The sequence below is a fragment of the Crotalus tigris genome, unplaced genomic scaffold, assembly GCF_016545835.1.
Source record: "Crotalus tigris isolate CLP2741 ecotype Arizona unplaced genomic scaffold, ASM1654583v1 scf7180000019205.210441, whole genome shotgun sequence".
Lineage (NCBI taxonomy): Eukaryota > Metazoa > Chordata > Lepidosauria > Squamata > Viperidae > Crotalus > Crotalus tigris.
Window position 1 is genome coordinate 28,252 of NW_024097433.1, and position 143,225 is coordinate 171,476.

Genomic DNA, 143,225 nt, shown 5'->3' on the forward strand with positions numbered 1-143,225 from the left:
GGAGGCAAGTTGTTCCACTAATTAATAGTTGTGTCAGGAAACTTCTCCTTAGTTCTAAGTTGCTTCTCTCCTTGATCAGTTTCCGTCCGTTGCTTCTTGTCCTGCCTTCAGGCATCTTGGAGAATAGCTTGACTCCCTCTTCTTTGTGGCAGCCCCTGAGATACTGGAAGACTGCTGTCATGCCCCCCCTCCTCCTTCTAGTTGAACTAGAAGACCTCCAAGGTCTCTCTCAGCCATATGATTTTATGGAAAAGTGCTACGAAAGATTTATGGCTTATATCAACCTTTGGTAACAAACTTGGTTATTGGTCCTTCTTTCTCGATTGGAACAATTCCCAGCAGGAAGCAAGAAACCTGAACCTGATCAGAATCTGATCCCGGTTTAAAGTTGTCTCAGGGAGTTGTTATTTGATTTCAGGTTCTTTAACTCCTTTGAAATCTGGGCAGATGGTGTAATGGCTCTTTTCCAGGCTGCAGGTTGCACACCAGAGATAGTGACTGTCCTCTGCACTAGAGTTCTCTCACCCCATTTGAAGGAAGTTCTCTGCTTTTCCCTCTCTTTGATCCTGGAGCCTTTTGCCAATATTCGCAGCTTCCTCCCCCTTTATGGGCAGAATCCAACTGGTCAATGCACCTCCCTGCAAATATATAAAGTTTCCCTTTTCAGGATCATTATTTGTGTGATAGTGTGCGATAGGATGCAGTTGGTCATTTCTGAAACGGCTTCCCTCTTTGGAATAAGCAGAAGGTGATGTTTACAAGCAGTCCTGTTAAATCTGAGCAACGGGTAAGTGTGCAGAATTTTAAAAAAATCAGTGTTTTTAGAGAATTGGAAGATGATTTTCAGGAAAGGGACTAGAATGTCTTGATTTTTTTTCTAGCCTATTAGTCCTGTTCCAGGCTAGACATATGTAAAGAGAAAATACCAAACTTATTTGGAAACTAACCAAAGAGAGAAGCAACCTAGAACTAAATTTCCTGACAGCTAGAACAAGTAATCCAGACATGTCAAACACAAGGCCTGGGGGCCAGATGCGGCCTGTGACGTGGTTTTATGTGGCCCGCAAAGCCATCCTAGAAACAGTGAGGGAATGGCCCCCGCTGCCTTGGCCTGGCCCAGGCCGGCCGGGAGCCAGTGTACAATTTTGTGGTGACCATCTATGCTGAAATGCATTCAGTCTTAGCTCCACAAGGCGGTCTGGAAACAGCAAGGGACCGGCCCTTGCGCGTTGGCCCCGTCCCCTGAGTGCATGCTGGGGAGGTGTCACTCTTTGTGAGGAATGAAGAAATGCACCATCACCTGGAAGTAGCCAATAAATGGCCCTCACCTACTTCACATATCCGGGTTGATGGGCTCCAGGGGAAGGGTTTCAGCAGGCTCTTCCAGTGGACCATGCCTTGGCGCTTGCCCTGGTCCCACCCCCTTCTGCCAGAGACCCTCAGATCTGTCCCACTCCTGCCCAGGCCACCACAGGCACCCTTGACACGAATGATGTAGAGCTGGCCACGCCCACCCAGTAGGCCACACCCACTCCAGCCACGCCCACCCAGTAGGCCGTGCCCACCCTGGCCACACCTACCCAGCCTCCCCTGAGGACAACCGCAATGCTGATGCGGCCCTCAGTGAAATTGAGTTTGACACCCCTGAAGTAATCAGTGGAACAATCTGCCTCCAGAAGTGGTGAAGGCTCCAACACTGGAAGTTTTTAAGAAGAGACTGGACAGCCATTTGTCTGAAATGTATAGGGTTTCCTGTCTGAGCAGGGGGTTGGACTAGATGGCCTCCAAGATCCCTTCCAACTTTATTATTATTATTATTACTACTACTACTGCTGCTACTACTACTAATACTACTACTATTATAAAAATATATGGCTGCCCAGCTCACTCTCAGTGACTCCAGGCAACTTATGACCATTGCAGTATCCACACGGTCATGTGATCAAAATTCAGATGCTTGGCAACTGGCATGTGTTTATGACAGTTGCATTTCCCAGGATCATGTGATCACCTTTTGAGACCTTCTGACAAGGAAAGGCCATGGGGAAGCCAGATTCACTTAACCACCGTGTTACTAACTTAACAGCTCCAGTGATTGACTTAACAGCTGTGGTAAGAAAGGTTGCAAAATAGAGCAAAACTCACTTAACAACTGTCTTGCTTAGTAACAGAAATATTACTATAGTATGTGAGAGAGATTCAACTGTATACTTGGATGATTTAAAGCAGGATCGGAGGAGAAAAATGTTGATTTGGGATTGTTTTACATTGTTATTTACTTCACAAGATAGGGATTGGTACACTAGGGGATTTTGGAATAAGTTAGAAACATATAATATACATAACAAAAACAGTATATAACAACACTTTATTGGGAACCCTGGAGAGGATGTACCAGCAATTCTGTGTCAAACCTGTCCATTCGCTGAGCAAGAGAATCGGTAACCAGGAGTCCTAAGCGGTTCTTCTGGAACCTTGGAGACACATCATAGAGACGAGCGAAGGTGACTAAGTCACTACCTGCTCCCCATTGTTGTCCTCAGCAAAAGAAGAATACCGCCATCACAACAAATCAATGATAAATTGGCATTAGGTGGGCTTATAGAGTAAGAGGAATAATCTCATATTGGTTGTAATTTTTTCCAAGTCCATCCACTTGTCCTACTATTGCAATGCTTTGTCAGCTATGCCTTTCTCTCCGGTGCTGCCTCCTCCTCTTTCCATTAGTCTCCAGTTCTGCTTCTAATGGAGATACAGTGATCATAACCAGCAGTAGCCCTATTAAGGGCAAGCAGTTCCTGGCTGGCCCTGGATCTGTGACAGCCTATCTAGGCATTCCTTATGCCGAGCCTCCCCTGGGAAAGTTGCGTTTACAGAAACCTCTTCCACATCAGCCATGGACTCAAACTTTGGAGGCCACCAGCTATGGCAATTCCTGTCCTCAAAGTATTTACGTGGAGGACCCTGCAGCACCAACATGGAATCCTAAAACACCACTATCAGAAGATTGCCTTTCCCTCAACATCTGGGTACCACACCCACAACCTTCTTCACCAGTGCGTTTTCTTCTGGATACACGGAGCTGGATATGTAGGGGGCACGTCTTCTCTTGACTTGTTCAACGGGGCGTCCTTAGCTGCCACTGAGAAAGTCATTGTGGTCTCTACCAATTATTGCTTGGGAGCCTTAGGCTTTCTTTACTTGCCACCCGCTGCTCCAGGGAACCTAGGCTTATGGGACCAACAGCTGGCCTTGAAGTGGATAAAAGAGAATGCAGCTGCCTTTGGGGGAGACCCTTCTCGGGTGACCATTTTTGGCCAGAGTGCTGGAGCAGCTTCTGTGAATTTCCATCTTCTTGCGCCAAAAAGCCAGGACCTTTTTGCCCAAGCGGTGACGCAGAGTGGAGCAGCCAATGCCTTCTGGGCTTGGAGTTCTCCTGAAGAAACCAAATGGTCATCGCTGGAATTTGTTCGTTTGCTAGGTTGCTCTGAGGACAATAATACCAATGTAGGGCATTGTCTGCAGACAAAAAATGTTTCTGAATTTATTCAGCATCAAAGTTCTAAATACTTGTCAGGTGGCTTCGAACTGAAATTTTCCTTCAGTCCGACTGTAGATGGGGATTTTTTGCTTGGTGATCCAGAAAAGCTGATGGAGGAGGGGCAAATTCAGGTCAAACCTGTCCTCCTAGGAAAAACCTCTGATGAAGGGGGCTCATTTGTCCATGATGTTTTCTCTGACATCAACAAAAGTCTCATCAATCAGGAGCAGCTTCTGAAAGGAATAAGACTATGGGCGCCAAAGGCAACTGAAGATTTTGTTCAGACGGCTGCCCTGAGGTACAGTGAAAGAAATCACAGCCCAGCAAAATACCGCTCTGCTCTGTCCCAATTCTTTGCAGATTGGTTCATTGCATGCTCATTGATTGAAGCTGCAAGAAATTTCAGAAAAGCTGGGAGTCCTGTATATGCCTATTTATTCGCACATCAGCCTTCAGCCTCATTTTGGCCTGAATGGGTTGGGGCACAACATGATGCTGAGATTTCTCACATTTTTGGGACCTTTGAATCAGTGATGCCCGTCAATCAAACGTACACAGAGGCTGAAGCCAGACTGAGCCGTAAGATGATGCAATATTGGGTGGAGTTTGCCAGAACTGGGTAAGTGATTCAGTTTATTTCTATAAATTTGTATTTTAAATTTGTATTTTAAATCCAAGGAAAGCCCATTAAACAAGTACAATTTATTTCTAAGGTAATACAATCATAAAGTAATGCCCACTATTCCTTTGTGTATGTTTACAGGTCACGTTAATACAGGTAATGTTATTATTGTAGTAGTTGTAGTAGTAATAATAATAATAATCCCCCAGTGAGGCACTACCTTGATGTGGTTGTGGGGCTTGTGTGCTCTGAGGAAGATGAGAGCTATGCCAGAGGTTCAACCATACTTGAGAGGTTTTATCAGAGGACTCCGACAAGGAAAATAAGATCAGCACGTTGAGATCAGATGCAAGCAAGCTAGAACTGCAGATGAAAGAAAAGAAGTTGAAGAAAAAGAAAACCAAACAATACCTAACCAAGAATACCACTTAGAAACAAAGAAGACCAAGGAAGCACTGGAAATAATAAAGCAACAAATAACAGCTACAGATCAGCAGATATGAAGCTTGAATTGCAGATTATACGCCAGGGGTCGGCAACCTGAAACGGTGAAAGAGCCACTTGGACCCGTTTCCCTCACAAAAAGAAAAAAATGGGAGCCGCAAAATGTGCGCCTGCGCACACATGCTCACGCGCACACATGCACATGTAACAGGGCTTGATTAAAGAGTGGAGCCTAAGGTGACACATGCACCAGCCCTGCCCCCGTCCAGCTCTGGTATGGACGGCTCTGCCATCCTGGCTTCTCCTCCCCTTGGAAAACATTGCTCTCCCCCCACCCTGCGCTCTCCCTCTTTTGCTGAAGTGGCGAGTGGGGGGCCTGCCTTGGGCACGGCGGAGCTGCTGGAGGCTGAAGGCACGGACCAGGCTATCTTCCATAGTGGCGGGACGGCGACCCCGGGAGCAACAGCTTGCTCATCTCTGCCGGCGCCGGCACCACGACTGCGGAGCCATCTGGTGGTGTTTACACGACCCTTCGTTTGTGTGACTGAGATAGGCAGCACCGCCCCGCCCCGCCCTCGTTTCCCTGGAGCAGAATTGGGACCACGCCAAAGGAGCCGGCTGAAAGTGAAAGTGGTGCCTTGGATTACCGTCCGAGGATGGCACTTCGGAGGAAGGCCGCAGCACGGCACCCTTGCTGGAGAACTAGAGTCAGCCCCACTAACTAACATGTGAACCCTACGCTAAGAAGGGCCCTGCCTAAACTGAGCTCAATCGGACAGGAAAGGTCCAAAGGCTTCTGTGAAGTCAGCTCGGTCATTGGGATCACACGGTTGTGTGGTCTTGGCGCCCCCCCCAAGGTATTAATTCAGCAACCAGGCAGCAGTTGGCTTGCGATAGGTTGGGCAAAACAGGTGGATAGGATTGCAGCCAACGATAGTAGGACATTAGAGCCGCCAACTCTGGTCTCTACCCAGGCGAGTGGGCAAGCGAAACCCTGAAACCTTTTGTGTTCGTTTGCAAAGAGAAGACGCTGGTGGTGCACGGTCCGGACTGTCGGCGTTGCCATGGGACCACCCCCTGTGGTGCCAGCTAATGCGGCATGCTTCTCTTTGCAAACAAACGCAAAAGGTTTCGGGGTTTCACTCGCCCACCTGCCTGGGTGGAGACTCTGTGCCTCCCCTTCTCCTGTGGCCAGGGAAAGAGGGCCGATCCCGAGCCTGTCCTGGAGGACTTTTTAGGCCCCAGATGCCCCCACTCCCCCCTTTGTCAGCCCAGGCACTGCGGCTCCGTAGCAGGAGGGAACCCTCCGGACCTTTGGTACTCCTGGCTTGCCAACAAGACTTGCAAACTTGGCCAGGGAAACAGCACCTTTTGGGGCAGGGGCTCCGAGCAATTGCACGTTTTGGGGAAGGAGCACAGAGGCCTGCAAGCAGGCAGGCAGGCAGACACTGGGCAGCACGAACTGAGCGGCAGCAGGAGGAACATGGGGCCTTGGCTTGTTGCTTATCAAGACCGTGCTCAGTTCGTGCTGCCCAGTGTCTCTTGTTCCGCCACCACTCAAGCCCCTTTTTTGCCGCTGGAAGCATGTCACATTAGCTAGCAGCACAGGGGGTGGTCCCACGGCAACGCTGACAGTCTGGGCCATGTGCCACCAGCATCTCCAGTCCCGAGCCACGAGCCACAGGAAATATCCAGGCCCAAGTTGTCCGCTGGAAGGACACCCCGCCCACGGCAGCACTGCCAAACTGCCTTCTATGCCGCTGGTGTCCCCGGGCTGGAGCAGTGAAAGCCGGTCCAGCTGGTCGTCGGGGTGCGGAACTGGGCCGTGGATGGCAGGCCTTGCTCACCGGCAATTCTGGAGCTTTCCACGCTGACCGATAGGTCTTCCGTGGTGCTCCGCTTGGACTGCCGGCTTCTGGCTGCGGGGCTGCCTCTCTCTGGAGCTGTCTTTCCCCCCTCCCATCTATGTCAAGCCCACGGGGCTTGATAGGCAGACAGCATCCCACAAACCAAAGAAGTTGAACCAATCAATTCAAACTTCTTTTGTGAGAAGTTTGAATTGATTGGTTCAACTTTTTTAGTTCCATTTTTTTTTGGCACTGCACATGGCTGGGAGCCGCAGGAGATGGCTGAAAGAGCCGCATGCGGCTCCAGAGCCGTGGATTGCCAACCCGTGTTATAGGCAGAACCTTCAATTTCAATCCAATCAGAAACGTTTCTGTTGCGTCCTTGGCGGGAAAACAGACACGAGAAGCAGCTGGAGTTCTCAGTTTCTTTTATTCAGCGTTCAGCTTACAGGAAGATGGCTTCAGCTTCGCCCAAACGCCTCGCAGCCTCTTATATAGGCAACTCCCGGGTAATTGGGTTACTTTTCCCGCGCCAGCACCCGCGCATGCGCACGGCGCTGGCGACAGCCTGTCTGGTCCCGGGCAGCTTTGCACCTGCCCGGGACTGCCTGCAAACGCCCGAGCCGTTTGCAAAGGCTCGGGACATAACACCCCTTTCCCCCGGGCTAAAACTACTACCAACATACAACATTTATTTTATATGACATTTTGCTCCCCAGTGCTCCCACTGTTTACTGGCCTTTGCCTTGCCAGCAATGTTATGTAGTCTTCTAGGTACTTAGGAGATTTCTTTGCTCTCTGTGACCTTCTTAGCTGTGGGTTACTGGCATAAGTCCCCTGACTGGAGGGAGGCGTGAGCCTGTTCTCTCTATTGTGCCCTGGTGTCTTCCAAGGACTGTGCCCCGATGCCTGGCCTGCTTGCTTGCCCACCGGGCTCGTCAGGCCAGGGCTTCTGTTGCTTTGTGACCTGGTTGACCTACCTAGCTGTAGACCCTCAGGCCCCTTGAAGTGATAGCCACTGCTGGGCGTCTCTGTAGAACCTCCTAGGTCAGTCCAAGACCTGTCAGGAGGCTGTCCATTCCCTGAACCCCATTCTGTGCTCGGGCTCGTGTGGGTTTCTGTACTTTCCCAAAACTCAGGTGTTCCCTGATTTGTGCTAGGGTTGTTGTAGTCGGGACTTGGTTCCTCGACTAGCTCTGTGTATGTTTGACCCCCTGTAGGATTTGGGGTAAGGTCAGGCCAACTTTGGGGATTGTGTGCCAGCTCTCTTGCGGGGAATGATTTGTTGGGATGCCCCCGGGTATCCTCCGTGACTGGAGTGCTGTGTGACGTGTGTGGAACGTGAGTATGCCCCCGGGGTGACTCCCTGGCTGGAGTAGGCGTGGATGCCTGGTAGTTAGGTAAGCTCATGGAATTCTTGTTCGGAGCTCTCGCGGAACCCTGGGATGGGCCGTTTGTGGCTCCCTCAGTGGAGATGGGCAGTAACTCTTGCCCTTCCCTTTGCTCCAAAGGGTCCCCCTCCCCCCCTGGAAAAGACCCAGGAGTCTCAGCAGAAAAGTCTCGCCTAGAGCGAAGTTGGTCGATGTGCCGACGTAGGACACGACCGTTGTCCAGGGCAACCTCGTAGGAGAGAGGACCTGTGATCCTGGACACAGAAGCGGGGACCCATGTATGACCAGGCCCGTAATTGCGAGCCCAAACCGGGGCACCCACAAGTAGTTGTCTAGGTGCCCTAGGATGTGAGGTAGATGAAGGCAGTCTGTCCGGATGCAACCGGTCAAGTCTAGTAGTAAGTTGGCGCCCCCAACGAAGTTCAGCTGGACTTCTCCCTGTAGAAGTGGACGGTGTGGTGCGATAAGAAAGGAGAAAGTCAGCCAACCTGTGATGCCAGTCCCCGTAGGTGAGTCTCTTCAAGGCGTCCTTTGCGATGCGCACCATGCGTTCCGCCATACCGTTGGTGGACGGGTGAAAAGGCGCAGACGTGGCATGACGAATCAGGTTTGCCTGTAAGAAAGCTTGGAATTCGGAGGAGGTGAATTGAGGGCCGTTGTCGGACACAATGACATCTGGCAGCCCGTGTGCAGCAAAAATCCCCCTCAGTACCTGAATAGTCTTTGCAGTGGTGGTGGATGAGACAGGCACAACCTCAAGCCATTTTGAATGGCTGTCAACAAGGACCAAGAAGAACTGGCCCTGAAAGGGCCCAGCGTAGTCAATGTGCACCCTAGACCATGGGGACTGTGTTTCCTCCCATCTATGCACAGGAGCTTGGGGCATCTCTGGGCGAGATCGTTGGCACAGGTGGCATGCATGCACCTTAGCCTCAATATCTTTATCTAAAGCAGGCCACCACAAGTGGCTTCGTGCAAGAGCCTTCATACGGACAATGCCAGGATGACCCTCGTGGAGGGATTCTAAGACCCTAGTCCTCATTGAGGTGGGAATGACAACTCTGTTTCCCCAAAGCAGACAACCCTGAGAAAGGGACAGTTCGTTTCTTTTGGACCAGAAACTCTGAAACTCAGGACTAGGGCAGTGCTCAGGCCACCCGGACAGGACCCAGGAGCGAACACGTGAAAGTGTGTGATCTGTACCCGTTTCAGCGGTAACATCCCTGGCACTAAGAGGGAGCTCGGGCAAGGCTTGGATTGATAGAATGTTGACAGCTGGCGCGGGGTCAGCTTCTACTACTGGCAGAGGCAACCTACTGAGGCCATCAGCATGGCCCATTTCTTTCCCAGCTTGTGGAGTAATGAAAAATCATATGCAGCACGAAAAGAAAATAGACCACCTAAGCATTCTAGGGGAAATGATGTGGGAGTCTGCTTACGTGTGGTAAACAGTCCCAGCAGAGGCTTATGGTCAGTGAAGACCGTGAAATGCCTGCCATATAGAAAATCGTGGAATTTTTTAATTCCAGCAACAACAGCCAGAGCCTCCCTGTCTATCTGAGCGTAGTTGCGCTCGGCAGAAGACAGTGTTCTGGAGTAGTATGCAATAGGAACCTGAGTTCCATCAGACCTGAGGTGACTCAGGACAGCTCCAACCCCGTAGGGGGATGCATCACAAGCGATGCACACAGGAAGAGACTCGTTGAAATGTGCAAGAACACTGTTAGAAGTGAGCAAGGCCTTGACTTCTTTAAAGCAAGCCTCATGTGCTTGTGACCACAGCCACACAGCTTGTTTGTCTAGTAGCCTGTGAAGAGGCTCAGCTACACTAGCTTTATGTGGAAGAAAAGAATGGTAGAAATTCAGGAGGCCTAGGAAGGCCTGAAGTTCGGCCTTAGACTTTGGCCTGGGTGCTTGTAAAATAGCAGTTAGTTTGGATTCAGCAGGATGAATCCCAGCAGCATCAATTTTGAATCCCAGAAATTCAGTAGAAGGCACCCCGATCTTGCATTTGTCTTTTCTGAGCTTGAGGCCTGATTCCCTGAATCTTAACAGGACAGCCCTAAGTCTTTCAGCTAGAATGTGTGTGGAGTCTCCTGCAATCAAGACATCGTCAAAGTAGGGGCAGACCCCTGGTATACCTCGTAGTGTGTTTTCCATTACGCTTTGGAAAATCCCAGGAGCGACATTCACTCCAAACTGTAGCCTTTTTACTTTAAAGGCCCCCTGTGGGTCACAATGGGTTGAGCTATGGCAGCATCATCATCAACACAGGCAGCTGTTGATATGCTTGAGCTAGGTCAAGCTTTGCAAAAACACGCCCCCCCCTTGAGAGAGGCCAGGATGTGACTGACCACAGGAACAGGATAGGCATGTTGCTGCAATGCCTTATTGAGTGTGCATTTGTAATCAGCACAAATGCGAATGTCCCCATTTGCCTTTAGAGGCGTGACAATGGGGGTCTCCCACGGGCTGGAATCAACAGGTTCTAGGATTCCCTGTTGGATTAGTTTGTCTAGTTCAGTGTCAATCTTACTTTTTAAAGCAAAAGGGACCCTTCTTGCTTTAATCCTAATGGGAGTGACAGTGGGGTCTAGCTTTAAGGACACAGGTGGTCCTTTGAATGTGCCCAGCTGGGGGCTGAAAACATCTGCAAATTCTTTGCAGACTTCCTGTAGGTCGAGTGTTTGTAAGCTGTTGAGTCCTGTGGCGTGTATCCCCAGGGCCTCAAACCAATCGAGTCCTATGAGACTCGTTCGTTCACCCCCTACTACTAATAAGTCTAGTGGACCTTCAAAACTCTTGTATTGCACGTTAAGGGTGGCATCCCCCTTAACACACACTCTTGAGTTCTGAAAATCTGTTAATACAATATCAGAAGGCCTTAACTTGGCCTTAGACCCACTACTGGAACAAATCTTCCTTAATGTATGCAATGAAATGATGGACAGGGCAGACCCTGTGTCTAGTTCCATAGATAATGGAACCCCTTGTAGCTTCACGTTGAGTGACAGCTTTTTCTTCCTGGGCTTGTGTGTGCCTGTTCTACAGATGCTTCTTCGCGAAGCGCAAAACCCTACCCTATTCTGGCTGGGGAATCTGGTACCTTTCAGGCGTTCTTCTTGGGGTTGTGCCTTTCGTCGGCTCAGACACACAGCTGCAATATGCCCTTGTTTGCCGCATGCCCGGCTGGTAGCGGAGCGGAACTTGCAGTCGGTTCTCCTGTGGCGACCTCCACAGCCGATGCACTTGAGCAGAGCCGAAGAGCTTCCCTTCTGGTTCTCTTCCTTCGCGGGGTGTCGACGGTCGACTTCCTCGTCCGGATCCTCCTCGGAATTTCGTCGGACGTCTTCCTGGTGCACGGACGCACCCTCTGCACTGTTTCTGATCGGCCGCATGTTTTTGATGGCGCCGCCTGCTGCTTCTTCTGCGGTGACTTCCCTTAAGGCGTCTTGGCAGGATAATTCTTCCTTGGCAAAAAGTCTCTGTTGTAGCTCTCGATGCCTTAGCCCGCACACGAATCGGTCCCTCAGTCGTTCCTCGAGGTCCTTGAACTCGCAGGGCTTGGCGGCCTTCCGTAGCGCGGCGATGTATTCCTTGGCTGTTTCACTGGACCGTTGATCCCTCTGCTCGAAGGTGTGGCGCCATGAGATAACGGACACCTTTGGGTGGAAGTGCTCTTTCAGCAGCTTCTTCAGGTCTGCGTAGCTTACAGACTCTACTGGAACAGGTGCTACAAGATTTTCTGCGATTTCGAAGGCGTCTTGGCCGCAAACGCAAAGCAGGGTGGCCGCCTTCAAGCTATCTTCCCTCACTTGATTTTCCTTGAAGTAGTTCTCCATTCTGGATACGTAGGACTCCCACCGCTCTGGATGTGAGACGTCGAATTCCGAAAGCCTTCCGATTTTCGCCATCTTCGGATCTTCAGGAGACGGGTCTATCAGCCAGCCGACCCCCGAATGCGCACCGGATTGGCGGGTAGCTGCCGAGTCGACGCCGTTCCTCTTCCGCCGCTCAGGACTCCTCGGGTAAGCTTACACTTCTTCCTTTCCAGGTAGTGCAAGGCATCCCACCTTCGTCGCCAGTGTTGCGTCCTTGGCGGGAAAACATACACGAGAAGCAGCTGGAGTTCTCAGGTTCTTTTATTCAGCGTTCAGCTTACAGGAAGATGGCTTCAGCTCAGCCCAAACGCCTCACAGCCTCTTATATAGGCAACTCCCGTGTAAATGGGTTACTTTTCCCGCGCCAGCACCCGCGCATGCGCACGGCGCTGGCGACAGCCTGTCTGGTCCCGGGCAGCTTTGCACCTGCCCGGGACTGCCTGCAAACGCCCGAGCCGTTTGCAAAGGCTCGGGACATAACAGTTTCTACCAATGTATCAATGGAGAAACTGCAGTGAAACTGACAAAGAAGAAATAGTGCAATTCTGGGAGCAGATATGGGATAACCCAAAAAGATACCATAAGGACACAGCTTGGTTAAAAGAGGTGGATAACAATAACGAAAGATCCAGCAAAAGGGGCAGCACCAGGCAACTACAGGCCAATTACTTGCTTACCAGCAACATTCAAATTGCTAACTGGTATGATAGCTGATGCAGTTCAACAGATTTCTGGTTGAAAACAATCTTTTTCCACTTGAGCACAAAGGAAACTGGCCCAACAGCAGAGGAAGAAAAGATCAACTCCTAATAGACAAAATGATTTTGGAAAACTGCAAGAGAAAGAAGACCAACCTGAATATAGCATGGATTGACTACAAAAAGGCATTCAACCAGTGGTGGGATTCAGATAGGTGAATTCTCTGTGTGGATGCCACTTCCGGAAGTCCATTCTGAGCCTAGGCAACAAAAAATTAGCTAACGGTTCTGCTGAACTGGTGCGAACCAGCTGAATGCCACCACTGCATTCAACTCTCTGCCATGCCACATGATTGGATAATCAAGCACCTAGAAATAACAGGTGTCAGTAGAAGCATCAAGCACTTTGTGCAAAGACTGATGGCACAATGGAACACACAGTTGCAGGGAGAGGTTAATATCAAGAGAGGAATATTTTAAGGAGATTCACTGTCACAGCTACTACTTGTGATTGCACTGATTCCTCTGACAACAGTATTGGATAACTCAGACCATGGCTATCAAACATCAAAAACATCTGCCAGACTATCCCACCTCTGAAGCTGTATGGAAAAACTCCATCTGAAATAGAATCGCTGCTCAACACTGTCCATATATATATAGCCAAGATATTGTAGTGGAGTTTGGATTGGACAAATGTGCCACATTCACTATCAAACAAGGAAAAATAGTGAAAACTGAAGGAATCAAGATGTCCCACATAAATAACATTAAGAGTCTGGATGAACATGATTACTACAAATACTGGGTATCTTTGAAGCTGACAACATCAAGTACAGTGAAGTCAAGAAAAAGATTAGAAGTGAATACATCAAGAGAGTGAAGAAGATCCTAAAGGGCAAACTCAGTGGAGGAAATACCATAAATGCAATCTACACCTGGGCAATTCCAGTCATTAGATACACAGCTGGAATAGTGGATTGAATTCAAGCAGAACCTAAAAGCAATGGATAGGAAGACCAGAAAAATAATGACAATGAATCATGCCCTTCATCCACTCAGTGACATTGTCAGACTCTACTTACCAAGGCAAATAGGTGGGCGTGGACTGTTGCAAGTATATCAGATGGTTGAAGAAGAAAAAAGGGCTTTGGAAGAATATCTAAAGGAGGTTAATTGTCTCACTATTAGGAAGTTTCTCCTTAATTCCAGGTTGCTTCTCTCTTTGATTAGATTCCATCCATTGTTTTTTTGTCTTGCCTTTTGGTGCTTTGGAAAATAAGTTGACCCCCCTCTTCTTTTGGCAGCCCCTCATATAATTGCCATAGTTGTTATACAAATCACTGCATTAATAAGTGAGTCTTATTATTAAGTGAATTGAGCTTCCTCTACTGACTTTGCTTATTGAAAATCAGCTGGGAAGATTGCAAATGGTGATTATGTAAGTAGTAAGTAAGTAGTAAAGCAAGCAGTAATGGGGAAACTCCCAAGATGGAGGGTGGCCAGGGTGTGTGTGGATGGGGGAGTGGATTGGGATTGGCAGATTTCAAGAGTCTACGAGGAGCTGACCAGGGTTTGGATTAGCAGCCCTGCTCCTCCTCACAATCTTTTATGAACAAAAGTTCAGAATCTAACTTTTGATATAGCTGCTCAGTCATAGCAGCCAACGTTCAATATCACTAGAATATCTTTTGGGAAGAGGGTAGATGAAATCTCTAGTGATTTTGAACTTTGAACTCTAGAGATATTGAACTTTGGCTGCTATGACTGAGCAGCCATATGACAAGCTAGATCCTGAACGGTCAGTGAATTGCGCAGATGGTGTCCAAATGAAATCACAGACACTGACATGTACTTGCAGTTTTATATAAAATGTATTTAACAACTATCTAATCTGCAAACAAGAGAGTCAGGCAAACAGAAGCATCATGAGGTAAATCACAGAGCACACAGGGCACACAGAAGAAAAAGGTGAGGAAAAAGGGGAAACTCCCCCCCAAACCCACAGCAACCAATCACAGCACAGGTAGCCTCATGTAGGAGCCAGGACTCTTCAACCAATCAACCACAACTTTGTTCTGGCTCACTGCACAACTGCACTGCTCCAGTTACTCAATTTAAATATCTTAACATGAACTAATGTTGTGAATCTATTACATGTTTGTAAATGTATTATGAATGGTCCCTTTAAGGAATCTGTTGGTATAGGCGAGGGAGACAGTGAACAAGCTTCCGCAGAGCTTCTCAACCTCAGGCACTTTAAAAAGTGTGGACTTCAATTCCCAGAATTCCTCAGCTAACCATGCTGGCTAGGGGAGTTCTGGGAGTTGAAGTCCACATGTGCTAAAGTTGCTGAGGTTGAAAAACACCTCACCAGACACTGATATTCCAGCCCATTGAGTCAGTACAGGCATTCCTTGGTAGTAACTTCTTGTGGTTTTACGTTAAGGCATCTCACGACTGGATTTGAAGTTATGACTGGCTCTTTTATGATGATTGTTAAGCAGATGTGGCAGTCGTTAAGTGAATCCATTTTCCCTAATCCACGTTGTTTGCCAGAATTTAGCAACAACATTGCAAAGCATATTCATATGACTGTGGGAAATCGCAAATGGTAGTAAAAGTGAGCCGGTTATCAAGCACCAAATACTACCACATAACTAAATGGTACGCCCGTGTATTTCTCTCTCTCTCTCTCTCGGTGTGTGTGTGTGTGTGTGTGTGTGTGTGTTTATGAGTGTGTGTTTGTGTGCATGTGTGCGGCCATCATAACTCCAAAAATGAGTCGTACGTACCTCTGGGGAAGCTCATTGTAACTTCCAATGTTTGTTAAGTGACTGGTCATAACTTGAGGACTACCCATATTGTCCTTCTTGAAGCTATATTACTACATATTTTGTACCAGTTGTAGATCAGTGCAATAATTAATACGAAGAAAGTAGCAAAGCAAAGTTCTTCAACTTAGGATGGAGACTTGGACCCTTTCTTATTGTATTTAAAAGCCTTAATAAACCTTCCTGCCAAGTCTCCAACCAGCAGGGGGCACTAACGTCCCCTTTGAGAGTCTCCCTTGGGTGGAGTTTCTCAGATCAAGACGAGTCTCTTTGGAAAATCAGCATCCTTTTCTTCCTCCATAGGAATCCTTCGGGTTTGCTGACCACCGAGGCTGGGTGGCCGCTCTATAATGCCACGGAGCAGAATTTCTTCCTTCTGAATACTGAGTCATCCAAGGAAGTGGAGAAAGAGCCTGATCACGATTGTGGTTTTTTAAAGAGGCATTTTTCAAAGGCTGAAGACCCACGTAAGTTTGGCTATTAGTCCTGTCTTTGGAGGGGAGTGCTTGGTTGATGAAAAAGATATTTCTAAACATCATATTTATATTCAATTTTACAAGTCAAATTTAAAGACCACCCAATTCACTCACAGAGCTATCTCTGAAAATCTTTTTTTTAGGGGGGCAATTTTTACAGGGGCTGGATTTTTTTTTTATGTTGTACTGGGCAATGTGTTGTAATGCTACCACACGTAGAATAGCCCAAAGTACACATTCTGCTAGAACAGCGGTTCTCAACCTGTGGGTCGGGACCCCATTTGGGGTCGAACGACCATTTCACGGGGGTCGCCAAACAACACAGTCCGCCATTTTTTCCCCCCTTTTCCTTAGCTGTGCTAATCCTTTTATTCCATGGGCTTTTGAAAGCCCATAGAATAGACTCTCTTGAATAGAGTCTAATTCTATGGGCTTTCAAAAGCCAATAGGAATTGTCCAGGCTGTCTCTGCCCTGCTGAGCCCACCAAAAATCCCATTCTGCAAATGGTGCTGCAAGTTGTCTGCAGCAAAGGCGAGCTGTCTGGAAGTTTCCACCCCTCCCTGCTGAGCAACTACTAAAAATGTAAGTAAAAGAGGGCCAGGGGTGGGAGGTGGGAGGCTGGTGGGCGCAGGGAGGGTTGCTGGCGCGCATGGGGCCCGGCGGGTGCCTTACCTCCCTTGGGCTGGGCCAGCTGGTGGCCTAGCTGGTGGTCGGCCTGCGCCGTCTCTGCCGCTTGCCAGCTACACCTCGGCTGGCACAGGAGGTAGCACCATGCATGTGCGGTGCTCCCGGGCAGGGAAAGTCCTCAACTTACGACTGGTTGGATAGTCCTCGACTTACGACCGGTTGGGTAGTCCTCGCCTTACAACCATTCGCGGCATTAAAAAGGTTGAGAACCACTGTGCTAGACAGAAGTTCCTTGAGTGTGGGCTCCAGCAAGAGTCCGAAAGATCGGAAGACTAAATCCCTGATCCTGGTGAAAGCCCCAGATTGGATCCTTAGATGGACTTTTAAGTTTAAGATTAAGGCACAAGGTTAGACATCAGGAAATTGTGAGTTGTAGTCCTGCCTTAACCATGAAAGCCAGATGGGTAATTTTGGAGCAGTCACTCTCCCTCAGCCGAACTCACTTCCCAAGATTGTTGTTGTTGGGAAAGAAGAAAGTTGTATTGGATATGTTCTCCACCTTGAATTATTTGTAAAAATAATAAAGGCAGGATATAAACAATAAATAAATTAAATCTGTTATTATACCTTACTACAAAGAATATCCTGGAATCTCTGCTTTGCTTGTTCCTTGAATTGGTCTAATATGAACAGCTTCCACTTAGGTTAAACCCCTTTGAAGATGACTTCCAATCTTAAAGGCACCATTTGAAGACCTGCTGTAGCTACAATTTTGTTGGCTTCAGAATAGCAATTATGTGTTTATTTCTTTCAGGAACCAATCAAGACTTTTCTTAAAAGCCTAGGGGAAATGATGACAAGTTGTGCCAGAGAACCTTCCAGAAGGATCCATCGTTCTTTTATGTGGGAACTTGGAAGAAGAATAAGGAGCCAACTAAAATAGACATAATCTGTGCTGTAAAAATAATAAACTATTACGAGTAATTTGCTATCTCTTAATAAATAACCTCTTTTAATACATACTTTCTGAATTCTTTGGATAAAAATCCTGTTATCCTCACAACAGTGTAAAAGTGCAATATAGAAAAACAAAATAAAGCAAACAGAATTTCTGACTGCCAAAGTTTGCTATAACCTAATGAATTGCAAGTCTTTTTCTCATGCTGCTGAGCTCCTTAAAGCTAAATGGCCAGATTTAGTAGTCTGGGTATTACAATCCAATTTATTCTACTATATACTGATATGGAGAAACCAGTTTAGGCAAGATGCCTAAAGCAGCATATGAGCCATTTAGTTAGAGATGTTTTCCCATGTGCTATAAAAAGATTTTCAATCTCAGGTTTTAGCAGTTACTGGAATCCATGTGTCCTGATTTCGAAAGATCCAAATCCACCTGTTGCCCAATCAGCAGAAGTTCATAGCTTTAATAGTGGGTTCTTCAAAGATTTCCCCATCAACTACTTCCTGAAACCACTTCCATTACCTTCCCTTACCCCAAACTCCCAATGTTTCTCTTGAAAGTTATTTGGGGAAGATCTATCTCCACTCCTTATGCTCTCAATCTGAATTCCATTGATAAAACTGTCAAATATAATAAAAGACGCAGTTGATAGAATGGCCCAAGGAGAAGGCTGAACATACTGCTACTGAAAAGTCTCATGTATCAAATGTTTAAAAAGATAGAAATGACTACATGAATGAATTGCTGGAAGAATGGATGAGCAGGATAGGTTAAAATCTTCCTTTTAACAAAATGATAGAATGGTATAAAAAGTTAAGGAAGAGAATAAATAACTGGATAAAGTAACTGCCAGGAGAAGAAACATGAATATATCATGAGTGAGAGAAGGAAGAAATGGATGATGAAGTACAAAATCAGATTGTCACAATTTATTCACAAGTGATATTGCCATCTCTATTTTGATTAGAATAATGATTCTGCCAATCCTTCTATAGTAGTGGCAGGAGACTTTGCTATCTACATAGGGAATTCCCTAAACTAAATTGCCTATGACTTTTTAAATTAAAAAATAGTCTATATCCCTCACAATAAAAGTTTTCTTTTGAAGAAGAGTTACATTACTTAGATTGTACCCTCACGAAGGTTTATGCCTTATACCAGGGGTCCCCAATCTGTGGGCGGCCACCCGCTACCAGTGCATGGCCTATTTGCAACTGGGCTGCATGAATGGCTGGCTGATGCAACCCCATTGATGCAAGTGTCGCAGGTGCTCGGGGCCCCGCTTGCGTGAGTGTCACGGGCACTTTTGGCCTCACTCGCGCGAGTGTCACAGGTACTTGGGCTTCACTCATGTAAGTAATGGATGCTTCTGCGTGCGCACCTGCCCACGCCTGCCCCTCCCACAAAACCATCCCCTCTTTCCCCCCTCCCCCCTCCAGGCCGCCAACCCGGGAAGGTTGGGGAACTCCGCCTTATACTAAAATTTGTTAATCTGCAAAGATTCCTTCTGATTTTTGCCTACCTAAAACGGACCTCCGGAAGTGGTATCCATGCACTTCCGGTGGTCCGTTCTAGGCCTGGGAGGCCTCCGAGGCCTAGACTGGACTTCCAGAATCCATCCAGTTCTCCGAATTCAGGTAAATTTAGCTACCGGTTCTCCTGAACCGGTGCAAACCGGCTGAATCCCACCACTGCGTCCCAGGAATGTTTCACGGGGCCTGACACTTCTGACAAGCAGTTAATGGGAAAGGCTGAATTCATTTAACAATCGTATGATTCATTTAACAAATGCAGTGATTAACTTAACATCCATGACAAAAAAGCTCATTAAAATCGGACGCGACTCACTTAACAATTGCTCAGCAATGGAAATTTTGACCCCAGTTGTGGTTGTAAGTTGAGGACTACCTATATTGTGAAGGTAGTTCTGGTTTGAAAACAACACTTTTTTGTTTCAGCTAGAAGATATGGACGTGGGGTATATTTGCATTAGGCTGGGCATAGGCAGAGGATGATATCATCTATCTCTACATTCAGGAAGCACATTCTGCTTTTCCTTTTATACTAGTGAGTCTGTAATCAGAAAGTGCACATCTGCCCAATGCCTCTTCATTTCCTTGTATCCTTCCAAACCATTCTTGCTTCCACCCTGTGGGATCCATTTCTTCAACCGCTGCTTTTTGCTCTTTAAACTCTCTCTTTTCCAGAATCCTGCCAGTTTTGTTCAACCAGTTTTGTTCCTTGGTCTTCCTCTCAAAGCATTCTCTGCTCTTTTATATATTTGCTTTGCAATTTGATCCTCATTCATGTGACCACAGCATGACACGTTTTAAGTGTTAAAACTTTGCTAAGCAGTGCAAGAATAAACCCTGTTGCATCAATCACATTTCTAATTTATGTTTTTATGTAACAAAAAGGTTTTTTTTAAACATAATTAAACACAACTTAGAATTCCATAGAAGCCAAAATGCACATTGGTGAATGATCAGAGAATGTTTACAGAAGGAATTGAAGGTTAGTAAATAGACTTGAACTTTTGGACAGAGCAGAATTTGATTAGGGCAGGTTGATTGTGAAAGTAGGACAAAATTTCATTCTTTATAGAAAAAAATGCAGAATTACAACTACTGTAGGTTGTAAGAAAATCAGAGTCAGATCTTTGAATTTGCTGGTTCTAAAACTCTCATAGACACCATCACCTTTAGGGTGATTAAGATGTACAGGTAATCCTTGACTTACAACCATTTGTTCAGTGACCATTCAGAATTACTGTCAACTTCTGAAATGAATGTGGCTGAAGCCATCTTTGTCATTCTCAGTTGTCACACAGGTTGGGAGGAGGGGGGGGAGGGAAGAAACCAAAAGTATTGTTAGACTAAACATGGAGTGATCCCAGGGGAACCAAGGTCATTCTCACAGGAGCTGGAAAGTGGAGAGAAGAAGTGTTATGGAACCCGTCAATTGCCCTCATTGGGTAGCGTGATCAATAGCATAGTAGGGGGAGGGAAGTGTTACATTTAATTACATTGAATCCCCTAAGAGGAATTTTAGAGTTGGTTTCACTTTTCACCATGCCGATATTATGTATCCAATAAACATGTTCTTTGAGGAAACTTCAAGCCTCAGAATCTGATTTGTTTGGGTCCATTAGTTGGAACCCCAACAGTTACAACAGCACTGGAAAAAGTGACTTATGACCATTTTTCCACTTACAACCGTTGTAGCATCCCCATGGTCATGTGATCAAAATTCGGACGCTTGGCAACTGGTTCATATTAATGACGGCTGCTGTGTCCAGGGATCATGGGATCACCTTTGGTGACCTTCTGACAAGCAAAGGCAATAGGGGAGCCGTGTTCACCTAACAACCGTGTTGCTAACTTAATAACTGAAGTGATTCACTTAACAACTGTGACAAGAAAGGTTGTAGAAGGGGGCATGTCCAGCTAGCCATAACAACACTGGACTCAGCATGAGAAACAAGGTTTTTGTAACCAGAGCTGATAAGAAATTGGCGGGCTGGAGAATGGGAGAGCGAGCTGGGCTTCAAGCTAATTGGGGAATGTGATTTATGACAGTTAATTGGAGGAGGGAATTGTGCTTTGATACTATGTGCTCAAAGGAGGGGAATTTAGTTTTTTGCTTCGATTATACCATTTCGGACAAATGGCTGTCCAGTCTCTTCTTAAAAACTTCTAGTGTTGGAGCATTCACTGCTTCTGGAGGCAGGTAGTTCCACTGGTTAATTGTTCTAACTGTCAGGAAGTTTCTCCTTAGTTCTAGGTTGCTTCTCTCTTTGGTTAGTTTCCACCCATTGCTTCTTGTCCTGCCTTCAGGTGTTTTGGAGAATAGCTTGACTCCTTCTTCTTTGTGGTAGCCCCTGAGATACTGGAACACTGCTATCATGTCCCCCTTTGTCCCTCTCTTTATTAGACTAGACATACCCAATTCCAGCAACCATTCTTTAGCCTTCAGTCCCCTAATCATCTTTGTTGTTCTTCTCTGCACTCTTTCTAGAGTCTCAACATCTTTTCTACATTGTGGTGACCAAAACTGGATGCAGTATTCCAAGTGTGGCCTTACCAAGGCATTGTAAAGTGGTATTAATACCACTTGGTATTAGATTCTTTAAGGTAAACAATGCCTCAAAGTTCTTTGAAGAATTTCATCTGTCAGAACCATGACATCTCACTTAACAACTTTCTTATTTAGTGACAGAAACTTTGGGTTCCACTGTGGTCATAAATCAAGCCCTACCTAGGACCTCCTACTTGGATTGTCTTTCAAAGATGATGTAGAAAACATCCACTTCTATTTTTGTGGGGATTGGGTGCCCTGATTTGTTTGTACTGGGCTGCTTTCCATCCAACATCTGGTCTTGGTGATTTACTAACTTTGGGAATCAGCAGCCTGGCTTGTTAGGGGAGCGGCTTGCTCTGATACACACCACACACATGCAGCTTGAAGGGGAGGAGAGCAAGCAAAAGAGAAGGAAGGGGGAGAAGAGGAGGCAACAGGTTCTTTCCCTGACACACACTCTGGCAAGAGAGCACCAAGGAGCAAAGGCGAGGACAGTCTTAGTTTCCTGGACGTACAGACCATCATCAGCAAATATCCAGTCCCAGCTAGTGCCGATGAGAAAGCAGGTAGGATACGACAAAAATGAGCATGTTCTAATTACTCACAGGTTGGGATTGAAGTTAGGAAAGCAGTTTGGGAAATGAAGGCAGAGAAAGAAAGGTGGTGTTATTCTTCTATATTTGTGTTTGGCTCACCTTTTCATTAGGCAGGTAGGCTATCTCCTCAGACAGCAAGGATTTGGGCAGGTGTGAGGCAGCAAGGGCAACCATCTGGCTAATTGCTTCTGGTGAACCACGTGATCTCTAAATGGTTATGCTGTCAAATGAATCTTGCTACATGTAGCAAAAAAGAACACCTGGTAAGAAGACCACTTACCTGGAACATTTCCTTGTTTGGATAGTGAAGAACAGAAAGACACATAATCTCTTTGAGCTTATGGGTGCAAATTAATGGGCAATATTAGTGCATGAAGAGCCAGCAGAATACAGGTAGCCCTCAGCTTACGACCACAATTTCCATGGCTTAAGCAGACAGTTGCTTACTGAGTTCTGCTCCATTTTATGACATTTCTGCCACAGCTGTTAAGTGAATCACTACAGTTGTTCACTTAGGAACACAGTTGTTAAGTGAATCCGGCTTCCCCATTGACTTTGTTTGTCAGAAGGTCACACAAGGTGATTCCGTGACCCTGGGACACTGCAACCATCATAAATATATGCCAGTGGCCAAGTGGCTGAATTCTGATCATGTGACCATGGAGATGCTGCAATGGTTGTAAGTGTGAATAATCATCATAAGTTACTTTTCAGTGCTGTTGTAAGTGCAAACGATCACTAAATGAATGGTTGAAAGTCAAGGACTACCTGTATCCCCTTTATATTGATTTCCCCTGGCATTACTGAAATATCTGGATCTTCCAGAAAGCTTGCATTATGTTTACACAGTAGGATGGAATAGGACAGGGGTAGGCAACCTTGGCTCTTTTATGACTCGTGGACTTCAGCTCCCAGAATTCTTGAGCCAGCATGGCTCAGCTTGGAAACCTCTCCCATTCCCCTCAGCATGGCTGGCTCAGGAATTCTGGGAATTGAAGTCCACCAGTCATAAAAGAGCCAAGGTTGCCTACCCCTGGAATAGGAGGAGAGAAAAGAAACCTCTAGCAAGTTCTGTGAAAGAAATTTTCATCTGGCCTTGAACTTGCCCATGATCAGATACAAGATGGGAAAGACTTGTATAGAGGTAAATGATAACAAGGGACGAAGAAATGATCCAGCGATCTATAATCACAGCAGGAATCTCCTTTTATTTATGTTATTTATTAATTTTTTATGCCACCCATCTCCCTTACAAAGTGACCCTGGGCAGTGTAATTTTATTGGGACAGACATTTACCCTTGACAGAAGCAAAGTATGGGTTTTGAAATGCTACCAGAGCAGGATAGATTGAGAAAAAGTGGAAGCAGGAATTAATAAGAGGAAGGACCTAGATCATTAAGCAATCAGTCATATTTATTTGCCAAGAGTTGGACACAATAGAATGGATAACATCATCGCCATCACTTTATTTGTCAGAGTTTATACAGTATTTGCCACCGAGACTAATTGACTTGATTGAATGTTGGCAGGTTGAAAATGTCAAGTGGAAAATTGGCCTTCTTGTGTCCTTGATAAGCTAATCTTTACACTGCCATCGTCAAAGAACCTTTTGTTTTCTTCATTCCCCAACTCTTGCTGATATTTGAGTTTTTTTGAACTTGAGCCATGATCCTCTCTCTCTCCCCCCATTCTCTCACTCTGGTTGCAAGTTCACAATATCTCAGAATTTTATTGATTGATTTGCTTGATTTATATAGCCCCTCATTTCACTTTATGTGACTCTAGGCATCTTACAATCGTATAAATAAAAAGACAAAATACATCATGGAAACACAAAATAAAAACACATTGCACCTGGACATCATCTAATCTCCCATTCATACAACCAGAAAATGCCCAGGACTCCAGGCTTGAGCATAATGTTTACAAGGTATCACAAAAGGCCAACAGGGATGGGGTCCATCTAATCTCTGGGGGATGGTGTTCAATAGGATGGATACCATTGTGGTTCCAGCCCAAGACTGGGTCCTTGACCAGGCAGTTGAAGCCCAATTGAACACACCAAGGTGGAGACTGAAAAAACACAACTTTGGTAATGAAATGTCTGCAAGAAAACCACCAAGCTCAGAGAGCACCAAGCATCTCACAACACAACTTCATTCTGCTCAAAAGGAAGACATAGTAATAGCAATAGCACTTAGACTTATTTACCACCTCATGTTTACAGAGCTTATCACCCCCAACAATCTGGGTCCTCATTTTACGAACCTCAGAAGGATGGAAGGCTGAGTCAATCTTGAGTCAGTCAGGATCGAACTCCTGGCAGTGGGCAGTCAGCCCACAATACTGCATTCTAATCAATGCACCACAATGGGGAGACATCTTTAAAAACTCATGTAACATCATTATTTACAGCCAAATCTTTTATACCCCTAAATCACAAAGCCCATAAACCCAGATGTCACCTTCTTGTGTGTTGTCCCCCTTTCCCTTTTATGGCTAAGACTCCTATTGCACTTATTTATTTATTAAATATGTTTGCTGCCCATGTCTCTGTGTACACCAGTGTTTCTCAACCTTGACAATTTTAAGGCATGTGGACTTCAACTCCCAGAATTCCACAGCCAGCAATGCTGGCTGTGGAATTCTGGAGGTTGAAGTCCACATGCCTTAAAATTGTCAAGGTTGAGAAACACTGGTGTACACACACACATATATATAGCTGCAAGTGTACGTAGGTTAGCCACAATTTTTCATAATATAACTGTCATTCTGGAAGTTCTTATGGTCTACTTTAGTAATACTTTAGCAATATTTGCAAGCCTGTGGGTTTACTTCCTCCTGCATGTCTTGTTCTAAAGTACACCAAGCAAGCCAGACTCTGACCTTGTTTAAGCTTTTGAGCTCAATATTCTGCTTTGCCAGATTATTTTGCAGATACAACTCTGTTCCTTTAGCATGTATTCAGCAAAGCTTCTTGATTAATAATATACATCCATGGTTGTGAATTGTTCTTAATTTACCTTTAGCAACAATGTAGAAAAGGCTCTCTTTCTATCTCTGCCAGTTGACTCTCCCTAGTTAGGAGTAACCAAATCAGGCCTTTCCTGCTAGATCAGATAGGCCAGAGAAACCATTTGGGAGAGATGGTCTCATAAGTAACTCAGTCTTAAGTAACCTCCTCACAACCAGTGCTCTGAATTGCCCCCAGAAGCACACAAGGAGCACACAAGAATTCCTGAGCTTGCAAACCAGTGGCATGGCACCAGTAATTGCATGCACCAGTTGAAGCTTCCAAATACTTTTTCCAGAACAGTCCCATGTTAAAGCATGTTGCAGTGGTCCAATCTGAAAATCAAAAGAGCACGAGTGATTGTGAGCAGGTCCAGGAATGGGTACATTTGACACACAGCCCCAAGTTATGCAAAGGTCCTTCTAGCAATGGCTATTGTCTGCTCTTCTCTGTCCAGGGTGACCTCCAGATTGTGCACTGGGTCAAAGCCACCCCATCCAGAAACAAAGATAGAAGGTCTCTGGAACCAAGAAACCCCAAAACTCCAGTGCACCTCAGTCTGGCTTGGGTTGAGCTGAATTGAATCAAAACCAAATTAAGCTTTCCAAACTATATATTAAAATGAATTGATGTATTCATATATTTAAACTTGGTTGCATTATACAGGAGGAGTTATATACAGTCAACTGTTTTGTGTTTCTGACTCTTTCAGATATAGCTACAATGCTTTGTTTCTTCTGGTCACATCTGGGCTTTTTCTTCTTCTTCTCATTGGTTTGCAAATGTGCTTCCAATAATGACACTCCGGTAGTGACCAGCAGTGGCCCCATTAAAGGCAAAACCGTCTCAACCAGAGCTGGTTCCGTGACTGCCTATCTGGGAATTCCCTACGCGGAACCTCCAGTCAAGAAACTCCGTTTCCAAAAGCCCATCCCACGTCAGCCATGGAGTGAAGTATTGGAGGCCACCAGTTTCGGCAACTCTTGTCCCCAGACCTATGTTCCTGGCCTTCCTGATAAAGACATATGGATTGCCAACACACCTCTTTCAGAGGACTGTCTCTTTCTTAACATCTGGGCACCCCACCCTCGAACGTCAACACCAGTGCCTGTCCTTGTCTGGATTCAAGGCATGGGCTTTATCACTGGCACAGCCTCACTAGATATCTATAATGGAGCAACCTTGTCTGCGACAGAGAAGGTCATAGTGGCTTCCATGAATTACCGCTTGGGGGCGCTAGGCTTTTTGTCCTTGCCACCCTATGCTCCAGGAAACGTAGGCTTGTGGGACCAACATTTGGCCCTGAAGTGGCTGAAGGAGAATATAGCAGTCTTCGGGGGTGATCCAGCTCAGTTGACTCTGGTTGGGCAAAGTGCAGGAGCAGCTTTGGTGGGTTGTCATCTCCTTTCTCCTCTGAGCCAGCCCCTTTTCGCTCGTGCGGTACTTCAGAGTGGCGTTCCCAATGCCATTTGGCCCTGGAAGACCCCCCAGGAGGCCCGCACAGATGCAATAATGCTCAGCAAAGAAGTGGGGTGCGCCAGAGATAATGACAGTGCTGTGGTGAGCTGCCTACAGGAGATAGGCATTGAACAGAAGAACTTCACTTCTCTGACCCTGATCAACTCATTGACCACTGATGGTGATTTCCTCCCAGGCGAAGTCCCAAATCTGCTGGACACTGCAATTCTTCAGGGAAAACCAGTTCTTACTGGGGTCACTGATGATGAAGGGTCTGCTTTTGTATTGCTTATGTATTCAAGCACAAAAACAAATGGAGGAATATTAACATGGGAGCAGCTTCTCCAAGGTGTGACAATAACTATGCGAAGAGGGACTAACAAAGAGGTTGCGCACACTGTTGCCCAGAAATTCAGTGAAGCTAACCATGGTCAATACCGTTTGGCATTTTCTCAGTATATGCGAGATTATTTCATGGTGTGTCCCTTGGTTGAACTTGCTGAGAAGATCAGAAAAGCTAGGAAGCCCGTGTATGTTTACTCCTTCAGTCACCACCCTTCTGGCTCTGGATGGCCTGAGTGGGTAGGGACGCCCCACGGAGCAGAGATACCTTATGTCTTTGGAACCATGGCGTCAGCAACAAACCGATCCATCACAAAGGCCGAGGAAGCATTGAGCCGTCAGACGATGAGATACTGGGCACAGTTTGCCAGAGGCGGGTAAGGAATTGAGCCCTCCAGCCTATAAAACAGTCCTTGCCTGTCCATTCATAAATGAGATTCTTGATTTTGGGCAGAGGAGCTGATTAACCTGAATGGTATGGGGGGTGGGTGGGATGGGGGAATTCATCTCTTACCATTTTTCCTGTTTCCATGCAATTGCAGAGAGTAATTCAGGTGTGGAGGCCTCATTCAGTAACATAAGGTTAGGGCAGGGGTAGACAACCTTGGCTCTTTTATGACTCGTGGACTTCAACTTCCAGAATTCCTGAGCCAGCATGGCTCAGCTTGGAAACCTCTCCTTTCCCCCTCAGCATGGCTGGCTCAGGAATTCTGGGAGTTGAAGTCCACGAGTCATAAAAGAGCCAAGGTTGCCTACCCCTGGGTTAGGGAAATGTTTTCTCAACAGTTGTCTGTTGCTGATATTTTCTATGGAGTGCCATTAATATTTTTCCCACTCTAGTGTTCCAGGCAGCACTCAGCAGCTGAGTCTTGCAACTATTATATTTCCCATAACTATTGCATTGTGAAAAGTTGAAATGGCAGCCACTTATTCCTGTGAGTCTGAAATCAGCAGTAAGCAACCAGAAGAACACGGGACTCCAGCAATGGGACACAGCACTCACTGCTTGATCAGGCAATGCACCGAGTGGTTCTTTTTGACCATCTCATTTGGGAATCGTTATTTTTCTTTCCCAATGGCCTGTCATGGGCAAACCTTATATACCAGGGGTTTCAAACTCGCCACATCATGTCACGCGACATATTGTGACTTTTCCTCCATTGCCAGAGCTGGGGTGTGTGTGTATGTGGTTTTGGTATGATGCATCCAACCCACAGGCTACCAGTTTGACACCCCTGCCTTGTACTAATGTTTGGAGGAATGATAACTAAAACTGGGAGTAAAAGCTGTGGTGAACAAGGCAGCTATGGTGCTCATACCTGATGATGGTTGGCAATAAAAGTACCAACTGTGTGAGCACCATCTTGCAATGAGAAGAAAGAAAGAAAGAAAGAAAGAAAGAAAGAAAGAAAGGGAAGAAAAGAAAAGAAAAGAAAAGAAGGAGGGAGGGAGGGAGGGCGGGAGGGAGGGAGGGAGGAAAGGAAGGCCCTTGACTTTTGAATCTAGTTATTTGATATCAATGGACTCCGGTGCCTATAATTCTTATAAACAAGGAGGAGATTATTTGTAATCCTACTATAATTTCTCAATTGCCTTTGTAGGACTCCGACAAGGCCAGAGACAGATGAGGTACAATGGCCCCTCTTTGACACCACAGAGCAGAACTTTTTTCACATCAGCACAGCAGCACCCCAACTCAAACAGCTGTCACCTGTCCCACTCTGTGATTTCCTGGCTACACTTCCTGCAAATGCCGTGCCATCATGTGAGTTGAGCTCTTTGGGGAAGTAAATCCTCTCACTCTAGAGCAGCATGGCAATGAGAAGGAGGAGGAGCATCCGGTTTGTGAGGATGCTGTAGGAAAAATGGCTAGAATATTATGGGTGAAGGAAACTGCCTAGTAACCAATATGGTGTAGCACTGTAGTGGATGAGTGCCGCTTTGAGACTGGGGAAGACCATGTTCAAGTCCGACATACTTGCTGAGGTCTCAGTTCCACCTATTTCACAAGATGGTGATTTTGAAGGTGAAATGACGGGAGATGCACTGTAGCTCCCAAAGGAGAGGTGAGGTAGAAGGATACAGGTGGCCCTCGACTTACGACCACAACGGGGTCAGAAGTTCTGTTTCTAAGCAAGAAGGTTGTTAATTGAATTGTGCTCGATTTTATGATCTTTTTTTTGCCACAGTTAAGAGAAATGCTGCAGTTATTCAGTGAATTGTGTGGTTTTTAAGGGAATCCAGCTTCCCCCATTGACTTTGCTTGTCGGAGGCCTTGCAGATTGCGGATGGTGATCACGGGACCCTGGATGCTGCAACTGTTGTAAATACTATGGGGCCAGTGACCAAGTCCCAAATTTTGTTCACGGGGTCGTGGGGATGTTGTGATGGTAATAAGCGTGAGAACCTGCTGTACACCACTTTTTTCAGTGCTGTTATAACTTTGAATAGTCTCTAAAGTAGGAGTGGAAAATGATGGCCCTTTTATGACTTGTGGACTTTCTGAGGGAATTCTGGGAGTTGAAGTTCACAAGTCATAAAGGGGCCATCGTTCCCCACCTTTGCTCTAAAGCAGTTTTTCTCAACCTTGACAATTTTAAGGCATGTGGACTTCAACTCCCAGAACTCCACAGCCAGCAATGCTAGCTGTGGAACTCTGGGAGTTGAAGTCCACATGCCTTAAAATTGTCAAGGTTGAGAAACATTGCTCTAAAGGAATGATTGTAAGTTGAGGACTACCTGTGATTATTGATTACTAGGAATAGCTATGACTAATGACGACTGCTTCATGAATATAGATTGCCACCAAATCTGGTGCATGGATGGCTACTTACCTCATCCATATTTTTTACTTTTTATCTCATGTAAGAGATGAAAATACTTTTGTATGAGTCAAATAGCACCTGGGAGCAGCTGGCAATAATGTAAAGATTAACCAGTCCTGTTAGCAAGTTTCTATGGATGTTTTTCAATTAAAAACAAGCAATTTGGTCAGTGAACGAAGCTACTCTATTATATGAAGTATTATTTGGGCCTGTGACTTTTTAAGTTAGTGTCTTACGCTTACCCCTTGCTTTTTTTCCATTGGCAGAGAAATCTCCAGAAGACCTCGATCATGAATTGGGAAGTTGAACCAGGAATATGGAATATGACATGTGAAACCAAGAATACAAATTAAATCAAGATATGAGCATTATTTAGCTGTTATATGAGAAGAACTAAAATCCTATGAAGGGGATGGGGAATGATTGGCTGAGCTTTAGTTCAACAAAAATCACTGAGTGAACCCAGTTTGCAACAGTGGCATATGTATCTCAGCCTATGGCAACTCCACTTCTTGCTCTGTCCCTTTAAGTAGTGTAATAGAATTGGAATAGACCAGGGGTCTTCAAACAGCATGCCTGGCTGAGGAATTCTGGGAGTTGAAGTCCACAAGTCATAAAAGGGCCAAGTTTGAAGACCCCTGGAATAGACTAAGTATATTTAGCTATAGGTGCAACTACATTTATCTGATTTTTAGAGGTATAATCATTGGGCTTTGGGCATCTTAAGGAATAACCCATATATCATTTCTTCATATGGAAGGAAACCCTAGTAGTTAGTCCGGATTCCAATTTCCTGGAAAAAAAACCCTATGTTATATATAGATATAGTCTCTTTAGAAAGAGGCCAATTAAAAATGGGAGGTGGTATGGGGAGTGTGAATACATATAAGTATGGCTGGATTGTGCATTTGGGTCAGCTTCACATCTAATGCAGACATTTAATAGCTCTAAAACTGTGGGCCACTAGTATGAATGGCATTGCACCCATCTTCTGCTAGAGGTCAGCTGGGCAATCCCATTTTTTCCATTACATCTTTTTTTTTTTTAAAAAAAAAAGTTTTATAAATTTTACAAAAAATAGAAGACAATACAAAAACAAAAAACAACATATACAAATAAAAAACAAACATTACCCAACAAGACCCCCCTTCCCCCACCCATACCCAACCCCCCCTTCCCCCCCCAGAGCTTCCCAGAGCAGAATATAGGCTTAATTAAAAAAGAATTGAAAAAAATTATATTTATAGAAAAAAAGAAAATATAAAATAGAATATATATATATATATGTAGAATTAAAAATTATGAAAAAGCTATATAATATTTTTTTATATCCAATTTGAATTGTATAAATTTTATCCATTTATCCCAAACAGCAAGAAATTTCTCTTGCGTTTGTCCCTTTAAGAAAGCCGAAATCTTTGCCATTTCCGCCAAATGAGACACTTTAAGAAACCATTCCTGCAATGTAGGCAAAGATTCCTTCTTCCAATATTGTCCTACTAACAGCCTCGCAGCTGTAATCAAATTTAACATCAATATAATTTCCTTTGTATCACAATCAATAGCTATACCTAACAAAAATAATTGCGGAGTAAATTTTACCCTCCTTTTAAAAATTCTCTGGATATTCCACCATATCTTAATCCAGAATGCTTTTATCTCTCTGCACGACCACCAAATATGATAATAAGTAGCGTCCATACAACCACATCTCCAACATTTAGGTTTTAAGTCAGGGTACATAAGAGACATTTTTTGTGGATCAAGGTGCCATCTATAAAACATTTTGTAAAAGTTCTCCCTTAAGTTCTGTGCTTGCGTAAATTTGACATTTCTCACCCAAATAATTTCCCAAGTGTCCAATGAGACTGGCTCACCAAAATTCTGCGCCCATTTAATCATACAATCCTTAATTAGTTCCGTTTCTGAGTCCAGTTCAACTAGAACCCCATAAATTCTCTTAATGTGGGTTTGTCTTTGATCCTTCACTTGCTTAATAAGATTTTCATCTTCTCTGAGAAAACCCACCTTACAATCCATCTTCCATCTATCTGCTAATTGCCTATATTGGAACCAAGAATAAATAATATTTTCTTGTGCTAACTCTTCCCGTGATTTTAACTGCCAGTTTTGTCCATCCCATCTAAGTAATTGTCTATAAGACACCATATCCATTTTAACCCCTCTTTTTATTCCTTCTATCGCATGCCAAGGTATAGCCCATAATGGTACTTTAAAATCACTTTTGTAATATTTTCTCCAAATCCTAAGTAGAGAAGTTCTTAAAATATGAGATTTAAAAACCCAATCCATTTTTTTATTAAATATTAAATAGGCATGCCACCCAAAGATTAAATTCCATCCCTCTAGATGGAGTATCTCGGAATTTGTCAAATTTACCCAGTCACTAACTAAGGTTAAAACCACCGCATCATAATATAATTTCAAATTCGGTACCTTGAGTCCTCCCCTCTCACGGAAATCTTGCATAATTTTACATCTTAATACTTTCCATATCATCATTACCATCATCATCATCATCATCATCATCATCAAGGCCATCAATAATAATCTTTTTTCAATCATATTTGTTTTTTCTCCCTTTTTTAGAATAGATTTTCTTTTTAGGCTCTTTCTACACTTGATTCTTTTAATCATTATCATTAAATAAAGTGCATATTAAAATTAAAAGGAAACTCTGTAGCATTATTTTTCTGTGAAATCTTTTAAAAGCTATATAGAAATCAAAAGGTTTATTAGTAGTCTACTAATTACAATATAATGGCAACAAAGACACATTACTTTATATATCATAATTTCTCTCTCAATAGTTAATAGGGGGGGGGTATTCTGTGAACAACCTGGACAATTTTGTCTATTGTTTTTTCACTGATTCTGTGATGGTTACAAATTGAATTAACTATCAGATCTTAACTATTCATGTATCTTTGCAAAAAAGGAACTTTGGGTAGATTTGTATTGTAAGTAAATTAAAGATCCTTGGTCATTTTATGGAACATTTAATGGTAATGAAATCCTTGCCTTCTATGCAATGAAAGTCAAGTTATTTCCTAGCTTTTCTCTCTGAAGGAATCTTAATTTGACCCAAATTACTGGAAAATTTGAACTATAGTCTGCCATGACACGTATGTACCAATCTTGGCATCTATCTAACTTTTCTACATTACCCTAAAACAATTGTAAGACTAAAAACTTACTAAGCAAACTACCATCTCTGAACTTTGATTTTATTTATCAAGAAGAGGTCCCAAACAAATATAGTAATTAGTTGTAGATGTAAAAAAGATGTTGAGGCTCTAGAAAGAGTACAGAGAAGAGCAACAAAGATGATTAGGGGACTGGAGGCTAAAACATATATAGAGCAGTTGCTGGAATTGGGTATGTCTAGTTTAATGAAGAGAAGGACGAGGAGGGACATGATAGCCGTGTTTCAATATCTCAGGGGCTGCCACAAAGAAGAGGGAATCAAGCTATTCTCCAAAGTGCCTGAAGGCAGGACAAGAAGCAATGGATGGAAACTAATCAAGGAGAGAAGCAACCTAGAACTAAGGAAAAATTTCCTGACAGTTAGAACAATTAAACAATGGAACAACCTGCCTCCAGAAGTGGTGAATGCTCCAACACTGGAAGTTTTTAAGAAGAGACTGGACAGCCATTTGTTCGAAATGGTATAAGGTTTCCTGCCTGAGCAGGAGGTTGGATTAGATGACCTCTAAGGTCTCTTCCAACTTTATTATTATTATTATTAATAATAATTTATTATTAATGATTATTATTATTATTATTATTACTATTATTATTATTAGAAGTACACCAGAAAAGGAAAAAGGTCCAAGATAAACAGGGCAAGTCTGAATATATAGGTGCTTAGTGACTGGATATGACTTCATTGACATTATTCATGTTTTGCAACTTTAGTTTCCTTTCTTTCTTTCTTTCTTTCTTTCTTTCTTTCTTTCTTTCTTTCTTTCTTTCTTTCTTTCTTTCTTTCTTTCTTTCTTTCTTTCCCACCTTTATTATTTTTATAAATAACTCAAGGCAACAAACACACATAATCCTCCTTTCTCCCCTATTTTTCCTATAGCAACAACCCTATGAGTTGCGTTGTGCTGAGAGAGAGAGTGATTGGCCCCAAAATTTCCCAGTAGCCTTTCATGCTTATGACAGGGTAGAATTCTGTCTCCTGCTTTCTATTGTGGTGCCCTAGCCATTAGACCAGGGGTAGGCAACCTTAGCTCTTTTATGACTGGTGGACTTCAACTCCCAGAATTCCTGAGCCAGCCATGCTGAGGGGAAAGGGAGAGGTTTCCAAGCTGAGCCGTGCTGGCTCAGAAATTCTGGGGGTTGAAGTCCATGAGTCATAAAAGAGCCAAGGTTGCCTACCCCTGCATTAGACCAAACTGGCTCTTTAGCCATTTTTATCGGACTTTTCCTCTTAAATTCAGTTTATACTGCTTTAGAGTGAGACAAATGTGAAGGCAAAGGGACAGATAAAGGACTAGGTATGGATTTGAATCATGTGGGAAAAAATGGCAAGTCAGCTAAACAACCAAAGATAGAACACTTTGCACAAAAAGGATCTGTAAACGAAATAAACTATTATTTCCAACAAATGTGGTGCCCTAGAATTAGAACTTCAAACAGATTTGGAAAAAGAACAGTAGTCAGATCTTTCCTTATCAGCCAAGGAGAAACTAAATGAGAGTTGAAATTCTTTTATGGACTCTCATTGTCTGTCACCATTGCAACTAATAATCCTTCGACTAGTCTGAGGTGAATTGAAAATAAATGTAAAGGTAAAATCCATGGGAAAACTCAACACTTTGTAGCAAAAGAAAGTCTGCTTACAACACAAACTGTTAGCTTGATATTTGAGCAGTTATCAGTCATAATGTCATGGTTCCGACAGATGAAACTCTTCAAAAGAACTTTGAGGCATTGTTTACCTTAAATAATCTTTTATTCGAGTAGCATAATATCAGCACTACATAATCGAAGCCAAAAACTGAATTCCTCTCCCCTGGGCACATAGTATCAAAGCACAATTCCCTCCTCCAATTAATAGTCATAAATCACATTCCCCAATTAGCTTAAAGCAGCGGGCTTCCTCTCCAGTTCTCCAGCCGCCAAATCTCTATCAGCTCAGGGCTCAATAACTTTGATTCTCACACTAAGTTTAATGTTGTTATGTCTAGCTAGACTCTCATTCACATCCCCCCCTCCCAGCATCATCTAACTCTAAAAGCGAAAGGGAAAAAGATGGTTACATTTCCATCTGTTGTCGATGCAAAACATCCAATGTTAGCAGTGTTGACACATAAAACACAAGATGATGAAGGGTGGTGTAGATGCTTATGCAGTATTCAAAAGCATGAAATGAGATTTTTTTTACTCTTACCAAGGATTAAATAACTGGTCCATTCAGCCCTCTAATCCCGGGCATGTGTGCAATTAAACAGCAAGCAATTAAAGAAAACAATTGACAAAATGCCCCAGCACTCAAATGTTTGTGTCACCTGTCCTACACCAAACAATCACCTTACGTCAGCTCGTTGCCTCCAAGACTGCCATCGGCTGTCCCCAGATTTGAAAAATCAGAGCTGAGGGAGTCAGCTAGCCAGTTTGGCGGCTCGAAATTTCTTTTGCTGAGCAAGACAGTTGTTTAAGTGAGTTTTGCTCCATTTTACGTCCTTTCTCGCCACAGCTGTGAAGTGAATCACTGCAATTTGCTAAGTTAGTAACAGGGTTGTTTAAATGAATCTGGATTCCCCATTGACTTTGCTTGTCAAAAGGGTCACAAAAAGTGATCCCATGACTCGGGGACACTGCAACTGTCACAAATACATGCCAGCTGCAAAGCATGCAAATCCTTATCACGTGTCCATGGGGACGCTGCAACAGTCACGAGTGTGAAAAATTGTCCCAAGTCACTTTTTTTCCATATAATTTTAAATGGTCACTAAATGAACGATTGTAAGTGGATGACTACTTCTAGAAATTTCTTCTGAGAAATTTCAGCTCAGCCCTGCTCACGGCTGAGTGGTGGGACTCAGCTGGTTCACACCACTTCAGCAGAACCGGTCGCTAATTTATTGTCGCCCAGGCCCAGAATGGACTTCCGGAAATGGTATCCACACAGAGAACCAGTTGTTCATATATCTGAATCCTACCACTGCATACAACCCTGGCCATTACTTTTGTTCCTTTCTTTTCTCCCTCCCTTTGAGAAAATTCTGAATGAATGTGTGAGAACTGAAAAGGGAAAGGAGGCAAGGGTACTCACGGGATGGGAGGTTTATTAGGAGCCATTTCAGGTAAGAGGCAGGCAGTAAACAGTACCAAAGGGCAGAAGGAGGAACAACAACGGGGAGCAAACGCCTCTCGGTTCTTCTCAGAGTTGTATTAAAAAAACAAGGCAGGCCCTGCAGGGACAGAGCTGCGCAGGTAAGACCTCAGAGAATGGCATCTATCTTCTTCTGGAAGGTGGAGACTGAACTGCTTATAGGCTGTTGCCATAGGATGCAGCACAAAGGAGGGTGAGGGTTACCCCAAGAATGGCACTGTTGCCCTAGGAAGAGATGGCATGAGAAGGATTTGCTGCAGTCTTATTTTCAGGTTTGTGTGCCCATTGGAAGTTTTAGAGTACCTTGGAGAAAGCAAAGGAAAATGTTTGGAGGGTGGGATGGAACGGGTGAGGAGACAGTGCTGCATGTGGGCTTATTCATGCATAGTTATCATAATTGGACTGTGTTGGCATCATTCTTGTGCTCCATATGAGGTTCGTTATGTGCCTGAAACCTCCTGGGACCTTCTGGAAAGAGATGGAAGAGATTCCACTGGTTGGATCACAGGCAGGGAAGGTGGATTATCTGGGAATTCGCTGACCAGTTAAACGATTACCTTTGTTACCCAGTTTTTTCTCCTCAGCCCAAAAATGTCCTGGTTGCCTTACAAAATTATTTCAGTATATCAATGAAAGCCAGGTCAAGCCAATTAAGCCTCTTCACAAGATGCAATTGTCATACTTATCCTCCTGCCTTCATAATGTTTGCCCCATATTTTTTTTTATTAAAAAGTTTTATAAAAATTACAATATAAACCAAAATCAACCCCCCCCAACCCCCCCTTCTCCCTCCCCCACTTCCCAGAGCTGAGTACAGGGTTACAAATATGATAATCATAATCTAACTAACATTAACCAACTATATAAATAACCAAGTCCATAATGCGCTTTAATTCCCCTTTATCATAAATACAAACAAATTGAAAATAAACATAATAATAATAAAATATAAACAAGTTGATATCCTAATTATTGAACAATACCATCTCCAAATTGTTAAACAATACTAATACTAATACTACTAATAATAATAATATCATAATAATACTCTAAAATTAACTCATAGGCTAAATGAAACTTTTTAGTCCCATATTTATTCTGAATATAATTTATACATCTTCTCCAAACCGAAATGTATCTTTCTTGTGAATGATCCTTCAAGTAAGCAGAAATCTTAGCCATTTCTGCTGTTTGCCCCATATTTTTGTCAGTAATTAAGGAAGAAAAAATGGTTGATGGGTACCATCCAGAAGATTCCTATATTCATAATTCAGAGCTTCTCTCCAGATGTCACAGTCATGAGGAAAAGGGACAGAGGCCAATTCTACTATGATACTTTTAGAATAGGGATGTCCAATCTTAGCAACTTTAAGACTTGTGGGCTTCAGCTCCCAGAATTCCCCAGCCAGCCATGCTGGCTGGGGAATTCTGGGAACTGAAGTCCACAAGTCTTAAAATTAGAGGGGTTGGACACCCTTGCTTTAGAACAGAATACAGCTGGAAGGGACCTTGGAGGTCTTCTAGTCCAGCCCCCTGCTCAAGCAGGAGGACCTATACCATTTCAGGCAAGTGACTGCCTAGTCTCTTCTTAAAAATCTCCAGTGATGAAGTGCCCACGATTTCTGAAGGCAAAGCTGTTCCACTGGTTAATTGTCCTCACTGTCAGGAAGTTTCTCCTTAATTCCAGGTTGCTTCTCTCTTTGGTCAGTTTCCAACCATTGTTTCTTGTCCTGCCTTCTGGTGCTTTGGAAAATAAATTGACTTCGTCTTCTTTCCGGCAGCCCCTCAAATACTGGAATACCGCTATCATGTCCCTCCATGGTCTTATTGACTACTGTTTTTATTTTGACACTAGTTTTACACTCAATATTGATTTGATATCATAGTTTCCTTGTTGTTTCATAGCTTATAACTCTGCCCTTTCCAAAAAGTTATGACACTCCAATTACGAGAAGGAAGAGAAACAGGAAATGATGGTGCAGGTGCCTTGGCACTGCTCTTTAGAAACAAATATTCATGAGACGACAATCAGGCATTAGGAAATATTATTAGTAGTAAATATCTAATCTGCCAACTGCTCCACTTAAGCCATAGTTTTTCTTCTTGAAGATTCCATTACTGGTATTCATAACCAACAATGTTACTAGTCATCTCTAGCACATTTTTATTCGCTTTTCCATCAATCTTGTCTCTCTGGCAGGCACTCATACCTGAAATGCTGTTTTTATTTCAATAATAAGCAGAATTCGAGCGGTCAATCCCTTGGTATGTAGATAGTAGAAGGCTGTTTTCTCCCCTGTTATTGTTTGTGTAGCTCTGGCTTTAACACAGTGGCTGGTTCTTACATTAAGGAGTTGGCTCTTAATGGGATTGCCTAGAACAGGGGTCTTCAAACTTGGCAACTTTAAGCTGAGGAATTCTGGGAGTTGAAGTCCACAAGTCTTACAGTTGCCAAGTTGGAAGATCCTTGGCCTAGAACAGGGGTAGGCAACCTTGGCTCTTTTATGACTCGTGGACTTCAACGCCCAGAATTCCTGAGCCAGCATGGCTCAGCTTGGAAACCTCTCCCTTCCCCTCAGCATGGCTGGCTCAGGAATTCTGGGAGTTGAAGTCCATAGTCATAAAAGAGCCAAGGTTGCCTACCCCTGGCTTAGAAGGATCCGTTTCAACTCCTATTCAATTCCCTTTACATAGATCTGCTGCCAGGTCTCCGACTACAGGTAGTCCTTGACTTCCAACCCTTTGTCGAGTGACAATTCAAAGTTACAACAGCACTGAAAAAGTGATATGACATTTTTTTCACACTTACGACCGTTGCACCATCCCCATGTTCATGCAATCAAAATTTGGACGCTTAGCAAACGGCTCATAGTTACGATGGTTGCAGTGTGTCCCAGGGTCATGTGATCACTCTTTGTGACCTTCTGACAAGCAAAGTCAATGGGGGAAGCCAGACTCACTTAACAACCAGGTTCTATACTTAACAACCGTGAGATGCTGTTTGAATATTAGTAGTTCAGCTTGTTAGTTGGGCTGTTGGTTTGATCTTGGCAATTTGGCTGCAAACGTTTCTTCTCCATTCGGGTGGGGGGGGGACATCTTCAGGGCGCTTTGAATTGTTCCCCTTCCTCTGCCTGAATGGAGACAAAATGTTTGCAGCCAAATCGCCAAGCTCGGAGATCAAGCCGACAGCCCCTTAACAACTGTAGTGATGCATTTAACAACTGAAAGCGATTCACTTTCTTGCCACAATTGTAAAATGGGGCAAAACTCACTTAACAACTGTCTCACTTAGCAACAGAAATTTTGGGCTCAATTGTGGTCATAAGTCAAGGACTACCTATAGCCTGTGGGGAGGGGGTCATCAGGGATGATTTTCCTTCTTCCTCCTAGGGCAGGGGTACGCAACCTTGGTTCTTTTATGACTCGTGGACTTCAACTCCCAGAATTCCTGAGCCAGCCATGCTGAGGGAAAAGGGAGAGGCTTCCAAGCTGAGCCATGCTGGCTCAGGAATTCTGGGAGTTGAAGTCCACGAGTCGTAAAACAGCCACGGTTGTCTACCCCTGTCCTAGGGTATCAAATAAGAAAGATATTAAATATCTATGAAAATTTTACTTTGGCGCTTGCATTAGAAAAATATTAACTGAACAGCTATACAAACAGCATCACATAGGTACAAGAATAAGTCTACACTCATTTTTACTGACCTCAGTGGGTTTACAGAACTCAGCTCTGTGTCCAGTAGAGGCTCACCTTGAGGTGGTAATCTCCTTAAAGGTGCAGCAGATTTTAAAAATACAGGGTATAATTAACTCTTCTCTGTTGGTACAAAGCTTATAGCAAGCAACACTGTCTATAAAATGGCTCAATGGAACAGTTCTTTTTCAGTCCTTGTGTACTTTTGCATGGCTGCTTAATCCTTTCTCCTGGGTTGGGCCTCCTCTTGTCTAGCCCTTGTTAATTCCATCTGCTCATCCTTCTCTATATTACCACCCAGATGTTCCAGCAAACAATTTCCTCGCTGATGAAACTTACCACTCTCACTTCATCCTAATTGGCCAAACTAAGAGGGTCCTCCTGAGTTTGTTGCAACCTAGAAACTACCCATCTGCCTTTTTTAGCTGCAGGGAATCCTTCAGCATTCTCCTTTTTACCTCTTGCTTGCTAGTCTATTTTTTTTTCTACCTTAACTTAATGTTTTGTATTCTTAAGATGCCTCTCGTAAAGCTAACCATTTCCTTGTCTTGCTTCTCATACTCCTGCTCATTGTTCTTTAACATCTTAAGTTAATATCTGCTCCTTTCTTTTGTCACCCATATATATTCATACTTATCCACAGTTTTATGTCTTTCCTAACCATATGATGAACAGTGGCAGGAACTGGGAATATTTAGTCTAAAGAGAAGGACTAGGAGAGACATGATAACAATAGTAATAGCACTTAGATTTATATACCACTTCACAGTGCTTTACAGCCCTCTCTAAGCAGTTTACAGTCAGCATATTTGGCCCCAACAATCTGGGTCCTCATTTTATCCACCTCAGAAGGATGGAAGGCTGAGTCAACCATGAGCCAGTCAGGATTGAACTCCTAAAAGTCAGCAGAGTTAGCCTGCAATACGGTATTCTAACCACTGTGCCACCATGGCTCTAATATTTGATGAACTGTCTAAGAAAGGAAGGAGTCAACCTATTCTCCAAAGCACTTGAGAGCAGGACAAGAAGTAATGGAGATTCAACCTAGAATTAAAGAGAAATTTCCTGACTATTAGTAAAGTGACCAACTTTTTTACAATGAAAAGGAGGACACAAATAAATTGAAGAAAAAAATATCATAAATAAAAGAAACATTTTATTCATTGCAGCAATAATACAGAATACATTATAATATGATAAGTGCATAATAAAAACTATTTGTAACAATAACATTTTATATTGTAATTATGCTTACACGCCTATTAATTATTATTTAAATGAGTACTTTTCCATTAAATGAATATTTTTGTCAATGTATCACCTTCTAACAATATATTGGAAATATCTGAACAAGAAATATCCTTCATACTGAATTTTAGGGCAAGTGCTGCAGCTAGAGTATCAACATTATTGCCCTAACAGGGCCGAAGATCAAGAGAAACTTACCGTGGCGTCACTGCTCCAGTCTCCTCCAGGTATCTTTGGGACTAACTAGGAGATGGTGTAGTTGGGTAGCAGGGAGGGGTGCAAAGTTCCTGCCAATTCGCCTTCGCTGCAGACAACTTGTATGTGCAAAGTTTGCCGGCCGGGTGTTTTGGTGTGTTCAGCAGCAATTCCTATTGGCTTTTGAAAGCCAATAGCGGAAATAGCACAGCTCATGTAAAAGTTGAAAAAAAAACCATCAAAAAAAGGTGCCGGAACGCCGTTCTGAGCGTTCTATGAGAAAAAAAAGCCCTGCAGATTAGTCTTCAAATATCGAAAAGGAGGACATGTAGGAGGACACTTTTCGAGGGAGGACAGAACTTACAAAAGGAGGACTGTCCTCCCTAAAGAAGGACAGTTGGTCACCTTACTATTAGAACAATCAATCAGTAGAACGCCTTGCCTTCACAAGTGCTCCAACACTGGACGTTTTTAAGAAAAGATTGGAGACCTATCTGACATGGTATAGGATCTCTTGCTTGAGCAGTGGGTTGGACTAGAAGACCTCCAAGGTCACTTCCAACTCTATTGTCCAAATTCTGTATTCTAACTCATGTACATTTTATTTGGTTTGATTTTCCTATTTGAGACAGGCTTCTTACTTTCTAGAAGCCTCCAGTTTTTATTTCCTTACCAATTCCCTGCTATCTACAAAGCATCTTTATCTCTTCCTTAATCTCTGTTTCCATTTTTTCTTCGTCTCTCCAAGTATTTTCTTTGTTTCTCTTTCCTCTGAGATTGGTACAACAAGAAACTGGCACTCAGCCCCTTTTCTTTTCTTTTTTTCAAGTGCCTGCCAGCTTATACCACACCTTAATTCATTTATTTATTGTTCTGCTATAACCAAATGGATGTTTTTGTACCTACTTTTTTTCCTTTTAGGCTGACCATAGGAATCTCTGAGGAGCAAGACAGTCTCCAAGGGAGAACAGATGTGAATTTGTGTTGGAAAGAAAGACTGTGTACTTCAAAGGAGGAGAACAGGGGTGTATTAAGGGGAAAAAAAGAGAAGGTGTGGCCCCAGAAAAGAAGATAAAATCTTGTTTTAGCCTCATACACCTCCACCACCATTACTTTGTTTAGTGTTTTGGAAATTAATCATGTATTTAGATGAATCTTCCTTCACACTGGAAATATTGAACAGGGCCATGCATCTTTCTGTGAGTTGTTAATGCTGATCGTTAGGTTTTACTACTGTGTATCTTAAAAGGTAGGAATTTTTTTTTTTACTCCGAATGAGCAAAACATGATGATGTAAAATCCCAAAGGCCACAGCTTTGTTGAACAGCTACAGCTTTTATTTGCTAAAGAAGTTCAAGGTTGGTTAAATCAGTTGTACCTTTCAGCTGTCATGGAGCAATAGATATTGAAAAATGAACTTTTTTAAATGTATAATTGTATTTCCTTTTCTCCTTTGTTAGGCAATCTTTATTGAAAAACCAAAACTGGATAATTCTTCTTTGCAAAGTGTCCTAAACTAATGTCACAGCCAGAGGTCTAGATCTAGCATATGATGCATATTTACTGAATATCATACAATTGGGGATTCTTAGGTGTGTACAATCATTTATTGTGTCAACTATTGATCAGCTGCGAATATTTGTTTATTTTAAACTTTGTTATGCTTAGAAACACGAGGGAGATGAATTGTCTAGAAACATGAAATATAAACAAGCAAACAAATGTGTCCAGGTTTGGCTGATCCACACTGTGGACAGGACTTTTTGAGTTAAACTTGATTTCTGATTACTTCATTCGCATGTCTGTGTAGTTTTCTCAACAAAATATGGAAGGCCTCCCCATTTCCTTCTTTGGAGATAGCTTTCCCATTTCCCAGTCTAGCCCATAGCCTTACCATTCCTGGAAGAATTCCCATCCAAGTCCTAACCAACCCAAACCCTATTTGTCTTCTGAGGTCAGGTACTGCCACATCCTGAAGCACACTGACTACTAGTGACTAAAACTGATGGGCAAGATTTTACAGTGGGTGGTTTTGTTTTCATTTCGGTCTCTTGCTTTCTTGCAACAGATCAGAGACAAGGTGTAACTCCTGATCCTGGATCCTATTTGTTCCGATTGCTGCCATGCCTATTCTCCTCCCTGCATTCCTGGGTCTCTGCTTCTGCCAACTGATTTCCAGTGACCTCTCTGAAAATGACACTGTGGTGGTCACCAGCTCTGGATCCATTAAAGGCATGAGAGTCATAACTAAGTCTGGTGCCGTAAATGCCTATCTAGGAATTCCATATGCTGAGCCTCCAGTAGGGAAACTGCGCTTCCAGAAACCTATCCCACATCAACCATGGAGCCATGTCTTGGAGGCTACCCACTTTGGGAAACCTTGTCACCAATGGACCTCTTTTAGCTATCCTTATTCAAGAATGTGGGTTGCCAGTAAACCCCATTCTGAAGACTGTCTTTTCCTCAATATTTGGGTGCCTCACCCCCAGTCCTCTGTGTCAGTCCCTATCCTTGTTTGGATCCACGGTGGAGGATTTATTGTTGGTTCAGGGTCTTCGGTCTTATACAACGGGTCAACATTGGCTGCTACCGAAAATGTCATTGTGGCATCTATGAACTATCGGGTGGGGATCTGGGGCTTTCTCTTCTTCCCACCGGAAGCCCCAGGGAACATGGGTTTATGGGACCAATATCTGGCTCTGAAGTGGTTGAAGGAAAATGCAGCAGTCTTTGGCGGAGATGCAGATAAGTTGACTCTCATTGGCCATAGTGCGGGAGCAGCCTCCGTGGGATTCCAGCTCCTCTCTCCTGTAAGCCAATCCCTTTTTGACCAAGCGGTGCTCCAGAGTGGAGCTCCCAATGCACCCTGGGCTTCAATGCTGCCTGAAAAGGCCCAGAAATATGCCCGTTATTTAATTGGTCTGTTGAACTGCAGAAAAGGAAACCACAGTGCCACAATGAGCTGTCTCCAAAATAAGGACGTCGGTGTGTTTCTGAATTTCAGTTCTTTTTTCTTACCCACCTACGATGGGGATTTCCTTCCTGAAGATCCAAAGAGACTTCTAGAGAAGGGGACAATTCCAGCAAAGCCACTACTTATAGGTATTACAAGGGATGATGGCACAGTCTTTATACCTCGAGTTTTCAACGATGTAGACGATGACAAAAACGATACCTTGGAGCAGGTCATATCAGGTATAGACATTATATTACGAAGACATTTTGAAGAAGACATTATCAAGGCTGTAGCACTTAAGTACAATGAAGATAAACAAGGGCTGAATCTGAATCGACAGATCTTGGCTCATTTTAGTAGAGATTACTATTTTGTGTGCCCACTAATTGAAATTGCTGCAAGGATGGTAGCAACGAAGGGCTTTGTGTATGTTTACTCCTTCAATCACCAAATTTCGACTTCCATCTGGCAAGAATGGATGGGTGCAGCTCATGGAGTTGAGGTCCCTTTTCTCTTTGGAACCCTCTCATCACTCCCAGGACTCAGTCAATCAGATGCAGAAGCTGACAGGGTACTAAGCCAACGGGTGATGCATTACTGGGCCCAGTTTGCCAGAAGTGGGTAAGACACTCTTGTGAGATGCAGTTAAGCACAGTACTAGGGCATTTCTTCTGTAAATCTGGGGCTCTGATATTTATATTACATAGGCAGTACAGAGGAACTGGGTATGTCCAGTTTAATGAAAAGAAGGATTAGGGGTGACATGATAACAGTCTTCCAATATCTAAGGGGCTGCCGCAAAGAAGAGGGGGCCAACATACTCTCCAAAGCACCTGGGGGCAGGACAAGAAGCAATGGATGGAAACTGATCAAGGGGAAAACCATCCTAAAACTAGGGAGAAATTTTCTGAGAGTGAGAACAATTGATTAGTGGAACAGCTTGCTTTCAGAAGTTGTGGGTGCTCCAACACTGGAAATTTTTAAAGACGAGATTGGACAACCATTTGTCTGAAATAAGGTTTCCTGTTTGAGTACAGGGTTGGACTAGCAGATCTCCAAGGTCCCTTCCAACTCTGTTATTCTAATGCTGAAATGACAGACAGTTTAACCAAAGTCAATTTTGGCTCACATTTATTTCTATTCCTGAAGGAATGAATAGTATAAATGTTTCTCCAGGCACTGTGATCCGCCTTGTGGCTGACTTCCACTACAGAAAATAATTGATTTAAAATAAACAAAACTAATATCACTTGAAAATGCTCGTCAGGAGGAATGTGAAGTTGACATGTCAATCATTCTATCCTTAATCTTGCAGTTCAAATTGACTGTTGTCTATAATCTGATCATTTTATTTCCTTGACAGGAATCCCTCCAAATTCGCATCTGGTGAAGTTCAATGGCCACATTACAATGCTACTGAACAAAGCATCTACCAGATCAGCACCGAGGCACCTCAAATCATGCAGTTTTTGCCACGTGAGCAGTGCAGCTTTTTGGCAACCCACATTTATAACACAACAGGAATTGGTGAGTTAACTACTCCAGCTCGAATCACTTCACATTATTCATTTTTTCTTCCTATCAAATTACTGAAAGAAAAATCTTCATCAGGGTACAGTCCAAGCTGAGAATAAACAAAATGGAGACTGCTTTAGAAAGAAGGTTGCAGTTTATTGAAGAGAACCAGACAGAAAGATGGCTCTGGGAAAAAAACCTGACCACATGGTGCAGAGTGGTGGGCTTTTATATCTTCTGGGTCTCTTGAGGTTGTTTCCTGTTCCTGTTTGAGGCTTTGTATTTCCTGTGTCATGTACTTTGATCTGAGTCTGAGTGTGCCCTTTTGGTATTGGTGGGTCAATCCTATTATGTCCTGTCTTAGAATTTGGGTGGAGTATGTAGATTTTAAGGGTCTTTGTCTTCCTAATTTCTTCAGTTTCTAGCTGGAAGGCTCCAACCTTTCTGAAAGGATTATTGAATTTGCATTTCTAAAAGCTGGCCTCTGCCTAGGGCTGTGGTGGCGAATCTATGGCACATGTGCCACAGGTGGCACACAGAGCCCTCTCTCTGGGCACGCATGCTGTTGCCCCAGTCCTAGGCCTTCAGCTGGATTTTATAAACCTTTTTGCTTTAGGCCTTCGCCACCATGTGCAAAAAAAAAAAAAAGGTTCAATCAATTTCAACTTCTCGCAGGAAAAAAAAAAGATCTCGCAAAGTTGGAATTGATTGATTGAACTTTATGGTCCCACCCAGTCTGCCATTACCACAGCAGCCATGCCCACTCAATGGGCCATGCCCACCCAATGGGCCACACCCACCCGGCACCCGACGATACATAAGTGGGTTTTGGGTTGCAGTTTGGGCACTTGGTCTCTAAAAGGTTCGCCATCACTGGCCTAGGGGCTGGGACTGATTTCTGGGGGCTGGTTTCTGTCTTTTTAAAAAGATCTTCTCCATTATTCTTTTGGGGAAATATATTCTGCCTTTTTTAATATTTCCCAGAATATTTCTTTCTCTGAATTCTTCCCTCAGAATGTAGTTGCCAAAGATACATTTGATCTCAGTTGGCCCCCAGAACTGGTTATTCTGGTATAGAGGATGTTTTGGCGTGTATCACTAGTCTTAGGCCATTGAATGGCATTAATCCAAATATTTTGGATTATGTCTTGATTAAACTTCGATTTAAATTTTGAATGGCTTGAAAATGGACAAAGCAGTTGTATCACTTTAAGGATTTTATTTTATTTTAGTTTTTTTTATCCTGTATTATTTTTACAAATAACTCAAGGCAGCAAACATATCTAATACTCTTTCCACCTATTTTCCCCACAACAACAGCCCTGTGAAGTGAGCTGAGCTGAGAGAGAGCGACTGGCCCAAAGCCAGACAGCTGACTTTCGTGGCTAAGGTTGGGACTAGAACTCCCACAGTCTTCCAATTTCATTCCTAGCCTTATGCCACTGAATGGTATACATCTGAATATTTTGGATTATGATTTGATTAAACTTTGAATAGTTTGAAAATGGACAAGGCAACGATGCTATTTTAAGTAGGGTGATATTACGCTGATGTTTCTGCAAAATATTTGTAGAAGGAAACTCCACTGAACTCTGGTGTTTTTGTATCGTTACTACTGGATATATATTGTGGAATCATTGACAATTACACATTAGTGGCTCTAGTAGTTCCTTTTCTTTTTCTCTTTTCCAAATGTAGCATAAAGAGATTTTATGAAACATCAGACCAAACCGAAGACAACAACTGACCAGAATTTAATGGAAGGAACTCTCAGGCAACTTTACTGTGAAGTGTGTGTGTACTGGAAAATATAATAAAGGAGATATACGGAGAACTGAATGTAGATGTGAATGGAGAGGATTTGCTTAAAAATCATACTCATATAAAAGAGCGATGGAAACTTCAGTGGCATGGTTTTGTGCAGTATACAAATAGTCCTCGACTTATGACCACAATTGAGCCCAAAATCTCTGTTGTTAAGAAAATTGTAAAGTAATATGAAATTAATGGTTTAATTACTAAGGAGGAAATTGCCTCAGCAATTCAACAATTGAAATTAGGGAAAGCACCGGGTACGGATGGGTTAACAGCTGTTTATTATAAAGCTTTAATGGAGGAGATGATTCAACCATTAAATGATCTTTTTAATGGTATCTTACAGGGTTTAGAGATTCCTCCTTCATGGCGTAGTGCTTTTATATCATTGATTCCAAAGGAGGATCAAGATCTTACTTTACCAAAAAACTATAGGCCTATATCTCTTTTAAACGTGGATTATAAGATATTTGTAAAAATTTTGGTAAATAGGCTTATGAGGGTGGTGCATCATCTTGTGCATAAAGATCAATCAGGGTTTATAACAGGAAGGTATATGAAAAACAATGTTAGACAAATTATTAACTTATTAGAATACTTAGATAAGAACAACCAAGTTCCTGCAGGGCTCATATTTTTAGATGCTGAAAAAGCATTTGACCAACTGAATTGGCATTTTATGCTAAGAGTAATGGAAGAAATGAATTTTGGTGAAAACATATTACAAGCTCTTAAGGTAATATATCAAAAACAAACAGCACAACTTATTGTTAATGGAGGTTTGTCGGAGGTTTTCACAATAGAGAAAGGTACTAGACAGGGGTGTCCTTTATCGCCATTGTTGTTTGTTTTAACATTGGAAATATTATTGATTAAAATTCGAGAGTCTCAGGAAATTAAAGGAATATATGTTAATAAAAAAGAATATAAGTTGAGAGCTTTTGCGGATGACTTGGTTGTTACTTTGTCGCAACCTGATTATTCTGTAGTAAACTTATTACAGTTGATTCACCATTATGGTTTGGTCTCGGGTTTTAAGATTAATGTAAATAAGACTAAAATTTTACCTAAAAATTTGTCGAGTCAGGAGAAGCAGATTTTGGTTAACTCGACGGGTTTTGAGATTGTTAATAAGGTAAAATATTTGGGGGTGATGCTGTCTGTTTCTAATGCAAAACTATTTAAAAATAATTATGAAAGGTTGTGGGTCGGGGTACAGAAAGACTTGAAGAATTGGGAAAAGCTGCAATTATCCCTCATGGGAAGAATTGCAGTGATAAAAATGAATATTCTACCCAAGTTTCTTTTTTTGTTTCAAATGTTACCAATTTTGAAAAATGAGATTAATTTAAATGAGTGGCAGAAGGGTCTCAATAAATTTATTTGGGCAGGGAAAAAACCAAGGGTTAAGTTCAAAATTATGCAAGACTTCCGTGAGAGGGGCGGACTCAAGGTACCAAATTTGAAATTATATTATGATGCGGTGGTTTTAACATTAATTAGTGACTGGGTAAATTTGACAAATTCTGAGATACTTTATCTAGAGGGATGGGATTTACTTTATGGGTGGCATGCCTATTTAATATTTAATAAAAAAATAGATTGGGCTTTTAAATCTCATATTTTAAGAATTTCTTTATTTAGGATTTGGAGAAAATATTATAAAAGTGATTTTAAAGTACCATTATGGGCTATACCTTGGCATGCGATAGAAGGAATAAAAAGAGGGGTTAAAATGGATATGGTGTCTTATAGACAGTTACTTAAATGGGATGGACAAAACTGGCAATTAAAATCACGGGAAGAATTAGCACAAGAAAATTTTACTTATTCTTGGTTTCAATATAGGCAACTACTAGATAGATGGAAGATGGATTGTAAGGTGGGTTTCCTTAGAGAAGATGAAAATCTTATTAAGCAACTGAAGGATCAAAGACAAACCCACATTAAGAGAATTTATGGGGTTTTAGTTGAATTGGACTCAGAAACGGAACTAATTAAAGATTGTATGATTAGATGGGCGCAGAACTTTGGTGAGCCAGTTTCATTGGACACCTGGGAAACTATTTGGGTGAGAAATGTCAAATTTACTCAAGCACAGAATCTAAGGGAGAATTTTTATAAAATGTTTTATAGATGGCACCTTGATCCACAAAAAATGTCTTACATGTACCCTGACGTGCAACCTAAATGTTGGAGATGTGGTTATAAGGAGGCTTCCTATTATCATATTTGGTGGTCATGTAGAGAGATAAAAGCATTTTGGATTAAAATATGGTGGAATATCCAGAGAATTTTTAGAAGGAGGGTAAAATTTACTCCGCAATTATTTTTGTTAGGTATTGTTACAGATTGTGATACAAAGGAGGTTGTATTGATGTTAAATTTGATCACAGCCGCGAGGCTGTTAGTTGGACAATATTGGAAGAAGGAATCTTTGCCTACATTGCAGGAATGGTTTTTTAAAGTAGCTTATCTGGCGGAAATGGCAAAGATTTCGGCTTTCTTAAAGCAACAAACGCAAGAGAAGTTTTTTGCTATCTGGGACAAATGGATAAAATTTATACAATTTAGATTGGGTATACAAAAATATCATATAGCTTTTTCATAAGTTTTATTTTTATATATATTATAGATATCTTTTTTGTATATATAAATATAAAGTTTTTAATTTAATTTTTATTTTTTTTTATTGCTTAAGCCTATATTCTGCTCTGGGAAGCTCAGGGGGGGGGAAGGGAGGGTTTTTGGGAGGGGTGTGGGGTGGGGGTTTTTTTTTTTATATGTATTGTTTAATTTTTTTTTCTTCTGTATATGTTGTTTTTTGTTTTGTATTGTTCTTGTTTTTCTTGTAAAATTTATAAAACTTTTAATAAAAAAAAAAAAAAAGAAAATTGTAAAGTGAGTTATGCTCCATTTTATAACTTTTCTTGCCACAGTTGTTAAGTGAATCATACAGTTCAGTGATTGCGAATCTCTAAGAAACTGAGTGCCCAAAAACCACCCCACCACCCCCGTCCCCGCTCTGTCCTGCCCGCTGGGCCACCCACCACCTCCATGGCCCGCCACAGATCACCCAGGCAGCCCAGCAGCACCATGGCAGCCATACTCTCTGCTTGTGCCCTGCAACATCATCTGCACGCGATGAGGCGCAAGGGTGGAGTCCTGTCCTCGCTGCCCTGTCCTTAGCTGTGCTGGTTCCCGTGGGCCGCACCCACAGGCAACTCTCCTCCAGGGGGGCTGTTGGTGAGGAGGGGGCCATGGGAGGAGGTGGGGCTGGGGCAACAGTGTGTATGCCCACAGAGAGGGCTCCGAGTGCTGCCTCTGGCACGCATGCCATAGGTTCGCCACCACTGATACAGTTTGTCAGTTGTCCCAGCTTGGTTAGTTAGAAAAGAAAGACTCTCGAATCCATTGTAAATGACAGTACACTTTACTAAAGCCAAGTGGTTATAGAGAAGCAAAAGCCAGATCTGAAGTTTTGTGCCCAAAGCATCCGATTAACTTTTTCCTTCTCCCCACTTTTCCCCTGGTTATCTCGAAGTGTTCAATTACATTCAAACAAATTGTTTTGGTAACCGTCCCTGGCTTGGTGGGCTGCAGGGTTTCACATTCCAGTCCATGACCTTGGAATGGACAGCGGCTCCCACTGGATGGCACAAAGAGTAGTTTCAATTCCCCTCATACCAACCTTTACCTTCCCACAGATCCCTCCCCCCCACTGCTGATGGCTGACTGGCATCTGACAAAGCACCGCTGATGCAGCAGAACGCCAGTCCTGACACAGTTGTTAAGTTAGGAACACAGTTGTTAAGTGAATCGGGCTTCCCCATTGACTTTGCTTGTCGGAAAGTCACAAAAGATGATCATGTTATGACCTGGGGCGGGACACATAAGCAACACCTGCGAATGCAAAGACTTGAATCCCTTTTATTAAACCCACCTTCCCCCGAATCCCCACAGTTCCCTTTAAGCCCAAGAGCAAGGCTCTAACATGCCACACACCTCAGGTAGTTCCTTGAAGTTAGCAGTCCCAAGAGAGAGAAGCACAGTTCTGCTAGCAAAAACACTTCAGGAAACTTGATTGTGTGGGTCTCTGTGGCATGGAGAGTTCACTGGGTCACTGAACTCACACACGGCAAGGCAAGGCAAGGCAAGGCAAAACAAGGCAAAGCAAGGCAGCGTCGATAACAGCAAGGCCTCTTGAATCGTGGCAAGTATTGCTGGCAAATACAACACTTGTTCCCAACAAAAGCCCCTCCCCACTTATGGCAAAGATTTCTGTTTATTTAAAGGACCATACACAAGAAAAATTTATCATAGTATGGAGAAGGTGGATAGATTATATTCAGAATAAATATGGAATTTTAAAGTTCCATTTATTTTATGATTAAGTAATAATTACTATTTATAGAATTTTATAAAATTTGATTTATAGTAGATTTGTTTATTTTATTATTTTTAAAGTTTAGAGGGAGTTAAGGGTTATGTGTATTGTAAAATTTTTTTTTTCTTTTTTTGTTTTAAAACAGTGGTTCTCAACCTGTGGGTCGGGACCCCATTTGGGGTCGAACGACCATTTCACAGGGGTCGCCAAACAACGCAGTCCGCCATTTTTTTCCCCTTTTCCTTATCTGTGCTACTCTATTCATATAATATTGATTATTATGTAAATGACTCTTCAAAGACTCCTGTGTAAGTCAATAACCTTAATTATGAGCCCTTATGTCTGTCAGAATAGGAATAGAATAGAATAGAATAGAATAGAATAGAATAGAATGGAATGGGATGGGATGGGATGGGATGGGATGGGATAATAAAATCCAATATATTTAATGAATAAAAGACTAGCAGAAATTTTGCCAGATAGCTCTTATGCAAAATTCATGAGTGCGCAGAATTATATAGTTGGAAAGGACCTCAGAAGAAGCTACCTATTCCATTGGCTTACAGATTTTACCATCAAGAAACTCCTTCGAATATTTAACTTGAATCTCCTTCTCTATAATTTCAACCTATTGGTTGGAGACCTGTTCTCCTGAGCAGCAGAGAACAAGTCTACTAACATTTTCAATATTTGAAGACTGTTCTATTTTACGCAAGGGGTTGCTCTTGTTTGACACAGGCAGATAAACTCCACGGAAAGGATTTCATGAAGATTACTTTAATTCATCAGATATTCTCTAAACATTAACTCACAGTTCTTGTGGCTGGAATTCATAAAGACCCCGCTTGCCCTGCACCTAGCTAGAAATTCCGGTAACCAATCAGAAGTCCCTCCCAGTGGCCAATCCGAAACCCAGATATGACCACGTAACTTAAAACTACATTACCCAAAAGGCTATCCCTTAAGGGGACAGTTCTTAATTCCTAAGATAGTTATTTACTCTGACCAGCACAAAGACTGCTGTTCTACCTTCCTTCAGTATTCTGTTCTGCAGCTAGATATATTCATCCATCATGTAGTAGCCCTCCTCTGAACTATCTATGGTTTGTAAATTTGTCAAAGTCCTTTCTAGATGGCATTGAGGTGGCAGAACAGGACACAGTATTCCAAACAGGGTCCAACCAAGGCAGAGTAGAATGGGACAATTACTTCTTGAGATCTGGATTTATGCTGCTCTTAATATATCCCAAAATAACATTTGCATCACTCTTTGTTCTCTTCATCCACCTACTTAGGAGAGACACTATGTTGATTAACAATGTTAAAAACTCTTCCTCCAGATTTCAGTTGTGTGGGTTAGTTTTGGTTACTCAGTAATGCAGAAAATGCCCATTTTAGGCTTTTCTTTTTTTGTTTTAATTGAAAAAATTTTAAAAACTTTTACAAAGACAGAAAAAAACAATAACAACAACAACAACAAAAAAAACCAATACAACCCTCCCCCAACCCCTCCCAAACCACCCCCTCCCTCCCCCCCGGAGCTTCCCAGAGCAGAATATAGGCTTAATTAAAAAAAAAATTAACAAAATTATAAAATAATTGAAAATAAAATATATATGAAAAAAGAGTTATAATCCTTAAAAAGAGAAAATATTTAAAATAGAAAAATACAGGTTATAAAAAGGCTAAATGATATTTTTTCAAATCCAATTTAAATTGTATGAAATTTATCCATTTTTCCCATACATCAAAAAATTTCTCTTGCGTTTGCTCTTTTAAGAAAGCCGAAATCTTTGCCATTTCCGCCAAGTAAGATACTTTAAAAAACCACTCTTGCAAAGTAGGCAAAGATTCCTTCTTCCAGTATTGACCTACTAAGAGCCTTGCAGCTGTAATCAGATTCAACATCAATATAACCTCCTTAGCATCACAATCAGTAACAATGCCAAGCAAAAACAATTGTGGAGTAAATTTTACCCTCTTTCTAAAAATTCTCTGAATGTTCCACCATATCTTAATCCAAAAAGCTTTTATATTTTTACACGACCACCAAATATGATAATAAGTGGCATCCAGGCAGCCACATCTCCAACATTTGGGCTGTAAGTCAGGATACATGAAAGACATCTTTTGTGGATCAAGGTGCCATCTGTAAAACATTTTATAAAAATTCTCCCTTAAATTCTGAGCTTGTGTAAACTTAACATTTCTCACCCAGATAGTTTCCCAGGTATCCAGTAGAACTGGTTCACCAAAATTCTGCGCCCATTTAATCATACAATCTTTAATTAATTCTGATTCTGAATCCAGTTCCACTAGCACCCCATAAATTCTCTTAATGTGAGTTTGTCTTTGATCCTTTACTTGCTTAAAAAGATTTTCATCTTCTCTAAGCAGGCCTATATTACGATCCATCTTCCATCTATCTACTAATTGTCTATATTGAAACCAAGAATAAGTAATATTTTCATGTACTAAGTCTTCCAAAGATTTTAACTGCCAATTTTGACCATCCCATCTAAGTAATTGTGTATAAGACACCGTATCCATTTTAACACCTCTCTTTATCCCCTCTATCACATGCCAAGGTATAGCCCTTAATGGTATTTTAAAATCACTTTTATAATATTTCCTCCAAACCCTAAGTAAAGAAATCCTTATAATATTTTAGGCTTTTCTTCATCAGCAATTTTACGTATCATTTAGACTTCTGAAAAAATAGTTCATGGCCCAGGCTCGAAATAATAAATATGTTCATATCAATGATGTTCAAACAGACAATTATTTATAATCAGAAACTTAGCAAAGTGGGAGTGAACCCCAAACACAGTGATTGGCCCAGGGTCACCCAGGGTCACCTTTCATGGCAAAGGCGGGACTAGAACTCACAGCCTCTGTTTCTAGCCTGGTGCCTTAACCACTAGAACAAAATGGTTGTGGGTTTTTTTTGTATGTGTGTCAGTTATTATCTTTTGTTGTCTTTCTTTTATCATCCTTTCTCTCCTGCAAGGGGCTCAGCTTATTTCCTCAAGCCATTCTAAGTGATTTGGGCATATCACATTGGTTTTAATTCAATCATTTTTATATGGTTCATCAACCAAAGAAGTATAGGAGTAAGGAGTAAGGGTTACTGTACTAAATCATAAGTTTATAGCATACTTACTTGCTATAAGAGACACAGCACAAAAGGAAAAGGGGACGAGGAGAGAGGAGGGAAAAACAGCAGGCATGAGTTCTTAAAGTTCAGGAAATAAATAAATCAGAAACAAACTCAAAGGAAAGGTTGCTTCTTCTAGTAGTCTCAACAACTGCAATTAGAAGGTGAAAGGTTTGCCTCAAACTAGGATGGGAAAATACCATAATCCTGATTCCTCTGTCTCAGCCAGTGTTAGATAAAAAACTTCTCTGCTAGTTGTACTTCACCTTCCAACGTGAGTATTATTGAGTACATAAGTTTGAGCTCTTCGTATAATCCGCCTGAGAGGAAGCAGATGGAAAGATCTTCCAATATTCCAAAACTGCCAATATTGTTTTCAGTCTTTAGAAATAATTTATGTTCTCTTGCTTCCTCTTCTTTGTTGGATTGTTAGAAAATATCATTTTAAGATATTATCAGTTTCCATCCGTTGCTTCTTGTCCTGCCTTCAGGTGCTTTGGAGAATAGCTTGACTCCCCTCTTCTTTGTGGCAGCCCCTGAGATATTGGAACACTGCTATCATGTCACCCCAAGTCCTTCTTTTTGTTAAACTAGACATACCCAATTCCAGCAACTGTTCTTGATCCAGTCAGATCATTCCAGGTTTCAAAGATTTGGTGATGTCCTCTCTCTCTCTCCCTCTCTCCCTCTCCCTCTCTCTCTCTCTCTGTCTCTGTCTCTCTCTCTCTCTCATCTGTCTATCTGTCTCTGTCTCTTTCTCTCTCATCTGTCCCTCTCTCTGTCTCTCTGTCTCTCTCATCTGTCTATCTGTCTCTGTCTCTCTCTCTCTGTCTCTCTCTCTCTGTCTCCCTCTCTCTCTCTCATCTGTCTGTCTCTGTCTCTCTCTCTCTCTGTCTGTCTCTGTCTCTCTCTCTCTCTCTCCCCTCATTGGTAGGCACTTCATACAAAATAGATTCAAACCCCGAGGAATTCCATTTCATTTTAGATCCTAATGATCACGATAAGCTGTCCAGGAGGAGCACCAAGGGCTCAATCCCTCCTCCAGCTTTTGCTTGGTAAGCAGGTCGTCTGCTTGAAGAACGCTTAGCCAGACGCTCCGTGGCACCTTTGAAGAGAGTATGCAGAGAGTCCTTTATCTCACAATTTACACTTGCCTTGTCTTCGCACTCATGGGTAAGTCCTGGTAAACTACAATTATATATGCCTTCAAGACTTTCTTTATTCCTGGCAGGTACAAGGAGTAATCCAAGCAGTTTTCTTGGCAAGGTTTTTGAGGGTAGTTCATTGCTACCTTCTTCTTCCTGGGGATGAGAGAGGGTGACTGTCCCAGGATCAACCACTTCATGTAAGGCAGGACTGGACTCACAGTCACTGTTTCCTAGGCAGCAACTCTTCCCCTCCTTCCCCAAGGCCACTCACATATTCCACTGTGTGGAAAAACCAAAGGTACAAGTACAGATTAGGCCAGTGATGGCGAACCTTTCAGAGACCGAGTGCCCAAACTGCAACCCAAAACCCACTTATTTATTGCCGAGTGCCAGGTGGGTGTGGCCCACTGGGTGGGCGTGGCTGTAGTGGTCATGGCAGACTGGGTGGGTGTGGCCAAGGTAGGCGTGGTCACCTGGATGTTGCTCATAGGGAAGGACACCTATGGGGGCCGGGCAGGGTTGGGGGAGATCCAGAGGGTCTCTGGCAGGTGGGGCAGTGGGCAGGAGACTCGTCCTGCAGGGTGAGGCGAGGCAAGGCATGGCAGGGCAGGGGTGCCATTGTCGCAGGGCCAGGCAAGGCAGGGGCCGGGGCGGCTGCTGCCTGACACCATCGGCCCCCGCACATAGAGGCCAACGAGCGCATGGGGGGTGATGGTGTCTATCAGCAGCCACATTCTGCCGGCCCCTCAACCAGCGCATTCTGGGGCTGCGCAGCCTGCCGCCAGCAGTTCAGAGAAACCGCCTCTGAGCTGAATGGCCGGCCAACAGCTGAGGAAGCGATGCAGTGGGTCGTGCTAGGGAAAAGGAGAGCATGCGAGGCCAAGAGGGATGGGACGGGGGGGAGGAGGGAAACCAGCCGTGCTGGGATGCATCCGGCCACATAAGACCTTGGCGAGTTAGCAGGCGGCTGCTTGAAGAGAGACGGTTGCCATCTCTGGGGCATGGCACATGTGCCCACAGAGAGGGCTCTGAGTGCCACCTCTGGCATGCGTGCCATAGGTTCGCCACCACTGGATTAGGTAAAACCTGGCTCAAAAACAGTAACTGTGAGAGGGACCTTGCAATCCTAGTAGACGATCACTTAAACATGAGCCAGCAGTGTGCAGCAACAGCCAGAAAAACCAATACAATCCTTGGTTTTATAAACAGAGGCATAGAATCAAAATCATGTGAATTATTAAGGATTTATACAGCTTTATAAATCCTTAATAAAACCACACCTGGAATACTGCATCCAGTTTTGGTCACTACGTTACAAAAAAAGATGTTGAGACTTTGGAAAAAGTATAGAGCAGAGCAACTAAGATGATTAAAAGGCCTGGAGACTAAAACATATGAAAAACAGTTGCAGGATTTAGGTATGGCTAGTCTAGGGAAAAGAATAACTCAGAGGGGGGCATGACAGTAGTTTTCCAATATTTGAGGGGCTTCCACAAGAGCAGTTGAAGATGGGGTCAGCTTATTTTCCAAAGCACAGAGAATAGGACAAGAAACCATGGATGGAAACTAATTAAGGAGAGAAGCAACCTGGAATTAAGGAGACACTTCCTAACAGTGAGAACAATTAACCAGTGAAGCAGTTTGTTGTCAGAAGTTGTGGGTACTCCATCACTGGAGGTTTTTAAGAAGAGACTGGACACCTGCTTGTCTGAAATGGTATAGGATTTCCTTCCTGAGCAGAGGGTTGGACTAGAAGACCTCCAAGATCCCTTCCAGCTCTATTCTATTCCAGCTCTGTTCCACAAGTCTTGAGGGTTGCCAAGTTTGGACACCCCTGATGTAGATTGTAATTCTGGAGAGTTTATGGGCACCAAGAAATGGCTGCCTGCATCCACCAGACCTCTTCAAGAAGAGTAATATACACTCAGCCAACACATGCAATAACGTTCCAAAAATATTTTTAAAAAATGGTACCTTCATACACAGCAGTTTACAGTATAATGCCTTGATAAGACCACACTTGGAATACTGCATCCAGTTTTGGTCACCGCGATGTAAAAAAGATGTTGAGACTCTAGAAAGAGTACAGAGAAGAACAACAAAGATGATTAGGGGACTGGAGGCTAAGGCATATAAGGAACGGTTGCTAGAATTGGGTATGTCTAGTTTAACGAAGAGTAGGACAAGAGGGGACATGATAGCAGTATTCCAATATCTTAGGGGCTGCCACAAAGAAGAGGGAGTCAAGCTGTTTTCCAAGGCGCCTGAAGTCAGGACAAGAAGCAACGGGTGGAAACTAATCAAGGAGAGAAGCAACCAAGAACTAAGGAGAAACTTCCTGACAGTCAGAACAATTAACCAATGGAACAACCTGCCTCCAGAAGCGGTGAATGCTCCAACGCTGGAAGATTTTAAGAAGAGACTGGACAGCCATTTGTCCGAAATGGTATAGGGTTTCCTGCCTGAGCAGGGGGTTGTACTAGATGACCTCCAAGGTCCCTTCCAACTTTACTATTGTTGTTGTTGTTGTTGTTGTTGTTGTTGTTGTTACCAAACCAGCTGAGTTTTGACTTTCTGTTTCTGCAGCATATAGTTTGAAGTGCCACTATTGTGCTCGGAAGAATGCTGGGAAAAGCTGCCATAAGAAAGCTACTATCTGCTTTCCAAAGGAGGAAAACAAATGCATAACAATCCAAGTTATTTACCGTAAGTTGAAATCTTGTAGAACGGTCCGTGGCTCAGGAATTCTGGGAGTTGAAGTCCACAGCTCATCAAAGGGCCATCGTTCCCCACGACTGCAATAGGGCAAAGAATAATAATGATCAAGGATGCTGAGTACAACTACAATGGGTGCCTTGAGTAAGAATTAATACATGGGCATCAGAACACATTTGAAAATGTTTTGCTTCACTTGGCATCCACTATTATCATCTGCTTTAGGCTTTCCATCGTTTATCTCTATGTATCTTTTTTCGGTGACTGGTCCTTTTTAAAATATCTTCCCTGGGTATCCTTTTCGTTTTCAGATCTTTACTAAAACTTTTGCATGGCCCTGTTGACATCTGCTGTTTTTCAATCCTCCACTGGAATAGTTTACAGTTGTACAGATAGTCCTTGACGTACAATGGTTCATTTAGTGACTGTTTGAAGTTACAAGGGCATAAGTGACTTATGACCGTTTTTCACATTTACAACTGTTGCAGCATCCCCATGGCCACATGATCAAAATTCGGACGCTTGGCAACTGATTCATACTTATGACGGTTGCAATGTCCCGGGGTCATGTGATCTGCTTTTTGCAACCTTCTGACAAGCAACGTCAATGGGGAAGCCAAATTAACTTAACAACCTTGTTACTAACTTAACTGCAGTGATTCACTTAACTCTGGGAAGAAAGGTCATAAAACGGGCAAAACTCATTTTACAATTGCTTTGCTTAGCAACAAGGTTTTGGGCTGAATTGTGGTCATAAGTTGAGGACTGTTTGTATTTTAGTATCTCCTTTTCTAGGAAAATCCATCTATCTTGAGTTCATTTTACTTTGGCGTCTCCTTCTATGGCAGGGGTAGACAACCTCGACTTTATGACTCATGGACTTCAACTCCCAGAATTCCTGAGTCTGCTATGAGGTTGCCTACCCCTGTTCTATGGAATAGCCTTTATCATTACTCTGAACCTATTGAAATCTGCATTCTGAAAGTCCAAGATAAGCCTTCAGCCATACCCTACTTTAAATTCTCTTACACTTAAGAACTACAATATGATTGTTTCCCTAAAGATCCCCTTGTGTTCACTTCCTTAAGTAAGTCTTACCTGTTCATTATTAGCCAATTTAAATCTAGCTTGGGAAGTTTCTATGGAGAAAAACAAGCCACTTTTCTTAAAACTGTTATCGTTTTGATGAGATTTTGGTGATATCTAATTAGACTTTCAGTGGAAAAAAATGGAACTAAAATCAAGTCTAAAGAAGACCAAAGTAATAACAACAGGTACCACAACCAGAATTGATCATTTATCCATTTATCACATTTTTACACTACCCATCACACTGCCCAATGAACACATTGAAGGGACGGGTAGTTTCTGCCATTTAGGATCAACCATCAACAGTGAAGGAAGAAGCATCAAGAAATACACTACAGACTAGCATTGGGTGGGAGGGCCATGAAGGGCTTGGAAAAGACATTTAAATACCATGATGTGTGTCTATCTACAAAGATCAGAATAGGGTAAGGAATGGCATTCTCTGTGAGACTCTGTGGAAATGAAAGTTAGAATTGAAGAAGCAGGCTAGGAATTGACACCCTTGAACTTTGGTGTTGGAGACGACTCGGGAGAGTACCATGGACAGCCAAGAAAACAAACAAACAAAAATCTCTAGTCTAAAGCTAAAAGGGAGAATATGAGATTTGCAATTACTGGTAATCCTCGACTTACGACCACAGTCAAGCCCAAAATTTATGTTGCTCAGTGAGAGATTTATTAAGTGAGTTTTGCCCCATTTTACCACTTTTCTTGCCACATTTGTTAAGTGAATTGCTGCAGTTGTTAAGTTAGTGATAGGCTTGTGAACTGAACCTGGCTTTGCTTGTCAGAAGGTTGCAAAAGGTGATCACGTGACCCCCCAGGACACTGCAACCATTGTAAATACGAACTAGTTGCCAAGCATCCAAAGGTAAATCACATGATCATAGGGATGCTCCAAAGATCGTTAACTGTGAAAAACGGTCATCAGTCACTTTTTTCAGTGCCGTCGTAACTCTGAACGGTCAATAAGCAAACCATTGTAAGTTGAGGACTACCTGTATTACAACTTGGAGGGAGAATCCAGAGAGAGATTGCATCTCCCTTTAGCAAGGTTCTCAGCTGGAAGAAGCACCAAAAATGTTGGCATTTTTTTCCCCTGCTTTTTCAGCAAATGTAAAGTATTTGTAAGGTAGACACTAGTTTAAATATATCTAAAGCGATTTACTGAGGCAGCATATTTGCCCCCAACAATCGTTACCAACTTTGGAAGGATGGAAGGCTGAGTCAACCTTGAGCTGGTCAGGATTGAACTGCTGACAGTGAGCAGTGAGTTAGCCTGCAATGCTGTATTCTGACCACTGCGCCACCACGGCTCTGTAATCCTGATTATATTAAAATCTTTTGGTCCACAATTCCAATAAATCCCGCCCTTGCTAAAGATACATTGCAGATGCCATAGTATTCTTAATAGCAATTCTGCAAACATCCAAACAGTTGTCAGTAACGTCTCATTTTCTCTCTCATTTTCTCTTGGTGTCTTTTTGCAGGAAACAAACTGATGTTCTCAAAAGAAGGTTGCACTGGTTATGTTCGAGACTGTGAACGAGGAAGGAGAAGCAAATATGGCATCTTTGTGAAAATTGATTGCTGCAACAGGGATCTGTGTAACGGCACATAGAATGATATTTGACTGTTGTTGTTGTGTCAAGAACTTGCCTTTTTTCTGTGTGTTCATGTAAAAGGTCCCTGGGAGACGCAAATTTCATTTCTGTTTCCAGATAGATAATGCACTCATGCTACCTAGATATAAAATTAAGGAGAGGTGTATTAACATATAATATTAACAATATTTTTCTTTTAAAAATAAAAAAATATTATCATGGCCCTTACTTCCCTATTCAGTATTCCATACCTAAGTAAAGATAGGATATTTCTAGCTCAGGGTTGACATGTGGGGTCGAAAAGAGTCACTAGTGGGAGTTAGAAAACTGGTTCTTTTTTTTTTTTAAGTATGGAGTTTATGTATCGTGGGGTCCTTGGTGTTCTCCGAGCTTGGTTGTTTTCTTGCAGATGTTTCATTACACAACTAGGTAACATCATCAGAGCTGTTACACTGTCACACTGTAGCACCGATGATGTTACCTAGTTGGGTAATGAAACGTCTGCAAGAAAACAACTAAGTTTAGAGAGCACCAAGGACCCCACGATACATAAACTCCATACTTTAAAGAAAAAAAAAGAACCAGTTTTCTAACTCCCACTAGGACTAGTGACTCTTTTTGAGCTAAATTCTCTCTGGCACCATTTCAGTTTTCTTTGTGGGTGTTTAATTTCCATCTCTCCAACACTTCAACACTGTCTACTAAAGGGCAGTTTAATAGAAATCCACGATAGGTTTCCTGGAAGCTTAACCTAGCTCAGTGGTTCTCAACCTTTTTAATGCCGCGACCCCCAACCGGTCATAAGTCGAGGACTACCTAACCGGTCGTAAGTTGAGGACTACCCAACCCGTCGTAAATCGAGGACTTTCCCTGTCCGGGAGCACCGCGCATGCGTGGTGCCGCCCCCTGCGCCGGCCGAGGCGTAGCTGGCAAGGGGCAGTGACGGCGCAGGGCGACCACCGGCTGGGCCACCAGCTGGCCCAGCCCAAGTGAGGTAAGGCACCTGCCGGGCCCCACGCATGCCAGCAACCCTCCCTGCGCCCGCTGGCCTCCCACCTCCCACCCCTGGCCCTCTTTTACTTACATTTTTAGTAGTTGCTCAGCAGGGAGGGGTGGAAACTTCCAGACAGCTCGCCTTCGCTGCAGACAACTTGCAGCACCGTTTGCAGAATGGGACTTTTGGCGGGCTCAGCAGGGCACAGACAGCTTGGACAATTCCTATTGGCTTTTGAAAGCCAATAGAATTAGACTCTATTCAAGAGAGTCTATTCTATTGGCTTTCAAAAGCCAATAGAATAAAAGGGAGTAGCACAGCTAAGGAAAAGGGGGAAAAAATGGTGGACTGCATTGTTTGGCGACCCCCATGAAATGGTCGTTCGACCCCAAATGGGGTCCCGACCTACAGGTTGAGAACCACTGACCTAGCTGGAATTCACTTTCCTCTCTCATTTCACCTCCTAGCTTTCCTGTAGTGTTTTTATTCAGTGGAGTTCTTTTTTAAACAGTTTGGTATAGCGATTAAAGGATCACGCTAGAAGCCAGTAGACCATGAATTCTAGTCCTTGAGCCTTTCAGTCTCTCTCAACCCTAGGAAGCAGCCAATGTCAAACCACTTCCAAAAAATCTTGCCATGAAAATTGCAGGGACCCTTCCAGGTAGTTGTCCACATTGACTTGAAGGCATGAAAAGGAACCTCAAAGTACAATTGTCTGGACCCCTTGATATTTCAGCCCAATAGTCTTACATTTTTGTCCCTGGGTATAAGGCAGTGATGGCGAACCTTTTAGAGACCGAGTGCCCAAACCGCAACCGAAAACCCATTTATTTATTGCAAAATGCCAGGGTTGCATCAGCATTGTGGTGCCTTCGGGAGGGGGGCAGGGAAGCGCCTCTGAGTGCTGCCTCTGGCATGCAAAAACTGGGGGCGCAAAAATGGGCCACCGTGCTGCCAGGCGCAAAAACAGCCGCCGCTGCACTGCGGGGTGCAGATGCAAGGCGCTGCATCACGCAAGAACAGGGCAGGGCTAGTGAGTATCACGCAGGCACTAGTCCCACCCCATTTGCAATGCAAAATGCTTCCCCCTCCCTTTTCTTCCAGTCCACCTCTACTTGAGCTTGCTAGTCGGCTGCTTAGCCTCCTTTGTGCTGGGTAGGGCTCCTGCTCCGGGTGGCAGTGGCGGTCTGATGGACCTGCTGCTAGCGGTGGTATGTGTGCCAACAGAGAGGGCTCTGAGTGCCACCTCTGGCACGCGTGCCATAGGTTCGCCACCACTGGTATAAGGGATCAAAAAAACATGACTGTTATCATTGGAAGACTGTAAATTTATTTACTCTGTATTTGGATCAGCTGTACTTCCCTATGCATATCATGAGAAAATCCCTTCAGGAAATTGTCCTAAAGGTGTTTTTGGACACTCATTTGCATTCTGATTCACTCTAAGGCAGTGATGGTGAACCTTTTAGAGACCGAGTGCCCAAACTGCAACCCCAAACCCACTTATGCATTGTCGAGTGCCGGGTGGGTGTGGCCCATTGGGTGGGCATGGCTGCGGTGGTAACGGCAGACTGGGTGGGACTAAAAAGTTCAATCAATCAATTCCAACTTTGCAAGATCTTTTTTTCCCCCCGAGAAGTTGAAATTGACTGATTGATTGAACCTTTTTTTTTTTTTTTGCACATGGAGGCCTAAAGTGAAAAGATTTTATAAAACCCAGCTGAAGGCCTAGGACTGGGGCGACGGTGCGCGTGCCCACAGAGAGGCCTCTGAGTGCTGCCTCTGGCACCCGTGCCATAGGTTCGCCACCACTGCACAATTAGCCTCTAGATACAGTAGTGGCCAAAGTTGTGGAAATCTTTTGGGAAAAGTGTACAGTAGAAATGCCACCTTTGGTTAAGTTTCCACCAATTTTTCTTCTAATTTCTTTATAACTGTAGCCTTGTTCACTTAATACTATTACTTTACATCGCTTTCTGGGCAACCAGTCAACTCTTTGCACCATTACTTTAATTTTATTATGTTTTACAAGCTCACTAAAGGAAAGAACACAAAAAAAAACCAACCAACTTGACAGCGATCACATAACACACTGACAAATGTCCTCCTCTCAGCTTCAATACATGACATCAATAACTGAATCCTACTGTGATCTGATTGGCTCATTGCCAAAGCAAGATGCTACCCAATTGGCTCTCTAAATACTCATGCTCATTGGCTTCAGATGAAGAAAAGCCACCTGATATCAACCTAAGCAAGTTGTGCTTCCTTTTTCTGGTTCTTTGGCTATAACTTTTCATAGAACACAGTACAGATAATTGAACAAACTTTGTTGCATTATATTCTTGATTAAATTATCTTTCCATTGATATATAATTTTATGGTACTACTCCAAAAAAAGTGATGTTATTAGCCATCAAACCTCAAAAATACACTTTTCCCAAAAGATTTTAACAATTTTGGCCACTACTGTAGTTTCAACGACCTTCAGAGTCTTAGTGACTGGTTGCTTGCAGAGAATATAAACCCCTTTCATTCCCCACTATTTAGTTAGAACTGAAGAAGCTTCTTGGATGAGAAGTGAAACATCTTAAAGAAAAATCAGAAAGTCCAGTTGCCTTTAAAAAAAAAAAAAAGCACCTTTGGGATACCCATGACCTGGATGACTGAGAACTTCCATAGATACCTTCAGGAAATTCTCACTTTCTCACAACTTTCACTTCTACGGTGGTCACCTTCCATCTGGACCACTTAGAAGCAACAGCTGCTCCAGAATGAAGCAATGCAGATACTTATAGAAGTATCTTGGCAAAACATTTCAGCAACTTGCATTGCTTCTCAATGGGCTTCTGGGTACAACTCAAGATACTGGTTTTCACTTATACAGGTAGTCCTCAAATTACAACCATGAGACCCACATGTCATGACAGGTCACCACATGACTGGACTGAATTTTACATTGTCATTCACTATGGGGCTTTTTTTTTTTGCAAAAACATGGAAGTAAATGCCAGTTTCTGACAAAATATTCATAATTTGCAGGCATGTAGCTGCAGGGAGCTGAAAACAGGTGTAAAGGCAGGCCATTTGCCAAGCCCCCAAAATACAGCCATGTAATGGGAGGCAGATGTCAGAACTTTGAAACTTTGATGGTCTGTCAGAACTTTGAATGATTGCTAAGCAACCAGTTGTAAGCTGAGAACTAACTATAATGCCCTTCTTGGTGCAGGACTCAGTTGTTTATGATACTGTCTACTTCCAATCATTTCTGTTCATCCCATGAGATCAGACAGGGTAGGCATACTCCAGATCCCTTTCATTAAACAAGTTGTGTAACTTTTGTGTGACTTCTGTAACATCACATTCTGTATGAATACCACATCCCCCAACATTCAGATGGACCTGGCCTCATTGGCACTCAAGATTTGTTCGTTACCCAAAAAATGGGCCAATTTGTTTTGGTCTTTTAACTCAGTGTTTCCCAAACTTGACAATTTTAAGGCATGTGGACTTCAACTCCCAGAATTCCACAGCCAGCAATGCTGGCTGTGGAATTCTGGGAGTTGAAGTCCACATGCCTTAAAATTGTCAAGTTTGGGAAACACTGTTTTAACTCATATGTTGATGGAGATGCTACAACTGCGTTGGGTTGTTTTAATTACTTTTAAATTGCTTCTTATTGTTGGTTATTCCGCTGTTTGCTGGCCACCCAAAGCCATGTCTTGAATGGGTATATAAAAATACACAAGCAGGTAATAAACTATTACAGTGATCTAATTTATTTAGCATTCGGTTTCTTGAATCAGTTAACAGACATATAATTCTAAACAATGAAGCCACCAAATCAGGGGTGTCAAACTCGCAACGTCACGCGACGTGCGTGTTGCAACTTATCGCGACTTTTTTTGCATTGCTGGCAATGGGGTGGGTGCGGTTTTGCGGGCTGGCAGTTTGACACCCCTGCACCAAATGGTTAATTTCTTACACCTTAATTTTTCTACTGATTGATGTTTTCCTTACATTAGACAAGCAAATTAGGAGCTGCTCAGCTGCCTGTTTCTTTAATGAACTAAGAGAATTACATTGTGACTTTTCCATGTATTGTGTGCTCTTTTTAAAGAAAGCATAAGAAAACATAAAGAATGGAAATTAGAATAGCAAAACACAATCTCTTTTGATTGATTGATTGCTCCAGGAGTCATCTGTTGAGAATTATTAATCAACTATTTTGATTAATAATCAGGAGGCTGATGTTTTATAGATCCATTTCAGGCTAGTAGTACAAGCTGCTTTTAAATGATAGCATTGCTTCCAGCTGAGTTTTGAGTTGGTTCCTTTATCACTAATATTCTTCTATTGTTCTTATTTTCCTCTTGTACAATGTTTGCTGGGCTCTTAAAGTATTTCCTGTGCCAAGAAAAGGGAAAAAAAAGAAAATACGTTGCTTTAAAAAATAGTAAACATCAAGATAATTTGCTATCTCACCCTCTTCAATCCTTGGGCCTTCTCTGAAATTTGCTTTATATGTAGGGGTGTGGGTCTATACATATGTTGTATATAGTATGTTTTAGGTATGTGTCATGTATGTGTTTCATTTTGAGAGCGGGCAACTAAATTTCATTTTTGATGTGTGCCGTTATGCCCACAGTAAAAAAAAATGACAATAAAGGTTATTGTCTCTTTTTCTCAAGGACTGAGACATTGCACTACTTTGACAAAAGCAGTGTTGCATCGTTGCCCCTCAAATTCAGGCCCTTTTGGATGTGCGTGCAATGTTGTGATGCAAGTACAAAATTAGAAAGGTTTGTGCTGCAGTACAGATAGTCCTTAACTTACAGCCATTCATTTAGTGAACGTTCAAAGTTACAACAGCATCGAGAAATGGCGTTACAACTGATCCTTGCACTTACAACTGTTGCAGCAGCTCCACCAGTCACGTGATCACAATTTGGGACTCCTGGCAACTGGCCTCTATTTACCGTGGTTGCCGCATCATGGGATCACGTGATTGACATTTGTGACCTTCCCAGCTGAAACCCGACAAGCAAAGCCAATGGGGGAAACCAGATTCGCTTAACGATTGCACGATTCACTTAATAACTGCAGTGATTTGCTAAATACCCGTAGCACAGAAGGTTATAAAATTGGATGCAGCTCACTTTACAACTGCCTTGCTTAGCGACAGAAATTCCAGTCCTAATTATGGTTAAAAGTCCAGGGGTTACCTGTACTGCAATGCCACTTTTTCCAGACTGACTTGTCTGAATTAACGCCTTTCAGCAAACAGCCTGATTTAAGAACAAAAAATAATTCATAGTACAAGCCTGTTATGTGGTTGCTCATGAATAACTATTATTAGTTTACTTATTTCACCGAGCAAATGAATTAACTTCCGTGAAACATATTATTAAAAAAGCACTTTAGGATCAAGAAGGAATCAGCTCAGTGTTAATTCCCCTCCAATAGGGCCAGAGTTTTAAAATTGAAAGCTTGTAATTAAAAAAAGACAAAAAAGAAGAGTAGGAAAGGGAAAAGAAACAACTTGTGTTTTGACTGCCTTTATGAGACAGACTGCTTTTGCAGCAACAGCTTTTTGTGGGCAGAAAAGCCACAAAATTCCTGAGAAATTACACGATTGTTCAGGAAAACCTGCAGTACAATAAATACATAAGAAAAACCCCAAGATTCTCATTCACAATCAAGAGAACTAATTATACAACTCCAGAAAGAAAGGTCTACCATGGACGTATAAATGGCTTCCAATTGCATAAATTAGAATCAGAACAGCAACTCAATTTGTGTCGAAAATGGGTCTTTGGATCTTCCCAGTAACTCCCACATTTATTCTGTTCATTCTCCAAACAGGTTAGCATAAGCTTCTCCAGACGCATACCTGCATTTAAGGAGAAAGGAGTCACATTTCAATTATCCTTACTAATTTTCCATGGAATGTGCATCATACGTTTTTGTAAAGTCCTTTGTCCTCGTCTTACAACAGTTCATTTAGTGATTCTTCGAAGTTACAACGGCACACTCATTTGCAACCTTCTGGCAAGCAAAGGCAATGGGGAAGCCAGGTTCAGTTAACCAACAACTTGCAGCGATTCACTTAACGACAAGAAAGGTTGTAAACGAATGATTGTAAGTCAAGGATTACCTGCATCCACCCCAGAAAAGCCAGTCCTGTCAAAGGAATGTAATAAGAATCCTTACTTCCAAAGACTTGCATGTGGGCACACAGTCCACTGGAGGTGAGGCAGAAGCTTTTAAGAGGAAGGCAAGGAGCCACTGGCCATACGGACATGCAGTTTCGGCAAATCAAAGTTTCGACTGGGAAAAAGAGACAGAAAGATTGTGTTCTACAAGTAACCTGGCTCTGTGCCAGCAAGCTACAGGCTGATAACGTCTTTAAAATGTGTCTGTTCTTCTCCCCCATTCATTCATTCTTCATGTACAATATTTAGATAGTGTCAGGTTTCCTGCTTTGCTGTTTCTAAAATACATGCAGGTTATTCTAGTAGAGATATAGAAATCTGTATCAATAACAATAGCAATAACATTTAGACTTATATACTGCCCCACAGTGCTGTAGTGTACAGTATAATGTCAGCGTTATTTGCATGTTGTCCCTAACAAGTTGGGTCCTCATTTTACCAACCTCGGAAGGATGGAAGGCTGAGTTCAACCTTGAGCCCGGAAACAGGATTCAACTCCAGGCTGTGGGCAGAGTTTGCCTGCAATACTGCATTCTAACCACTGCGCCACCAGAGCTTCATCAAGCTATTTATATATTACTAATACAAACAGTTGAAAAGGAACAAGTATTAATGGTAGATAATCTTTAGTTTAAACATCTCTGCAAGTATCTGTTCTGTAAAATACCTTATCAATGTTGGGCTCAGACGGGCTAATTACAATTCCTAGTGCATAGGTGCAAACTTCACTGGAAAAGCCCAGGTATCCATTTCAGTCACATTAATTACTAACCCCACAAGATATCATAAAAGGTAAAGAGGATTTCTTCTTCTGCTCTCAGCCTATCTGACAAAAGAGACCCCTAATTCCATGAAGATAGCCTCTAGTTACAGATTAGCACCTGGCAGGGGAACCTATTAGGCTTTTTAAAAGACATATGATTTAAGTGCCAGAAGTAAAGGGCTCAACTCCAATGCAGCCAAAATCACCATTTTCACTCTTTAGAAGCAAAGTAGGGAGGGCCCTTGGCTATATTAGATCTTTAGTAGAAAGGGGGAATTTAAACTTACTGTCTCCCAATGATCCTAATGAAGACTTCTATATCTTAATACGCTAACAGACATAACAACTATATTTTTTTGTTGCTGAGCCCTCAACTCCCAGGCTTTATGCTTTATTCTCTTAGACCTGGGTGGCCATGAGTAATTTTTAACAGAGAGCTTTGGGTATAATTGACATTTGTGGGTGTGGGAATAATAGAGTGGAGATATCTCTATTTTTATTAGGGACTTACCTCCCATTGTGATGAAAAGAAGAAGATAAAATATAAGTAGCCAAAGCCGAACCATGCCTATTTACTCCAAGTCTGTCAGCAAAGGCATGGAAAGAGAAGAAGGGACTTTTAAATCTGTGGGCAATTGGGTTTTTAATTTAATCACACGTCTGTATTTCAGGAATCAACTTGTTACTTGTGTAGGTGGATCAACCATACCAGTGATGGGACATTGAGATCACTGAACACCATGTTTGATCTGTAGATAAAATGTTTCATCGTCAACATCAAACGTGGCATTTTGAGGCTTGGTAGCCCTGAGCCTACACCCACTTATTCCTGGGAGAGTTTCAGAATTCAATATCAACCTCTCCTATCATAAATTGAGAAGAGTTTTCACCTTAGACCAATGGTGGAGAACTTATGGCACATGTGCCAGGGGCGGCACTCAGAGCCCTCTCTCTGGGCACACACACCGTCACGGGATGTGGGGATGCTCCGGAGATGGCGAGGGACTAGTCCCTGCTGACCAGGTCCCGGCCCGCCCACCCAGCCATGCCCACCCAGTCTGCCATGACCACCACAGCTATGCCCACTCAGCGGCCATGTCCACCCAGTGGGCCACGCCCCCCGCTCCCCATGAGAGCACCACAATGCTGATGTGTCCTTGGCACTTTGCGATAAATAAGTGGGTTTTGGGTTGCAGTTTGGGCACTCAGTCTCTAAAAGGTTCGCCATCACTGCCTTAGATATAAAAACCACTAGCACAAACTTTGCAGGTCTGTAGAAAGCGGCCATTTTACCTCATGCTCTCACTGTTGGCAATGCAACACTCACTCTTTCTGAAATGTTTAGCTATGAACAAGGATTTTATGTTCCCTTTTTCACAAATGTTTCCTTCTATAGCAAAAAAATGGAAGAGAGTAAGAATAGCACTGAGCCAATTGTTTATGAAAACTGCAAACATCTCAGGAATGACAAAATGTTATCTCTCTCTTTCTAACTTTGGACGTCTCTGCCAGTCCCTAAGAACACATCCACAGGGCTTTTCTTGTTGATATCAGAACTCTGCATAACTTCAAACTGACAGGAGGGAAGTTCAAAAATAACATTAGACAGTTGTACTTCACTTCAACTTTCAGCAGAGGTGATAAGTCAGTCATAAGTAACTGAGTTTAAACATGGTGGAGATGAACACATTTGTCTGAAATGGTATAGGGTTTCCTGCCTGAGCAGAGGGTTGGACTAGAAGATCTCTAAGGCCCCTTCCAACATTATTATATTATATTATATTATATTATATTATATTATATTATATTATATTATATTATATTATATTATATTATATTATATTATTATATTATATTAACATGTCTGCCATCTGACAAAACATTTAAAAATAAAATAAATTAAAAACTCAAAGGGCAGACTTGATGGACCACCAGGTCTTTTTCTGCCATCAGCTTTCTATGTTTCTATCCTAAACTATCACAATCCCCTGTTATGGATGGATGGATAGCACATTGTTCCTATTGCCTTTTTGAAAGTGCAATCCATTGCACTTCTACTCAAATAAAAAATTCACTGTTTCAACCTTTGTTCAGTCTCCTGTGGAAGCAGAGGAGGCACAGCCACACTACTGGATCTTTTGAATCCTTACCATGGCTTCAATCTGGTATCCCACAGCAAGCTAATCTGAAATGGGATCAGTCAGAGTGATGCTTTACAAGTGATTCTGAGCTCCACAATGTCCATTTGCAAATAATTTTAGCTTGATCCTTTGCAACTGCATTAGTGCAACTTTCTTGAACACATATATTTTACTCATAAAGAGCTATAATTATATCTTTGATCACATTTCTTCTGGCTGATATATATATATTATTTTGTATTATATCATTAATTATTTTTTAATTATTTTATAATTGTTCCTTGCCCAGAGTCATTCGTTTGAGAAGGTCAGCTAAAGAAATAAAATAAATAAAATATCGACAAAAGGGGCCAACAGCCAGAGGTCCACCAGCTGAGCTTCAGCCAAGTTGGGCGTTGTGCTGCCATCTGCTGAAGCTTTGTTGTGAAGCCTTTAAAGCAGTGGTTCTCAACCTTTTTAATGCCGCGACCCCCAACCGGTCGTAAGCCGAGGACTACTCAATTGGTCGTAAGTCAAGGACTACTCAACTGGTGCAGCACCGTTTACAGAATGGGACTTTTGGTGGGCTCAGAAGGGCAGAGACAGCCTGGACAATTCCTATTGGCTTTTGAAAGCCAATAGAATTAGACTCTATTCAAGAGATCTATTCTATTGGCTTTCAAAAGCCAATAGAATAAAAGGGAGTAGCACATCTAAGGAAAAGGGGGAAAAAATGGCGGACTGCGTTGTTTGGCGACCCCCCATCGTTAGACCCCAAATGGAGTCCTGACCCACAGGTTGAGAACCACTGCTTTAAAGCAGAGCCTGTGGAGGTTGGCCAATATACTCGATCCACAAAGAACTCATTTCCCACTCTTGAAAAATCATTGCTTTTTCCAACAAGACACGTAGCGTGGTCTTTAACCGTCTTTTATGTTAGTTTTTGGTATGTTAGTTTTCGCTAGAGATCTTGGCTCTATGACGGAACGGAGAGGTGGGAGTGGAATCGAATAAAGAAAGCAAAGCGGGTTGGTCCAGCTAGGTTGGATATTTCTCAGAGCTCTTAAGACTACACGGTGACATCCCCCCGCAACCCCCAGTCTTTCAAAACACGTGCCGGCCCCCCCAACGGCAAATGTACCCTCAGTCCGGGGGCAACCCTGTCACCCCTCGCGAAGCCTCGAAGGCTTCTTCCCTGGTTAAATTCTTGTTCCTTTGCGGGCAACGCAGCGGCCGTTGCAGTTTTCCACCCGCGCTGTGACCGGTTTTGATGCAGAGTGAGTCAGATGAGAAGTGTCTCGTCTCTGTTTAACCCTTGTGCATAAGCTCGGCACGCGTGCAAAAAATCGCTCATAGCTTCTTACAGCCAGTATGACGCTTCATCCAATTACTGCTCAGGACAGTCATTAAATTAGCTCCCGCTTCTATTTTCCACCACTAAATATATTACAGCTTGCGTGCTTGCAAGTCTTGGCATCCGTGCCACTTGTCATATAAAAGCATCAAAATCTGCATCGCCCGAGGGCTGATTGTCGTTCAGAAAGACAATAAAGGAGAATATTTGTAGCTCAGGGTTGAAATGTGGGGGCCTTGATGCTCTTTTGCGCACACGCGTGTCAGGCGGAATGTATGTCGCCACACATCCCTTAGCAGCGGCCGATCGCTTCCTTATCTGCTGGCGCGGTGGCTCTTGTCTTAAAAAACAGGGCTCTCCAAATTTGGCAACTTTAAGACTTGTGAACTGAACGGAGGTTTACACGTTTTTGCACGGGTTTCCCTTTCCAGTTGCATTGAATAAACACTGCTGGCTTAGGTATGCTAAAGTCCGCAAAATGATCTGAACGTCACGACCCAGCACTTTCTAAACTAACTCGTTGGAGATTTCTGGGATTTGAAATCCATTCCTCTTAAAGTTCGAAACTTGAAAAACACTGCCTTAAATGTCCTACCATCTCTAGGCAATTCGGAATGCGCGATTTCTTCCGCATAGCTGGCTGAGGAATTCTGGGAGTTGAAGTCTTCGTTCACTCACTTCCGCCCTAAAACTCCGCCCTACCCCAAAAGGGAAGTGGAGGGGGGAAGAAGAATCATCAAAGCGAATCCAGAAGTTCGCATTCTTTTATAACTCTACAGTTACGAGTCTAATGCCAGCCGGAAGAATCCTTGAACTTAAGCACCCAGGAAAGGGCTTGCGACTGCGATCCTCGATGAAAAAATAAAATAAAAATGCCCAGGAATCCTCCTCACCATCGAGTCGGAAAGCAAAACCGGCCTAGCGAGTTCCGATGGTCTCCGCGGGGCTAGAAGGGCCGCTTCCGGTGACGCCAGAGCGGAGAGAGTTCTGCGTCTGGGGAAAGATGAGGGAGGCTGGACGCGGGGTAGGCCGTGCAGGGAGCCTCATTGCCGCCCGCGGCGACCGAGGCTTTGGTGGGGAGGGAGGCAGGTGAGGGAGGGAGAAGGGGAGTCGCAGCCGCCCGCCGAGGGGCAGCCCTGGGCTGCTGGCCGGGCCTGATCGCAGCTCCCTGGCCAGAGGCGTCCAGTCCCGCCGTCCAGGGTGCTTCAGCCCCCATGGCAGTCCCGCCTCTTCTCGCCTCGTGGGACCCTCCGAGGGCTCCAGCCTTTCCTCCGCAAGCAGCGCGGCGGCGGGTGCCGGTTCTCCTCTGACTCGCCCGCGCGTCATTTGCACGGAAGGTAGGTTACTAATAAAGGAGAATATGTGTAGCTCTGGCTGCACATGAGGGGTCCTTGGCACTCTCTGAGCTTACTTGTTTTCTCGCAGACCTTTCATTACCCAACTAGGTAGCATCATCAGAGCTAGTAAGGAGTGCGGTTTGCTGTCAGTTTATATTTTGGTGGCTTGCCTGAGGAGATGCGTGTTTGACATAAAAGATGATAGCTGCATTCTTACCCAAAGCCTTTTTGAATATGTCAGCTAGGCTGGGGACTCAATTCCCAAACCATTTGCAGAGCAGCAATTGGAGAACGCTGGACTTAGCATAGGAGAGCGCATAATTTTAAGAAGCAATTTTCAGGTTTAGGGTAAGGTCAGAAGTGTCCTAGTCCTGTCTGGGAGGCTTTCTAGTGTGGAAAAGCTGGAGAGAATCCCAGCTGGAAGGGACTGGTGGAAGCCGGAAAGAGTTTGTTTCTTCAGCTCTTCCTGGAAAGATCCATTCTCCAATCTACGCAAGATAATTCTCTAGGAGTCCTTGGTGTTCTCTCAGCTTGATTGTTTCCTTATAGACTTTTCATTACCCAAACTAGGTAACATCATCAGTGCTAATAAGGAGTGGGGTTTGCTCTCAGTTTATATTCTAAGAGGCCTGGTCTGTCGGTATTGGTGGAGGTGGCCTTAGCGATTCTTTGGTTGGGCTGTTTGCTGTTGGCTTCTTTGGCAATTTCTTGATTGGGGTATTGTTTATTTCAGTGGTTCTTAACCTTTTTGAACGAATCGCCCCCTTGAGCCAATGAGGAAGTTGTCATCGCCCCCCTCCCGCAACATAACCTCTCAATCACAACATGGGAAATAATTCTTCAGTTTATCCTTTTTTTGTTTTCTTTAAAATTGTTCATCAGGACATATCGATGCAAATAATTTATTTCCAGTCTTTTCCCCATATCTCCCATATTCTGGCTAATGGTGCGCCACTGTGTGTGTAGAGGCTGCAGCACAACACGCATGAAGATAAGCAATGCGTATTTACATATGTACGGCGTTCTGTACTGAAGCTAGCTGGAGGAACATTTGAAAACACAATTCAATCCACTAATAGCGAGCTATCTGATGTTTTTGTACGACAGATATACAGCCATTCACTGTATGAAAAAGTCTCAAAAATGCCCCCCAAACTTCTCGCTCTATCGCCCCCATATCGCCCCCTTTTTGTTCCTTCGCCCCCACGTCGCCCCCTTTCGTTCCATCGCCCCCCCTGAAAAATGAAATTGCCCCCTGGGGGCAATATCGCCCTGGTTAAGAACCACTGGTTTACTTGATTGTTGGTCTGATGTTAATCTTGGAGTTAATCTATACTCATTTGACTGCTGATTGCTGGTGGGGAGGAGTTTTGGTCTTTTTGTTGCTTTTTTTTCTTGTCAACTGTCTCTTTTGCATAATCTATAGCTATTAATGTCTACGTCTCTATTGATGGCTGATTTGGCAGAATGCCAAGCTTCTAGAAATTCTAGCATTTTTGGACTTGGCTTGGTCTAGGATGGTCACATTTTCCCAACTCTGTTTATATGTTGTGAAATTAAAGGATTTTCATCATGTCTTCTGACTTGGTGTTCATAGATACATTCTGCCAGCCTTCTGCCTATTTGTCCTACATAGTGGTTGTCCTTACATTTTGGCTCAGTGGTTAGAATGCAGTATTGCAGGCTACTTCTGCTGACTCCTGGCTGCCAGCAATTTGACACTTCGAGCCTTGCAGGCTCATGGTTGACTCAGCCTTCCATCCTTCCAAGGTTGGTAAAATGAGGACCCAGATTGTTGGGGGAGGCAATATGCTGACTCTGTAAACTGCTTAGAGAGGGCTGTAAAGCACTGTGAAGCTGTATATAAATCTAACTGCTATTGCTAAGTGCTAATTGCTAGTTGACTCCTGTTTTTTCTTCTGGAGTTGTTGGGTCTCTCTCATCTGCTGGCGTGGTTGTCCTGGGTCTGAAAAGGATGAAGCCTCTTTCTCAAGCCTGCTAGAGCATTAAACATGCAGGATCAAGCCTGCTTCCCCAGGCCTTAATCACAGATAGGCACCCACTCACCCGTGGTCCTTTTCTAGGTGCTACTATTGCAACGACGGTGAAGTGAAAGTAGTCCTTGACGTACAACCACAATTGAGCCCAAATTTCTGTTGCTAAGCAAAACAGTTAAGTTGAATCTTGCCCCATTTTACAACATTTCTTGCCACAGCTGTTAAGTGAATGTTGCAGTTATTAAGCTAGTAACAGGGTTGTTAAGTGAATCTGGCTTCCCATTTGACTTTGCTTGTCAGAAGATTGTAGAAGGTGATCACATAACCCTGGGACACTGCAACTGTCATAAACATGAGTCAGTTCAGTTTCCAAGCCTCTAAATTTTAATCACAGTGGTCGTAATTGTGAAAAATGGTCATAAGTTACTTTTTTCAGTGGCATTGTAACTCTGAATGTCAATAATTGAACTGTTGTAAGTGGAGGACTAGCTATAATCTCCGCTGTTGAGGAAGAGCATAATTTGTTCTCGTTCAAATAAAGAGGGTCTCTGGGAGGAGTAACAGCTGTATGAAGAATCAACCTGTTGTATGTTTTTCAGCAGATTGGTATAAATCTGTATCTCAATAGACCGAAGGTGACAAGCTTTGTTGTCTTCACCTAAGTACAACATTCTGAAGGAAAGGGAGCAAAGAAAATTTTTTAAAAGGCAGACTTTTTTGGAAGTCAAATTTGGAAAGCAGATGGAATATGTTTGGCATATCAATTGTTTAGATGCCAACTCCCGGTTTTGCGCGATAGCGACCGGTTGCGAGCTTGCAGATTCTCTGTACCCCTGCGGCTAATTTTGCCCTACTTGGGGACCCTAAATGGGTCTACGTCGCCCCAGAGAGGCGACGAAGAAAGAAGGGTGCTCCAGTGATTCTGGAACAGTGGCAGCCGTTCCATTCGACTTCGGGAAAGCCTTCTAATCCAACAGGAGAAAGACTAACTGTATTACATCGACCAGCCCAAGCTACTTGCAACCGAAGTCCAAAAGCACTAACCAGCACAACTGTGAACAGCGTGCTGGAAACTGGGTGAGGAATTTGATCTTCTCTTTTCTATTTTACATTTAATTTCCTGGAAAAGATTCCCAAGAAGCAAAATACCTCCGAAAGGGAAGGAGGGGGATTTCAGCCCCACCCTTATACTAACGGAAGCGGCGAATTAATCTTTTTATGGAAGATCAAAATATATGGAAGTGAAATAAATATAAAACCTGAAATTTAAAACTTAAATCTGGATAAATCGAAAATTGTTTTAATGGTTAAGACTCTCATTTCAAAGATAATTGTTCATTTTGGAAATTGAAAAACAAATAGTTGCTGACACCTAGTGGCAGATGAGGACTATGGCAGCTATGGCTTTAATATAAGACTTGGCAAAATCTGGGAAAAGCTAATCTATGTCTGTGACTTTCAAAGCTTTAACGACAAAGAACAGTTGTGAAAAAAGACAATAATCTGGGCTGTAAACAAAGAGAGAATTATAAATTTTAGGAAAAATTTATTTTGAACTATTTGGATTACAAATATCTATCTAATTGGGACTCTAAAGCTATTTACAGAGAAAAGAAAGGAAGAGAAAACTCAAATTTTTGGCTATCATGGATCAGAGACATGTAGAAAGAACATATCAAGAAAACATAAATATGTCACAGGAGGAGATATATAGTATACTGCAACTAATTCAAACAACAATGACTTTAAATCATAAAGAAATCCAAAACAACTTTGAAAATAAATCAATCTATTCCCAAGTTAACTCTACAACAACAGAAAAGGAGCAGATAAAACAGATAAATAGCTATAGAATTGAGAATAGAGACTTAAAGATGGAACTTAACAGAACAAGGAAACATGATTTAATCTTAATGGAAAAAAATTCACAAGAATTGGAAAAAACAACTTATCCCTTAAGACTACAAAATAAATCTGAGGACAAGAAAGCAGACCGGGTAAAATGGACTGTAGAGATGTTAGGAACATTGGAGAGAAAGGAAATGATACGAGAAGCGGAAAAAAAAAAAGATTTTCAACAAACAAGGAAAGACAGAAGTCCCGTACAAAGACAATCAGACCGGTCTGTCTGAAAAACTTTCTCTCTCTCTCTCTCTCTCTCTCTCTCTCTCTCCCTCCCTCCCTCCCTCTCTCTCTCTCTCTCTCTCTCTCTATATATATATATATATATATATATATATATATATATATATATATATATTAAGAATAATGCTAAAAATAGAGGAGTGATAGAGGAGGAAATTATATATATATAATTTCAAATTTTATTTATAATACAGTTAAAAAGAAACAAACATTGGATTTAACTTAACATTCCAGTATATACATTCTTATCAGATTATTCCACTTTTTACAATCAATTCTTCATCTCTACATATACATCTAAGTTTTATGTACAATACTTATTCTAAAATAACATATGTATAATAACATATATATTGTACTTTCTGTGCTATGGAGAGGGACTGGTGTTGTTAGAACACTTTTAAAATAGTAGCATCAGTATCCTTTGCAGTCCTTGAACAGCTTTGCACTTTTGACAACATCACTGACTGCCTAGAAAAATCCTAATAATGATGATCAGGAATTTCTCTAAAATCTGGGTTAACATCCCTTTTGCAAAGGCAAGGGCTGAATCAAATGATTGTGGATTCAGATTTTTCTTGAACCAGAAATTACTTGTAGGTTTATGGGACATTTGCAATTTGGGTTGAAATAATGCAAACTGACAATATGTAGACTTAGTTTGGTTCAAAGTGACAACAGCATTGAAAAAAGTGACTTAATGACCAGTTTTTACATTTATGACCACTACAGCATCCCCAGAGTCCCATAATCAAAGTTTGGGTGCTTGGCAACTGGCATGTATTTACGATAATTGCACTGTCTCAGATTTATGATCACCATTTGTAATTTCCCAGTCAGCTGCTGACAAGCAAAGTCAATGGGGGAAAGTCAGATTCACTTAACAACAGCCTGATTCACTTAACAACTGCAGTGATTCATTTAAAAACTGGCAAAAAAGTCATAAAATGGGGCAAAACTCTCATAACAATTGCCTCACTTAGTGGGGCTCAATTGTGGTTGTAAATTGAGCACTATCTATAATGGTGTTCTTTAAAGGTAAGGTAAGGTAAGATAAGATAAGCTTTATTGTCATTTTTTTACTGTGGGCACAACGGCACACATCAAAAATGAAATCTAATTGTCCACTCTCAAAGTGAAACACATACATGACACACACCTAAACCTACTATATACAACATATATATATAGACCAGTGATGGCGAACCTTTTAGAGACCAAGTGCCCAAAAACTGGCCCTGCCCCGCTCCACCCCCTGCCCCGCCCCTACCCCACCTGCTCGCAGCGCCACTCACCACCTCCAGGACCTGCTGCAGATCGCTCAGGCAGCCCAGCAGCACCATGGAGGCCACACCTTCTGCCCGTGCCCCGCAGCATCAACTGTGCATGATGGGGCGTGAGGGCAAAGTCTTGTCTACGCTATCTGGCTGCCATGTCTTTGGCTGCACTGCTCTGCGTGGGCCACGCTCGGGGGTGACTCTCCTCCAGGGGGGCTGTGGGTGAGGAGGGGGTTGCAGGGGGAGGCAAGGCTGGGGCAATGGCACATGTGCCCACAGAGAGGGCTCCGAGTGCTGACTCTGGCACGCGTGCCATAGGTTCGCCACCATTGGTATAGACCCATACCCCTACATATACATATACCCCTAACAAATCAATACTAAATACTGTCCATCTTGACTATGTTACGGAAGGTTGGCACAAAATATACCGTGCTTTGAAGTATAGAAGCCGCTTTATGAATATGAAGTACTGCATTTTAATTTTGTTTTCCTTTTTGAATGACAAGATAAGCAGATGATGCAGGAAGTACCTTATTTTGCAAGATAAATTGGTGTTGAAGAAGAAAGGAAGAAGCTGCTTTCACTCATTGGCTTCTGTGGATAAGTCTCGACTATCCTCACTCCTGTCCAAAGAAGAAGATGCCTGTGATAATTGATCAACTCCAGATGAATCAAACAAGGGGTAGGTAGAGTATTGCAAAGCCATTGGTCACAGCTATCCAACAGTCTAGTCTTGTGGAGGGGTGAATATTAGCTTGTTGTAATAGTTTTGCTGTCGGGCAGGGGTCTTCAAACTTGGCCCTTTTATGACTTGTGGACTTCAACTCCCAGAATTCCTCAGCCAGCGTGTCTGGCTGAGGAATTCTGAGAGTTGAAGTCCACAAGTCATAAAAGGGCCAAGTATGAAGACCCCTGCTGTAGGGCATGGTAGACATTCTGCTGCCTCCATCCTCTTTGTTAAGGCCGGATTAACAGAGTTTGAGGCAAGTGCAACTCTGTTTATAGTTTTCTGTAGTGATGGAACCGTATAATCCAGAGGTGTTCTAGAGAAACTCCTTTGGCTCACTCGTGTTTTTACAGCTGGCGTGGAAATTACGATTGCTCAGGGCAAAACTGGAGTAGATGTGGGTTGTGTATGTTGTAGGCTAATTTCTCCATTATGTAGATTTACTATAGAAAGCTCTGGATTTTTTTCTTCTTCTTTGAATGGCGGTTTCTTAGAAATGCTGTAGATATCGCACATCAAGGGAAGGTGTCCAGGTTGACATGACTTTCATCTTTTTAGCAGCTGGATCCGAATCCCTCTCAGGTCTGTAGCAATGTGATTGTACACTACTTTGACAAATAAACTGTATAAAGTCACTGAGGAGATAAAATAGGAAATGTAGATTAATTTTGGTCACTTGAAATTTTCCCATTTTTTGGGAAGTGGCCTGAAGTGGCCCATTTAGAATTCTGAATGTCCTCTTGCTTCCGATGCCTTTAGAAGGTTTATTAGCCATCATGCCATCCATTTCTTGGCTTCCCAGCTCTTGGCTGTCTAGATCAGAGGAGGCAACCTCGGCTTTTTTATGACTCACGGACTTCAATTCCCAGAATTCCTGAGTCAGCATAGTTATGCTGACTCAGGAATTCTGGGAGTTGAAGTCCATGAGTCATAAAAGAGCCAAGGTTGCCTACCCCTGGTCTAGATCAGGGCTTTTCGATCTTTTCACCCATTGTACCACTTTTAGGATATGGCAATATCTGAGTACCACCAGTTGCCTAGCAAGGTGTCAAAAACTTGATGGCCAAAAAGAAAAAAGTGATAAAGTACAGGTAGTCCTCGACTTACAACAGTTCGCTTAGTGACTATTTAAAGTTACAATGACACTGAAAAAAGTGCCCCCCAAGGCACAGCCGAGCAAGACACCTGCCTTCCCACCCGGCGGCGCTCTTCCTCCTGTCCAAGGTTTCCATTGTTGTGAGCATTTCTGTTGAGGATTGGCAGTGGAGGTGGGGTGGGGGGGTGTTTGGTTTTTATTCCCCCCGTCTGCTGGATGGTTGCAGCAGGTTTTGATCACTTCACATGACCCTAGGACACTGTGACCATCATAAATATGAATCAGTTGCCAAGCATCTGAATGTAAATCACAAGACCCTGGAGATGCTGCAACATTCCAGCTGATCGGTGCTTCTTCTGGGCTCAGCAGAAGCACCAGGATCAGCGCTGAGCTCCAGCTGGAGCCTGGCACTGATCCTGGTGCTTCCCCTGAGCCCTGACAGCCCCAAAGAAGCGCTGATCCTGGCACTTCCCCTGAGCTCTGACAGCCCTGCAGCTCCAGCCATCTCTCGCTCAGGCTTGTGCGGTGCTGCGCTGGTTCAGCTCATTCCCCTCCCCTGCTACCACTTTTCTAGGATGGTCGCGTACCACCTGCCAGGTGCCAATGTACAACAGGTGGTACCTGTACCACTGGTTGAAAAGCCCTGATCTAGATCCTTCACAGTCCTGCTGTGCTTCTTAGTAGGATGTCCTCCTTGGCTATCATATTTGACTTTTCTTTTCTTTTTTCTTTTTTTTTTTTTTTTGAAGTGAAGCCTCTTTGAATTTCAGCATTTCGGAGAGAGGACAGGTAGCCCCTTGACTTAGAGCCATTCTTTTAGTGACCGTTCAAAGTTACAACAGCGCTGAAAAGAGTGAGCGACTTTTTCACGCCTGCAACCACGGCAGGATTCCCTACGGTCGCATGATCAAAATTTGGCCACTTGGCAAGCAAGTGTCCCAGGGTCAGGCGACCTTTGCGACCTTCTGACAAGCAAAGTCAACGGAGGCCAGGTTCACTTAACAGTCAAGTTACTCATTTAACCGTTGCAGTGGTTCACTTAACAACTGTGGCAAGAAAGGTCGTAAAATGGGGCAAAACTCACTTAACTGTCTTGGTTAGCAACGGATAATTTTGGGCTCAATTGTGGTTGTAAGTTGGGGACCACCTAACTTCCCAAGTTCAGAGAAGGACTAATTTCCATTTGTCATCACACTCTTTCAGTATCGTACATGAAGAGCACATGTATGTTTTCTAGAGAAGGGGCGGGATGTCCATAAAATATAACATTAAACTGTGAACCTGGTTGGTTCTGACTACAACGTTCCTCCCCCTCTGTGTTACAGAAGCCATGGCCACCACAAATCCTCTGGAGACCCTCCAAGTGGAAGCCAGCTGTTCTGTCTGTCTGGAGTACCTGAAAGACCCTGTGATCATTGACTGTGGCCACAACTTCTGCCGGGTGTGCATCACCCGCTGGTGGGAGGACTTGAACCGAGACTTCCCTTGCCCCGTGTGCCGTAAGACTTTCCGCCACCGCTCTCTGAAGCCCAACCGGCAGCTGGGCAACATGGTAGAGATTGCCAAGCAACTCCAGGTCACCAATAAGCGAAAGATAAGGGATGAGAACTTATGTGAGAAGCATAATGAAGTGCTTCGCCTCTTCTGTAAGGAAGACCAGGAGGCCGTTTGCTTAGCGTGCGAGATCTCCCACGAACACCGTTCCCATACAGTTGTGTCCTTGGATGATGCCTCTCAGGAATACAAGGTAGGATGATGGCACTGGCACACAATGGGTACAGAGCTTTCCTGGCTAAACTGACTGCTCTGATAAAAGGGGGGAAAAAACCAAGTTTTTTTTTTGTTTCCACTTGGAAACCGCTTCTGGACTTTGTGCTTGAGGTGGAAAAAAAATTGAAACTTTGATTTTGGGCTTTTACCGATCAGATAGGTTTGTTGTTATAGAAATGGCTGGTTCAGGGGTAGGCAACCTTGGCTCTTTTATGACTCGTGAACTTCAACTCCCAGAATTCCTGAGCCAAAGTTGCCTACCCCTGGTCTAGTGCATAGCTGACTCAGGAATTCTGGGAGCTGAAGTCCACGAGTCATAAAAGAGCCAAGGTTGCCCACCCCTGGGCTAGTTTATACCACTATGTAAAAGTAAAAAGCTGAGGTTTGATGCTATTATCTTATTTTACTGCACCAAAGGGAATCGGAAGTCATTGTGCCTTTTCTTTCTTTTTTCCCTTTTTTTTTTTTGCACTCTCCCCCTCCCCTTTCCCTCCCCTGTCTTTCCTACTATTTGTTTTTGTATTGTATTTTACAGTATAAACCCAGGGTATCAAACTCATAACGTCATGTGACGTGTCACGACGCATCGCGACTTTTTTGCCATTGCCAGAAATGTGGGCGCGGTTTCGCTCTGATGCATCTGGCCTGTGGGCCGGCAGTTTGACACCCCTGGTACAAACAAATAAAAAAGAGTAAAGGTAATGGGTACAAAGCTTTCCTAAAATCCAGAGGAGGAGTAAAAATCACTATGACTGGCAGTGGGATGATAACACAGGTAGTCCTTGACTTATAACTGGTCGCTTAGCGACTGCTTACATGACCACATTTTAGGCTGTTAGCAGCATCCTATTGTTTCAACTGATCACAACTTACAATGTTTTTGCCAGGAAATGACAGTTAGTTCTTTTTTCCAATAAAAACACCTCATAGTAAACGGCAGGCTTTGCTTAACCACTGCAGAGTTTGCTATATGACTGCCACAGTTGCTTAAAAGCCTCTGCGAAAAAAGAAAGAAAGAAAGAAAGAAAGAAAGAAAGAAAGAAAGAAAGAAAGAAAGAAAGAAAGAGAAAGAAAGAAAATTGAGTGGGTCATGTGATGACTCACTTTACGAGCATCATGACTTACAACCATAATTGGCAGGCTTCGTTACAGTCATAAATTGAGGACTACCTGTATCTGTTTTTTCTTGGTTCGGTATCAAATGAGTTTGCGTACTATCGGTATGTATCTTCTTGTTTTGATCAGTTGTATCCTGATGTTTTGCTTTAAAAAACGATACTCGGAGCCTCTTCTGTAACAAGAGTGTTCGTGATCACGTCTTCCTTCGAAGTATCGTAGAACAATCTTTTCTAACCCAGTTTGCTCCAGAGGTGTTGGGGTTATAAGTTCTAATTGTCTCAGTGAAGGTGGTCTTTTCATGCTAGTTTGCAGTTCTGTGGTTCCCACATAGCTAGAAAATGCTAGTCTGGAGAAGCAACTTTAAACTCACGAAGGAAAGCGAATAGACGTGTCCCAGGATAATGTTGCAGGATCCAATCTGGGTCGGTCACCGGGACCAGCGGTTTTTAGTCTTCCGAGCTTTCGGACTCATGCCCAACAAATCCCCAACTTTAAATGGTTAAAGCAGGAGTATCAAACTGCCGGCCCGTGGGCCGGATGTGTCAGGTGGAAGCGGCGCCCACCGATTGCTGGCAATGGCAAAATCAGCCCGATGCGTTGCGCGACGTCATGTGACGTCGCGAGTCTGACATGCCTGGGTTAAAGGCATTTTGCTTCAGCCTTGCCCTCCATTTGTTTTTCTGTTTTTATTCCCCCTGCCAAACTGGTGTTCAAGTTCAGTAGCTCCTGGTGACCTTTAAGAATTATTAACTTTTGAGATTTATTTTTATATTTCTTCAAATCTCAGTATTCTCCTGAATACCTATTTTAGCTTAGCAAACTCATTTGAGTTCCAGTTCTGAGAAGAGGCCAGATGTATTAGTATCAGTTACATTAAATACAGCAATATGAAAGATAGTGTGGTACTAGATCAAAATATTAATTTTAATTATTTTCCCTGAAAATAAGACCCAGTCTTATTTTGGGGGGGGGCTCCAAAAGATGCACTAGTTCTTATTTTCGGGGGATGTCTTTTCCATGGTCTCACCTCATGGTGGCAGCACTGAATGCCCCGCCCAGCTGTCCCACTTGTTCCTTTCCTCCCATCCCTTCCCTGCCTCCCTTTTCCTCATTCCCATCTCCTTCTGAAGGAAGAATTTGAACCCCCCCATATTTTCCCTCTTCCATATATTGATCAAACAAGGAAAAGCCTCCAGAGACAGAAAAGACAAGCTGCTGAGTGAACTAGCTTAAAAAGGCACATTCCCCTTTAAGAATTAGCTACTGGCTAGAAAGGAAAGTAAGGAGCACAGCCTGCACTTAAGGGAGAAAAAAAAAATGTAAGTACTGGCTGCAGTCTAAGGCAGTGGTTCTCAACCTGTGGGTCGGGACCCCATTTGGGGTCGAATGACCATTTCATGGGGGTTGCCAAATAATGCAGTCCACCATTTCCCCCCCCCCCTTTTCCTTAGCTGTGCTACTCCCTTTTATTCTATTGGCTTTTGAAAGCCAATAGAATAGACTCTCTTGAATAGAGTCTAATTCTATAGGCTTTCAAAAGCCAATAGGAATTGTCCAGGCTGTCTCTGCCCTGCTGAGCCCGCCAAAAGTCCCATTCTGCAAACGGTGCTGCACCAGTTGAGTAGTCCTCGACTTACGACCGGTTGAGTAGTCCTCGACTTACGACCGGTTGGGGGTCGCGGCATTAAAAAGGTTGAGAGCCACTGGTCTAAGACAACCTCCCCAAATGGCTCCATTCATAAGTAAAGGAATGCTATAGGCAAAATCCATTCAGGAGAAAAATACTTCAAAATCCCTTGCAGCAAAACTTACAGCTAACAACAGCAGAGCAATAGAAGCTAACACCATCAGCCAAATAGAAATTGCCAAACACTCCTTAAGCACACAAAGCCCTCATTGCACAAATCCCAGAACGTCAAAGTCACAAAAGCACATAAGAATCCTTCCACTCTCCATCTCCTTCCCTCCTCCGTGCCTCACCTCCAGCCATTGCAGCCTTTTTTCATTCCTCTTGGAGGGCGACCCCTTCCCCCACTGCATTTCTTGCCTTTTTGCTGCTGCCAGCACAGGTGGCTGCCACAGCAGTTGTAGATCGGCTCATGGCCAGCCTGCTTGGATCTCCTCTCCCCCCACCCTCCCCTCCCCCTTCTTCCTTCTTCTTCCCCTTCATACAGCTGACTCTGTCTCCTCCTAAGGTAGCTGCTTTTTTTCTCTCTCCCTCTCCTGTCTCTACCCCCCTCCTCCTTTCTCATGGGGGAGGATGTGCCAGAAGTGAGCCTGGGGCCTTTGCAGCTGCAGAGGCTCTTTCCCTCCCCCACTACACTTGGCTGGGTGGGGCTGCGTAGCACCTGCCACTCATTAATGTACCACAAGTGGTACACGTACCACCAGTTGAAAAGCACTGAGTAGTGGCCAAAATTGTGGAAACCTTTTGGGAAAAGTGTATTTTTGAGGTTTGATGGCTCATAACACCACTTTTTTGGGGGGAGTAGTACCATAAAATTATATATCAATGGAAAAATAATTTAATCAAGAATGTAATGCAACAAAGTTTGTTCAATTATCTGTACTGTATTCTATGAAAAGTTATAGCCAAAGAACCAGAAAGAAGGAAGCATAACTTGCTTAGGTTGATATCAGGTAGCTTTCCTTCATCTGATTGTAGCCAATGAGCATGAGTCTTTAGAGAGCCAATCGGGTGTCACCTTGTTTTGGCAATGAGCCAATCAGATCACAGTAGGATTCAGTGATGGATGTCATGTATTGAAGCTGAGAGGAGGACATTTGTCAGTGTGTTATGTGATCGCTATCAAGTTGGTTGGGGTTTTTTTGTGTTCTTTCATTTAGTGAGCTTGTAAAACGTAATAAAATTAAAGTAATGGTGCAAAGAGTTGACTGGTTGCCCAGAAAGCGATGTAAAATAGTATTATTAAGTGAACGAGGCTACAGTTATAAAGAAATTAGAGGAAAAATTGGTGGAAACTTAACCAAAGATGGCATTTCTACTGTACACTTTTCCCAAAAGGTTTCCACAATTTTGGCCACTACTGTAATTGATTTATGATATTTATACATTCATCAGCACAGCTTTTCCTCCTAATATTACATTAGCTTCATGAAATCTTCATCTATGTCAGTGGTTCTCAACCTTTCTAATGCCGCGACCCCATAATACAGTTCCCCATGTTGTGGTGACCCCCAACCACTTATACATCACCGGGTGCCAGGGGCGTGGCCAAAGAAAAGGGGGAAAAAATGGTGGACAGCCTTGTTTGGTGACCCCCGTGAAATGGTCGTTCGACCCCAAATGGGGTCCCGACCCACAGGTTGAGAACCACTGATCTATGTGAACTGTATGCAACTGAACATCATTGGATGAGGAGCATCCACAGAACGGATTGTTTATTTTGTCCTCTCTGCGTTTCCCAAAGCTATCTTGTCACATAGGCTCTTACCCTCATTATTTTAGCTACCTTTGCAGGCTCTAACTCAGATATGGTACTTTTTTTAAAAAAAAAAAATTCAGGAAAAGATGCAGAAATGTTTGGAGCCATTGGAAAAGAAATTGCAAGAGATTGCCCACTGCAAATCCCGAGAAGAAAAGAAGGCCGGGGAACTCAAGGCAGGTGTTGAATCTTCTGCATACTGTCGAATGACAGAATATTTATTCTTCATTTAATTCTTCACTATAGCCCAGTGGTTCTCAACCTTTTTAATGCCGCGACCCCCCAACCGATCATAAGTCGAGGACTACTCAACTGGTCGTAAGTTGAGGACTACTCAACTGGTGCAGCACCGTTTGCAGAATGGGACTTTTGGCAGGCTCAGCAGGGCAGAGAGAGCCTGGACAATTCCTATTGGCTTTTGAAAGCCAATAGAATTAGACGCTATTCAAGAGAGTCTATTCTATTGGCTTTCAAAAGCCAATAGAATAAAAGGGAGTAGCACTGCTAAGGAAAAGGGGGAAAAAATGGCGGACTGCGTTGTTTGGCGACCCCCGTGAAATGGTCGTTCGACCCTAAATGGGTCCCGACCCACAGGTTGAGAACCACTGCTATAGCCCAAAGAAGAACAGTTTTGAAATGGATGTTAAAACTTCAGCCTTTTGTACCTCTGTCCCCACTTTAGTTAATTTACACATTTTTCTTACAGCTGAGCGTGCTTATTTACCATGCCAGGAGACATTGCCAAACCCTTAAATGATATCCGGGTCAGATAAGAAAGGCCTCTCCTGGTTTCAGAAACATTTAAAACAGGGTCTTCAACCTTGGCAATTTTAAGACTTGTGGACTTCAACTCCCAGAATTCCTCAGCCAGCTTGGCTGGCTGAGGAATTCTGGGAGTTGAAGTCCACAAGTCTTAAAGTTGCTAAGGTTGGGGACCTCTGGTTTAAAAGGTATAATATTTCCAAATAGTAACAATACATGTAGTCCTTGATTTACAACCATTCGTTTAGCGATCACTCAAAGTTGCAATGACACCGAAAAAAAAGGACTAATAACCGGTCCTCGTAATTACAACCATCTAAGCATCCTCATGGTCACATGAGCAAAATTCAGGCGCTTGACAACCAGTATATATTTATATTTCCAGAGGTCATGTGGTCACCATTTGCAACGTTCCCAGCCAGCTTTGGACAAGCAAAGTCAATGGGGGAAGTTGGTTTCTCTTTAACAACCATTACTTAACAACTGCAGCAATTTGCCTAACCACGGCACAAAGGTCATAAAACCAGGCGCAACTCTCTTAACAACTGCCTTGCTTAACAATGGAAATTCTATTCCCAGCTGTGGTTGTAAGTCGAGGACTACCTATAAAGAAACTTTCTCCAATAGGATTTTGAATATAAATTCTTCACAGTTATTTAGAGGCATTAAGAACCTCCAGAAAAGTAATACAATAATGCTAAAGCTTATCAAAAATGACTGGTCTGTCCAAGAAGCTCAAGAAACAGGACATAGAAATATCTTTCCAATAATAATAATAATAATAACGATGATGATGATGATGATGTTGGAAGGGACCTTGGAGGTTTAGGGGCATGACTCACTTAACAACTGCCTTGCTTAGCACTGGAAGTTCTGGGCCCAGTTGGGCTCAACCACCTCTAATGTTCCGACTTCCTTGATATATTTTATACTCTATGTCCAGGACATGTCCAGTGAGTTCCTGGTGGTTTCCCACTTAGGGGGTGATTGGTCTCAGTCCTGCTTCATTCAGCAATATGGCTGCCATGCATGCTTTCGGAGTTTGTTCATTAGGATGAGATTTGTTTTGCTGACAGGAAAAAGAGGGGGGAAATCCTTCCCCTAGGTCAGGGGTGGGCAACCGTGGCTCTTTTATGACTCGTGGACTTCAACTCCCAGAATTCCTGAGCCAGCCCTGCTGAGGGGAAAGGGAGAGGTTTCCAAGCTGAGCCATGCTGGCTCAGGAATTCTGGGAGTTGAAGTCCACCAATCATAAAAGAGCCAAGAGTGCCTACCCCTGCTCTATACCTTTTCAGACAACTGGCTGTCCAGTCTCTTCTTTAAAACTTCCAGTGTTGGAGCATTCACAACTTCTGGAGGCAGGTTGTTCCACTGGTTAGTTGTTCTAACTGTTAGGAAATAGTTCTAAGGTTGCTTCTCTCTTTGGTTATCTAACCTTTTCTTCTATGTGTCTGCAGCGGAAGGTTGAGGACCGTCGTCAGCTCATCATTAGTGAGTTTGAGGAGCTACATCTGTTTCTAGCAGAGGAGCAGGAAATATTAATGCAACGCCTAGAAAATGAGGAGAAGGAAATTTTGCAGAAGTTGAAGGAAAATGTGGCGGAGTTGTCAGAGCAGCGGATTGCCCTCAACAGCCTTATCACTGAAATCGAGGAGAAGTGTTTGCAGTCGGGCATGGACATGCTCAAGGTACGAGCTCCTCCAAGAATTTAATGGCTTCTTCTGTGAATCAGAGAATGAAATGCGTTCTGGGAGGAAACTGGGCGTTTCTGATATAATTCAGATTGTTTTGGCATATAGCATAAAGTGAGTTTAGAATCGGAGGGAAAAACCTGGGAGATTTTAAGAAATTTCCGTAGGAAAATGCTTTCTGAGAATATATATTCAACTTTGCAAGAACTCTAGATAGCACATGTAATTTTCTGCCTGCCCTAGCTGCTTCTATGTAGTCTTGAGTTATGATTGGACATCTAATGACTGTTTGAAGTTACAATGGCCTTGCAAAAGGTACTTTACAGCCTATAAAGCCTTTCTAGCTGTGGTAAAATACTGTACCAGGCCCCTCCATGGTCACATTACCACATTTTTTGGTGCTTGGCCAGTGACCATCACAGACAGTTGCAATATCCTGCAGTCATGTATGTGGAAGTTTTTTATTTTGATGATTTTTGACCAAAAAAAAAATCCCATTTGGGAGAACGGATTCACTTAACGAGTGTGATTTGCTTAACAGCCGCCATAAAAACAGTAAAAAACAATGGATCCAGTCACATGGTTCGTCAACTTACGACCGAAACAATTTATAACTGAAATTCCAATCCCAATTTTAGTCATAATTTGAAGACTACCTGCATTTCATAGTGGGTTTATAAAGATAGTTAAGTTGAATGATGGAAAGAATACATTCAGGATTTGGGGGTGGGGTGGGAGGGGGGAGAGACGGGGCTTCCTTAGTCCAGCATTCTTGGAAGCCTTTAATTGCTGGCTGTGGAATTCTGGGAGTTGAAGTCCACATGCCTTAAAATTGTCAAGGTTGAGAAACACTGCTTTAATAGGAATGCTGGACCCCTTCCATCTTTGCAATTCTAAACTTACACCAAAGTGTTTATTCCCTCCCTTGGGAGGCTCAAAAACTACAATCTGTTTGTTTAAAAGATTTGTATGATTGTCCACCTTAAATGTTGGTACAATGATATATTAGGTAGCTTAAAAAACTGTTCGAAATAAAAGCTGCAATGTTATCTGATCACACTGGGTAATTTAATTAGTTCTGAGTGCTACTGCTGCAGCTTCAGAATTGCAAGTTTTCTTACATTTGAAGTGATTTTTTTCAAACGCCAGGTTCAGGTTACTTGTCAAGGTTGTGTAAATCTATTGTCAACGCTGCTAACATTGGATGTTCTTACTTTGACAACATATGGAGGAGGAATGTGACGGAAGTTAGTTAGGCATAACAATATTGTAATAGTGTGTGAATTCAGGGCTTTTGAAATAAGAGATGATAAGAAATGGCGGGATGGAGTAATGGAGGGAAAGCCTGCATTTCAAACTAATTTGCGAGACCGCCTACTACCTCATAGTTCCTACGTCCGGTTAGATCCCACAGGCTGGACCTCCTTCAGGCCCCGTCGGCCAAGCAGTGCCATTTGACGGGGCCGCGGAGGAGGGCCTTCTCTGTGATGGCGCCCACGCTTTGGAACCAGCTCCCCCCGGAGATTAGGACCGCTCCCACCCTGTTGGTCTTCCGTAAGCTACTTAAGACCTGCCTTTTCTGGCAGGCCTGGGGTTTATAAAACCTGACCCCTGGATGACTGTCTTTGTACTGTTTGTTTGTTATGTTTTATGTGTGTTTTTTATTGTTAGCCGCCCAGAGTCCTTCGGGAGTGGGGCGGCTTATAAATTTTAAAAATAAAATAAAATAAATAAATAATTGGAGAATGTGATTTATTACTGTAAATTAGAGGAGGGAATTGTGCTTTGATACTATGTGTTCAGAGGAGGAGAATTCAGATTTTGGCTTCAACTATGTTAGTGCCAAAGCTATGCTACTCCAATAAAGATTCTTTAAGGTAAACAATGCCTCGAAGTTCTTTGAAGAGTTTCATCTGTCGGAACCATGACACCTATATTGTTTCTTCTGTACTTCTCTTTCGACTGATATTTATTTGATGGTTAATGAGTCTGGAGCCCATTTCCTGTGGCTTTGTGAATGCAGTTGGTATACTTCTTTTAGGTTCTAGTTTAAATGTGTTGGTTTAATTCTGCAAGCATACTGTGAGAGGATAGAATAAGTTGATGGGATCCTCATGCCACCTGCCAATCTGTCTGGTGCACAATTTCCTATGCAAATGGGATTTTTTAAATTTCAGATGAAATCTTAATATTATTTCTTGTCTTTATGCAGGACGTGAGGAGCACTTTTGAGAGGTAAGGAACAAATTCTTTTGCAATGAATTACAGTAGTTCAGCTGCTGCTGCTTCTTACAGAGGCTGGCAAGATTGTTATTAACTGTTATCCTCAAAGAAGCAATACAACCGACTTAAAAATGTTGAATATCTGGAGGAATGTGTATGTGTCCCATACTGACACGTTTTCATTTAATTTTTTTGAAATTGAAATTAAGGTGGGATATTTTACACCTAGATTCACAGTCTTTAGTGAAGTTTACTATATTAGTTGGGTTTTGAGTTGCATTCTGGGGCCATTTTTCAAAAAACTAAAAAAATAATACCAGGAAAAAAGTCCATTTGACTTAACGTGAATGTTATTTCCAATAAATTAATAAAATAATAGTTAGTGACATTGTACCATCTTTTTTGATGTTAACCAGTAAGCCCATAACATCCAGTTCATAAATAAAATAAACTAAAAATAAATAATAATTTAAAATGATATAAATAAATAAGAAAACAAAAACTCAAAAGGCAGACTTGATGGACCGCTAGGTCTTTTTCTGCCGTCAGTTTTCTATGTTTCTGTGTCTTTGGCCATCTTAGGATAATAACTCTGAAATCCAGTTCAGTAAAGGTGTAGATGTGAAACAGCTCAAGGTGTATAGCTTATCAGATCTTCCTTGATCCAAATTGATTGCAAATAGCCCTCGACCTAACGACTACAGTGGAGCTCAAAACCTCTTTTGTTAAGCCAGATAGTTGTTAAGTGAGATGTCCCCCATTTTATGACCCTTCTTGCCACATCTGTTAAGTGAATCCCTGCAGTTGTTAAGTTAATAACACAGTTGTTAAGTCAGTCTGGCTTCCCCATTGATTTTGCTTGTCAGAAAGTCACAGAAGGTGATCACACAATCCCAGGACACTGCAGCCGTCATAAATACATGCCAGTTGCCAAGCGTTCAAATTTTGATCACGTGACCATGGGAAAGTTACAGTGGTTGTGTGAAAAATAGTCATAAATCACTTTTTTCAGTGCTGTTGTAACTTTGTACTGTCGCAAAACAAACTGTTCTAAATTGAGGACTACCTGTAGTGGTAGCAAAAGTTGTTTCAGAAGGGTAGTATGTTTATCAGCTTTGACTAGGACAGGGGTAGCCAACCTTGGCTCTTTTATGACTCGTGGACTTCAACTCCCAGAATTCCTGAGCCAACATGGCTCAGCTTGGAAATCTCTCCCTTTCCCCTCAGCATGGCTGGCTCAGGAATTCTGGGAGTCGAAGTCCACCTGTCATAAAAGAGCCAAGGTTGCTTACCCCTGGACTACGAGGCCAGATTCAGTCTTAATTAGGCAGAGATAGGGGCTGTTGTTAAAAAAAAAATGGGGGGCCTTCTGAGAGTTGAGATTGACCGGCTTTTACCCAGTTGTTCTATTCTCTTCCATGCAGATGTGAAGAGGCGCAAGCCCACGAGTCAAGTCAGGTCTCTGTTGAGCTGGAAAAAAATTTCTACAATTTCCCAAGACAGTACTTTGTCCTGCGCAAAATTATTAAAAGGCTCACGGGTGAGTTAATGATGCTGCATCCAATATTTTTCCATGTGGATGGAAAGAGCTTTAAGGAAGAAAGACTCACCTTTTGATCTGGTGATCACATCTGGAATCTGGCAGATCTTGTAAAATGGCTCCAGGCAGCTCTTGACTTACAACTGTGGTTGAGTCTGGGATTTTGGTTATAAGTCGAGGTCATTAAGCAGGTCACAACATGGCCTCACTTTATGACTGCATCCTGACTTTCTCAGGCATGGTGGTTAAGTGGAGTGCAGAGTGCCCCGGGTGGGTGAAGCCCGTAATTTTTGAATGGTCACCGAACAAATGGCTATTAAGCGAGGACTATCTATACTTGCCCATTCACGAAATAATCCTGGGCATTTAAACCATTACAAAGTGCTCATTTACTAGAAGGCTGCCTGCTGCCTCCAGTTGCTCCTGTGGGATACATTTCCTGCTCCCAATGTTTATATTTTTTTTTTCTGGAGAATGTGGCACATTTCCAGGCAAAACCATCAGTTTTCTATAGGAAGCTTGTGGAGTTCAGAGGTGCTGTTGCTTTGCACTGCACAATGTCAGCTTGTATTTTCTAATAGGGGGTTTTGATTTTAAATGTGCTAGATGTTGAAATGGACTGATTATGGCTTGTAGGACTTAGAAGCCTTGCTCATAGGGTGAGGTGGTTCGTTCAGATGCCATGGATACTTTGTATTCAGCATGGGTTTGACAGACTGGGCTTGAATACGCATGGTTTTGTCCCTGTGTGCAGAGACACGTCCCCGGAAAAGATCCTAGATTGGCATGGAGAGTTAAGATAGCATTTGAAAAGAAATAATATAAGCACTTGGTAGATTCGCTTGTTCTTAAATGTGGAAAAATGTAAGGTGAGGCTTGACAAAGGAAGAAAGCTGGACAAAATGTAGTCATTTTCTAAGCAGAGGAGAGTTATATTTCCATTTATCTGAAAAGCACATAAGAACATGAAAGATGCATTGATGACAAGCCAAGTGATATCTCAGGTCTGTCAGTGTGTCCTTGCCATATCCCTTGGGTCAACTGGGTCTTCCAGTACCTCTAATGATCTATCATAGAATGCTGTAAAATAAAAATAACTAAGGAGATTTTTAAAAAGAGGCTAAACAGTCACTTGTCTGAGATGTATAGGTTCTCCTACTTGAGCAGGGGGCTGGACTAGAAGACCTCCAAGGTCCCTTCCAGCTCTATTCTATTCTATTCTATTAATTATATTAATTATATATTATATTATATTATATTATATTATATTATATTATATTATATTATAATAGTATAGTATAGTATAATATAGTATAGTTTAGTATAGTGTAGTGTAGTGTAGTGTAGTGTAGTATAGTATAGTATAGTATAGTATAGTATAGTATAGTATAGTATAGTATAGTATAGTATAGTATAGTATTATATTCATAACCTGTAATTTAATGTATCACTTACTGTTCTATAGAAATCTTCTGTTTTTACACAAAGGCAATGTACAAACGTCAGCACCTGCTGCACATGTGAAAGAAACATATGAATACAACTGAAATACCTGTAGTGGCTCTGCTGTTTGGAATGCAGCTCAGCTATACCAAGAACTGTTGTTATATATGCAAATGGGACAGTTGTGCGAGAGAATCACATTACGTTAAAAAGAAATGGCCACGCTGGAAGAATTTGGCTCCAGGACAGGAAAAACGTGGCAGATGAACCACTTGTTGACCCGACAGTTATTTTTGCCTCCACTCCACATAAAATATGTACTGATGAAAAATGTTATGAAAACAATGAACAAAGAAGGTGATGGTTTTCATTTTTTGAGAAACATGTTCCCAAGAATAACTGATGCCAAGATTAAGAGAGGTACTTTTGTTGGTCCACAGATCAAATATGTCGTCAGTAACAAGCTTTTCAAAGATGTGTTAGTGGGGCCACAGAAAACCACCTGGAAAGCATTCAAGGATGTTGTTAAGAATTTTCTGGGCAACTACAGAGCACCAAATTACATTCAGCTGCTTGACAAACATCTTACAGCATTACAAGATCATGAAGTGCAACTTGTCATTGAAGATTCATTTTTTGCATTCACACTTGGACTTCTTTCCCAAAAATCTAGGGATGAACATGGTGAGAGGTTTCGCTGAGAGAGTGGTTCCCAACCTTTTTTATACCCCGCACCCCTAGAACGCTTCAATATATTCTCGCACCCCTTACAAAACTTCAAAATATTGCCAACGAAGTATGCATATAACTATAATTTTGAAAACCCAAGTTTTCGCACCCCCTGGAATATTGTCTCGCACCCCTGGTTGGGAACCCCTGCACTAAGACATTGACACAATGAATCAAATGGTATCGGGCAACTGGAGTCCATCAATGCTAGCTGATTATTGTTGGACACTGCAACAAGATGCATCAAGCCCTTAGAACTAGATCCTCTTCATACAAATTGAATTGAGAAGAATCTTTCTTGGGAGATTTCAAAGCACTCCCTTCTGTTCTTGATAACACAATGATCCTATAAATATTACTTTTTTCTTCATCTCAGATGATTTCTCCAAGATCCCCAGAGAGTATTTAGGTTTTCTCATTGACCTGTAGGAGTGATATACGGGGTGTATCATTTTACACATAGATCATGAGTGATAGATGCTGATCAATCTCAAAAAGAGTTGTGGATCTTCCAAACACCTTTTACGAAATCACAAACTTTAGCATTTGTTAGATTGTTCTCATTTGCCACTTCTTAGGAATAGGAATAGATAATCTTAATATGTAATTCAGGATTTTCTGCACACATTTAACACACACAGATAATAATTATTCACCAAATGTACTCATTGGAAAATAACAACTGGATGATGGCAACAGTAGGATGATTAAGATACCATGATTATTGCAGAAGCTTCTTCTGCCACCAGGCTTTCCAAATAAGCACGCTCTCCATCTTTAAAGGACAATGTACTGGCACATCTAGAGAATTTGTCTAAAGATTGGAAAATGCTGCCAGATCCATTTAGCTGATCTCTTACGTTGATCTGCAGAATTTGGAGACCAAGCTTTTTTTTCCCCCTACCTTCAGAGAGCTGAAGTTTCTATTGAATCTCAAGAATCTCACGTTTTGAAGCCCTGGATGACAAACAACCTGATTTGTCTCTACAGGATCTGGATTTCCAAGTCGTATGGGACTATACAACCAAATTGCATATCAAAAGTCAAGGATGACTTTTATTTTTCCAACATAACTATCGTTGAGGCACTGCAATCACGTTCACAGAACAGACAACTTTCAGATCCAGTGGATTAAGAAGGAAAGAGAATTCAGTTCATTGGAAGCATTGGGAAGTTTGTCCTTAATGGATTATGATCTGAATTTTCATGGCCTTTACTGTGTCTTTGAAGGAAGGAAAGCAGCCCTGTTTTTCTATTATACAGCACAGAAACTCTGCCTGTAAAGGATATACTTTAGGATGGCAGACATCCATGAAATTTGCAGTATGTTACCATTTTATACTTTATCATTTTTTGCTGTCTCCAGCATTGCAAGTCTCTCTTTTTCCTCATTAAAAATTGATGTACTCACCTTGACATCCATGTTCAAGTAGATAGTGCTTCCATTTTCTCAGATAATACTATTCATAAATCTCTATCCCTCCCTCTTTCTCTCTCTTTCTCTCTCCTCCCTCCCTCCTTCCAAGCTAGTCCTTCAGCCAGATTTTTCTTACCTCCGTAAAAAAGTTTTGCAATGCATTCTTGAAATTCCGAAGCTTTCTTCTGAGATAGCAAACAGTTCCTCAAGATAGTGTCACCTTCTGCTGTTTTTCTTAAATATTCCACTTCTAGCCTTAATGCCACGTAGCTGTTTCATCTCAGTTCTCAATCTTTTATGAGCACTATGGATTCTCTATTAGCTCCAGAAAAGACTCCGATTTCAAGACAGTCCTCTCCTCAGCCTTTCTGAGCACTTACTTCCACACTAAGTATAAGTTTTATAAATCACTATGTTTGTAAATCACACACGAAGAGCTGATTTCTTACCCATAATTATTTATTTGAGTGGTTTATCTGTTAGTGTTACAGGGCGTTCTATTCTGGTGCCAATCATACTGGTATCATTACATTATGTTGAAATTGATGAGACAGGTGGCATTTGTATCTGAAGATGCCTGTTGGTATAAGGACACATTTTTGTGTAAAATCCTAGATATGCAATAGTCCAAACCGAATGCCTGCATGGTCAGTATAATTACATTTCTAAATTCACAGAGGACCGACCACTCAGAGAACTGAAGGTACAGGTTTTTACCTTGCTGGATCAGACCACCATTCATTTTCTTCTAGGTAACGTGGCACCCAAGGGAACGAAGGCAGCCAAACTAGCAGCAGGGTCTCAAGGGGTCTGCTAAGCAGTGAACAAAATGTCTGCTAGTTGGTAACTGGGGTTTGCTTGGCAGAGAATATTCTGTTGGTACGTTAGAAGATGCACTGTTTTCCGGTGCATTTTTAAGCAAAATTCAAAAAGTGAGGATCTTTTGGGGTTGGGACTGGAGTCAGGGGTGTGTGCTCGCTTGCAGCCCACCCTGTCTGTGTGCTATCGTTGTCTTCCGACATTCCTAAAGTAAGACACACTCAGTTGGAAGCTTTTTTTGTTTTTGTTTGTTTTTTGGCCTGGGGCATGCCTCACCAAAGGAAGACCCTCTGTGTCCTCACTCTGATGTGCCCGTTGCACCAGGCAGATGTTTTAAATGCGTTTTCTGAGTTTTTTATGCTTCTGAAGGTTGCAAGGTATTTTTTCCTGCTTCGAAGGGTTGAAAGCAGCCTGGCAACTGTACAGTAACAGCTCTCCATTTCACAGAATTCTTCTATAAAGCAAAATAAGTGGCTTCCAGGTGAGGACTAAGACCACTCTACGGAAGTCCAAGCCTACTAAAAGATTGAACCTGTGTTGGTTGTGAATGCTACTGTTTTTAAAAAAATATTTGCAGCTTCGTTTTAGTGTGTAAAAGAATCTGTTGAATGTTGCTATTGAGGAAGGCCGGGGAACCGATAGAAATAACCATATCTTAAAGCAGTGGTTCTAAACCTTTTTAATGCCGCGACCCCCAACCGGTCGTAAGTCGAGGACTACTCAACTGGTGCAGCACCGTTTGCAGAATGGGACTTTTGGTGGGCTCAGCAGGGCAGCCTGGACAATTCCTATTGGCTTTTGAAAGCCAATAGAATTAGACTCTATTCAAGAGTCTTTCAAAAGCCAATAGAATAAAAGGGAGTAGCACAGCTAAGGGAAAGGGGGGGGAAAATGGCGGACTGCGTTGTTTGGCGACCCCCATGAAATGGTTGTTCGACCCCAAATGGGGTCCCGACCCACAGGCTGAGAACCACTGTCTTAAAGACTTTTTAATGGCTATAATCCAAATTGGATGAGGGATCAAAACAAGCCAAATGAAGAGGGGACATATTGTAATACAGGAGTCCCCAACCTTGGCCACTTTATGACTTGTGGACTTCAACTCCCAGAATTCCTCAGCCAGCATGCCTGGCTGAGGAATTCTGGGAGTTGAAGTCCACGAGTCATAAAGTGGCCAAGGTTGGGGACCTCTGCTGTAATAGTCTAATCAGAAGAGAAATGGCAGAGACAAACATATGTCCTTTTTTTCCTGCAGGAGATTTGACCCTCGACCCAGAAACGGCTCACCCCAACTTGCTGCTCTCCGAGGACCGCAGGAGCGTCAAGTTTGTGGAGCAGCGCTTGCGAGATCTGCCCGATAGCCCAAAACGTTTTACAATCTATCCTTGTGTGCTGGCCACAGAAGGTTTTATTTCAGGCCGTCACTACTGGGAAGTAGAGGTGGGAGAAAAGACTCATTGGGCACTGGGGGTTTGTAAGGACTCAGTAAGCCGTAAGGGGGAAACAACCTCTGTCCCAGAGACTGGCTATTGGCGGGTACGGCTACTCAATGGAGAGAAATACGCAGCTACCACAACCCCGTTCACTCCGCTGCACATCACTATCAAGCCTAAGCGAGTAGGCGTCTTCCTGGACTACGAGGCAGGCAAGCTCTCCTTCTACAACGTGACGGACCGTTCCCATATGTATACTTTTACCGATACTTTCACCGAGAAACTTTGGCCTTTTTTCTACCCGGGAATCCGAGCTGGGCGCAAAAATGCGGCCCCCCTAGTCCTCCGGCCGCCCACAGACTGGGAATAAGGAAATGACCTAATCCCCACCTTCCTTTGCTACGCTTAGCTCTTGAATTGTGTAGAGAGAGTTTTTTCAACTCGGTTTCTCTGTGGGAAAGTGAGCCGGTGTCAGTGGCCTGCAACACCGTCCCCAACCAGAAGAAGCGAAGCATCACAGAAGGGAAGAGCTTCCACACCTAGTGTTTAATGTTAGGCTTCTAAAGCTATTAAGGTGACGTTACACTAGGAAAGGTTTGGAGAAGGCAAACCTCTGCTAAGGGGCAACAAAGACCTTGTACTTTTCTGTAATCTGCAACTTCAGTTTCTGAAATTTTGGATTGCAGTTGCATCTGGGGGGAAAAACCTCTTTAAGCTTAGTATAGTGTTCAGCAATGAACCATATAAGATTGCATCGGCGGTGGGCAAAGCTGGTCAGATGTGGGACCTTCTGTGCATTGTAGAGGGAGGGGTTCTCCCTTTGAAGGGGTTACAACCAGGTTTAACTGTTGCTTGTATAAATGGTGGGAAATGATCTATTACTCGACAGTCTGTTTTTACTGGCAGGTCGAGTGGATGCAGAATAGGAGGAAACTAGTGCATAGTGAGAATGCTATATAAGCCAGGGAAGCTAAGAAAATAATTCTCTCCAAGCTGATTGTTCAAAGCCACCAGTGGCTTGCCAAAGCTTTTTTATTCAGTAAGTTGGAAAGGACCTTGGAGGTCATCTAGTCCAATCTCCTGCTCAGGCAGGAAATCCTATATCAAGGATCGTCAACCTTAAACCCTCAAAGAGCCACTTGGACCGGTTTCCCAGAGCAAAGAAAACACTGGGAGCTGGAAAAAACAGGAGGGGGGGAGCTTGATTGAAGAGTTTAATTAAAAAGAAGTAGAGGCTGCTGTGCATGAGTTCTCTCTACCCCCCTTCCTTTTCCCCCCCCTCTCCCTCTCCGATCTTCTGCTCACCTGGCAAGCTGGCTTCATGCTGTTCTCTGACAAGCTGACACACATTGGGCTGGCTCTTTCCTGCCCTTGGTCTGCCAGTCCTCTTCCCCCACTCAGAGAGAGAGAGAGAGAGCTGCTGCTTCCTGTTTTCTGCTGCTTCCTGCTGAGATGAGCAAAGGCAGGAGCCCTGCCCAATAAGCTTGTCAGCTTGTCTGAGAGCAGTGTGAGGCCACTCTGTTTTTTACACACACACACACACACACAGAGAGAGAGAGAGAGAGAGAGAGAGAGAGAGAGAGAGAGAGAGAGAGAGAGAGAGAGAGAAAAGCGCAAGTGCCTGTCTCTGTCTGTCTCTCTGCAAAGGGTGGAGGAGGCTGGGAGCCGCAGAAGGCTCAAAGAGCCATATGGCTCCAGAGCTGCGGGTTGCCAACCCGTGCCCTATACCATTTCAGACTTGTGGCTGCAACCAAATGGCAGAGGTGGCCTCTGAAAGAAAGAGTGTTGAATCAGTCATGATATTGATTTAGCTACCGAAGGAATTGCTTTCTGGTATGTCTTACGATTTGAAGGCATTGCGATTGCATCAGAAGGACTAGTGCACAATCTCTCTCAGTTCGTAGGTTTTTTTGCCTGTGATATTTCAGCTATGTAACCTCATCAGATGCAAGTAGACTCCCTCAGAGGTAGGTTGAGTGTTGGCCATCTTACCTGGAGGGTGAGACAAATAGCTTATGGCATTTGCCTGGTCAGGGAAATACCAGATTCAAAAAAAAAATAGAAGTCAGAAGTCAAATATACAGTCACTTTCAGTGGAATTTGAATGTCTTCCAGTATTTCGCCACAAATATAATCGCCAGTCCTGTTCTTTCTTCAGTATAATCTCTAGCGCCCATGGACAGATACAGCTGAGCCAAAATAGACACAGGAGGACATTTTCAGTGTAAAGCTTCCCACCTATCTTCTCCTCCCCCATTATTCAACTGCATCTCTCTTGAGAAGATGGGCATTGGACAAAAGCCAAAAACTGTTTGCATATTCAGAATCCAGGTAAATTGGGTTGACTGATGTGCTATCACCCTGTTAGCTACAGGATCTGTGCTGATCCCTCTCAGGCCAGTCTTTGCTAACCTATTGCCCTCTATGTTTGTTAGGGGACAGCTTATACAGTTCCCATGTAACATGGCCAATGGTTGTACATCATGGAAACTTTAATCCCAATATACCCTGCAGAAGCAATGGAAGGCTACCTCCCTTTGAAAGAAAGCCTGTCTTGCTTTGTATTGTTTGGGCAAAATGTTTTTAAAATACAGACAGGAAAAGATAACAGCAAATGTGTGATTAAACGGCATGCAAAATAATAAAGTGGAAGATATTCCGTGCCTTTTATGTGTATACAATTCTTTTGCCTGCTCCTTTGACCAAAACCCCACCACCACCACCACCCTAACAAAAATAATATAAGCTTTTGATAAAGGAACCTCACCTGCCTTCATTTTAGCTACCAAGGTTTTATTCTGGATAAAGGAATTCCAAATGAAAAACTGCAGGGGGAAATGGCAGGTCCTTAATTAGTTCTCAATGTTCACCATTAGATCAGATTTCTCTTCAAATTATGCATGAAATTCTGAGTACTTCATATAGAAAGTATCAAGGTTTAACTTTCAGATTTGAGGCAAGCCAAAAGTATAAAACTTCGAAGTTCAACACAGATCATTTCAGACAACAACAACAACAAAAAGGATTGCTATAGAAATAATGAAAAGATCAGCTGAAAATGTTCTGGTCGTGAGCTGAGATATGCCACACTAGGATTTTTCCTAACAATTTTATTCCTTTAGAAAAACAACATCTCAGTCCCAGAGTAAAAATATAAATACTAATTTATAATAAGGACCAAAATGGAAAAGGCCAGCATATAGCACAATTCAATATGTGGCTAAAGAAGTGGAGTAAAGGGGAAGACTTTGGATATATTAGTCACGATGTCAGCAGCTGATCCAATGAAGAAATGTACAAAAGAGATGGTTTGCATCCATCAAAGAAAGGGACTGAGTTACTTGGCTATAAATTCACAGATTTTCTGGAGGAATATTTAAACTAAACAGCGGGGACAGTGAGCTAACTGATACAGAACATCCCTGTCCCCAGCAATCTAAAAATTATAGGGCTATCAGTGCAGATATGTGTGTGAACAAGAACATCAACCTTGCTGTCAAGCAAAACCAAGCTCTTAATAGCGAGTGCCACACAGTGCAACTAACCAAATAGGTGGAAAGACATTAGGGGAACTCGGGCACCACACAGGTTATGTAGGAAGTAAACAGGGTCAGCCATAAAGGACTCAAATGTCTATACACAAATGCACAGAGTATGAACAGAAAACGGTGAACTAGAAATTCAGGTTAATGAGGGCAGATATGATATTGTTGCCATAACGGAAACATGGTGGGACGAAACCCACAAATGGAACACACAGCTAGAGGGATTTAAATTATTTAAAAGAAACAGACCAAATAAAAGAGGAGGTGGAGTTGCTCTCTATATAAGAAGTAACTACATCTCTACAGAAATACAGCACAACAATGATGAAAACTCCTGAATGCTTATGAGTCAATATAAAAGGGTGGGGGGGAAATGACATTGCCATAGGTGTATACTATAGGCCAACCAACCAAACACAGGAAATAGATGAACTTTTTGCCAGTCAGCTAACTAAGGTATGTAGGAAGCACATCACAATAGTAATGGGGGACTTTAACTACCCTGACATCAACTGGGAGACAAACTCTGCACCGAGTGGAAGATCAGACAGATTCCTGACAAACCTAGCACACAAGTTTGTCTCCCAAAAGGTAGAGAAGGGAACTAGGGGATTAACCATTTTGGACCTAATTTTCACTAACAGAGATGAAATAATAGAAGGTATTGAAGCCATAGGAACCTTGGGAGGAAGTGATCATGCAATACTGGAATTCAACATTATGGAAGCACAAGCAATACAACACAGTCAAACTAGAGTCTTGGACTTCAAGAGAACTAATTTCAATAAACTTAGGGTTTGGAAAGGATTCCATGGATGGGAATCCTCCAGGGGAAAACAACTCAAGAGGCTTGGGAAATTTTGAAAAGTGAGATAATAAAGGCCTCGTGATCGTGTGATCGAAATTCAGGCTTGGCAACTGGCATATATTTATGATGGTTGCAGTGTTCTAGTCATGTGGTCACCTTTTCAGACCTGATAGGCAAAGTTAATGAGGAAATCAGATTCTTTTAACAACCATGTTACTAACAATTGCGGTAACTGACAACCGTGACAAGAAAGGTTGTAAAATGGGAAACTCACCTGTCTTGCTTAGTAAAGGAAATTTGAGGCTCAATTGTGGTCATAAGTCAAGGACTAGATGTATTTACCCCTCTCTATTTAGAAGTAATTCTCCATCAATACTGCCCTGTTTCTTCTTCTGATCATTTGGTACATATTCAAAAAAGAATATTTTCTGGAAATCTTAGCTTGCTAAACAGTCCTGCCTTTTCACGATCAGAAACCAGATTCTTGTTCTTCATCTCTGTGTCAAGGCAGTAGGAATTTTAATAATGTTTATAAATGAGCAGCTATTTTTCCAAAGTTTGGGGTGCATTCTCTTTTGGAGTTAAATGCCTGTTAGAAAAAAATACTACTTTAGAAGGGAAGATAGAGCTTTATTATTACAGAGAAGCAAAGAGTCAAGTAACAGATAAGAAGGGAATGTTAAGACAAACATTAAGCTCAGCAACAGAGATAACGTGTCAATTAGGATGGGGAGAAAGCAAGCTTTTCTTATTGGAAAAGTTACATTTGAAAATTTTAGAACTAGGCAAGCACAGACTAAGATTAGTCCTTGACTTATGGTCACCATTGGGAAGCTTCCTAACAAGGGTGGATTTGATTTAAATCAAGCTGATTTAAATCATGATTTAAATCACTCGTAAAAAGGCTTGATTTAAATCAACTCGATTTAAATCATAATTTTTAAAAGCAACTGTCATCTCTGTCTCACCACAGCTCCTCCTCTGACCTGCTGTTGACTCGCCAACAGTCCCATTCACTTTAATGGGATGGCTGGTGATGTGGCAGTGACACAACAAGGTGAGGGACATGGCGGGCAGCAGGTGAGTGGATGCCCGCTAACAGGCGCTGCCATGATGGATCTGAAATGACAGGTGCTCTTTAAATGTAAGGAGTCATTCTTGCTGGTAGTTAGAATCTTTAATATTATTATTTGCAAACAAGATGAAGCTGTCAGGTTAGTAAAACAGCAATATCAGAACCGATTTTAGGTTAATAGGTTAATCACACATAGTTGGAGAACTACTCAAATTCTTTTAATTAATTAAAACAACATTATATTAGATATTCTTGTATTTGCTTAAACATTAATGTTTGGTAACTGAAGTGCACAAACACAGTATATTTGAAAAACAAAATAATTTAAACTGAATATATTAGCTGATTCCATATTTTAAAAAAAAAACTTCAAACATGGTCTTCTGCAGCTCACTCATTTTCATCTTCGTTCTCCTGTTGGTTCATGATTTGGAAAAGAAAAACAAGCTTTCTTGCTTTATCAGGCCCCAGACGATTTCTCAATTTAGAGTGAACAAATCCAAAGGAAGAGAATATTCTTTCAACGCCAACAGAAGAGGCCACTGCAGTTAAAAGTGAAATCGTGACTTCAACACTTTCTGAATCTAAGTACTTAAGTGACTTCCAGCAGTTCACTAGTTCCACCAGTTTTATGATTTATCTCATGGTTACTGTGGAATTATGAATGCATCAATGCAGTGCATGTTATGTCAGCTTGCAGAGCTTGGATTCATTGAATGAGTTTACCAAAAATGTAAATATTGCAGAATATACAGCCTCATGCTACATAACTAAGCTCCATTTCATGCCGAATAAACTAAATTATTTATGTATCTTAAATAGAAAGCTTAGATAGAGTTTTACTCCAAAAGCATTTCATTAAAATAAATTTGATTAAAAAAATCCGATTTAAATTTTAAAAAAATCTGATTTTTTTTAAAAAAAACATTATTATCCACCCTAAGCAAGGGAGTTGTTAAGTGAGTCACCTGATTTTATGACCTTTTTTGCCACAAATTTCAAGCAAATCACTGCAGTTGATAAATGAATCACATGGTTCTTAAGCAAACCTGCCCCCCCTCCCCCCGAGTTTGCTTCTCAAAGCCACCTGGGAAGATTACATATGGCAATCACATGACTCTGGGACACTGCAGCCATTGTAAATACATGCTGGTTGCCAAGTGCCTGTATTTTGATCATGTGAACACAGGGAGGCTGTTGTACGTCACAGTTGTACGTCACAGCCTAATCAAGGAAACTAATCAAGGAGAGAAGCAACCTAGAATGAAGGAGAAACTTCCTGACAGTTAGAACAATTAGTCAATGGAACAACCTGCCTCCAGAAGCTGTGAAGGCTTCAACACTGGAAATTTTTAAGAGATTGGACAGCCATTTGTCCGAAATGGTGTAGAGTTTCCTGCCTGAGCAGGGGGTTGGATTAGATGACCTCCAAGGTCCCTTCCAACTTTATTATTATTATTATTATTATTATTATTATTATTATTATTATTATTATTATTATTATTATTATTATTATGGATCATCGCACAGTCAGCCAGATGTTCAGACTGGATTTGGCTTTTTGTCTACCTATCGAGTCCTTACCCAGGACCTGGGATAGGCAGATGTGGATGTTTGATGGTATTACAGATATCGTCGCAGGATGGAAGCAGTTCCTAGTAAGGCCGCCTTTTGCAATTGACTAATAGCGAATTTGTCAATGCCAATGGTGTTCAGGTGGTACTCCAGTTGTTTTGGGATTGCACCCAAGGCGCCTATTACTATTGGTACTATTATTATTATTGTTGTTGTTATTATTATTATTATTAGTAGTAGTATTACTATTACGTGTGAGGACCAGTCCTAGGTCACTTTTTCCAGGGCAGTTTCAATCTAAGTTCTTAACAATCTTCTTTTATTTGTGGCTAAGTCTGGATGGTAGTTTTAAGCATAGCAATACTTTGCTAATGGAAGTTCTGAATTATTACGAGTCCTGGGCCAAAATATCAGGGTGGACTTACTTATAAAGAAGCATCTGCAAATGTGTCTTTTAACAATGGTTTTAGATTCATCTGAGTTTCTACTTTGCAAAACTGAAATTTCCAATTGGTTGTTTAATCGTGATTATCAGCAACCTTGTTGAAGAATTTATCTCTTGTTAACCTGAAATAACTGAGACCTTCAATTGGGTGATTTTAATATCTCAGTTAAATCATCATGTTATGCCAAAAAACCTTTCTCTTTGCATAAGAGACTCCATCTTACTGTTAAGCTAACACCTTGGATGTGATCTGGGATCAGATATGTCTGTGGCCTTTAATAATAATTTCACAAGCAATCAGGCTGCTATATTATTACTTTTACTCATCAATATAACCCCTGTGATTTTTCAAAAACGTTAAACCAGGCCTATTTCAAAGAAGTCTATGACATTATCTGTAGTAATCTCTTTGGCACTATAGTTCAAATTTAGCCAGAGGCATTGATAATGTTTATACTGTAATTCAGTTCTTTAAACAGCATTAGATCTGCTTATTCCAGCAGAAGAAAAAATATCTCCGAGTAGAAATTTCTCTCGCTAGTTAAATCTGGAGTTGCACAAAGTTATATTCAAGTTTGGAAACTGGAAAGAGATTACAGGAAACACATTTTGAATGTTAAGTGGGACTGTTACCAAGATACAATGAATACTGCATTTTTCTTAGAGCAGGCAAACAATATTACTTTCAAAATGTAAAAACTTTAGATCTACTTTTACACACAGCAGCTCAGGACTGTCCTTTTTTATACTCCTCTAACAATTCAGGTAATTATTTTGTACCAAGTATTTAGTTGATTGAAGCTCCAACTCTAGAGTTAGCTTTCTGATGTTTCTGAATTAAGCAGTTCAAGCTACAGTGTACAAAAATGTAAATTTTCTCCCACTTTAGCAGAAGCTGTAGACCAGTGTTTCTCAACCTTGACAATTTTAAGGCATGTGGACTTCAACTCCCAGAATTCCACAGCCAGCAAAGCTGGCTGTGGGATTCTGGGAGTTGAAGTCCACATGCCTTAAAATTGTCAAGGTTGAGAAACACTGCTGTAGCTGTTGAGAAAATCTTTGTTCCTTTTGCTTGCTCCACTTTCTACCCAGTGCCTCTTCTTCTGTTTCCATCTATAGGACAGATAGTCCTCAACTTAACAATTCATTTAGTGACTGTTCAAAGTTACCAACGGCCCTGAGAAGTGACATATGACCATTTTTCACACCGACCGTTGCAACATAGCCATGGTCATGTGCTAATTCCTATGCTTGGCAACAGACTCGTATTTCTAACGGTTGCAGTGTCTTGAGGTCACGTGACCCCTTTTTGCGACCTTGTGACAGGCAAAGTCAATGGGGAAGCCAGATTCATTTAACAACTGTGTTTCTAACTTAACAACTGCAGTGATTCACTTAACAACTGTGGCAAGAAAAGTTGTAAAGTGGGGTAAAACTCACTTAACAACTGCCTCACTTCACAACAGAAAATTTGGGCTCAACTGTGCTCGTAATTTGAGGGCTACCTGTACAGTGTTCCCACTCAACCTTTCTATTAATCATCTTCTGGACCTGTTTCTATCAGATTTTTTGTCTGAGATATTTTATGAAGTCTTCACAGACTCGTATCATTAATAACTTCCTGGTGGCCCAAGGCAAAGCAGCTCTCTTTTGGTAGGTTTTTCTCCCCCCCTCTGACACCTTGAACCACCAAATATCACTGCCAAACCCTTCTGCTGTGAGAAAGCAAGTGCTGAGACAGGGGGAAACCATCTTGTCTCCCTTTTATCTTCATCCTAATACAAATATTGCAGGATCTGTATCCAAAACATATCCTAACAGTTGAATTAGAAAGGAAGTGTTTAGAAGCCTAGGACAGGGGTAGGCAATCTTGGCTCTTTTATGACTCGTGGACTTCAACTCCCAGAATTCCTGAGCCAGCGTGGCTCAGCTTGGAAATCTCTCCCTTTCTCCTCAGCATGGCTGGCTCAGGAATTCTGGGAGTTGAAGTCCACGAGTCATAAAAGAGCCAAGGTTGCCTAGCCCTGGACTAGGATATCATAGAAGGAACAGGACACCCAGTAACAATTTAAAACTTTATTTAAGCAATAATCAAAAAGAGAACAGAAGAATACAATATGGAAAATACAGCATTGATGGATTCCTGGATTGGAGATAAAGCGATTGCCCTGCATGATTTTGACCATTAGTTACTTTTTATATATGGAGTTATGATTTATCTATGGCTGTTTACTTAGAGAAGAAATTCTGCAATTATGAACTGATCAAACGTCCTGATTATGTAAAACAAGCAATAATCTATCAGCAACAAAATGATTGATAGGCTCAGTACACTGGTAGGATCCCAGTACTCATGCATGTGGGAAGGTACAGTGAGGAGACGTTTCTGCTTGCAATACAGGTAGTCCTCGATTTACAGCCACTCGTTTAGTGACCATTTGAAGTTGCAGAGGCACTGAAAAAAGTTACTTATGACTGTTTTTCACACAGCCATTGCAGCAGCCCCAGGGTCATGTGATCCAAATTTGGACGCTTGGCAACCGACATGCATTTATGACAGGTTGTGATGTCCCAAGGTCACGTGATCCCCATTTTGCGACCTTTTGACAAGCAAAGTCAATGGGGAAGTGACTCACTTAACCGTGATACAAACTTGACAACTGCAAGTGATTCACTTAGCAATTAACACAAGGAAGATCGTAAAATGGGTCAAAACTCAATTTAACAACTGCCTTGCTGAGCGACAGCAATTGTGATTGTAAGTCAAGGGCTACTTGCTGTAAATCATTTGTCCCTACAGCAGAATCACCAAGCTTCCACCCACACTGGCTTCTCCGATATCGTTCCTTAACTTAGTGCCTTACAAATTGTCTGGCCCACCAAGCCCATCCTCTGCTTTTTACGTTAAATACAATCTTCCCATGATCTTCGTATACGTTGATTTCGTTCTTCCCAGCTTGCGAACGGAAGGTGACATTGCTCCCTCCGCATGAGACCTCCAACACGGCATCGTTCTGCACAGCTTGTGGTTCCTTGGGAAATACCTCTATGGTCTTATTTAGGCACCGCCTCAGCTCCTCTGATCCTTCGCGGGAGGCCAGCTGTTGGTTGACATTCAAGAGGCTGCCAAGGCTGAGTGGTAAATGCTGGCGCCCCAGCCTTGCCACATAGACTTGTGAATTGGTTTCTCTGACCTGATAATGTGTTTGGCCGTCCACCCAGAACACCTCGATATGGTTTTCTCCTTTTCCAGACACGAACTCTTTCCTTGTTCCATTACACTCGAGGATCATCTTGGCATTTTCCTGTAGAATCCGTGGCTCCGACATGAATTCCTTGATCGCTTTGTCGAAGCAATTATCCACAGCTTCACAAAATGGTTCGGATTTCTTGGCTTCCAGCAGGATTGGCACAGTGAGATTTTTAGGGACTGCTTCTGTGTTATCTCCTTTAGCATGGACAATGCTGGGGGGGCACATTGTACCCAAATGGATACATTGTTGATAATAACAAAATAACAAAACAACCAAAACAACCAGGATGAAAGCCCAGGTGAGCCTTTTGATGGGAGGCAGAGTTATTGTGTACTGGTGGGAGGAGCAGAACACATTATTTTTGATGCCGCTCTTTATCTTATGCCATAAGACGGTGGCATAATCATAACACTGATTTTTGTAACGGAGCCCCCAGAGCTTCTTCAGGTAGGAAGATCTACAAACCAGTTTGAGCTCATTACCTTCTTCATCAAGCAGAAATGGCTGAGGGAGATCGTTCTCCTCTTTCATAATGGCAAGAGCTGTCAAGGAAAAAAAACAGTTTGGAATTAGGGACTCCTAAGCCACAAACAGCACCAAACATATTGCCAAAACTGCCACGGTACTGCCAAAGCCTCTAAATCAGTGGTTCTCAACCTTTTTAATGCCATGAGCCCCAACCGGTCATAAGTCGAGGACTACTCAATGGGTCGTAAGTCGAGGACTACTCAACTGGTGCAGCACCGTTTGCAGAATGGGACTTTTGGTGGGCTCAGCAGGGCAGAGACAGCCTGGACAATTCCTATTGGCTTTGGAAAGCCAATAGAATTAGACTCTATTCAAGAGAGTCTATTCTATTGGCTTTCAAAAGCCAATAGAATAAAAGGGAGTAGCACAGCTAAGGAAAAGGGGGGAAAAAATGGCGGACTGCGTTGTTTGGCAATCCCCATGAAATGGTTGTTCGACCCCCACTTGTTCAGTGCCATTTTAAGCACCAACGTAAGAACTACCTGTATAGCCAGAAAAAGTTATTGAAGTTGTGAGATTTCATAGGTCACTACAACAATGCCAGTAACAGTAGCAGGAATACCATTCAAAACCACAAGAGCACTCCATCTGCAGCCACTGTTATTAAAAGAGGGGCAGAGAGAGGACAATGGAGTGTTGGCACAGCATTGTTTCCAAGGATATGAAACAATTTCTCCAAATTCTTTCCCAAATATGAAAGGTGTAGGCAACCTTGGCTCTTTTATGACTTGTGGACTTCAACTCCCAGAATTCCTGAGCCAGCATGGCTCAGCTTGGAAACCTCTCCCTTTCCCCTCAGCATGGCTGGCTCAGGAATTCTGGGAGTTGAAGTCCACGAGTCATAAAAGAGCCAAGGTTGCCTACCCTGGTGTAGGCCATACATAGGGTGGGGAGAAGAAGGCACTGCTCTAATGCTACTAGGGATCTCTTACAGCCCAGTAAAATGCCATTAAAGAAGATTTCTAAGATTATACTTTGCTTGCCACGATATAAAAAAGATGTTGAGAATCTAGGAACAGGGCAGAGAACAACAACAAAGACGATTAGGGGACTGGAAGCTAAAACATATGAAGAACAATTACAGGAATTGGATATGTCTAGTCTAATGAAAAAGACTATGGGGTGACATGTTAGCCATGTTCCAATATCTCAGGGGCTACCACAAAGAAGAGAGGGTCAACCTATTCTCTAAAGCACCTGAAGGCAGGACAAAAAGCAATGGATGGAAATTAATCAAGGAGAGAAGCAACCTAGAACTAAAGAGAAATTTTATGACAGAACAATTAATCAATGGAACGGCTTGCCTCCAGAAATTGTGAGTGCTCCATTACTAGAGTCTTTAAGAAGAGATTGGACAACCATGTGTCTGAAATGGTATAAGGTCCCTTCCAACTGTTATTCTGTCAATCAGAATAATTCGAGCCATGGTATTCCCTGTGACACTCTATAGAAGCTAAAGTTGGGACTTTTAAGAAGCACAATAGGAAGAATATTGATGCCTTTGAACTTTATGTTGGAGAAAACTCCTGGATAGCCAGGAAAACCAACCAATGGATCATCCAACAATCATCCCAGAGTTCTCATTTGAGACACAAAATGACCAGGCTGAAATTATCCTCTTTGGACACATGATGTGAAGACTCAACCCTCTAGAAAAACTTCCAATGCTGGGAAAGTGGAAGGAAGCCAAGAGGAAGACCAGCAACTAACTTAACGGTGGCAATGAGTGTACAGTTGGGAGAACAAGTCAGGAGGGGTAAATCATCACAGAGAAAATCTATGTGACTGCTAGGAGCAGATGATACGATACGTAATCAGACAAAACTTGCAATAGTAATTTAATCTGCAAATCACCAGGGTAGTTTTCAATTTTGATGAGCAAAGGGAAGGAACCAATAAAAACTCAACTCACCTTTGGCCTCCATGTTGCAGAACAGCCTTCCCTAACCTGGCCACCCCTTGCTGCCTTGAATGACTTGGCCAAGATGATGGCAAAAAGGCACCAGATCTGCAACCCTCTCAGTCTTTGCTCTCTACACAATGCACTAGGCGTCCACAGAAATTCGGAATAAAGGAGGATAATTCTCCTCCTCTTGAGACCACTTCAGGCAGCTGATAGGCAGACCATTTCCCAAACCTCACCAGAATGATGAAACGGAAAAGGAAAACGAAACTGATCCACTCTCCAAAACACACACCGCCCCTTGTTATCAGCCAAAAGAGGATTTAACCAAAAAGAAAACCTCCTCCTGCCGGCTGAAAATCTGTTTGTGAAATCTCTTACAAAGAACAAATGTTGCAGTGATTTCTTGCGTTTCTTGGGGAATCTAACTCAGGCATGTGTGAATGCAGGCCCTGCCTCTCATTTCTTTAGTAGTTCCTCCAACGAGCGTCCCCATCCAAAGTGGGTAAGAAAATACATCCCGTGTTAATAAATTCAGAAATTTGGGTTGTCTGCTAAAGGTCGTGCATATCTATGGGGGCTCATCGACGCCATTTTACTAGGAATAGGTACGCCCATTAGGAACTCGACGAAACCAAATCCTAAAACACCGATTTCGCCTGGAGAAAGGACGGCGTCTCTCTCTAGCCAAATGAAATGGGGTGGGGGGGGGGTAAATTGCGCTGCTTTCAAGAACTTTGGGAGGGAAACGATTGCCCCCCGCCTCTTTATTCAACTCTTCTTCGACAGAGACCCGATTTTCCCCCTTCTTTAGCTGATGGAACCGCTCATATCCAGAGTAACAAAGCCCGCAGGCTAGGGAGTGAAAGCGAAGTAAGGAGGAAAGCGAAGCACAATTGAGCCTGTCATCCTATCTGTCAAGATAAGCGATGCGAAACAGGAGTTACCAGACTGCGTCCCCAACAGCGCCAGCGGGGCGCCCTTTTCGGCTTCTCCTCGGGCTTTTCTTCGACGGAACGCTTTCCGAAGGGACGCGCCGCCGACTCGAGACAGAACGCTTCGGACGCGGAACTTAGTCCGGCCAATGGCGAGGAGCGGGGTTTAAGATCGGAGGCGCCTTTCAGGTCCGGCGCCTAGGGGTGGAGGAGGGGTCTGCGCACGGGCGAGATGGCTTCGAAATTATAGTGACGCCTCTCGCCACTTTTACAAAACAGGCTTGTTTCTTTTAATAAAGGAGAATATTTGTAGTTTAGGGTTGAAATGAGTGCTGTCTGAGCTTGGTTGCTTTCTTGCAGATGTTTCATTACCCAAACTAGGTAATATCAGTACTTTTTTTCTTTGGTTAAATTTCTAAGCCCTCTCAAGCGTATCTCAGCGGAGGTATATAGACAACGGTAATCCCAAATACATGAAAATGAAATATTAAACAATATTAGCCTCCTAACTAGTGACTCCAAGCCACCTACAACAAATAAGCAATTTCTGCTCCGTCCACCCCCCTTTTCTTTAGGATTACATCAAACCCACCACCAGAATTCAACATCAATATTGTTCACAGTTGAAATCTGATCAAGGGAGCATTTTCCCCAAATTAGCCCTAGAATTTATGGTGCTACTGTATGTATGTGAGCTAGCATGGCTGAAAAATGAGCGCATTCAGTAACTTAAGAATGCTCCCTGAATGTTTGAGAATGAAAGAGCAGAAGAGGCAGAAGAGAATGGAGAATCCTGCTGCAACCCACAGTGGGAACACAGCTGTCATTCCAGCAAGCAATTATTTTATGTCATCTCGGAGGAATTTTTTGTAACTCCTAGAAAGGCAGTTTTTCCCAGTATGTTGCAATGAGAGTAGGAGCAATTCAATTTACCTTCGAGTTTGGAGGTGGACATCATGAAAAGAACAATCATCCCTGAAAACTAAAACCTGAAGATAACCTGAGAGCCCATATGTCCATCAACTTTTATCAAATATGATATTTCCAACCCAGACAGATTTTCCAGCTGTTTTTTCTGACATGGGAAAAATATTAGATCAAACCTCAAACCCAGAACTGGCAGTTTTATTAAATCAACAGGGACTGGATATGGACAATTTGGTTTTTAGGCCAGTCCTACTGGAACTAAATCTTTGGAAAGAATATTTGCTTTGATCCAGCCCCCACTCTTCCAATAGAATACAGACAGAAACAGATGTGGTGGGTATTGCCTTTTCTTTCTTATTTGGATTAGGAAAAATATTGTTGGGAAAGGGGGCTTTTTAAAGAGTTTGGACCAATACCTCTGAAAGAAAATTTTTCCAAATCAATGGCAGCAATATTACTTACACCATAAATGTCATTCCATTGTGTTTAATGTCAAAGTACATTCACGGAACTACCCATAAGTTGGAACCATCACCTCTGACAGCACACATTTAATCCAGTGTTCATTTAGAGCATATTTTTCAACAGGAGGCTGCCCTTCACAAGACTTTACCAGAGGTTCTCAACCTTGGCAACTTTAAGACTTGTGGACTTCAACTCCCAGAATTCCTCAGCCAGCTTTGCTAGCTGAGGAATTCTGGGAGTTGAAATCCACAAGTCTTAAAGTTGCCAAGGTTGAGAACCCCTGCTTTACACCAAGTAAAGCAATCTGGGGATGTGGCAAAAAAGAGCTATCATATGGTACTACCACAGAATGTCACTCACCACCAGAGTTCAACATCAATATTGTTTCACAGCTGAAATCTGATCACGGAAGGTTTCCCCCAAAATTAACACTAGAATTAACTAATGGTGCTATGTATGTGAGCTAGCATGGCTGAAATGGGGACAGAATAAAAGGCAGTTCTGAATTTTTCATTTGGCTCATATCTGACCAATTTTCCAGATGTTAAAAATGTTTTTATGCCACCTGAGGAAAAGAAAAGATTCTTGCATAGCATTTTTAAAGCCATTTTTCAGAAGAGGAAATAGTTTAGGCCTCCTTCAGAACAAACATTCAGATAGCTGAGGATTATTAACTATATATAATAGGCAAGATATCCTGACAGCAAGAGGGTTCTTTAGGTAACTTGTTAATGTTTCTCAACCTCAGAAACATTAGAATGCATGGATTTCAACTCTTACACTGGGAGAATTCTAGGAGTTGAAATCTACATACAGTATTTAAAAGTGGCTGAAGTTCAGAAACAGTGAGATAGACCAAGGCTAATTATATCTTAGGATAAATCACATTTTGATTCAGGAGAGAATAATTCTCTGTAAGCCAACTGAAAACAGAGTTGTTAAACAGGTTCTAGGAACAACAGCATTTATATTTATACAAGTCAAATATCACAATTGTTTCTGTTGCACAGTATACATGTTAAAGTCAGATCAGTGAAAGGAGGCTGGGATGGTAATTGGACTTTATGGGTAAAAAACAATCTCACTGAAGTTAGTTTCATCTCCAAGTTGATTGATTTCTTTGTTGAACTGAGCAAAGATGCTCATTTCTTGTTCAATAGCTTGGATTCGATCCTCAATAGAAGACATGGTGTTCTGGACCTGATCCACAAGATTCTTTAACATATCCTGGTTGGTCAACACCATTTGCAGAGCTTCTTGATTCTTCTGAATAGCATCTGCATAAGATAAGACATGTAAGTATGATCATTCTAAGAAGGAAAAGAAAAAGAAAATTCCACACTTTTGGTGACTTAGCCTAGGGCTTTTTAACCTTTTCACCCATTGTACCACTTTTAGGATATGGCAACCTCCAAGTACCACCAGTCGCCTAGCAAGGTGTCAAAAACTTGATGATAAAAAAAGGGAAAAAGTGATAAAGTACAGGTAGTCCTCAACTTACAACAGTTTGCTTATTGTCTGTTCGAAGTTATAATGGCACTGAAAAAAGTGCTCCCCAAGCCACAGCCGAGCAAGACACCTGCCTGCCTGCCAGGCCGCGCTCTTCCTCCTGTCTGAGATTTTCATTGTTGTGAGCATTTCTGTTGAGGATTGGCAGCGGGGTGGGGTAGGGGGTGTTTGGTTTTTATTCTCTCCCCGCCTGCTGGGTGGTTGCAGCAGGTTTTTGTCACTTCACATGACCCTGGGACACTGACCATCATAAATATGAATCAGTTGCCAAGCATCTGAATGTAAATCACAAGACCCTGGAGATGCTGCAACATTCCAACTTCTTCTGGGCTCAGCAGAAGCACCAGGATCAGCGCTGAGCTCCAGCTGGAGCCTGGCGCTGATCCTGGCGCTTCCACTGAGCCCTGACAGCTCCAAAGAAGCACCGATCAGCTGGAAAGCAGCACTGATCCTGGCGCTTCTGCTGAGCCCTGACAGCCCTGCAGCTCCAGCCATCTCTCGCTCAGGCTTGTGCGGTGCTGCCACCTGTTCAGCTCATTCCCCTCCCCCACTACCACTTTTCTAGGATGGTCGCATACCACTTGCCAGGTGCCAATGTACCACAGGTGGTAACCGTACCACTGGTTGAAAAGCCCTGACTTAGCCTATTACTGCCCGGTCCCTACAATGCTAGGGAGCCAAGATTTTTTTTTTGTTTAATCCAGAAAGATTCTGATTTATTTCAATCATCACATCTGCAGGCTATTTCTGCTTACTTCCAGCAGTTTGATTCTTACTGGCTCATGGTTGACTCAGCCTTCTCAAGTCAGTAAAATGAGGACCCAGATTTCTAGGGCAATATGCTGACTCTGTAACTACTTAGAGAGGGCTGTAAAGCACTATGGAGAAGTATTTAAGTCTAAGTGCTATTGCTATTATATATATATTAATTAAAATTTATATTATTGATTATATATATTGTGTAGATTGTATGCTCATATAATCTTTGTATAATCACTCTGTACTCTGTACAATCATTCTACACAAAGGTTTATGTTTTCTAGGAAAAGCACACATCCTAAATCTGATGCTTCCTTCCAATGCATTGGATTACCATTGTCCCAGGTGAGACTAGGACAGTGATGGCGAACCTTTTAGAGACAGAGTGCCCAAACTGCAACCCAAAACCCACTTATTTATTGCAGAGTGCCAGGGCTGCATCAGCATTGTGGTGCCCTCAGAAGGATAAATATGCAGATTACGAAAAAAATAAGATATTTGGGAATCCAATTGACAGCGAGATGCATCACTCTGAAAGAAGACAATTATGATAAATTAATGGTGCAAATTAGGTCTGATTTGGGAAATTGGGGGAAACTACAGTTATCTTTAATGGGTAGGATAGCCACCATTAAAATGAATGTTCTTCCGAAAATGTTGTTTCTATTTCAATGCATACCAATTTGGCTCAAAAAGGATTTTTTTACAAATTTGGATAGACTTATTTCAAAATTCATATGGCAAGGGAAACAACCGAGAATCAGATTAAAACTATTACAAGATGCTAGAGAAAGAGGAGGATTTGGCCTACCAGACTGGACAAAGTATTATCAGGCAGCGGCGTTGGTCTGGCTAAGCAAAAATACAAGATTATTAGCACTAGAAGGTCATGACCTACAAACAGGGTGGCATGTTACTTTGTGGGAAGAAAGACATTTAGGCCAGCAACACTTCTGGAAGCATTATATTAGGAGAACATTATTGGATATCTGAAAAAAAAAAGAAATAATTATAGGACAATCCCCAACTGGGTGTCTGTATTAGAAATGTATACACATCCAAATTTGATAAAACGTGGGGGTGCTGTCAGCTATAAAGATATTTTGAATGAGAAAGGAGAATTAAAAGCGAGAAATACCTTAAAGGAAGAAGGAATTGATCTGGAATGGTGGGCGTATCTTCAAATTCAATCCAAATTTAATAAAGACAAAAAGGAACAGGGTATAAAGCAAGACTCTTCAGAATTAGATAAAATCTTATTTAGCAGGGAAGGCAAGACCATAAGTAAATTATATCGATATTTATTAGAGCAAGATATGATTGAGGAACAGGTGAAAGAAATGATGATAATTTGGTGTAAATATTTTGGACACAATATTGATTTGGATATTTGGCAAAGTTTATGGGAAAAAAATCTAAAAATTACTCTAGCAACCTCCTATAAGGAAAACCTCTATAAGATGTTTTATAGGTGGCACCTCCTTCCCACAAGACTAGCACAAATGAACAAGGGGAAATCCTCGATTTGCTGGAAGTGTGAAGAGACCGTTGGGAATTACTACCACATGTGGTGGCAATGCCCAAAGGCACAAAAATTTTGGAACTTATTAAAGAAGTGGTTGGAAGAAATTTTTCAAATAGATATAGAAGCCAAACTGGAATTTTTCTTATTGGGAATTATAGAAAGAAAATATAAGAAAGACACAAATTATTTACTACTGCATATAGTAACAGCGGCACGAATCGCCTTCACTCAAAAATGGAAAGAGAAAGATACTCCAACCGAAGAGGAAATATTATTGAAAATTTTCAATTGCGCTGAAATGGATAGATTTACATGGGAAGTCAAGGACAAAAGTGAAACCAAGTACTATAAAATCTGGGAACAATTTTATGATTGGATAGACAATAAGAGGGTAACCAAGATAAATGTATAGTGCTAGAATAAAATATAGATTATAGACAAATGTATATTTAAAACAGACATATAGAAATAAGGGAAAAAGTGTTAATAGTATATTATAAATAGTGAGCAGAGTTCAAGAACTATATGTCTATATGAGTACTAATACTATTGTAAAATGTTGGAAGATGTATGGAACCAGTGACATCATATCTATGTTCAATGTGTTTTTAATTTTGAATAATTAATAAAATTTTTTAAAAAAGCATTGTGGTGCCCTCAGGGGGGGAATGGGGGCGTGGCCCACTGGGTGGGCATGGCTGCAGTTCTCATGGCAGATTGGGTGGGCATGGCTGGAGTGAGCATGGCCACCTCGATGTTGCTCATGAAGGGGATGCCTGCGGGGGCAGGGCAGGGTTGGGGGAGATCCAGCGGGTCTCTGGCGGGTGGGACGATGGACAGAAGGCCCAGCATAGATGGGGGGAGGCACACAATCCTAGTTGGGACTGGGGGGCCATGACACTGACGAGGATCCGGCTTTCCCTGCTCGGGGTGGCCTTTGGCTTGCCGGGTGTGGGCATGCTATATCACCTCTACTCAATCTTGCTAGCTGGCTGCTTCGCCTCCTTTGTGCCTCGTGGGGCTGCTGCTCTGGGCAGCGGTGGTAGCCTAATGGACCTGTGCAAGCTGCTGGCAGTGGTGGCGTGCGTGCCATAGGTTCGCCGCCACTGGACTAGGATATCAGACTAGATAACAGACTAAGAAAGAGTCAGGATGGACACAGCTCAGACTTCCAACTTATTGTTCAGTGGCATCTTGTCACTTACCATGCATGGCTTCTGGGTCCCACTGGCAACTGCTTGGCTGCATATCAGGGGTAGCTTTCACTGGTGATGCTCCTAAGAAGAGGGAAGGGAGATGTAGCTGGCTTTGTTGGGCCGCCTCATTCAATACTTCTTGATGGTTACTGCCTTTAACAAACAGTTTAAAAAGACATTTGTTCTCATTTTACTGGAACCAGTTTTCTTTTACCAAGTTTCAGTAGAATATTATAAATTACTTTTATTCATGAGCCCTCCCCCCCATTTGCTAAGTGGAAAGTCAACTGTGGATTTTCTTAATGGGAAACTTGATTCATGGTCTTTCTGAACCACAGCTGAGGACAACCGTTTCTGAGCTTACCATGGGGCTTTGTTTTGGATAAGGTCAGGCTGAATGTGTTTAGCTTTTCTGTATACACCCGGGAAATATCAGGATATGCTCAACTCTGGCTAACTCAATTAGCTCAGCTTTCCAGGTTCATACAACCTATGGAAGTTACTAATAACACAGCTAGAGTTATCCAATTTCATTTTTGTGTCCTGTATCACCAAAATGAGATTGGATAATTTCTGCTTCAGAGTGTTGTGTGAACACAGCCATAAAACACTTTGCTGCCAGCGTTTCTTTCCCCATCCTGTCTTTGCAGCTATAAGATTAAAATAACAGGGGCACAATTTCAGGGTTTAAAGCTAAATGTGCAGAATATAAACAAATCAGGAGCACATCCAGTTGAGGAAGACCAAAACTGTATACAAACAGGCAAGTTGAGAATCAGCATTTACAAAGTAACTTCACCCTACTCTCCCCCCCCTAATTATAAAACTTGTCCCTCAGATTATTTGCTCATGTGCAGAGTTCCTCCCTCACTACAAAGCCACCCCAAATTGCCCTTACCTATCTACAAATAAACCATACCCAGTTCCTAACATAATTCCTCACCTGCTTGTATTTTAAATCTATTTTCTAGAAGTTAAGCTTTAAGTCATATTTCATTCGTTTCACTGCAAATGAGGGTCTCCCTTTTATCCATTTAAAAAAACAAACCAACAGCTCTTAGACATCTCTCTCACCCAATTCTACCCGCAAATCTTCTTTCAAAGTCATTGCACTTTCCACCGGCCTTGGCCCCACCTCTTCCACTCGCTTCCCTTCCATCCTCCTAACGCAGAGAGATCCGACCAGCAACCAGCGTTGCTAACAGCTCGAACATTTATACACCACTCAGGTGCATTCATTCTATTACCGCTACCTGTGGGTTCCACTCAGGTCCGATTTGATTGTAACCAATCAGCTTCCAGCAACCTTTCTCTCTCTCCCCCCCCCCCCCAACTTTCTGAGAAACTCGGTTTCAATTCAGGGCTGAGTACCCTGCCTTTCTTCTAGTTTATTAGTCGATTAGACAGAGACGCGAAGCGTTAGGAAATAATACGCTTACTTACTCAGGGTTGGGAAGAAAAATAATGTTGAGGGATTTTAAAAAGTAAAGCATTTATTATGGTCTAATCTAGGCTTTCCTAGAATTAGAAAAAAGAGAGGAAGCACTCAGGAATACTATCTTTCCGATTAACAATTTTTTAGTAAAAGGCATAAACTCTTGATTTTTTTTTCATCGACTAACATGGCGTGTTTAATACGAATATGTTTAAAACAAAGAAGGAAAAGTAGACTCGATTATTTTCACTTCAATCGCTTCTCAGTCCATCATCTTTCTGCTTAGGCTACAGTACTATCACGCAAGAAAAGACCCCCCTTAGCGCCCCCCCCCAAAAAAAAACCAGTTTGAAAACCCTAACCCTTCATCTTTGTGAAGGAATAGTTCAACGATACCTCGACCATTATCTGTGCAGCAAGTGAAGCCTTTTACCAGTCTGGAGATAAAAACAAGTAATAGGAAAAAAAAATCAAATTTGGATACATCAGCTTTTCTCAACCTGGAACTCTCCAGGAGGTTGTGTCAATGACCATAATTCCAAAGTTAAGATCACATTTTTGGGATTAGAGATCCAACACATCTGGAAGGCATGAGGTAAAAATACTGAGTTAAGGCAAAGTAACTAAAAGAAACACATTAAACCACTGATACCTTTAACTCCAATTGTAGTTTCATTCTTTATTGTGGTCCACAAGCTTCAACAATAGTTGATATTAGAGTATAATTAAGTTATTTTTATACAAGTCTTTTAACTGAATTCCAATCCCAGATGGTGAATTTATTATTTTGTGATGTCTCTGCTGCAGGCATGCACATAGTTATATCTTTTTTATCTGATGTGAATTTTGAAGTTCCAAATTCATCAAATAAATCTCTTGCAGTGAATTCTGCAGTTCACATATGTTTGTCATATTATTGTTTCAGCCTCATGTTAGAAGGTGGGGAATACAGTGACTATTAGGAACTGCTGGATAAACCAAAGAATATCCCAACCAAGTGGATTGGATTGATTGGCAGGTTCACACAACACATCTGACTAAAATGGAATTGGATAGCTCAAGGTGTTGTAGGAACCCACTCCCTGACTTAGCATGATATATCAGGCCATTATTATATGATTGGTTGGGGAATTCCTGTTATTTGAATACAATTATATTTTGTTTATAATTCAAATAAAGGATTGTGAGAAAGTAGCGTCAGACTTTGGATTGGGCAAAAGAAAATAGTTTTTTAAAAACGGTAAGTCTTCAGAATAGGAAGCTTTAATTTCCATTTTACAGATGGGGAACCGAGGCTAAAAGACAGTTAACAAACAATAATCATCTGATGATTCTGCTGTTGAAGTAGGATTTGAATTTAAATCACTTGGGTGCAAAAATAAATTCCAACTTTCTACTTTTATCTGGTGATAGCAGTTTTCTCCAAATGAGTGCTGTATGCTTAAAACAAAACATACTTACAAAATAAATGTGAGTTTCACAGACTTTAATGACAAATAAGCATCAGTAGACCTGCAGATGAAATTTCTTTGCAATGCCATGCAAAATTCATAAATTTTAAGTTGACTTCTGAGCCCTCTAAAACAGGGCTTTTCAACCTTTTTTTAGAATATGGCAACATCCGAGTACCACTAGTCGCCTAGCAAGCTGTCAAAAACTTGACCAAAAAAAAAAAGGGAAAAAAGTGATAAAGTACAGGTAGTCCTCGACTTACAAAAGTTCGCTTAGTGACTGTTCAAAGTTACAATGGCATTGAAAAAAGTGCCCCCCAAATCACAGCCGAGCAAGATACCTGCCTGCCCACCCGGCGGCATTCTTCTTCCTGTCCGAGGTTTCCATTGTTGTAAGCATTTCTGTTGATGATTGGCAGCGGAGGTGGGGTGGGGGTGTTTGGTTTTTGTTCCCCCCGACTGCTGGGTGGTTGCAGCAGGTTTTGGTCACTTCACATGACCCTGGGACACTGTGACCGTCATAAATATGAATCAGTTGCCAAGCATCTGAATGTAAATCACAAGACCCTGGAGATGCTGCAATATTCCAGCTGATTAGTGCTTCTTCTGGTCTCAGTAGAAGTGCCAGGATCAGTGCTGCTTTCCAGCTGATTGGTGCTTCTTCAGGGCTCAGCAGAAGCACCAGGATCAGCGCCGAGCTCCAGCTGGAGCCTGGCGCTGATCCTGGCACTTCCACTGAGCCCTGACAGCCCCAAAGAAGCGCCGATCAGCTGGAAAGCGGCACTGATCCTGGCGCTTCTGCTGAGCCCTGACAGGCCTGCAACTCCAGCCATCTCTCGCTCAGGCTTGTGCAGTGCTGCCACCGGTTCAGCTCATTCCCCTCTCCCGCTACCACTTGTCTAAGATGGTCGCGTACCACCTGCCAGGTGCCAATGTACCACAGGTGATACCCGTACCACTGGTTGAAAAGCCTTGCTCTAAAATATTATTCTGTGTTGGAAATTAGAGAAGCAGAATTGATATTTGTAGCAACAGTTCTTATGCTTGATTCCACTGCTCTCCTCTCAATTAAAATCCATCCATTCATTCATTCCATTTCTTTAACTACCCATCTCAGTCAATGATTCTGGGTGGCTTACAGTTCAAAAAAATATATTACAATCAAAATACTAAAAACATTTAAAAAAACAATAGAAACATCCAAAATAAATACATATAGCAGCCAAGACACTTGGCCAATTAGCTATAGGCTCTTAATACATTTGGTGCCCCAGGCTCAGGAACATAGCCAGGATTTTAGGGCCTATGAAAGGCTAACAGGGTTGGGGCCATTTTAATCTCTGAAGGGAAGATGGTCCATAGATCAGGGGCCACTGAAGAAAAACTCCATCTTCTAGTCCCCATCAGCTGTGGCTGACAGGATCTGTTGCATGCTGCTCAACCTGGTTCGATAGGTAGAGACTGTTGGGAAAAGGTGATACCTCAGGTACCCTAGTACAAGCCATACAGGCTTTTAAAGCTAATCACTGGAACGTGAACCCAGAAACACCGGCAACCAATGCAGCTCACGCAGAAGTGGTATAATGTGTGCTACATATCTGGCATCATTTACTACCCATACAGCCGCATTCTGCACCAGTTAAAGTTTCTGAGTGATCTTCAGGAGCAGCCCCATATAGAGTGTGTTACAGTAGTCTAAACAGAAGTTATAAGGACATGAGGTACTGTGAGCAGGGCCTTGTGAACTCTCAAGCTTCCTCCTTCCGTTATGCATTCAGGATGGACAGTATTTAATATTTATTTGTTCTGTATATGTAGGGATGTGGGTCTATACATATGTTGTATATAGTATGTTTAGGTGTGTGTCATGTATGTGTTTCACCTTGAGAGCGGGCAACCAAATTTCATTTTTGATGTGTGCCGTTGTGCCCACAGTAAATAAATAACAATAAATGTTATCTTATTTCTTATGGTGCACCATCTGAAGGTATACAATGGCCCTCTTAGCCACAGCTGCCACTTGTTCTTTGAGCAGATGCTATGAATCCATAAGGACCCCCAAACTGCGGAGCAGGTCTGTCTGGGGTACTGCAACCCCAGACAGTGTAGCCTGCAAAAGGAAAGTGGGCATGGCAAATACCGCAGAAGGGACCCTCCCTAAGTCCTTGAGAGGTAAATGCAGGAGAGAAATATACTTTCAGACTTGTATGATTCCATTAATGCAAGGGTGTCAAACTCAATTTCATTGAGGGCCGCATCAGCATTGCGGTTGCCCTCGGGTGTGTGGGTGTGGCCAGGGTGGGTGTGGCCTACTGGGTGGGCGTGGCTGGAGTGGGTGTGGCCTACTGGGTGGGCATGGCCAGGTCTACATCGTTCGCGTCAAGGGTGCCTGTGGGGGCCTGGGCAGGAGTGGGACAGATCTGAGGGTCTCTGGCAGAAGGGGGTCAGACCAGGGCAAGCGCCAAAGCATGGTCCATTTTTTCATTCCTCACAAAGGGTGACACCTCCCCAGCATGGACCCAGGGGGCGGGGCTGGTTCCTCGCTGTTTCTAGACAGCCTTGTGGAACTAAGACTGAATGCGTTTCAGCATAGATGGCCACCACAAAATTGTACATTGGCTCCCTCCTGGCTGGCCTGGGCCAGGGCCAAGGCAGCAGGGGCCATTCCCTCACTGTTTCCAGGATGACTTCGCAGGCCACATGAAACCACTTCGTGGGCCGCATCTGGCCCCCGGGCCTTGTGTTTGACATGTCTGCATTAATGTAACCTTACAATAAAGTGGAATCAGTTCATTCAGGCATGCTTCCTGCTTGGACTACCTTGCAAGCACCATTTTCCATCATTCTTGATGATAGCAATACTTTATGGGATTTGAAACATCATTATGGGCTCCCCTTATTGATCTAGAATAAATTATCTTGTCCAAGCTCGGTACCTTTGTCTTAGGCCAAACCTCCCCGAGCCTCAGCCAGCATAGTAATCAGTCAGGATTGATAGGGACTTGTCAGTATAGCCGGCTTGAGTTGATTCTCAGCGGCAACTTGGGATCTCCCCACCTAGAGATCAACTTTGGGACAATCTGCATGCAGCACAAATGCTGCCATGCAGAAGAGGAATCTGGTTTCAGATTTCCTTCCTTGCCTTGCAATAAGATGCTACCAGAAAGAGGATACTGAGTCTCAAAGCTCTCCAACTTGAGGCAGGCTAAATGCTTCAGGTGTGTTTTCTGCAGCTTCTTCAGATTGTGGTGCAACGCCAGGTAAACTTTGGATGCCTTAACAAGGTAGCTGAGACATCTTGCCTGTAAATAAATGGGTCCTCATGTACAGCACCAGCTCCCTATTTCTGGTATGCTTCCCCTTAATCATATTCTTTAGGTAAAGAAGGAGCTTATAGCTTTTGTCAGCTGGCTGCTGCCTTAAACTTTCCCCCACCAAATTATGGTAATAAGCCAGTTCAAATCATCAGTAAAAGCAGCAGTACTCTCTCAACAGAAGGGCCTATCTGTAGCTCTGGATTGAATTGTGGAGTTCTTGGTGTTCTCCGAGCTTGGGTGTTTGCTTGCAGACATTTCATTACCCAACTAGGTTAAAAAAAACATAGGTAACATCACAGGTGATGTTTGTTTGCAGACCTTTCACTGTCCAACTATCATCGATGAAGTTATCTGGTTGAGTTAGGAAAGGTCCATAAGCAAGGACTAAGTTCAGAGAGCACCAAAGACTCTAACAACAGTATTCTACCACTTCAGAAGGGAGAAGATCCAGGGATTATTGCAACTCTTGAGGATGCCTCATATCAAAAGCTCCAGGCCCGTGTAAACCTCCCTCAGAAGAACATAAATATAAACATAAATTCTCTTTTAGGATAGCAACTACATGTAGGTTTCCATTCCAACCAGTACAGACTAGCAATCCTTGGCTCCCATGGGACAAAATTAGCACTCTGCCCAATTTGTCGAGTGAGGAGGGAAGATCATTGCTTCTTCCAGCCCATCCACCCCACAAAATTGTCTTGAGCTGCTAGGATGTTGGGGGAGGTGGCGGCCATCCCTCTTGCGGGTAAGGGGATGCCCATCTACAGCTGTTTTCCCCTGACCTCCATGGATCTGGAGGTAAAAATCCCTTCCCACCCCAGCTCCGCAGTCCTCCAGCTGAGACAGCATTGGGGATGAAGCCCTGGAAAGGCGGTGGGGCCTCAGGCCAAGTGGAAGCAGCTGTGGGGATGCGATTCCTGTCCCCCTCGTTCCACCAGGAGGGCATGAGAGAAAGAGGAGGGTCAGGAACAACAGGAAGCAGCTCTTTGGGGTGCTTAGTCTCGGTTGAAACAGAGGTGTCCTTCTGGCCTTCAGGTTGTCCTTTGGGGAGCCCCTCTGCCGCATGAGTGTGCTGATGGCGGTTGCGGTGCGAGCTGCGGCTGAAACACTTCCCACACTCGGAGCACGGGTAGGGCTTCTCGCCCGTGTGGACCCTCAGGTGCCGCTCCAGGTGGGAGACGAAGCCAAAGCTCTTTCCGCAGACGGTGCAGTCGTAGGGTTTCTCGCCCCGGTGAGCCCGCTGGTGCGTGAGCAGTTGTGCCCCGGCCACAAATCGCTTCCCACACTCCTTGCACTTGTGAGGCTTTCCACTCGAGTGTGTCCGTTGGTGCTGCAAGAGCGTGGAGCTGACGCTGAAGCTCTTCCCACATTCACCGCAGTGGTAGGGTTTCTCTCCTGTGTGGATTCTCCGGTGGCGGTCCAGGTGGGAACTGACGCTGAAGCACTTCCCACAGTCACTACACTGGTAGGGCTTCTCCCCCGTGTGGATCCGCTGGTGTCTTTCCAGGTGGGAGCTCCAGCTGAAACTTTTCCCACAGTCAGGGCACCGATAACGCTTGCTCCCAGGCACGTGAGATTTCTGGTGCTTGACTAAGGAGGCCAGTTCCCTGTAGGTTTTCCCACATTCGGCACACTTGTGGGGCCGGTCGGGAGCATGCACACACTGGTGCCTTTCCAAATGGGAGCTGATGCTGAATGTTTTCCCACAGTCTCCACACTGAAAGGGCCTCTCTCCTGTGTGGGTCCGCTTGTGCTTGATCAGGGCCGAGCACCAGCTGAAGTTCTTCCCACACTCCAGACACTGATATGGCTTCTCTCCAGTGTGGATCCGCTGGTGCTTCACCAGGGACGAACTCTGGCCAAATCCTTTCCCGCAGTCGGAGCATTTAAAGGGCTTCTCAGTAGACATTGGCAGGGAGGGAGGAAGTGGAGGAGGCTGCAGGACCACCCTCTTCCGGTTACATTCGGTGCATTTGGTGGGGTCCCTGCTCCTGGCTGGAGATTCCTGGAAGTGGTGGAGGGTGGCTGCACTGAGGTAGTAGCTTTTGCCACAATCTGTACACTGGTGTGGCTTCTCCCCTGTGTGGATTCTCTGGTGCCTGTAAAGGTGAGAACTGCGGCTGAAACGCTTCCCACAGTCGGGGCATTCGTAAGGCCTCTCTCCCGTGTGGATCCGCTGGTGTCTCTCTAGGTGAGAGGTGAAGCTGAAACTTTTCCCGCAATCGGGGCACTCGTAGGGCTTCTGTCCCAGATGTTTTCTCTGGTGAGCCACCAAGTTGGCCCCAAGTGCAAAGCCCTTCCCACAGTCCTCACACTGGTAGGGCTTGTCGTTGGCGTGAATCCTCTGGTGCTGGACCAGGGTGGAGCTAACACTGAAACTCTTCCCACACTCTTTGCACTGATACGGCTTCTCCCCGGTGTGGATACGCCGATGCCTCTCCAGGTGTGATCCAACACTGAAGGCCTTCCCACACTCCTTGCATTGGAAGGGTTTCTCTCCAGTGTGGATCCGCCGGTGCCGTTCCAGGTGCGAGGTCCAGCTGAAGCTTTTCCCACATTCCTCACACTTGTACGGTTTGTCATTTGCGTGGCCTTTCTGGTGCATGGCCAGGGCCTCAGCCTCAGAGAAACTTTTATCACACTGGTCACACTTGTGGGGTCTTTTGTCCAGATGCAGCTTCCTGTGCCGGAGAAGATTGGACTTCTGGCTGAAGCTTTTGCCACACTCTGTGCATTGGTGGTTCTTGCCATGTGCTGGTGGTTTTCTAAGGGACACCTGAGAATCGGAAGCAACCATGGTCTGTGGGAGGGGTTTGTCTTGCTGCTCCTTTCCTTCGGTTAGGGAGCCCCTCGGCTCAGACCCTGATGGTTGGTTCTCGGCCTCCATTGGATTCCTCTCTAGGACATCTCCCTTTTGTAGATTTGTTTTGCTAGGAATTACTTCCGGAGGAACAGGTTCATTCCTTCCTCTCAGTCCTTCCCCTGAGGAGATAAATATTGCAGAGATGACTTGAAAGCCATCCTTACTCAGAAGCCATTAAATAGAAGGTTGGTATAACCTTATTTCAACATGTATTTGCATTAAACATTTTATATTTCCACCTTACGTTCTATGTGTATCAGCAAAGCCTACGCTAAGTTGGTAACATGTTGGCAACAATTGTCTTGGTTTGCAAGACACACTCTTGATTAAAGAGCCTATCTTTGGTAGTATATATGAGCAAACTTGAGATAAAATATTCCTGTTGCTGCCTTTCTGACATACAGGCAAAATCTGCTAAAACTGACCGGTACAGGTAGTCCTTGACTTATGACCAGAATTGAGCCCCAAATTTCTGTTGCTAAGTGAGACAATTGTTAAATGAGTTTTGCCCTATTTTACAACCTTCTTGCCTCAGCTTGTTGAGTGAATCACTGCAGTTGATAAGTTAGTCACTCAGTTGTTAAGTGAATCTGGCCTCCTCATTGATTTTGCTTGTGAGGTCCCAAAAGGGGGTCACATGACCCCAGGACGCTGCAACGGTCATAAATGTGAACCAGCTGCCAAGCATCTGAATTTTGATCACGTGATCATGGGGATGCTGCAAAGGTCGTAACTCTGAAAAACGGCCATAAGTCACTTTTTCAGTGCCATTGTAACTTTGAACGGTCACTAAATGAACTGTTGTAAGTTGAGGACCACCTGTATGGGATCATGTTGTTGATTTGGAGACTGAAAATTTGGTATTTTTCTATGGCACTTCTTTCACTTATCAGAAAACAAGCTCTGAAGAATAAGCTTGCTCATAACTTTGAAAACATTTTTATTAATCTTGATGAATTCTGTTTCTCTAATGCACTGCCTAATTCACGGGTGTTAAACTCACCGCATCATGTGACGTGTCGCGACTTATTTTTTCCCCATTAACGGAACTGTGGTGGGCGCAGCGTCCACATGATGCAACCGGCCGAGAGGCCGGCAGTTTGACACCCCTGGTCTAATTGGATAGCTTTGGTATTTTAATAGGTGATGAAAACTAATGCGCTAGCTAGACAAAAGCCTACTCTATTGTTGAAGTCATTCAATTTATATAGTTGTTTTTTCCTAACATCCTGCTGAGAAGACATGAAGTTAATCGTAATATGAATAGCTGCTCTATCACACTATTCAGGGCTTCTGTGCCAGAATCCAGCATGGATGGTGACAAACAAAACCTTCCCCTTACAAGTGGAACTCCATCCCATGCAGGTAGTCTTCATCATTTGACTGCAATGGAGCCTGCCCATTATAGTCATATGTCATGATGATTTGTGCAGCGGTCATTAAATGAACCAGTGTGAATCCATTGTTTGTTATGGTTTTCCTGAAAACCAGAAGTGCTGGTTTTCAGCAAAACCGTTGTAAAATGTGGTCACGTAACTCCAAACAGCCGTAAAGGCAACCATTTTGTTGATTGCCCAAAGTACAATCATGTGACCATAGGACGTGATCTGACCATTGGAACTCTAGATCCAGGTCATAAGTCCTCCTTTTCAGGTAGATCATAACTCTGAATAATTGCTAAGCAACCAGCTGTAAGCCATGGACTACCTGTATATTTAAAAATAAACAAACCACAATTCTCACCTGGATTTATCTGAGTTGGTATTGTCCTTTCCTCACATGCCTGAAGTTCTGGAATCCATGAATCTTCTCGATCCATCCAGGAGAGCAGATCAGATTTAGAAAGTGGAAATCCTGCTGGCAAGGAAAAGCTTTAATTCAGGTCGTCTTCGACGTATGGCCACAATGGAGCTCAAAATTTCTGTTGCTAAGTGAAACATTTGTTAAGTGAGTTTTGCCCCATTTGACGACCTTTCTTGCTACAGTTGTTAAGTGAATCACTACCGTTGTTAAGCTAGTGCCACGGTTGTTAAGGGAACCTGACTTCCCCAATGACTTTGCTTGTCAGGTCACAAAAGGGGATCACATGACCCTGGGACACTGCGACCGTCATAAATACAAGCCAGTTGTCAAGCATCTAGATTTGACCATGGGGATGCTGCAACAGCTGAGTAGTTTATTTTGTTCGCCCTTGTCAGACTCAAACAACTACCTGCACAACTAAAGGTATATATTCTGTATGCTGATAGGGAGGGTCTGCCTTCATCCTCTTTCTGCTCACCAGACATTCCAAACTATGCTGCCTTTTCGCCTCCAGGGACACCAGACTGCATTCCAGCACATATATACAGAAATTGGCTTTGTTAACTCAGAGAAGGACATAGTTGAACTATGATACCCACTGCCGTAGCTATAGTGATGGCAATCAACTTAAAATATTCTAAATGGGGACTGGAGGAAGTCAGGGGCCTAATTCAGCCCAAGGCTACTAGTTCACCTTGTCATAAATCATCTCAAATATTCAAAAAGGTAGGATGTGTCTAAAACACAATTGCTGGAAAGCAGGAATCAGAGGTGGAAATTTAGACAGCTGCATATCCTACCACAGAAGTTCTCGATTCCTGATTGCCCATTCTTGAGAACTACATGTTTTAATATTATCTTCTTGGCTATTCTGGGAAACAGGACGTGTGCCAAGAGAGCTCTTTGGCTTGATCCAGTACACTTTTTATATTTAAATACTGGGTTGAAAAGTGAAAAAAAATATATTTTTGGCAAGGAATGCATGACTGAGGAGATTGATTATCTTGGGCCAAATATAGCAGGCCAATATTTTAATTTCTTCTTTCTTGTTATTATCTCAGTTTCACATATACACACACCTAAGTCTATTCACATAAGCTTTATGCAGAAGTGGAGAATAGAGCAGTTGTTGATAATTGCACCTGAGGCACAGAAAATTACTTTTGTTCGGGGTGCAGGATCATAAAATCCACTTGTCTTACCTGACGGCAACCCTCTCCGGTGGGGCTCAGCTAGTGCAGTGATTCGGGGCAGGGTGATTGCCATCTCTTCTGCTAACAAGAAAAAAGTGTGACAGACCCCATTAAGACCTTGGGCAGATTGGCTGGCACCATCTGGATGCAATGGGCCACTGATGCAGCTGGGTCCCTGCATTTGGCTAAATTATATTGTGACCACTCTGGACAACAACCACTTGGTGTTCAGCACCCTGGGGTGGACCTCAATTGGCGAAGGCTAAGTAACTTTATAATTGTGATCAGCCTTGCTCCAAATGCAGAGAGCGAGCTGTTCTACAGGGAGATGAGAAAAATACACGGAAGAGAGGTCTGTAAACCATGACACCTAAGTCAAACCTTCACATTCAAACCTTCACGTTACTTACAGGACCGCATACTGCCGCACAGTTCCCAGAGACCGGTGAGGTCCCATAGATTGGGCCTCCTTCAGGTCCCGTCGGCCAGACAATGTCGGCTGGCGGGCCCTCGGGGAAGGGCCTTTTCTGTGGTGGCTCCGACCTGGTGGAATCAACTTCCCCCCGAGGTTCGAACAACTCCCACCCTGCCGGCCTTTAAGAAAGCCGTTAAAACTCTCCTGTTCTGGCAGGCCTGGGGCTGATGTCCCCGGGGGGGGGGAATATGATCGGACTTGCGGTATGATTGTATTATTTTATTGTTTTATTCTTAGATGATTGTTTTAATTTTGTATGCCGCCCTGAGTCCTTTGGGATTGGGAGGCATATAAATAAAATTAAATAAATAAATAAATAAACATTCAAATATTGTGTATACCTTCCAAACACCAAATGATGGAGAAAAACAACACCGTGATTTCTTGCTTGTGAGTTTTCCAGAAGCAATTGAGGACAGCAAGTCAGGCTCTCTGGATTTGGGGTTTGATCCTGTAGAACAGGGATCCCCCGGCCCGTGGACTGGCACCGAGCCACGGCATACCAGCAATCGGTCCGCGCAGATCAGTGAAGCCCCATCCGCTGGATGCAGGCAGCACGTGGAACCTCACCCCCTCTGGTCCGCAGAAAAATCTTTCTCCACAGAACCGTGCCCAAAAGGTTGGGGGCCTCTGCTGTAGAGCTGTTCCTTAGCTTTACATATTAACCCAGAGAAATTGATCCTTACCCAGAGAGATAAGAGTCTCGTAGTTCTCTTGCATGTCCCTCTGGTCGAGAAGTCTCCAATACAAGGAGGCCGTTCCACCTTGGAGGCCACAGGGCATCTGGAACAACAGCCCTCCCTGCATCAAATTCGTTCTAGAATTCATCTTTTCAGGCTGCAGGTAGTTCTTGACTTACAACCACAACTGAGACCACAATTTCGATTAAGCAAATTGGTTGTTAAGTGAGTCGAGCCCAATTCTGCAATGTTTTTGGGCCACAGTCGTTAAGCGAATCACTCCAGTTGTTAAGGGAATCATGCAGTTGTTAAACAAGTTCATCTCCCCCCCCCCATTGACTTTGCTTGTTAAAAGCCAGCTAAGAAGGCTGCAAATGATGACCACGTGATCCTCCTCTCCCAAGATTCTGCAACAGTCATAAATGCACGCTGGTTGCCAACTGCCTGAATTTTGACCAAGTGATTGTGGGAATGCTGCAACAGTTGCAAGTATGAGGACTGGTTGCAAGTCACTTCTTCAGTGCTGTGGTCGCTTCAAATGGTCGCTAAACGAATAGTTGTAAGTCGAGGACTACCTCTGCTTCCAAAACCTGAAATTTAATTCCACACATAAAAGTGGAGAGATTGAGGAGCTTCAGGAAAATAAACAAAACAGAAAATTCTACTACGTGTTTCACTTTGAGAGCAGGCAACTAAATTTCACTTTTTTGATGTGTGCCATTGTGCCCACAGTAAAAACAAAATGACAGTAAAGGTTATCTTATCTTATTTGAGGTGATCAAATGCTCGGCAACAAGATAAGATTGCAGGTTGCAAAAGACCCAGGTCCCTTTTGAAATTCAGAATTAAAACAACCTGAATTTTCCAGTTTTTAAGAGAAAAGTCAAACCTTCAAATATAAGTGTAATACCATCCCACCGCAGACACAAAAAGGAAAAGATGGCAGTTCTAGCATCCTGGACTTTTATAGACTTTTTTGTCCTTATCTCTAAACTATCCACAGGGCCAAATTTACAGAACATGCGGGGTTAAAACACGGTTGGTTCTGCGTAAACATTACGCCACCTCCAATCTGTTTCTGCTCCAGGCTGTCAACATGCCAAGGTTTTTAGCTCTGTGTACTCTACACCGTCTGGAATTTGTTTGATGGGCAGTTATATAAATTGCTTAATAAATAATAAAGTAGGGCATGTTTTCTATATCTCTGCCCAGCTCCATTGCTACCTCTGACCCCATTCCAATCTTTTTAATATCCATTTTAAGTGCAGCCAGTAGCTGGCCAAACAAAATCCAGGAAGGTCAACAAAGGAGAGTCAGATGAACCTGTGGCTTGATTTGACATCTAAACAAATGAACTCTAAAACTACATCTGCCTTTTTGGAAGCTGCACAATGCTGACTCAGCTTCAGTTTAGAATCCTTTACAGCAGTGTTTCCCAAACTTGACAATTTTAAGGCATGTGGACTTCAACTCCCAGAATTCCACAGCCAGCGTTGCTGGCTGTGGAATTCTGGGAGTTGAAGTCCTCATGCCTTAAAATTGTCAAGTTTGGGAAACACTGCTTTACAGTCACCGTATCTTTTTTTTTCATACATTACATTAGCTACCTTAATCCAAATCAAAATACAGTGTGTACTATTGTTGGAATGGTACTAACTATATATTAATGTACTTGGTTCTTAATTAAACAGCATTAAATCCAGCTTATTGCTACTATACTGTAAATGACCATTTTAAAGCCTGTTTTCACTTACCAGGAGACAATAAAACTCAGACAAAGTCAATTCTGTACCTCAATTAACACGGAACAGAAGGAAGGCTAAAAGTCAAGGCTTCAAACTGAGGCTAAAAAAAATTGAAAAATATAATTTGAGGGGGGAGGAATAGGAACAGTATCTTTTACTGATCAACTCAACCTTCAGGAGCAATTTGCAGGCTTTTGAATTCTGCAGAACACTTTATCGGGCAGAATCCAGCCAAAGGGCTCTGTAGAACTCCAAAGCTTGCACACTCTTCCTCCTCTGAGCTTGGTGGTTTTCTTGCAGACGTCTCATTACCAAACGAGGTAACATCACCAGCGCACTCCTCCTCTCCTGTCAGCCTGATGAAGCTACTGCTCTAATTGGCATTGACGGAGGGTAGCTTTGACGCTGTGCACGTCCAAAAAGGACCGGATGACCGAGGCTGCGGGGGCTGTTTAGATGTTTAATAGCGGGCGCAGCTCCCTCTTCGCCCCGTCCTTACATCACTTGTCAGCCAGGCACAGGGGATCAGCGCAGCGCTGCAGGCGGGAGTCACCCTTCGCATCCCGGAAGCGCTGCCTGCACAGATCCGCGACAGGTCCCCACCTGGGCCGGGCCAAGCCGGCTGCGAGGAAGGTTTCCCGGCGGCTGGCGGGGAGGAGCCGCGGCGGGGCGGTTCTCCTGGCCGGGTCCACGGCGCCTCTGCTGCCTCCGAGTCACCCAGGAAGCTCAACGCGTGACACCCCGAGCCGCGGAACGAGAGAGAGACGGAAAGCCGGGCTTCTTCCCGGGCGCCACCCAGGGCCCTCTGGCGGCAGTCGGAGACGAAGCCTCCTCCGCGGGTCAACGAAGGGGGTTCTCTCGGGGGGCAAGTGTGGGCGGCGAGGAAGGCAAGACGTACGTGCCCTTCCCCTCGTTACGCCCAGATCAGTTTCCAGCAAAAAGGTGGCCGGATTTTGAACGGCAAAGGAAAACCTCGGGCTTCCAGGCTGCCTGGCCTCTGCACGCTAAGCCATGGTTAGCTGAAGCGGGGCGTAAATTAACCCGATTATCTGGGTCAACCGATTAACCAACTTGATGGTTTAGGCTTGCAAGTTGTAAGTCATTAGCTATAAGTCATTACCAAGCTGTAAGTCATTAACCACATTTTTTCCCACACCTTTAGCATCTCCAGTTTGCGCAGAGCTGCGTTTCACGATGCATAGTCAAGAGAAGCATTGAGAGCCAGGCAGCACTCAATTTCATAAATTATTATCGATCATAGAAAGGAGCATTAATTATGGCATCCGTGGTGATTATGTAGGCCTATCTGAACATTACAGGTCATCCTCGACTTGCAACCACAACTGAGCCCAAAATTTCTGTCGCTGAGACATTAGTTGAGTTTTGTGTCTCATTTTACAACCTTGCTTGCCACAGTTGTTAAACGAACCACTACAGATGTTAAGTTAGTAACACAGCTGTTAAGTGAATCTGGCTTGCCCATTGACCTTGCTTGTCAGAAGATCACAAAAGGTGATCACACAACCCCAGGACACTGCAACCGTCATGAATATGAGTCAGTTGCCAAGCATCTAAATTTGGATCACATGACCCTGGGGATGCTTTGACAGTTGTAATCGTCATAAGTCACTTGTTTCAGTATCTTTGTAACTTTGAATGAAGGAAGGTTGTAAGTCGAGGATTACCTGTAGTTTGAATCAATCCACTGCATCATGTTTGCTGAGCTCATGGACTGTGCAGGTTATCCTTGCAAGCATTTGTTTAGCAACCATTCAAAGTTGCACAAGCAATGAAAAAACAAAGAACTATTTTTCACACTTATGACCATTGAAGCATCCCCATGGTCACATGATCAAAATTCCAGTGTTTGGCAACTAACATATTTATGACAGTCGCAGCATGTCATGTGATCACTGTCATGGTTCCGACAGATGAAGAGTTTCATCTGTCAGAACTGTGACATTAAGCCAAAAACTGGATTCCCCTCCCCTGAGCACATAGTATCAAAGCACAATTCCATTCTCCCATTAACCGTCATAAATCACATTCTCCAATTAGTTTGAAATACAGGCTCTTCCTCCATTACTCCATCCCGCCATTTCTAATCTTCTCTTATTTCATTAATCTTGGTTCACACACTAAATCCAGTATTATTATATCTATCTAAATTCTCATGCACATTCCTCCCCTCCAGCATCATCTCTAACTCTAAAAGTAAAACATAAGAAGAAAATGGTTGCATCTCTAACTGTTATCAAAGCAAAAACATCCGATGTTGACATCCTATTTGTAATCTTCCCAGCTAGCTTCCAACACCAAAGTCAAGGGGGAAATCCAGATTCACTTAATGATTATGATTCACATAATTGAAATGATTTGCTTAATAACTATGGCAAAAAGATGGTAAAATGGAGTATGATGCACTTAAGCAACTGCCTTGCTTAGCAGTGGAAATTTGGGACCCAGTTGTGGGTCATAAGTCAAGAATTACCTGTAATTTACATAGTACTGGTAAAGAGATGCTTTTTATTTAGCACTTGAAAAACGGTATATGGCAATATTTGTCTTTGCATGAACAATTTTTATCTGATAAGATATAAGCTTTCTAATAGGATTTACAAAAGGAATATGATAAAAGCCTTGAGGAAAGCTGTGCAATGGGACAAGAAAGAATTGAAGACAAATCAAATCCTATGACAATATTTGATTGAATTAAAGATTAAGGCTGGTAGAAGTAAAAGAATGTTATATTGGTGTATTTGATCAAGATTAAAATAGGACGCTATTTTGCCAAGTTCTGGCAACCGTTTTGGACTTTTGCTATCTAGTAAGAGTAAAAAATTGATGTTTTGTGGATTTGCTTATAGATATAAGATGGTATATGGAAGAAATACCTGTTTATAACCCTACAGAAGGTGAAGAGTTACTAAATTTGTCTATATAATAAAAATAAATAATAATAATAATAATAGTAATAAAGTTTGAAGGGATCTTGGAGGTCATCTAGTTCAATCCCCTGCACAGGCAGGAAACCCTATACCATTTCGGACAAATGACTGTCCGGTCTCTTCTTAAAAACTTCCAGTGTTGGAGATTTCACAGCTTCTGGAGGCAGGTTGTTCCACTGGTTAATTGTTCTCACTGTCAGGAAGTTTCTCCTTAGTTCTAGGTTGCTTCTCTCTTTGATCAGTTTTCATCCATTGCTTCCTTGTCCTGCCTCCAGGTACTTTGGAGAATAGCTTGACTCCCTCTTCTTTGTGGCAGCCCTGAGATATTGGAACACTGCTCTCATGTCCCCCCTCGTCCTTCTCTTCATTAAACTAGACATGCCCAATTCCAGCAGCCATTCCTTATATGTTTTAGCTTGTAATTGTCCACTAAGTATACAAGCTATATTTGTAATGAAGGTTGGAAGTCACTTCTCTCTGTATATATGCATGTTTGTGTATGTATGTATTTTTCTGTTAGTTTTTACTTTTGTAATAAAATCATATTTTAAAAAATAGAGTGCTGATCAACTTTATTTTTTTGTAATACAGATTCTTAGAATATCTTCTAAGGATGGTGACATTTGTACTGTACAGTATATTCATGTACTTCTTCCAGTTTTGATCTCCTTTAAGCCGATTACTGTCTGTCCATTAGCATCCTTTAGAACGCCAATTTGTGGTTGTGATCTTTCTTTGGTTTTCTATGTCTGTTTCTTCAGTGTCTTTACAGATATTATTATAATACTGTTTGTCTCTTCTAACTGCTCTCTGAAACTCTGTTGTCTTTGTCTTTCTTAGCTTTGGCTTAGATTAGAAACTGGGAAACTATGAATTGCTCAATTGGGGATTAAATCTGACTGGGTCACTTTGGACCAGACACTTTCTCTTATAGGCCAACCCACCTAACGTTGTGGGGAAAATAGGAGAGTTTTCAGTTACATAAAATTAAGGTGGGCTATAATTATAAGAAATAAACATTTCTTTGTACAGTGTCCCTGGTTTCCTGTCAATGAGGTCCAGCAATTGAACCAGAGTAAATACATGTCTATGGAAATTCTCCACCCCCACTTGCACTACTCAGGTGACCCTGGAGACACATAAGCCTCCAGGTAGCTTTAATGACTCCCTAAAAGAATGCAAATGAACAGCTGTCTGCAGGAGCATAAATCTTTCCATTCCCCACCATCCAGTCAGAGCTGAAGAAGCTTCTTGGATGAGAAGCGAAACTTCTTCAAAGAAAAACAAGAAAGTCCAGTTGCCTTGTGAAAAAGCATCTTTGGGAGACTGTAAATACACTTCCCTATCTGCCACAGCAGATAACACCACAGATAGTCCTCAGTTTACAACCACAATTGGGCCCAGAATTACATTGCTAAACAAGACAGTTAAGTGAATCGTGCTTAATTTTATGGTCTTTTTTTTTTTTTTTGCAACACTCATTAAGGAAATGACTGCAGTTAAGTGAATAACATGGTCATTAAGTGGATCCAGCTTCCCCCATTGGCTTTGCCTGTCAGAAGCAAAGTCTGGGAAGGTTGCAAATGGTGATCACATAACCTCAGGATGCTGCTCTCATTGCAAATACACGCTGGTTACCAAGTGCCCAAATTTTGATCAGTGATCACGGTGATGCTGCAATGGTCATAAATTTGTGAACCAGTCATGAGTTGCTTTTTTTCAGTACCTTTGTAACTTCAAACGGTAAATGAATGATTGTAAGTCAAAATTATTTGTACTAGCTACTTTTGCCAACCTGATGCTGTTCAGATATGCAGGGAGGCAGTGCCTAGGATTTTAAGACTCAGGCTGAGGCATTTGATGTTTTCCAGCCAGGATGGAAAATAATAATAGTAATAATAATAATAATAATAATAATAATAATAATAGCAATAATAATAGTAGTAAAGTTGGAAGGGACCTTGGAGGTCATCTAGTCCAACCCCCTGCTCAGGCAGGAAACCCTACACCATTTCGGACAAATGGCTGTCCAGTCTCTTCTTAAAAACTTCCAGTGTTGGAGCACTTACTGCTTCTGGAGGCAGGTAGTTCCACTGGTTAATTGTTCTAACTGTCAGGAAGTTTCTCCTTAGTTCTAGGTTGCTTCTCTCCTTGATTAGTTTCCATCCATTGCTTCTTGTCCTGCCTTCAGGCGCTTTGGAAAAAAGCAAAACAACTACCAGTCTGTTCACCAATAAGAGAGAAGAAAGCTCACTCCCCTCTAATTTTCTCCAGAAAAACTGTTGGTGAACTCAATAATAGGAAAAATAAGCAGAGAAGGGAAAATTCCTGCTTTATTTTGTTTTATTCATTTCTCAAGATATACTTGAATTTTAAAAAAAAATCTGGATTTTTAATTTCCATGTTGCCTGAGGACAGAATGGGACAACTTACTGTGGCCAAGTTGCCATGGCCAGCTCACTGTGGGACAACTCGCCACAGGCAACTCACCACTGGACAACTCGCTGCAGGACAATTCAACAATACAACTGAATTCTTTAAAATATTTTAATTTTTGTCATTCACATTTTATTTTGTCCCTCCTTCATTTAATGATTTAATGTCCAGCAGTGAGTTGGCCATGGCGAGTTGGCTTGTGGCAAGTTGTCCTGACCTAGACCCACCTAGTGATGCCCTGTTCTAGCAAACGAAATTGCCAAGCTTGGAAGAAGTGTGTTTGCAGATACACACTTTAACCATGAGATGGCATGTACGTTTTACAGATTCCCTGGATGTAGTGAAAATAATTGGGATGCAGACAAAGGATATAGTCCTTGGTATACCATAAGGCATAAGGAATTCTGGGAACCTTTCCAGCAATTTGGTTTATAGTTCAGCCAAAACACAGCTGTTACTTATTGATTATGAGTCACTATTATATTAAGCAAATGCATCTTTATTTCAAACAGCTTTGCAGAATTCAAGACATGGAATTTCCAAGAGCATTTAAAAAAAATATTACAGAGAACTGCAAGTACTTGTTTACTTTTAACATGCAAATTTGAAAGTGTTTTGAGGGTTATTTGATATGCATAGATATGTTTTAATGCTTATTCTTTCTAAAATGCCTTAGTTGCTATAAAGCATGATGTCAGAACCTATTTCTATTTCATTTCTATCTATCCCCTCTGATCTAAAAACAAATCTCACCTTTCCCTGGGTTCTGCCATACTCTCAAGGGGGAAAGGGGATGTGCCTGTGGGGTTATTGCTTTTGCTTCCTCTATTCACTACAATGTAACCTTTTGCTCATTTATGGCTTCTATGTCCGCTGAATGCTACAATGTAACAATTTGCTTCCTGCACTGTATCTCTCTCTGAACTTTCTTCTCCCTAACCCAGTGATGGCGAACCTTTTAGAGACCGAGTGCCCAAACTGCAACCCAAAACCCACGTATGCATTGTCGGGTGCTGGGTGGGTGTGACCCATTGGGTGGGCGTGGCTGCAGTGGTAACAGCAGACCGGGTGGGACTAAAAAGTTCAATCAATCAATTCCAACTTTGCAAGATCTTTTTTTTCCCACGAGAAGTTGAAATTGACTGATCGATTGAACTTTTTTTTTTTTTGCACATGGCGGCAAAGCAAAAAGGTTTTATAAAACCCAGTTGAAGGCTTAGGACTGGGGCAACGGCGCGTGTGCCTGAGAGGGCTCTGAGTGCTGCCTCTGGCACCCGTGCCATAGGTTCGCCACCACTGCCCTAACCTGTCAGCTAGGAAAGGGGGGGGGAAGAAAGAAATACAACCTCTGGAGCCTGGCTTATCTCTCCGTTTCTCAAAAGAAGGTGTGAAGAGCCGCTTGAACATTGCACTGCAACCTGAGCCGGATTGATGTTATCTCCCCTCTTCCCACAATGGACTTAACACCTGGGGATGGGCCGGTTTTGAACTGTCCGGATGAACTGTGAGGTGGGGTTTGCTTGGGAACACTTTAAAGTATCGATCTGTAAGGAATCCCTCAGATCCTGTCTATTATGCCTGCTATCAACTACTCTTAATAAAAGTTCCTGTTGGAAGAAATTGTTTCCAAGAGTTCTGCTTTCTTAAGATGTGGGGTTGAAGTGGGCCCTTATACATGATTTGCTGGCTGAGGAATTCTGGGAGTTGAAGTCCACAAGTCATAAAAGGGCCATGTTTGAAGACCCCTGCTTTAAGGACTATGAAAAAATAGACCAAAGGATTGCAGATTGCCAAAATCAAACTAACCATATAATGGTTTGCATAGTATATGAATCCAACCAAGCAATGTTTATCAATGTATTTCCTCAAAAAGGTAAACTTAAGTGGGAATTCTCCTTTCGTCCATGCAGATTTTGCTTGAATGTCATTGCCTCCATGGAAAACCCTACAGACAGAGCTGAAAATATAAAACTATGTAGCTTTTCAGTGGGGTTAGACCAGTGGTTCTCAACCTTTTTATACCGGCAACACAGGTCATGCGCGGCGCACATGCGCGGCACCGCCCCATGTGCGGCATGCATGCGCGGTGCTGCCAGCTGAGGAAAAAAATGGCAGATCGCGTTGTTTGGCAACCCCTGTGAAATGGTCGTTCGACCCCAAATGGGGTCGCGACCCACAGGTTGAGAACTGCTGGGTTAGACAGTCTCTTCACTCTCCCCTTGAGTTAGTTTGGAGTTTTGCAAAACAGATTTGATAGATATGAACTCTGGGCCCATATTTCCTATAGTGGGACAAAATAATTGATTTAAGCTATTTTACCCTATTTTAAAAAATCAGCACCGAGGCTGCTAAGAAAATAAAGTCCTCTAAAATGATACATACTCACATTCCAGTCCCCCCCCCTCTCTCACACACACACACACACACAAAACACAAACGTGTTTCACAATAAACAAATATTTTCTAGAAAACCTCTGAAAGG

At 42.7% G+C, this 143,225-nt stretch overlaps 5 protein-coding genes and 1 pseudogene across 29 annotated transcripts; 4 read left to right on the forward strand and 2 right to left on the reverse strand.

Annotated features, from left to right (window-relative positions):
- Positions 1-2,672: 2,672 nt before the first annotated feature.
- LOC120316027 lies at positions 2,673-17,362 on the forward strand (annotated as a pseudogene).
- Positions 17,363-21,804: 4,442 nt separating this feature from the next.
- LOC120316030 (cholinesterase-like) lies at positions 21,805-30,709 on the forward strand. The gene is made up of 4 exons (XM_039361159.1): positions 21,805-21,969; positions 25,726-27,190; positions 28,415-28,578; positions 29,905-30,709. Coding segments are annotated over exons 2-4 (1,620 nt in total). The 5' UTR covers positions 21,805-21,969; positions 25,726-25,736; the 3' UTR covers positions 29,907-30,709.
- A 5,264-nt stretch (positions 30,710-35,973) lies between these two features.
- On the forward strand, positions 35,974-61,828 carry LOC120316031 (acetylcholinesterase-like). Of its 8 annotated transcripts, none has more exons than XM_039361160.1 (6): positions 35,974-36,103; positions 42,064-42,734; positions 43,211-44,719; positions 45,462-45,625; positions 58,707-58,826; positions 61,415-61,828. In XM_039361160.1, exons 3-6 carry the CDS (start codon positions 43,266-43,268, stop codon positions 61,543-61,545), a joined length of 1,869 nt encoding a protein of 622 aa, XP_039217094.1. In that variant the 5' UTR covers positions 35,974-36,103; positions 42,064-42,734; positions 43,211-43,265; the 3' UTR covers positions 61,546-61,828. The 8 variants fall into 8 exon arrangements, 6 of the variants coding, with proteins under 6 accessions (XP_039217094.1, XP_039217097.1, XP_039217099.1 ...); XM_039361163.1 differs by having other exon boundaries at positions 36,004-36,103; positions 42,603-42,734; XM_039361165.1 differs by lacking the exon at positions 35,974-36,103 and adding an exon at positions 36,121-36,274 and having other exon boundaries at positions 42,603-42,734.
- Positions 61,829-74,028: 12,200 nt separating this feature from the next.
- On the forward strand, positions 74,029-101,199 carry LOC120316026 (E3 ubiquitin-protein ligase TRIM39-like). 3 transcript variants are annotated; one of them, XM_039361136.1, is made up of 9 exons: positions 74,041-74,311; positions 80,240-80,415; positions 80,955-81,042; positions 82,882-83,303; positions 87,972-88,067; positions 90,111-90,341; positions 92,557-92,579; positions 93,992-94,107; positions 99,771-101,199. In XM_039361136.1, the coding sequence occupies exons 3-9, from the start codon at positions 81,000-81,002 to the stop codon at positions 100,316-100,318; spliced, it is 1,479 nt and encodes a 492-aa protein (XP_039217070.1). In that variant the 5' UTR covers positions 74,041-74,311; positions 80,240-80,415; positions 80,955-80,999; the 3' UTR covers positions 100,319-101,199. The 3 variants fall into 3 exon arrangements, with proteins under 3 accessions (XP_039217073.1, XP_039217071.1, XP_039217070.1); XM_039361139.1 differs by lacking the exon at positions 87,972-88,067 and having other exon boundaries at positions 74,029-74,311; XM_039361137.1 differs by lacking the exon at positions 80,955-81,042 and having other exon boundaries at positions 74,040-74,311.
- Positions 101,200-109,457: 8,258 nt separating this feature from the next.
- LOC120316029 lies at positions 109,458-114,232 on the reverse strand. 2 transcript variants are annotated; one of them, XM_039361158.1, is made up of 2 exons: positions 114,029-114,232; positions 109,458-111,192 (listed from the first exon to the last, which is right to left on the reverse strand). In XM_039361158.1, the coding sequence occupies exon 2, from the start codon at positions 111,179-111,181 to the stop codon at positions 110,249-110,251; it is 933 nt and encodes a 310-aa protein (XP_039217092.1). In that variant the 5' UTR covers positions 111,182-111,192; positions 114,029-114,232; the 3' UTR covers positions 109,458-110,248. The 2 variants fall into 2 exon arrangements, with proteins under 2 accessions (XP_039217092.1, XP_039217091.1); XM_039361157.1 differs by lacking the exon at positions 114,029-114,232 and adding an exon at positions 113,091-113,697.
- An 11,714-nt stretch (positions 114,233-125,946) lies between these two features.
- On the reverse strand, positions 125,947-136,618 carry LOC120316028 (zinc finger protein 345-like). 15 transcript variants are annotated; one of them, XM_039361147.1, is made up of 6 exons: positions 135,963-136,618; positions 135,369-135,459; positions 133,621-134,204; positions 132,469-132,540; positions 131,207-131,320; positions 125,947-129,582 (listed from the first exon to the last, which is right to left on the reverse strand). In XM_039361147.1, the coding sequence occupies exons 3-6, from the start codon at positions 133,760-133,762 to the stop codon at positions 127,307-127,309; spliced, it is 2,604 nt and encodes an 867-aa protein (XP_039217081.1). In that variant the 5' UTR covers positions 133,763-134,204; positions 135,369-135,459; positions 135,963-136,618; the 3' UTR covers positions 125,947-127,306. The 15 variants fall into 15 exon arrangements, with proteins under 15 accessions (XP_039217081.1, XP_039217080.1, XP_039217088.1 ...); XM_039361146.1 differs by having other exon boundaries at positions 135,859-136,618; XM_039361154.1 differs by lacking the exon at positions 135,369-135,459 and having other exon boundaries at positions 132,469-132,537; positions 133,621-133,717.
- Between the last annotated feature and the right edge of the window lie 6,607 nt (positions 136,619-143,225).

Excerpts from the sequence above, each read along its gene's own strand:
- LOC120316030 (XM_039361159.1), top strand. The coding sequence starts at position 25,737 with ATGCTTTGTTTCTTCTGGTCACATCTGGGCTTTTTCTTCTTCTTCTCA. Across the intron at positions 27,191-28,414 it reads GCACAGTTTGCCAGAGGCGG|GACTCCGACAAGGCCAGAGA; the intron begins GTAAGGAATTGA and ends TTGCCTTTGTAG.
- LOC120316028 (XM_039361140.1), bottom strand. The coding sequence starts at position 135,921 with ATGCGAAGGGTGACTCCCGCCTGCAGCGCTGCGCTGATCCCCTGTGCC. Across the intron at positions 132,541-133,620 it reads CGAGACTCTTATCTCTCTGG|CAGAAGAGATGGCAATCACC; the intron begins GTAAGGATCAAT and ends TTTTCTTGTTAG. Across the intron at positions 131,321-132,468 it reads CCGGAGAGGGTTGCCGTCAG|CAGGATTTCCACTTTCTAAA; the intron begins GTAAGACAAGTG and ends TTTCCTTGCCAG.
- LOC120316026 (XM_039361137.1), top strand. The coding sequence starts at position 80,373 with ATGCCTGTGATAATTGATCAACTCCAGATGAATCAAACAAGGG. Across the intron at positions 83,304-87,971 it reads ATGCCTCTCAGGAATACAAG|GAAAAGATGCAGAAATGTTT; the intron begins GTAGGATGATGG and ends AAAAAAATTCAG. Across the intron at positions 94,108-99,770 it reads AATTATTAAAAGGCTCACGG|GAGATTTGACCCTCGACCCA; the intron begins GTGAGTTAATGA and ends TTTTTCCTGCAG.
- LOC120316031 (XM_039361160.1), top strand. The coding sequence starts at position 43,266 with ATGCCTATTCTCCTCCCTGCATTCCTGGGTCTCTGCTTCTGCCAACTG. Across the intron at positions 45,626-58,706 it reads TTATAACACAACAGGAATTG|CATATAGTTTGAAGTGCCAC; the intron begins GTGAGTTAACTA and ends CTGTTTCTGCAG. Across the intron at positions 58,827-61,414 it reads AACAATCCAAGTTATTTACC|GAAACAAACTGATGTTCTCA; the intron begins GTAAGTTGAAAT and ends GTCTTTTTGCAG.